Source organism: Scomber japonicus, chromosome 16 (assembly GCF_027409825.1).
Source record: "Scomber japonicus isolate fScoJap1 chromosome 16, fScoJap1.pri, whole genome shotgun sequence".
Lineage (NCBI taxonomy): Eukaryota > Metazoa > Chordata > Actinopteri > Scombriformes > Scombridae > Scomber > Scomber japonicus.
This window is the reverse complement of record NC_070593.1, coordinates 28,910,686-29,054,864: the sequence shown is the minus strand read 5'-3', so window position 1 is coordinate 29,054,864 and position 144,179 is coordinate 28,910,686. Positions and strand designations below refer to the sequence as shown.

The following is a 144,179-nucleotide window of genomic DNA, read 5'->3' as shown; positions in this document are numbered from 1 at the left end:
GAAAACGGCACAGATCTATCCATCTATCCATCTATCTATCGTTGAAGCGCCCAAATAAGAGCCAGCGCTTCCATCTCAATTGTTGAATAATTACGCTGGTATGAATTAAACTTTTTTGAGAAGTAACACACAGGTCTATCAACTCCATCCGTTTATTGCAACAAGACTGCCCCTGCCCCCACCTGGCTGGCATCTACCTGGATCTTAAATGACCTATCTAAACATGGTGCAGCCAGGACCGGAGCAGAGCACAAAAGGCACTTCACATTCTCAAATGCCATTTGACAATGAGGGGACCACACATACTTCACCTTCCCCTTTAACAAATCTGTCAGAGGTGCAACTACTGACAAAGTTCCTACAAAAACTCTGGTAATATCCAGCCAAGCCCAAGAACCGCATGAGCTCCTTCTTTGTAGATGGGACAGGGTATTGCTCTACAGCCCTCACTTTAGCATCTACTGGACGGATATGGCCCTGTCCTACCACCCTGCCCAGGTACGTCACTGTTGCCTTGGCAAACTCACACTTCGCCAAATTGACAGTGAGACGCGCCTCGGCCAGACGGGCAAACAACTCACGGATGCGCTCAACATGAACATCCCAGGTGTCACTAAAGATGACTACATCGTCCAGATAAACAGCGCAACCTTCGAGACCCCCCACAACCAAATTCATCAGACGCTGAAAGGTCGCAGGCGCATTCCGAAGTCCAAAACTCATGACCGTGTACTCATACAAACCAGAGGGTGTTATAAAAGCTGAAATTTCCCGAGCACGAGCAGAAAGAGGCACCTGCCAATAACCTTTCAAAAGGTCGAATTTACTCACAAATAGCTAAATTTGCACCGACCTGGTCAATGCAGTCCTCCATTCGAGGTAATGGATTAGCAATCTGGTTTTGTGGCTTTATTTACTTTCCAATAGCCCGTGCAAAATCTGGGCGATTTATCATATTTGTAAACGAACAAAGAAGGTGATGCCCAACTGGAAGATGATGGGACTGCAATATTGTTATCCAACATATATTGTACTCCATTATTCGGTGTTTGTGTGGCGCACACCTATAAAAACGCTGTTTTATTGGTGCACAATCCCCACTGTCAATATCATGCTCTATTAGGTGCGTGCGCGATGGGGTATCGCCAAAGAGTGTTGGATAGCTCCTAATTACCTCTACAAGCTCAGCACGCTGAGACTCGGTCAAATGACTAAGCAGGCCCCCCAAAATCACGCAACGTCTCTGAGTTTCTACCACAAACCACTGGATCATCAGGTGCTCTGACATCTACCTCCCCGTCCAGCCCCAAGGCAGTAGACGCCAAACCTGGAGACAAAGAATCAACAGTGAGTGCAGGGCTAACATTTGAACAGTGAGAGTTGGAAACTGTTACAGCACGAGAATAGTAGGGCTTCAATGAATTCACATGACAGAGACGGGATTTTTTCCTCTTCTTCGGAGTGGCAATTAAGTAATTTAACTCTGAAACTTGCCGCTCTACAGTATATGGGCCTGTGAATTTTGCCTGAAATGGAGAATTCAGAACTGGAGTCAGGACCAAAACCTAAACCTGATCCCCTGGACTGAACTGACGTCTCTTTGCCCGACGATCATAATGAGTTTTCATTTTAGACTGAGCTACATCCAAATTCTCGCGTGCCCGCTCAACAGCTGTAAACAAGCGATGACGAAATCCATTTACATAGTCAATCAAATTTTGAGGAGGAGCAACCTCAGCCAAATCATCTCGAAGGGCCACAAGCGGACCCCGCACCATATGACCAAAAACAAGGTCGTTTGGACTGAATCCGGTGCTCTCCTGTACGACCTCTCGGGCTGACAGCATCAGCCACGGCAGGCCCTGTTCCCAATCCCCCCCCCCCCCAAGCTCAACACAATAAGAGCGCAACAGAGATTTTAACGTTTGGTGAAAGTGCTCCAACACCCCCTGGCTCTGCGCATGGTACACCGACGCACGGTTATGCGTCACCTTGAGCTGCTTGAGGACCTGTGAGAAGAGATGAGATGTAAAATTAGAACCTTGGTCGCTCTGAATCACCCTGGGAATACCAAAAATAGAAATAAACTGTGACAAAGCCTTCACAATTGACCTGGCGGTAACAGAGCGCAGTGGATATGCCGCCGGGTACCGCGTAGTCTGACACATCACAGTTAACAAATAAGAGCATCCAGATTTTGACGGAGGCAACGGTCCTACACAGTCATTAACTAAATGCTCGAACGGCTGACTGATAGCAGGAATGGGACAAAGTGGTGCTGGCTTAATTGACTGATTGGGCTTACTAGTCAGTTGACAGGTATGGCATGACTTGATATACCTGGAAACATTGCTCTTCAACTTTGGTCAGAAAAAATATCGCAACACGCGGTCATAGGTTTTCCTAACCCCTAAATGACCCGAGTCATGTGCAATTTTCAACACCACATGCCGAAACTTTTCCGGGGCAACAACCTGGAACACTGGTTCGCCGACAAAATCACCTTCACAAGGCACCCATTTCCTCACCAGTAAACCCTTTTGGAGGAAATAGCCATGCGCCACATCCTGAACCTCGTCTCCAGAAAGAACACCAACCAACCAACGGACAGAGTCGGGTCAGACTCTTAATCCACTCCTCCCGAGAAACAGACGGAGGCAGATCAGGCAAGGGGACCACAAACTCAGACTCCCCCTTTCTCCCACTTTCACTCGAGTCTGGAAAAGCTACAGCGCGGCCCTGAGCGCGCGTCACAGCACAAACAGGGAAAACCTCTGGCAGCCTCTGGCCACTTACATCCCGCGCCCCAATAAACAACGGTCTAGCAGTAACCAGAGGAGAAGGAGGCACCTTAGCCCACACAGCACCACCAGCCAGATCATTTCCCAAAATCATCTCCACACCATCCAGCGGCAATGCATGGCATACCCCCACTGCAACAGAGCCCTGAACAAGCTCACAATCAAGCACCATATTATGCCGTGGCACAGGTACCAGCCCCATCTCCATCCCACGCATCACTATGTAATCCCCCGTTTCCGTGGCAAATGAAAACGGCAACACTGACCGCAAGATGAATGAGTGCTTCGCACCCGTGTCCCGCAACACCCTAATCGGCACACGCTCATCACTGCCGACCAAGGACACAACAGCGCTAGCAATAAAGGCCTCAAAACCATCACAGCCCAGCTCCACATTCCCCGGCAGCAGCCCCAGGACACTGGAACAGGACAGAGCAGGTGAAGGCAAGAAAGACTTACGGCTACCCTTCAACCTCAAAACAGGACACTGGTCCTTCCAATGACCAGATTCCCGAAAATAATTACACACCTTACTGATGTCATCCCTTCCATGCAAGTTCTTAAATGTATGCGAGGGATCAGCTGCTGGAGACTGGTTACCATAACGCGAGTTACCGTAGCTACTTGCCCTCCGTCTCGCATCCCCGCCAGAGCATGCATCACCCCACCTCTGTGAGTCAAAGCAAAATCATCCGCTAACTCAGCTGCTCTCAGGACAGTGGTTGCCTTCTGCTCAGCAACATAAGTGGCTATGTGCTGAGGAATTGAGTTTTTGAACTGCTCCAATACGATTAACTCACGCAGGTCATGAAAATTATCCACATCAGCAGCGGCACACCAACGGTTAAAGTGACACAGCAAATCCCGAGCCAACTCCACATTAGTCTGCTTATCACCTTTCACCCAATTTCTGAACTTTTGACGATAAGCCTCTGGGACTAACTCATAAGCTTTTAGAACCCCAGATTTTACCTTAGCATAACTCAGACAGTCAGTCGCACTCAACGCAGAGTAGGCCTCCTGAGCCTTACCCGTAAGGACACATTGAAGCATCAGAGTCCGGTCCTCATCCGGCCACCCTTTCATCTCAGCAACGCGCTCAAACAGCGTAAAGAAAGTATCAAGGTCCCCCTCATTAAACTTCGGCACTAACCGTAAATTGGCACCCACATCAAAAACACGGAACAAGGAAAATAACAAACGGACACTGCCCAAAAGGAGTAGTGTCCCTACAGCTTAACGGGGAAACTCCAAAAACAGCGAATTGGGATGGTAACACTTACAGTCTCTTCAGATCACGGCCAGACAATCCTCCTGCAAAAACACACATAACAACCGAGTTCTCCAACATGCGGTGCATCTCCCAAAAATCTGCAAAGAAAACAAAACCATTAAAGCACTACACACGCACCAAAAGACACGTGCGTAAACCAAACAGTTGCAAAAAGTGCCAAACAAATCTCAGACTCTACAAACGAGCCAATTAACCAAACTTAGGACGAGCCCCCATATTTGTCACAGCTGGCTCAAGGCCATGACAAAACAATGGAGATACACCATTTTAAAGAAATAACAAATTATATTTATTTAACAAAATCATAAAGGCAACTTAGGGAATACAATAACATGAGGTGTGGAAGTCAGTAGGATCAGTGGTGTAGGATGTGCATGCAAGGTAAGTATGGTGTGTGGATGGAACTAAACAAACTAAAGCTGCCGCATCACCTGGGAAGACAGGCCTCTGTCTGCAAGGGAAGAGAGAGAGATAATGAATCAGGAGCTGCTTATATAGGAAACCAGATCACTGGCCCAGGTGCTTCCAGTTACCCGATTACCTGATTACCTGCTGGCCCAACCCCCTGCCAACCAGCAATCCACACAAGACCACACTGGCAACACCAGTAGGGGTCGCCACAGTTACTATACTTCCACCACAGCTCAACAGGAAACACTAAGAGGGAATTTGATGCTAAAAGAAGACATCTCCATATGACAGTGGCGAGCCGTGCATTTCACACCTAGGCCTTCAGTAGTGCTCCTTCTGAACCTCTCAATAACTACTTTATGGCTATAGAAACCATCTTATTATGCAGAAATGCATTATAAACGGCCGCATCACAGATAGATTACTTGTGTAGCCAGAATAAATGCCTTTACTGAAGAAACAAACCCAGGGTGCACACGTCTCCTTCTACTGCAGCTACAGCTGCGACACACATGAAAAAACATCAATAATAACCTCATAAAATTGCATCAATATTTAGGAAAATAGCAGCATTTTACATACCAAAAATCCTGATTATTTGTACACAAAATCCATCCTCCTCTCTTTCTTCAGAAAGAATTCAATTACTCTGTCGTACAGATTATCCTTGCGTTTCAGTTCCATCAAGAAATTTGTTTCTATCACCATCGAAGCTAATGCTGAAAGTCGAGCCTGCCCTATTGTATTTCTGGCATAAGTTTTAATTCACTTAAGGACTGAAAAGGTCCGCTTGACAGAAGCAGTGGACACGGGGATGGTCACCGCCAAACACACAAATGTGTACAGCTGCCCTCAGATTTTTTCACTCAGATTTTTCTGCTGAAGGAAGTCAAGGAGATCAGTGCTAATTTTCCTGCAAAATCATCCATGGCATACATTACAGTCAGTTCTGTTTTCAGCCGAGACAGATCGAAAAGTGTTCCGTGGCTCTGTCTTAAGCTGGAGAATTTCTTCTGATATTCCCGAAACTTCTGGGGGTCGAGGAGGGTGACTGTTGTGTTCCCTGATTATATCATTGCTACTTTATAACACTAGGTGGCAGTGTCGTAAAGCAGTTACGGTTGTAACGTTGCAAGAGCATAGAAGAAGAGATTCAAGATGGCGACTTCTGAATACGATGTTGTATTGTACTGCCAACTATGCTGTTAAGTAAACTCCTTTACCCGTGCCAGACAAAACTGTACATCCAGTTTTTTGTCCTGTAGTATTGAAAAGAGCACGTCTGAATACTGAAAAATGCCATCAAATGTGTGAAGCAAAAATCAAAACTCAAAATCATCAAGGCGTGCCTTAAATCCATCAGCACAGCGCACAGAGTCCTCATCATACTCGTCATGATGCTCCAGAATATGATGAAACAGTTCTTTTAAGGCATCTCTCTTCTCAAAGACTGTACTGACCACTCTGTATGTGTATTGCCACCACGTTGGTGCCATATGAGGGAGAAGCCGCTGGCATATTTCCTCCAACAAGGCCATTGAGATGGGCAAAAAAGATCTTGCATTCTTTAAGCTTTGAGGCCCCCTGAGTCAGAACTAAATTTAGCCGATGTGCATAGCAGTGTATGAATAAAGCCAAAGGTGCTTTCTCCTTAACTTTAGCTTGCACCCCATTTAATCCAGATTATATGACCACTGCGCCGTCATAACACTGTGACACAACTTTATTCAGGCATTCATTTTCTGGATCGGATGATAAGACCTGCAATGTCATCGGCTCGCTTCCCACTGGTAACATCTTCAAATCTGGCAAACCGCTCCTTGACACCTGTGCCCGTTTCATAACGCAGGACCAGTGGGAGCTGCGCTTCCTTACTCGCGTCTGTCGTCTCATCCACCATAACAGAGACAAATGGTGCTTTATTAACTTCCCTTCTGATCTCTTCCCTCATCACTTCAGCAATAGCAGGTTGTTTTGTATTTTGCCGGACGTCCCACTAAACACTTTATTAGTGGACAGGTGGTAATGTAAATCCGTGTTGTTCTCAGCAATGAGAGAAAGAAAATCCACATAGTTTCCTCTGTTTTTGGATCCAGCGCTTTCATCGTGTCTCCGAAATTATCAGTGTTTTTAAGATTTCCCTATTTTTCTTCACCTTTTCATTGTGGAGCTCCGTTTCCCTGCGCACTTGCTCATTTCCCCAAAAGTTTTGGAAAGCACCGTTGCTTGTAAGTGTGTGGCAGTGCTTTGGTGGCTGCCTTGGTTAGGCAAGTCAAATTGGCAAACCCAGTGTGGCTCCAAACACCATGTCGATCGGTAGCAAATAACAAGCATTCCCAGCAATACAATTTTCAGTGTTCTTCGGAGCCTGTGAGCCAGGGGTACCGCTCATAGTTAGTGGACTGAAAGTGGCAGACAAATCCTTTTTCCGATTGTGACAGGCTTGCTAGCTTCAGAGTTGCCGACTTTTCTTAACAATGTCCGGCTTTTCTTGAAAAGACCATCTTGAAAATGGCTTTGACAGTAAATCTGCAACCAAATCCATTTCTTCTCCTCCTTCAGCCATTGTGGGTTGAACAACTATTAAACCAACACAACTATGTGCAGCTCGCAACAGATGCAGTTTGCTAGCTCTCGCTCTGGCTAGCACACTCTCTGACTATCCAATCAAAGGGTGTGAATACGCTGAAGTTACCATACGCCTGCTAGATGGCCTTGGTGTCGACAACTCAAAATCTGATTCTGATCTGAACAGTTTGATCAACACTTATTTTATACTACAGGGCCCGCAGGACTGATTGTGAAGGCCTCCAGGCAGATATCTTTGACCCTTGCAACAAATGATGGCTGAAATGTGATTGGATGAATGCTTTTATATGAAAATACATGTTTGGGAGCAGCACAACCAGGGGAAAAGCTATGAAAGGAACAAGACAATTTGGAATTATTGTATTCATGGAAAATATAATTAACATAAGTCTGTTATTCAGATATATTTTAGGCCAACAGAGAAGGCCTTGCAGGCCCTGATGGCCCACCACTGCCATTTCACATGACTAACAATGATAGAAAAGGATTGCAACCAGACAGGTTTTCAGAGACTCAGTTGACAGACTGTCATGTACTGCACAGCTCTAACCCTTTCGATTTGAATTTTCCAAATGTGATTCACATCTTGGCTTCAGTTAGACATTTAAAACACACCCACATGAAGAACACCATACCTGATCACTGTCACACCACTCTGAGCTCAACCAATAATCTGATAAGCTTGGTTGGGCCTGTTTATTACATGCATGAGAAAACATTCTCATGTTTAAGTGAAGTAGCATGACCTACTTTATATTTTCTCCACTACATTACAGATGTAGTTACTGGTTAATTAGCAGATTTTATAAACAAAATATCTGATTATAACAGTGCCACTATACTGACACTGATTTCTAATGCATAATGATTATTATATAATTATAATGCAAGTACTCAGAGACCAAGGTGTAAAGGTTAAAAAGGTTAACTTTAAGAATACTCATTGTACAAATGAAACAAACATAAACCCCTTTAATTGCTGAAATAATGTTTTCAGTGTTTCTCTATTAGTGAAAAGAAAAGAAAGGTTTCTTGTCAAATCTAACTCTATACTTGGTGCAGCTCAGAGACCTCCAGCTCATTTATGTTACTTATTAAATGAATACAGCTGAGCAGCACAGTGAGGTCATTTTCATGGCGTCATTTGTTAGAAACACAAGTACACAGATCTCTCCAAAATCATAAAAGCATGTGTCAGTAAGCATGCTGAGTTTTGCCTCTTTCATTTCTCTACACATTGTTTTCACCTCCTGCTATTTCATGCGACAAATAAGTGTGGGTGAGGCCTCATCTGTAACAAAACTAATATGTGGTAAGATTCCCACCATTAATGAATAACATTAAAACTAAGATTTGAAAGGCTAGAAGTAAGTGACAGTGAAAGTGTAAACAGAAGTTGTTGCCTTTTTCTCCAATCAGAAATCATATGGTAGATTAATGCTAAACTCCTTGAAATCTGCCAGATCATTTTTAACATTGAGTTAAAGTCCACACTCTGCTCCATCAGGAGAGTTAAAACATGTTTCAGTCAAGATGATCATTAAGTTAATTAAGTGACTTTTCTGTTTTGTCACTTACAATTATTTCTCTAAATATTTACAGTAATAGCTTCATTCTGTACATGAACACACATCCATACTAAACACTAAACCACTAAGTCAGTGCTCTCCAACCCTGCTCCTGGAGAGCTACTGCCCTGCATGTTTAACACACCTGATTCTAATTATTAACTCATTATCAAGCAGCTGAAGCTTGTCAAGGAGTTTGATAATGAGTTCATTATTAGGACCAGGTGTGTTAGAGTGGTGAGATACCTCTAACACGCAGGGCAGTAGCTGGACTGTACTTTTCTAGTTTTTTGACCACTCAAAGCACTTTTACTCTACATGTCACATTCACCCATTCACACACATTCATATGCTGATGACAGGAGCTACCACACAGGTTGCCTTCTTCCACTTTAAACATCATTCCTCTGTACAGCAGTCAGGATACTGTCAGAGATCCTTGTTCTCCCACATTTATAGTTTATATGCTTGTTTAGAAATGAAGTGTCTTGTTTGCATGTTGATGGTAAGAAATATCAGAATAACCAGTGGAGTGTTATCCTCATTAGTGGAGTGTTATCCTCATCTTCCAACAGGGGCAGATTTAAGAGTTGACAAGAGCTGGGACTAAGCCCAGCACACCCAGAGCCAGGGACAATTTTTAACATGGACATCATTTAATTTTACTACTGCAAACACAAGTATCAGTAGTAATGATTTATTTTGGTCCTTATCAACAATTTTCCAAAACCATAACATACATAAATAACAATCAACTGAAATGTTTTCAGAAGTTTTTCTTTTAATTACAATAGTTATAAACTCACTCAGATTCAGTCAGCAGCAGGTTGAAGTCACTGTTCAGAAAAAGTGACTTTAACCAGATTTCTTTCTGGTTTTAGATTCTGGGCTGGTATGTGTAAGTCCTGCAGTCCTGTAATTTTGCTCTGAGATCAGTCTAAGAATTACATTTTCAACTAAATATTTATTTAAAAATGCTCCAACTAAGTTCTATTAAACCTTTTAAAAGTTAATTACCAACATAAAATTGAGTTCTTCAGAGTTCTACACTAATGGTGGTCAGTTAAAAGCCCAAAATCTCTTTAAATATAACGAAGAAAGTTAAATACACTATTGAAGTAAATATACTTAGTTATGTTCACTGGTAAATAGACACGAGCAGCACTAGCAGTAAGTGACAAAACACAATAAGAACAATTAATAACTCATACGTGATAATACAGTCTGAGTCTGTCTTAAATCAACAGCTGCAGCTCTTTACACAGAATGTATCATGTTTGCAGTAACATGATGAAATGTCACTCACCAAATGCAGCTTTCAGACAGGAAGAAAGAAAGAGAAAAGACTGGATTGAAAGTTTTATCCTCTTCTTCCACATCTTGTGTCACCATTTTCTTGTTTATCTGAAAGAGTGAAAGAGTGCAGGAGCAAACTACTCAGTAACTTCTCAGGTTGTTTACTGCAACAAACTGGATAATCAGGGAGAGAGGTACAGATGATGTACACACGGTGCCACTGTTCAGCCTGCTGGTATGAGGAAATTAAAACATTAACCCCACAGCTTAGCATCCACCAAACTGGCACTACCTTTAAGTCTTTTATTTGACTGCCAGTAGAACAGTGGGTGTGGATGATACACCAATAGAAGCACAGTTATTTTGCCCTGCAGCTGTTGAATGCTGCTTCAGAGTTTTAAAAAAATCTTATTACAACACAGTACACATGCTCTTGTCTTAAAAGTGTTATTGGTCACTATAATAATCTTAGAAATCCCTCCCGCCAATGTTTCCCACAGTGCTGTGCAGTTGCTGTCCTGCACACATCTCCCACTGAGGCCCCGGTTCAGAACAAGCATAACTTTGTGATACAATATGGTCAAGCAGGGGCAATATACTGTACAGAGTGATGTACAATTAGCACAAATAAGACAGAGAGGTTAAACAGTTGAACGGCTTGTCCTGCATTGTCAGCCTGGATAGATAAATACAGTAGATAGATAGATAGATTCATAGTGCACCATACAGAAATCATCAGATAAATACACATACAAAACAAACATCCACTCCCTTACACTAGACATCCATAACCCCACAGTAAACATCTCCACCCCTACTGTGTGTAATGTTTGTGGTAAAAGACTCCTCTGGCTCCTCTGACTTGGAATTTTTTGTCATCACTGTACACTGACTACCATATAACATGAGACATGAATGTGTGCACACATGGTTGCAGTAATATGATGAAATGTCACTCACCACATGCAGCTCTCAGACAGCAAGACAGTAACAGAAAAGACTTAATTAAAAGTTTGATCCTGCTCTTCTCCATCCTGTGTCACACGCAACACACACTACAACACAGTACACATGCTGCTGTGTTAAAAGTGTTATTGGTCGTCTTAGAAATCCACAGTTCTTATCAGCAGGACCACTAGCAGCTGTTACAGTTCAGTCAGGACTCTCACATCAAGGTTTTAAACATTTAGAGCAACAACATGTACTTTAGTGTGTCTCTCTTCAGGTGATGTTCTAGAACAAATCTGATCAAGCTTTACACAGACTGTCCCTGAGCCCATCTCTTCCTGTTGGTCTCAGTTTTCTTCACTTACCTTCACTATCCCTCTCCATCATCCATTTACCTCCCTCAATCCCAATTTCTCATTTCTTTAGACTAATCATTTATATAAACTGTAATATGACATTCTGATAACTGACAATACTAATGACTACTTGTTCATTGTCCTGTCAGTGTTGTCACTGAGTCGCTAAGTTTGCTGTATAAGATAATAAATGGGAAATAATAATGTGTAACATGCAGTCTGAATCCAGTTTCATAAAAAAGGCCTTCAGGAGAACTGTCCTCTGTCTCTGTGTGGAGTGGATTACTCAGCTGTGTCGTATCTCAGTGAAGTTAGAGGGCTGTTCTTGAGTAAAAACCTGAGAGGAAATGTAGTTGTTTGGAGTACTTGTCATTCTCAGACAAATCAGGCCTGTTAACCAACAAGTCCTCCAAATACTGTATGTTATTAGACCATGTGACTCCAGAGTGACATCACTCATTATTTTGTCTGCTGTATGCGACTGTGTTGCCTCTATAGTCCTATCTCTGTCTCCTATAGTCAGCTGTTATTAGTCTCCCAGCAGCCATCAGCAGAGGTGGAAAGAGTACTGAAAAATTGTAATTGAGTAAAAGTATCTTTACTTTCCCTAAATTGTACTCAGAGTAAAAGTAAAATTACCCATCTCAAAATTTACTCGAGTAAAAGTACAAACTTACTTCATTTAAAATGTAATTTGAGTAAAAGTTACTTAGTTACTTTCAGTTATTTAAATGCAAAAAAAGGACGAGTCATGAATCAAATTCAGCACAAGTTGTTTTAATCCATTTTGAGAAGTATTTTAAGTGCACATCCACACTTGCAAAATAACAGCTGGGCTCAGGGACATACTTCCTCACGGCACAAGGCAGTCACAATCTGTACCATAAAGTGCAAACAATTTTGAGTCCTTTTTTCCAACGGTATTGGACCTTTTGTCCAAAGTATTCAAAAACAAAACGCACAGAAAATTAAGTGCCAACAAGATACCACAAATCAAACTAAAATGTAACAGGATCCCACTATTCACAATAAAATGCCACAGGATCCCACAACTCAAAATAAAACACTATAAAATGCCCAAAGGATCCCACTTCTCAAAATAAAACAAAATGCTCACAGGACAGGATCCCACAATTTAAAACTAAGTGCTCACAGGATCCAACTATTCAAAATACATTGCTGACAGGATCCCACTTTTAACAATAAAATGCCCACAGGATCCCACAAATTTGCCCACAATCTACAACTTTAGACCGGAAAAGATCTTGTTCAATTTCAGCAGCAGCTGATTTTCAAAGTTTTTTGCTGTAAGTCTTGCTCTCTTTGCTGTGAAGAGCAACCCGGCTGAACTAAAAAGCCTCTCACAAGCAGCTGAGGCTGGAAGGCCTGTGTTAAGCTTCAGAGACAGCTTCTTAATGTTTGGGAAGGAGTCCAGCAGGTCCATGCTCTCCGACACGCAGGCAAGGTACCCCTCCAATTCCCCAGAACCCTCTGACCTGCGGGACTTCATCGTGGAGAAAAAGTCCTCTTCGTCTGACGAATTCTGCCTCAGCGCACCCTGCTCCACCTCAGTCTCAGCCATCTGGTCAAGGTGATGCCTCAGATACAGTAGTCCTGTTAAATGACAGACGGCGTAGGGAAATTAAGTACTGGGCTATTTGTTCTTAAAGAGTACTAGGGATAGCTAAATCAGATAACATATTGGAGCACTTTGGCACTACAATTATTATACTTTAATACCCCACCTCCCACTAACAAACATGCCTGCACAGTGGAGATGGTGAACCAATTTCACCAAATGACATGCTTTTTAGTATTTCTAAGAATGTGGCAAGTAAAATATTTACAGGGCCCTACTGATTTTTAAAAAACTTTTTTGCACATTTGGCACACTTAACATTGATCACCAAAACAAATGTAAACATTAAACAAGGATGACCCAAGCAAACATAAAATGCAGTTTTTCAGTGATTATTTCATTTGTTAAGAGAATAATGCCATAAAACCTGCATGAACAACATCTGCACAGCACTGTATATGCCAACAGAAAACAAATGAACAAGACTAAATTAACTCTCATACCTGCTTCAATGACTTCAGCTTCCTCAGTCCAGCTCGTCTTAAATTTGGGTAGGAGGATTGCTGCTGAGATAAGCTCTCGGTCCTCCATCATCACCTGGAAGCGCCTTTGGACCCCTTGCTGCAGTGCAGAGATGAGCGGGTGGCACATCTTGACCGACGCTTCATGCCTTCTCAGTTTAGACTGTAGTTCAGAAATCACTGGGAGCAGCCATCCAAGGTGTGTGTTCGTCTCTGACTGAAGAACATTCAAGGCCCTTGCCACTGGTCGCATCACACAGCAGAACTCATCCAGAAAGGCAATTTCTGCCTGACTGAACCTGCACAAGATAAATAAATGAAAAAACAATAATTAAGTTTTGTTCAGTAACAGAGGGGTTTGGACTTAATTATGTTATTTGGTTGCAATCATAAACCACCAAATAACACTTATATCATATGGTATTGTATTATATATTATATGTTGTGCATTTTATACTCTTGAATCAGCACTGCTTATTCATCATAAATTGTGACAATGTTAAGTTATATATGGCAATTAAATATTTTAAAGTATTTACATAATTTAGTCTTTATTTAATTTATTTGTAATGTATTAGATGTATGTATAAACTGTATGCTAATTAATATTTTTAAATGTAAAAACAAAAACTCACATTTTCAGTTTCAGTTCTTCGCAGACACGCCTGATGGCATCCTCCCCTTGTTCTTTAATGATGCGTAGGATTCGCTCCACAGCCATGTAGGTTGAATTCCACCGTGTCTTGTTGGGTCGAATCAGCTGAAGACCACATTCGTCTTCCACAGCTTCTGCTGCAGTGTGCGAGCGTCCTGACTTGTTCCAGAGACCTTGGCATTTCCCAAAGGCAGCACGTGAAAGCCTCTTGTAGGTGTCTTTCTTTTCAGCAAGGTCAGCATCTTTCGTGGCAACTAAGTTAAGTAGGTGGCATGCACATCTCTGGTGTTTGGGGAGCTGGTACTCCAGGCCGTTGTCTTGCTCTAGGAGGCTGAATGTGTCTTGGAACTCAACATCATCATCATCTGAACCTTCTTGGTCTGAGTCTGGCCCGCCATCCTCATCCTCTGACTGGCTCTGCTCGCCAAAAACAGAGAAGGCCTTTACAAAATTTGACCCGCTATTGGTGGTGGTTCGAACCACTTTCCCTCTGATTCGGTATTGGCAGTGGATGTCATCAAGCACACCGGCAAGCACCTCAAAGATGTGTGATCCTTTCAATCTCTTACATGCTAACACAACTGATCTTCTTTCAAGTGTCTGATCGTCAATCCAGTGGCATGTGATGCCTATGTACCCCTTTTGGTGAGCAGACCAACAGTCTGTGGTGGTAGCGACGTACTTGACATTACTAAGATGTGATGTTATTTTCATCTTCATGTCAGCAGCAGCTTCACTGATTCTTCTTTTCAAGGTGGAGAGCATGTTGTACTGAGGTTTCAGTGCAGCAGCAAACTCTTGAAATGCTGGCTGCTCCACCAAAGTGAACGGATGGTGGCCTTCACAGATGAGCTTGATGAGCAGGCGATCAACTGTCCCTTGTTGAGACACACGGATGGCACCCCCCACTGCAAGTTTGGTCTGGTTGTCTGGGAACTTGAGTTGTTGTTTTTTGCCTCCTTGATTCCGTGAACATGCACTAAAAACCTTAAGCTTTGATGGATGCTTTCTCTGTGAACACACACAATAAGAGGGTACAGAATAGTTATGTATTCGTAGGCACACTAATATTTAGAAAATACTACTTTTAAAATACATTTTTAAAAGGTAGAACAATCTCATCCTTTTGGGAAAAAAAGTGCTGTACGGTCACTGTTCTATTTAACAAAAATGCAGATTGGGATAGGCTTACTGTAGGATTGCAGCAGTTAGCTAGGCATTAGGTTCATTATTAAATTATTAAATTATTAGTTGAAATACAGCAATGTTACTTAAAAAAATACAGCAAAGCTGCATTGTTTCAGAAGGGTATTGTTGCACATAAATGCAGTCTCAGGTAAAAAAAAAAAAAAAAACTCCTTCAAACCGAGTGTGCCAGGGCTACCATTTAATTCCTCTAGAGGGAGCGAACGTTCTGTGGGCTGATGGAAACGAGTAGAGCAGGGGTCGGCAATTACGTTTGGCCACGGGCCAGATATTTTCCAAGTCATTACATGGCGGGCCACTACCAAAACTGACCACTGGGGGCGCTATTAATTATATGCTGTTTTAATTAAAAAAAAACACTTTCACTAGTTGCGGTTAGCTATCAAAAATGTCACTATCAAAAAATCTCAAGAGAAAGGTTGACAACGAAAACAGGATCTTTAATCATGAATGGACAGAGAACTATGCCTTCATCCTACCCAGTTTCATTAATGCAAAGCCCACATGCCTGATCTGTAACGAGGGTGTCTCTGTATGTAAAGAGTATAATATTAAACGACACCACGAAACGAAGCATGCTAACTTCAAGGTTGCATTCCCTCAGAAGACAGAGGCGCGAAAGCAAAAAATCGAAGCCCTGAAAGGTGGATTTGCACACAGCAACAGGATCCTGCTGCGAGGCCTCACATCCCAACAGAAGGTAACAAGTGCATCTCTAAAAGCGTCCTGGTTGCTAGCAAAGCACAACAAACCATTCACTGATGCAGAGGTCTTCAAGGAGATGATGGTGGTGGTTTTGGAGGAGTTTGCTACCGACAAGTCGATGGATGGTGTGATCGGGTCAGTGAAACAGATGTCCCTCTCTGCGAGGTCTGCTGCCCGCCGCATAGAAGCACTGTCCGACGCGGTGCAGGGTGAAATCATCACCGGTGTCAGTCACGCAAACTACTTTTCCTTAGCCATTGACGAGAGCACTGACAACACAGATGTAGCCCAGTTGTGCGTTTATGTGAGATATTTTGATGGGAAAAATTTCAAGGAAGAGCTGCTGTCTCTAATTCCACTAGAAGGGCACACCACTGGAGATGCTATATTTGCGAAACTGGAAGAGTTGTTTCAGTTATATTCATTAACATTTCAGAGGGTTAACCTAATCGTGACAGACGGGGCTCCTGCTATGATGGGAAAACACAGAGGTCTGGTAAGCAGGCTGAAAGAACTCGCCCCCCAAATGCACGGGCTGCACTGCCTCATCCACCAAAGTGTCCTTTGTGCCAGACTGAGTGGCGAGCTAAAGGATGTCATGGACAAAGTGATGAAAGTCATTAATTTTGTCAGAGGTACATCAAGCACCCAGCATAGGCTTTTCCGACAACTTGTGGCTGAGTCGGAAGATGCTGCCCACGATGACCTGCTGCTTCACAATGATGTGCGCTGGTTGAGCAAGGGGAAAGCACTGGATCGCTTCTGTGCGCTACTTAATGAGATCAAAGCGTTCCTTAGAATGAGCAAGAACAAGGCAGCAGCTGACCACCTTATCCTGCTGGAAGATGAAAAGTTCATGTGGAATGTAGCGTTTTTATATGACATATTTGGCCACCTAAACCAGCTTAACTTTCAGCTACAGGGGAGAGACAAAACCATCGTGGATATGGTTGAAAAACTGGAGTCATTCACGAGGAAGCTTGAGATGCTTGAGGCAGACATATCTACCGGCAGGCTCCTGCATTTCAGCACACTGAAGACAGCGGGACAAGTGACGGAGCTGATGGTTGACTTCATCAAGAGGCTACGGGCCAACTTCACTTCTCGGTTTGATGACTACTCCATCCCAAAAGACATCATTCATTTTGTACGTGACCCTTCAGTAAAACCAGCCGACAACTTCTCCTCCCTGGCGAAAGAAATGATCCCCTCTTTAGATCAGGCTGCGCTGGAAATGGAAATTATTGACTTCCAAACCACCTCAGTTGTGCGAGATGCGCTCAGAAGTGCGGAGTCTGTGAGCGCCTTTTGGGTCGGCCTACTATGCTCCAAGGAATACAGCAACCTCAAGACAATCGCACTTTACATTCTGACAATGTTCCCTTCCACATACGTCTGCGAGTCTTCCTTCTCAGCTATGAATGCAATAAAAACGCACGAGAGGAATAGACTGACTCACAAAAATCTCGAGAACTGCCTGAGGATTAAAGTGACGTCTATTTCACCAGATATCCAGCAGATAGTGACCAGCGCAGTGTTGCCAACTTGGCGACTTTCTCGCTAAATCTGGCGACTTTCCAAACCCTCATAGCGACTTTTTTCCTCAAAAGCGACTAGCGACAAATCTAGCGACTTTTTCTGGTGTTATTGGAGACTCTGAAGTGAAAGCACGTATTGTTACTGTCCTCAACGAGTAGTGGGTGCTGCCAAGAGCCCCTCCCCTGTCCCAAAGCACTCCCAGGCGGTCACGTTCACAGTAGCCTCACACAGCTGCAGTCAGAGCAGAGAGGAGACCCACACCAATCCACATCCACCCTGCATAACAGCCTTTTGATTAAATTTGATATTCTAACATTTAACAATACAGAACAAATTTGATTTTACATTAAAAAAAAACAAACCAAGAATCAACATAAGAAAGTTCATTTGTAGTTCTTAACATATTTAGGGTTTTTTAACTCACTTTTTGTCTCTCCCAAGACGTTATTCCTCTCTCCTACAGCGTCCATTACAATAACATGGAAATGATAATTATGCAAATTAGGCGATGACGTCATTTAGCGACTTCTAGCGACTTTTAGGACAGCCAATAGCTACTTTCCTTACTGAGGAGTTGGCAACACTGGACCAGCGGGAGATGCCACTTTTCACACTAGGTGAGTAGTCTAAACCAGTTGTTGTGTCTAAAATCAGAACTGTATTTTTAATGAACGTCTCAGCCTAATTCAGGCCTACAGTAAATGTAGCACGTCTGCTCTATCGTTTCAGGAGCTTCGAGCACTTCCAGCCCATGGTCGAGTGGATTCAGCTTTTTTGCTTCGTTCTTTTTTGTTCTGATTTGCTCCGATTTGCAATTGCATTGTTATCAGTTCACATTTTTGGTGCCACCACAGTCATATAAATGCCTAAATAACTTGAGTACACTATGTTTAAAACTCGTGTTTTACTTTTCACAGTTGTAAAGGCCTATGTTTGATGTCTGGCCTGTTTAAAAGAAGTCGTGTTTTAATTTTCACAAGGCGAATGTGAAGCCTATGTCCTTTGTTTGAATGACAACTGTTTTAGGGACTAATTCGGAATTTCAGCACCAGTCGCTGTCCACTGATTTACTGTTTTTGCATGTTGAGTGTTCACGCTGCACCTCGCTGACGTGCTTATTCACTCTAGTATCCAGATAAAACAAATAAGCATTATTTTTCGATTGAGGTGATTTTTCTGTTTTGGAAAATGAAGTTTCTAAATAAAGAGCACTTTTGAGACTGGTAGTCCGATTTTTACATTTTTATATATATTTTTTTTTTCATTTTCTAGTCTAGTCTAAACAATCTCGCGGGCCAGATGTTTTTGCTTGCGGGCCACATCTGGCCCGCGGGCCGCCTATTGCCGACCTATGGAGTAGAGCAATGCTACGTTCATGCCTCCGTGCTGTAGAGTGTTGTTGCTAGGTGATGATAAACACTGTTGGGTTTCCCGCAGAACTTCTCAAAAATTAAAAGATAAATATAACACAATTTGGCCGTTTTAAGCTGTTAAACACGGTAATAATGTCGAAATTTGAGCCTTATTATTATTACACTAGAAAGATAAGCAAGAAAACAAACCGTTGTTAGTTATTACGAAATTACAAAAACATAATTCACCACCAAACACAACAATAATTTCCACACATGATCAGAAACACACTACAAAAAAGTGGAACGAAGAGTTTCTGAGGTAATACGTGACAGCGAGAAGCCAAACCAGTAGTTCACTAACATATGGGAATGTAGTGCTAGCTCTATCCTGTGGTGATCGCTCGGCTGCCAGCACAGCGGAAAAAAAACTCTACAAATAAAATTACTTGATGTGGTGCAGTCTATTATTTCACCTCACTCCAAATATTCAAAACCATCATAACACCCCACTTAATTTCGTCACATTAGCAGACTTATCTTTTGGTGAACCTGTAGACGCTTGCATTATTATAGCACATTGTGCTACCATGAGAAGCACAGAAAAAAATCAAATCAAATAAAAACCATTTGGGATGTAAGAGACAAAAACACATGCGCTAACTTACCGCAACATGCTTTCGTAAGTTGGATGTTTTGAAAGCCGAAAGCTCAGTTTTGCTGGGCAGGCACATTTTGCACTGCATTATCACGCTGTTTCCTTTTGTGCATTTGAAAACAAATAATTCCTCCAAATTGGGCCAAGGGTTTTTCTGGCTTTCGTCTCCAGAACGTGCATCCTCTTCGGACCTTTCCTCCTCCAAAGTCTTGACGTCTTGGTTGGCAACAGCCATCTTCAGGCACCAGGCAGATCATGAGATGATGGGAAAAGGGCGCGAGTAAGGCAAGACTACGCTTTTCAAGGCAAGGCAACGACTTGCAGTTCCGGGACACAGGAGTTTACATTTCCGCCCGCATTTAATTTTTCGCCATCAATATATATTTTTTTACTCAGTAACGTGAGGGATTGAAATGTAACGAAGTAAAACTACTTGGGTCAAAATTGACTCGAGTAAAAGTAAAATTACATATTTCAAAAACTACTCAGAAAATTACAAATTACTCATAAAAAGTACTCAATTACAGTAACGTGAGTAAATGTAATTCGTTACTTTCCACCCCTGCCAGTTTCAGCAGCAGCAGTCTGTGATGTTCTGATATGTTTGGTGGGTCTGGTAGTCTTGTTTTCATGGCTTTATTTCTGTTAGGTTTCTTTTTATGTGAATTTAGGTCAGAGGGAAGATCCCAATTTCTACTGCCCTCTGTGGGCTAGTTATTTGTTGGTTATTTTATTAATAAATTGTTTGATTTCTTTGCAACCCTGACTGTCTTTATTATATTTGGCCTTCTTTGTAATGAACTGTTTCAGAGTCATAGCAGCATCACACATAAGTGCAACATTTGCAAAGAGAAGACTGTTGGCTGTGCTCTTTTAATCAGTTGCCCTGGTTAACATATTTCTCTGAGATCCCAGTTATTAGTGCCACGAGTGCGCAGCTTGGAGGCACTCCTCTATAGAATATACTAAACATCTTTTAATCTTCTCCATACTTCTTCTTAGTATTCTTCTTCCGTCAAATTTCGGTGGGTAACTCCTCCCGCAGATTTGAGAAAACCCTGACAATATATAAATCAAAACATGCGGCTCGATCGGGAAAGTGGTGCTATGACTTTTGGTGTTGAAGTTATTCCGAAAAAACGGAAATTGGAAATTAATGGGAATTTTTTTAAAACCCACAAAAATTCACCTTTTTCAGAGTCACCTAGCTCTCTCATACCTGCATGTAGAAATGTGATTCAAACTTTAAAACAGCAGAAAACTCCTGCTCTCTCAAAAACACCAAAATGTTTTTACATAATATGTAAACTTTTCAAACTATGAGCAGTCAAATAAGGAGTGGAAATCACTTTTTCACAAATAATTTTTGGTCAAAATGTAGACATAGGTGTTGCCAACACCGTGTTGGGATTAATAAAATGTGACGTTGACAGGCGGGGTCTGCACAAAATTTAAACGGGGGGGCCGAGACCGGCAACAATACCTGTCTCGCTCCCCAAGAATCTCACTCTGTCTTCGCACTGAGCTTACTCACTCATTTTAAGGAATGTCTGAATAAAATACACCCTGTCAGAATCTGCCGGCTGCTGTGTGCACAGTGTTTTCGGTTTTTGGACAGGAGTTACAGTTTTCTCACAATTTGCAATTGTTCGGGACCTTGTCAGAAGCCAAATTCTGGGGGCATTTTGAGAATATCCAAGCAGATTCTCACACATCGCCGTAGCAACCATAGGGCCTTAGCTGTCCTTAGCAACCTGTCGCTGGGCAGAAACTGGGCTACTTTTTTTGTGATTGGCTAATTTCTGTCTGACTGTTTTGCCAGTTATTCATAGACTGTATAAAGAAATGGACGTAACATCCGTGACGTCACCCATTGGTTTGTGGACTGCTGCTCGGAAGCCAATAGTTTCGAGTCTAGGCAACGCCATCTTGAAAATTTCAGGTGCATGCTGGGAAAAAACAGAACACGGATTCTACTTATATGGGCATGAGGCGGAGTCATGGGCGGAAGTAAGGGCGGAGGTTGCGATTGGTTGCAAGGGCTGGATCTCAAGGACATCGGTCAATCAACCTGTCGTCCCAATGCATACCCTGCTTTATCGTCAAATATGAAATCAGGGAGGCCAAAATTGGTGAATTCTCCATTGACTTGTATAGAGACGGAAGTCCTTTTGAACACAAAACGGTCGCCCCCTGGTGGCCTTTTGATAGAATGCAGCTCTAAGTTACTTCCCCGTTGGCCTCATTTCAGAGGACTGAAACTCCCCGCCTGCAGTTAACTGAGCTAGCGGCAGAATTAGCAGCTGAGCTAGCGGCCGAAAGCTCTCAGCAACAGTGTCCATGTTTCGGGTAGAGGTGGTGACTTTGATTGACAGTTGACACTTGGTAGGGGGCGGGGTTTCATTCAGAATTTGGTAGCAGAGACAGAGGCTGATTTTTACACAAATTTGAAGCCTAATTTTACATATTTGGCGATTATTTTAATCATTCACATCTGGTAGGGTGGTTAACAACACACTTTTCTGTGGTATGTCAAACTCAGAACACATTTATTCTTACTTTACACGGACCTTAAGACTAATGTTAGAAGCCCACCTCATTAACATATGGAGACAGAAATAAAAACGTGGAAATGTAGAAATACAGAAAAAATAAATGTAGAAATAAAGAAATGAATAAACAAATGTAGAAAAGAAATAAATAAATACATAAATGTGACTGTGTCAGGTCATTTGAATGGAGTGATTAATTAATGTTTACTGTGGACAAAATAAATAGTTTTATTGTATTGTATTGTTTTGTATTGTAGTTGTATGATTTGTGGTGTATAAAAAGATTCAACATTTATCAATAGAAGATGAACAAAATGTACATAATCATAATGAGTAATATAATTTTAAAGTACATTCATAATGTACCTGGTGCTCCATATAATCAATGTATTATTTACACAGTTAGATGTTGTAGTAAGAAAAGTATTCACTTAAGTCTCCTGTGCCATACATCTTCAAGGTAAAATTGAACTTTGTAAATGTTGTGCATACACTCACAATACACAAGTGTGTCGTATTTGAGCCATTTCTGAAAACGGGGCGCTATAGTAACAATATAACAAGATATTTCTCGAAACCAGAATATGATCAGGGTGACTTTTGAACACTGGAAAATAGAAATAAATCGTGTACTCATCCCGGCAGCAGCCCTGTGGCACTCGTACAAATTTACTCTGCAATCCTACCTGAGAGGAAGATAACAGGTTAGAACGTGAACAATGTAGTTTGTTTGTTTAAACTATACATTCCACATTCATTCCAGTTGTGGCAGTGCCAAGGGTTTGAGATAACTAGATGTGATAAGACGTAATAAACCCCAGGAAATACTGACAGGGGCATGGTTGATAGGGGATAGTTAGGGAGAGTAAGGCCTGTTGTATCTGGAATTAACTGAGGGAGCATTCCCCACCACACAATCATAGTAAGCTGCTTCATACTGTAACATCTGAAAACATAAAACATAAAAAAACACATTCATGACAGTAAAATTATTACATTGTATTTTGCCTGTCATGTAATTGTCAAAAAAACAACAACCAACAAACAAAACAAAGAAACCAACACATCCACAAACACGGTGCTTTATGCGGAGCCTAAATGCCCTGTCAAGGTGCACTACAACATTGTTATTGTGAGGTCATGTTTTTGACATTTTTTTCAAGGTAATGTTGATGTTGAGCTGTATAGTAACTTTTTCCCCACCTTATGGTTTTACTCTCTAGTTTAGGCTAATCTCTATAAATAACTTAAAGTCCAGATATCTCATTGAGTTTGCTCTATTTTTTTATTGAAATCAAACCTTTTATTCAGCAGCGTCTTTGTCACTTCTTAGAAACATGATTCGTAAGATTCTTCACTTTCATAAATGTATTAACAACAGGTCACTCTGGTGCCCACCACACACACACGCGGTGGGCACAGACACGGTCCGTACAGCTGCAGTGTGTGTGTGTGTGTGTGACAGGAGGCAGGGAGGGTGAAAGTTCACCAGCATGGCTCTCACATATCAGATGACAATGTGTGAGAGTTGGACGCTAGAAGAGGCTTAAACACAGTCAAAAACAAAGCGACAGGAGAAGAAGGAACATGACGACAGAGAAGGTGTCCGTACTGAGCGGGAAGGAGGAAGAGGAGGCGGAAGACGAAGACCCAGCTCTGGGATATTACGACGACGACGAAGACGACCTGGAGGCGTTTTCAGACGCAGAGTTAGGCTGTGAGGACGGAGGTAGGAGGATATTTGTGTTGCTTAGGAAGGTCACACAGCAGCACAGACACAACACACACACACAACACAGACTGTACTATCACTGCAGCTCTGCTTTATTCACTGCTCAAACGCGTCAGTGTGGAGGAACGCTGTAACTTTGGCTAGCAGTCCTCTGTTTAGCTAACTGTGTTTGTCTCTGTGTGTTAGCATGAGCTTCTGTTTAAAGGAGCAACCGAGAACTTCTACTGCAAGTTTTACACACACACACACACACACTGGCTGTTGGTTGTTTTCCTCTCCTAACGTTATGTCTTAAAGACATACACAGCTTACTCCACTCACTATCTACATCAGGGGTGTCAAATATGCCCGTGGGCTAGAACCGGCCAGCCAAGGGGTCCAATCCGGCCCACTTTCCTTCCTGTTTTCCTTCCTTCCTGTCTTTTTTCCTTCTTTCCTGTCTTTTTCCCCCTTCTTTCCACCTGTCCTTCCTTTCTTCCATCTTTCTTTCCTGTCTTCTTTTCCTTTTCTTCCATCTGTCCTTCCTTCCTTCCTTCTTTCTTGTCTTCTCATCCTTCCTTCCATCTGTCCTTCCTTCCTTCCTTCCTTCCTTCCTGTCTTGTTTCCCTTCCTTCCTTCCTTCCTTCCTTCCTGCTGTCCTTCCTTCTTTTAATGATCCAGCCCACATCAGATCAGATCTGGCTGTATGTGGCTCTTGAATGAAGATGAGTTTGACACCACTGATCTACATGAATCTGACATTTGAATGTAATAATGTCATACACAGAAAACATATCAGATTTGTAGTTTTGTACATTTGGTAACTCTGAAAGTACTGTACACCAAAATATGTGACCATCTGTCTTGACCAGAGTTATAATATTAGACATGACTAATAATACTAATAATTGTTTATGTCATGTGATCTTTGAGCATTGGCTTTCGAAAATCACAGGAACCTTTTAAAAGCACACACCTGTTGCTTGAGGAAGCCACAATGCCAAAGTCATTCACTCTCAGATCTGTAAACATGTATGACTAATGAAGATGTAAACAACCACTGTGTGTGCTAGAATCATTCCTGCTCCAGATCAGCACATGCATGAGTTCTAGCTGTGCACAGGATCATCATCTGTTTATTTACTGTGATGACCCCACTGCTGATTTTGGGACTATTGCTGAATCTCTATGTTTTTGAACAGTGAATATTCTTTCCAGCAAGTCACATGCATGGAGTCAGAGTGCTGCTCAATCAGAGAGTGAAGAGATGAAGTCAGTCTTCCACTGAGATTTAGAGGTTAGAGAAGTTGGTTTCCAGCTGGATGAATCTGCCTCTTCCTCATTCCCACCACTAAGCAAAGTTAACCTCCAGTAGCTTCAGTGAGGCTGTTTGATGGTCAACTACACTACTTCCTGGTGTGACTGAGTGTACTGCTTCATATGTTAAAATGTTACAGAAACAGCCACCCCCATTTCTGATATTGGGCAGGGGGTTTCTGAAAGTAAGGAATAGTTATTTCAGTAGACACATGAGAGGTGTGTCTATTAAAATATATCAACAACTATTTGATGAATTGGCATTAGGGTTGCAAAGGGGTGGAAAATTTCCGGTATATTTCTGGAAAGTTTCCGGTAAATTTCCATGGGAAGTTAAGCTGGGGAATTTTGGAAATATTCCAAATTGGAAACTTTCCATGGGAATTATGGGAATTAAATGGGAATTTATGGCAACTGAGGTTAATTTAGTGGAAAGGTATCATCATTTGATTGATTAATTGGATAAAAAAATTCCACCCCTTTATTAAAAAACAGAACATTATTTTAAGTTGACAATGAAAAAAGGTGCACAAACAATGTCGCTTGATGTCCCTGAGCTGTTGAAGTTATATTAAATTATACAATTATTTATAATTAAATATTAAAAAAACAACTAAATGTTATTATTCTTAATGGTTTCACACACAAAAAATACAACAATGTGTCAGTGAAGCTACACATCCCTGACGGGATCTGTGCATGTGATGGAGGAATGCACAGTGCATGTAGGAGGCGTGGTCTCAGATAGCATAGATATTCAACTGTACTGCATGATATCTTGTTGTGAATTGTGTTTCAATACCATTTTAAATAAGTGTTGTGTTGCTGCAGAGATGATCTACAGCAGGGATGGGCAGCTTTCTTGATAGAGAGGGCCACAAATATTTTATCCTCACTTCCAGAGGGCCACAGTAGGATCATTATAGCTGCTTATAAAGAATGAAATATATCAGTAACTTAAGTTTATTATACCAGTCCCTCCTTGAATTTGCGATGTCGCGATCGCAACAATTAACGCAAATTCAACCAATGTGCGGGCCTTGCAATTTTGTCCAATCACTGCAACTTTTCCGCAAATTGGACCAATCATCGGTGCTTTCCGTGACAAGAGAATGGCGGTAAAACTTGGGTGAGGTCGGCAAAAAATACCGTCTGCCGCTATTAGATATTCATGTGATAACTGTAGTTGTTGTTGTTGTGCTGGGACTCTTCACCCGTGAGCGTACTCTGGTTAGGGAATAAGGACACCGTTTTTTCCGTTTCAACTTCTTTATGTGTAGTTTTCAGCAGCAGGTAATACACCCTCGCATCACATCACGTGTTTTCTACACACTCACCTTTTAGGACCCCGGAAACGTAAACATAGCTGCCCGATAGACTGCCTGAGGACCCCAATAATGTAAACTTAGCTGCCCTGTAACTGCATGAATTAAACAGACTCAAATTAAAGGGTGCATTATCTCAAGTTAGTAACTTATGTAAGTCAACAATAATAAATTCTATTAGATTCAACAATTAACATATTAATTAGGGTATCTTTATCTTTTATCTTTATCTCTGACAAAGGGAATTTATAACAGCCGCGACGGTAAACTCAACTAATTCTGTGTGTCTGTATCTGTGTGTCTGTGTTGTGTGCATGTGTCTGTGAGGGAGATCAATATTGTGTGTGTCTCTGTTTGTGTATGTGTGTCTGTGTTTTGTGTGCATGTGTCTGTGTCTGTCTGTGTATGTGTTGTGTGTGCATGTGTCTGTGTCATTTGAAGGAGTTACATTTACTGCAAGGTTACTTGTTGTTTAAACCTTTCAACCATCCAAAAATAAAACATATTTTGTGAGAACTTTTGTAATCCTCAGCCTGTTACTTGGAACAAAGCAAAATGCAGTTTATGTTCTCCCTAGAAAAAAAATCCTTTGATTTTTAATTAATTATTCAACAAAACTACAACTTTTTTTTTGCAATTTTCACTGTCTCCCGCAATTTAATTGCAACAAAAGTGCTTAAAACGTCGCAACATTTACCGCAATTTTTTTTAAATGCTGCTGCAAAATCAGGCATTTTAGGCCGCAATAATCAGAAAAAAATCCTGCGAAATCCTGGAGGGACTGTTATACTATCTAGGGCTGGCCCCCCCCCCACACACACACACACGCACGCACAATATTGAACTATTTATGTTATTTTATTACATATGTTATTAAATACAAAAATAAATTAAGATAAATAAATGACATGTAGTATGTTTACACCAATGTAAATTGCACAAATCCTTCACCACACAAAAATAAGGTGAATAAATGAAATATAGTATGTAAAACTTTTTTTTTTTCTTTTTGCATTTTATTTATTTATTTATTGCATTTTCACATAACCCAATAACTTACATGTAGCTATAACAGGTCTGTATTCATTTTATAAATGTATTATTATTTATTTGGAAGCAGCAGTTTGTGTTGTGTGGCCTGGGATCATAATCATCACAGGTCAGTCTATCCCCCGCCCCCCTCCCCCCCTTGCTTTTCCTCTGAGAGTGAGACTCACACACAACCTGCTCACAGCCTCTGCAGTCGCAAGTTGATCCCCCGCCCCTTCCCCTTTGCCTTTTCTTCTGACACACACAACCTGTATACATTACTCTCAGCAGCAAGTTGATGTGATAGTAGGGGCAGTGTTGCCAACTCCTCAGTAAGGAAAGTAGCTATTGGCTGTCCTAAAAGTCGCTAGAAGTCGCTAAATGACGTCATCGTCTAATTTGCATAATTATCATGTGCATGTTATTGTAATGGACGATGTAGGAGAGAGGAATAACGTCTTGGGAGAGACAAAAAGTGAGTTAAAAAACCCTAAATATGTTAAAAACTACAAATGAGCTTTCTTATTTTGATTCTTGGTTTGTTTGTTTTTTAAAATGTAAATACATTTTGATATTTATTGTTAAATGTTAGAATATCAAATTTAATCAAAAGACTGTTATGCAGGGTGGATGTGGAGTGGTGTGGGTCTCCTCTCTGCTCTGACTGCAGCTGTGTGAGGCTACAGTGAACCTGACCGCCTGTGAGTGCTTTGGGACAGGGGAGGGGCTCAGGGCAGCACCCACTACTCGTTGAGGACAGTAACGATACGTGCTTTCACTTCAAAGTCTCCAATAACACCAGAAAAAGTCGCTAGATTTGTCGCTAGTCGCTTTTGAGGAAAAAAGTCGCTATGAGGGTTTGGAAAGTCGCCAGATTTAGCGAGAAAGTCGCCAAGTTGGCAACACTGAGTAGGGGCGCCTCATCGCCCACTGCACCAACTTGATGTGGAGATGAGCGGTATTAGTCTAGAAATTTTTTTTTTTTTTTTTTTTGAGGACGCACTTTTCTTTCTTTTTGTTTTTTTTTTTGAGAGCGCTCGTGCGCCCCCAAATAGATTGCGCCCTGGGCGGTTGCCCACATTGCCCATAGCAAAAACCGCCACTGGGCTGGGCCATATGACCAAAAGAACATATCCTGTTATAGGTGATTTCATATCCCTGTAAACCTGATATAGCACATTTTAATTCAATTACTCTTCTTGGTTTTTTACTCTGGTAGCTTTTATTGCACTTATTTGTTTGGTACAGATCTTCACAACAATCACACTGTCATCATTTAATATGTTTTTCCATGACAATGAAAATATTATGAAAAAAATGATCACATTCTAATATCACAAATTATATTACAACTGCAATATGAGTCAAAATGATCTCAATTAGATATTTTTTCAAAATGACTCAAAATTGTTCCCTTAGTGAAATAATGGTGTATTAGAGTGGGAAGATACCTAAAACATGCAGGGCAGGGTTGGAGACCACTGCTGTAAGCCATGTTTCTGTTGTGAAGCAGCTTGTCACACCGGTAATGTCAAGTTGAGTTTTTGTCCTGTCTCCATGTTTGTTATGTGACTTCCTGTTTTATTTTGGTATTAACTCTCCTCTCGTTTCAGGTGCCTTGCCCTTCCTCATGTGTCACCGGTCTGATTGTCTTCCCTGATTCCTGATTGTGTCCACCTGTTCCCCATTTCCCTCCATGTGTGCTTATAGTCTGCGTCTCCCTTTGTCCTGTGCGAGTGTGTCTTGTCTGTCGTCCAGAGAACAACGTCCAGTCATTGTTCATAGTTTATGTAATTTGTAGTGAGTTAATTCCTTGGAAGAGTGATTTTTTTGTTAGACTTTTTTGCCATTTGGTTTATCAGAGCTCTTAAAGTTGAAGTATGTAACTCTGACACCTGAGGCCTGTACTACGAAGCTGGATTTTCTCATAACTTCAGGGTTAACCCTGGGTTTTCCGTACTACCGCTGGTTCACTTCTTACCGGGGTAAATCACCATGGTAACTTATGCTGAACGGCTACCCTGCTCCGGAGCAGGTTATGTTCTGGATAAGAGATCAATGAGTACAGAAGCACCACCTCCTGACCAATCAGTTCTCTTAGAAAATGACCTGCCCATTCTTAGAAGATCCTGTCAACATTGGTGCGCGGATCGCGAGAGGAGCGCTTAGGAGAGAAAGAGTTTTTAGTGATAGATGCAATTTTTTAATTGGCCAACATATATATTTAAAAAATAATCATTGAGGCACGTGGGGGATATTATTCTGTAGGTTTGACATCCTGAGATCAAAGTGTCAGGGAGCATAATAACTGTATTTATTTATTGTAGGCCTAATTGTAAAAAAATTACGAAAATATATATTTGTAAAATAAGCCTTGAGGCACATGAGGGATATTAGTCTGTATGTTATACAGTTGGTTTGAAATCATTCACTCAAATGGTTGAAGCGCATAATAGGTTTGTATTTTGAATGTTGAATATTAAACTAACTTAATGTCTCTTATGAGAGGAAGGGCACTGAGGAAGCGCTCTGCCCCAAACGTCTGTGGCATTGTGTGATCAGAGTGCTGTCCGTTTATATTGTCCGATAAATTAATATTGTATGATCTCATGAATTTACACATTAACAGAGTCGGCAATTTTCTGCCAGCATTCCTTCCTGGCTTTTGCTGCTGCATCAGTGTTGCAACAGTGTTGCTTTTGGCCTGGATGATGTTTGAATTCTTCATATTTATGAAGAATAATTGTCTGCTCCTCCATGGTAAAGTAGTCTGCTCTGCAGGGTTTCTCCATGTTTGTGATTGGTCAGACGCTGCAAACACCTCCCCTTTATGTGAGCGTGCAGAGATCCAGATTGGAAAACCCTGGGTTGATTTACCGAGTTGATAACCAGCTTCGTAGTACCGCTTATCCTAGACTGCGAATAACTGGATAAGTCAATCCAGAGGGGTATTGCACAAAAGTAGAATAAAGAAATCCAGGATAACTGAGCAAGCGCAGCTTGATCTAGTCTGACCGGCGCATCTTGGCTTATTCGGTTGCACGTTTGCTGAGCCACGATGAAAAGGTGCGGCTATGTCAAGCCAGGTGTAGATAGTTGGGATAAGTGCGTGTTCACGGCATTCTCAAATAGACCCATGGCATCGATCACAGAATCACAGATTAGAAAATAGAAAGGGTTGCGCGTCATTCTTCACGGCCGCTGAACAACAGCTTCTGATGGAATTTCAGGATGAGGTTAAAGAAATTATAAGAAAAAAAGCAACACAAGCACAAAGCACTGTAATCAAGGAAAGGGAGAAAGCCTAGCAGACAATCGCGGAGCGGCTCAATGCATAAGTAGTGCAATTAATATACAATAAGTGGGTTAAGCATAGCTCAGTGGGTAGAGCACTCGCTGCAGGCGACCCCGGTTCAAATCCCGCACCAAGCACTCCTATCCTGCGTGTCATTGCCCCTCTCTGTCTCCAGTTTTCCTGTCTCTCTCTACTAACCTGTACATCAAAGGCAAAAAGCCCAAAAGACATACTTTAAAAAAAAAGTACAATTAATACAACAGTGCTCCACTAGAACTGTCAAAATTACAATTAAAGGACTAAAGAAGTTACTGTCCAAGCCCACTAATCAACAGTTTTGATTTGAATTAAATTAAACACTTTGATTTAAATGTGGCAAGTAAAAGTGCATGCTACTCAGGAAATATAATTAAGTGCAAACAATTATTGTAATTAGGTGTAGGGCAGGGGGAAGGCGCAGCTGCAGGATGCACTTCTGCTGATGAGGAGACAGTGTTGCTGGACTCCAGGCTTGAAGTATCATGTCAATTTTGTGGAAATGTCTTGCTCATTTAGCCCATAATGGATATGAAGTCAGTGATTTGGTGCTAATAGAAAATAACGTGTAACAGGACCCAGATGCTGCTCAGCCTCAGAAGCAGCCAAGTAACATTGTGAGTATCGGCTAGTAAATAGTACAAAGTAAATCTACTGTACATTATACGCAATAATGATACCACATGAATCACTATAAAATGACTGTTGCAATTAAACAGTCAACAGACTTTAATGAAACGACAATATAGTCTATTATATCAACATATTTAGAAAGACCATGGAAATGCTGTAAAACCCATTAATTTGTCACAAGATTGACAGAACTGCCAGATAAATCCCTGAGAATAATCTGAGCCTGGTTGTTAGCCTGGTCTGGAGCAGGCTAGCTGCAGAGAATAAATCACCATAGTAACTGGGCCGGGTTAAATTCCTCGTATTGTCTTCGGGTCTATTTGACCCGAAGACAACATTTAACATGTCATAACTTTGGTTTTCTTATATATAATTGCCTCAAAATGACATGGATGGTCCCCGACTATGCTCTTTGCAAGTAAAATTAATTTTGACTATTTTTGTTAAATTATGTGTGTTTTATTAAAATTTATAGCACCTGTGGTCTTCCCGGGTCAATTTGACCCGGTCACATTTAGTGGTGTAATTGGTCACGCTATTGCGCTTTCCAGCACAATGAACATATACACACACAAACACTCACACACACAAAAAAATTACCTCTAACCCCCCCTCCCCGCCCCCCTCCCACACACACACACACACACACACACACATACACACATACACACCCGGGAGGACAACAGGTGTGACTATTTGCTGCCATTAAAAAAATTTAAGTGGTTTCAAAACAATATCCTGACTAAACTTTGACATATACCAATCTGTGATATTCCATCAACTTGTGTGCCTCTGATCAAAACCATAGTGAAAATAATTCAGAATTTCTGCTTTTTTTAACTCAAAAATGAGGTATACTGTTATGTAAATGGGGCTAAAATACCATATATTACAAAAAAAAGTGTAAAATATATGTTAATGTGTTGGAAACAAGTTCACTGAAAAGGTGAAACAAAAAAATTGAGGATCATTTTATACTACATACTTTATAAACAGTTGAACAAGACCGGGTCAATTTGACCCGGGAGGACAAAAGGTGCGTAGTAAAAACGAAGACAATACGAGGGTTAACCTGCTTTCATGCAACCGACTTGAGGCTAAATTCAGCCAGGATAACTAACATATCCCGGCTTAATCCCTTATCCTGGTTTCGTGCAATACCCCTCTGGGGCCTGTTTCAGGAAGCAGGTTTAACTAACTCTGAGTTAAAACCTTAACTCTAGGTTGACCAACTCTGAGCTGTCAAACTCAGAGTTACAGGTACAGGTACAAAACGTAGGCCTGCTTGGCAGCAACTGAATATGAAATATAAAAATATAGCTCAAACAAGTAAGGTATTGATTACAAGCAATTGTGGTGTTGTTTAGCCTGCCCTACCTCATTAAACAGCATTTAAATGCTGAAGTAAAAGTTACTTTGACTCAGAGTTGATTGAACTAACTGTTAACACTTGTTCTGAAACCGAAAACTCTGAGTTTGACAGCTCAGAGTTGGTCAACCTAGAGTTAAGGTTTTAACTCAGAGTTAGTTAAACCTGCTTCCTGAAACAGGCCCCTGTACTACGAAGATGCAAACAAAGTGGATATAGCGACGAGGATGGGATTCGAACCCACGCGTGCAGAGCACAATGGATTAGCAGTCCATCGCCTTAACCACTCGGCCACCTCGTCTGTCGACAGTAGCTGAATGTCCATCGATTCATGTCTTTGTATGGACAATCTGTGCAACACAATGAGGTCATGAACAGAAAGGGAGGTCTATAGAAAGGCATGGCAATGGTGCCATTCAAAAGAATCAAGAGATTCAGCAGATCTAACAGATTGCTGAAGATAATTCCAAACAGTTGGGGCAACCTTTTTGTTTTCGGGTTAGATAAAGAGCTGAGATTTGAGGATGGAAGTGGTTGAGAAGAGGAGTGAGGAACTAGGAGGATAGAAATGTAGCAAGGGACATGGTCATTGAATGCCTTGAATGTAATCAGCAGGATCTTTTTAGCTGATTTAGAATTTTACAGGAAGTCAGTGGAATGAATCAAGAACAGGGATAATATGGGACCTTCAGTAGGTTCTGGTTAGAAGGTTCTGGTTCGACTAACTCCAAATGTTTTGTCAGTTAATAGGATGAATGGATTTATGTTTCATATGAACATTTACATCCATTAGAACATATTTAAAATATATGCTGTATGTAAAAAAACATTGTTAAGACTAATGCAACCAAAGTCAAACAACCATTTCTTCCAGAATTTAAACATGATGTAAAATCATGTCACTAAAATCACAACTAATGAATGCTAAAACAAAGAGTTATATTCCATATGCGTAAATGTCTTCTCTGATTGGCTGTTGGAGTTTGGATGTGGATATTTCTGATGATGAAAGCATAAAGTTGTCTGTATTGTGTAGACCTCTGTTCTTCACTTCTCTGAATAGTTGCAAACTCAGCAGCTATGAGTGCTACACTTGTTATTGTGTGGACTGAAATCTAAAATGAGAAGAGTGTGTTGGTAATGTGAGGCAGTCAGCAGGAGTTGAGATACAATAGGAGCTGTTGTTTAAATCAAACACAGTTGATGATCAGATGAGAAGCTTAGTGTGTCTCACTCAGTCTTTACTGCAGAAAGACTTTTTGTTTCAATGCACTTGACATTCTTCATCAGGGAGCGATCAAGGTCACAGTGTCTAAGGAGGAATGTGACACACACACACACACTAACCTTAACTAACCTTAACCTCAACCACTGACCCTAAAATCAGCTTGACCAGAGTTGATCTTCTACACATGAAAAAGTCTGGACTTTGTTGGAGTTCATGTGTGAGAACGGTTCTGGATTAACAGATCCACCAAATCAGTGAAATAAGGGGTTCGGGTACTTTTTATAGTCCTATGAAATTTGTCCTCCACTATAAGGACAATGTGTCAGACAACCAATATGTTAGTTGGATACATCTCTTCACGCAGAATACATTTTAATAACGTATGAAATCAAAACTGTCACACTGTACTACTCTGACTCACACAGTCTCACACTCTCTGCATACCTGCTGTCACTTTATCTGAAGAGTTTGGTCTCTGAGACTGTGTGAAGAATATAGATGGAATAAATGATCAGGATACATTTGACTGCATCAGTCTTGGACACATCATGTGTACAGAGATGTTTGTGATACTAACCGTGTGTGGTCTCTGGATTGATTTAGCCAGGGAAAAGCCAACAACCATACCCTGTCTCTTTTTCTTCTGTGGTTTTAATATCAGACTATATGCCAAGTTCATGCTGTTCACAGAAGAATCCAGATTGTCATGTGGCACGCAGCTCCAAAACTACAAAATCAATACGTGGTGGTCAGTCTAGATATTGTGCCACAAATACATAAATGTATGTGAAACCCTGAAATGATCCTTCCATAACATATTATATTAAGGCACATCACTTAACTGTTTGACCTATAAAACCATGTCTATAAAAACAGTCTTGAATAAGAAAGTGTGTTTTCATTGGTGGTGTAATAAAGGAGTTTATTTCCAGTAATGTACTGTACTGTGTTATTGTCTAGTGCTGGGCTTCAGTGACTCTCTGAACGGAGAGGTCAAACCTCGGATCCTGTTGATGGGTCTGCGTAGGAGCGGCAAGTCCTCCATCCAGAAGGTGGTTTTCCATAAAATGTCCCCCAATGAGACCCTGTTTCTGGAGAGCACCAACAAGATCTGCAGAGAGGACGTCTCCAGCAGCTCCTTCGTCAGCTTCCAGATCTGGGACTTCCCGGGTCAGATAGACTTCTTCGACCCCACCTTCGACTACGAAATGATCTTCAGAGGCACTGGAGCGCTGATCTTTGTCATCGACTCACAGGTCAGGTCACAAAGACAATCTTCTCTTTATAAAGTCCTTAATGATTTATGATGACCAGAGATGTATAGTAACGAAGTAGAACTACTTCACTACTCTACTTAAGTACTAAAATGCTGTATCTGTACTCTACTGGAGTATTATTTTTTTCTCCTACTTCCACTTTTACTTCAGTACATATTTTTGATGAGTTTAGTACTTTTACTCTGATACATTTTTTATGTCCTGCATCGTTACTCGTTAGTCTACCGTCCCGTTCAGAGTTTATGGTTGCTATAACAACCGTTGCATCCCATTTTACTGTGTCGCGAACAAGATCTACATGACGTAATGTGTGCAAAGGGTGAGAAGACCGCTCGTTCTGCTCCCTGCTCAGCCTCTTTCGCTCTGCAGCCTGCCTTGCCTGCGTCGAGAGTAAGTGCTTTGAATCAGAGATGGAAGAACCAGAAACAACACCTTCAACTTCGAGTGATCGTGGTGGTGGCGGTGAGGAAGAAGACCACCCCTGGCCCTACTTTACAGTCCATGTTTTCATTCGCCGGAGTGAAAGACAATTCATATAAAATGAAGTGCCTACTCTGCCTCCCGAGAGATTGCACCTGCACGCGCACACACATAAAAACGTACACTCATTCACACACAAACACACCCACACGCATACAAACACGCAAACACACATATAAAAACACACACACAGAGACACACAAGCACGCACACAGTTTAAGAAGGGGAAAAGTTGTAGAGAAAAAAAGCACAAGTGGGGAAGAGAGGGGAGGGATGCTTTTAAATGGAGAGGGGACATGCTTGATCTGTTTGTTCACAAAGAGTTAAGCCCAGTGTTTTCAGGTGTTCTAATCACTTTTTGTTTTTACATATGACATTTGTATTTGTATGTGGCCTACTGGCCTTTGAGATTTTTTTAACAAATTGAGGATGAAAAGAAAATGTGTAATGTTTGAAGTGATGGGAGATGCTTTAAAGGGGGAAGGGACATACTTGCCAATACATATTTTTTTGTTCGAAAGAGTTAAGCTCAATGTTTTAAGGTGCTCTTGTACATTCCGTTGTACTGCTGTTACAGCCAAACATTTGGAATAATACAAACAATATGATTTTCAAACTTTCGACTGATTTCTTTAATAACTACATTACACAATACTTTTACTTTTACTTTCAGTACTTGAGTAGTAATTTTAAAAATAAACTACTTGCAATACTTAAGTACAAAATATGTTTAATACTTTAGTACTTCCACTTAAGTACGGTGCTTAAAGAGCACTTCTACTTCTACTCAAGTCACTTTTTTGATAGAGTACTTGTACTTCTACTCAAGTCTGGATCGCTAGTACTTTATACATGTCTGATGATGACCCTGCTGCAGTAAAACCATTATTACTAAAGTAATTAGTTACAGACTGTGAGGCATATAGCAGGGTTTAGAGGATGACTAACAGAAACGCTGCTGACATTAACAGCAGAACATGGTGCTGACAGATGAAACATACATTTCCTCTACCAAGCATCTTCTTGTTGGAATGACTTTACTGTAGTGGTGCCCAGCAGTTAAAGAATTGCAGTTGATCATCCCCACAACTGATGGTGGATTGATTATTTGAAGTATCTTTTGACAGAGTTCATGTATAAGACTTTCAATACATAAGGCTGTAGATGAGACATGTGCTTCAGTTCAAGTTAAAAACATTTAGGAGCACAGTAAAGGCTTTTGAGAAGCATTCAGCATTAATGCATCTCTTTCTTTACATTGCACATACAGTGTATACAAGATGCATCTAAAGCTGATTTAACAAACAGATGACAAAATAATGTACATGTAAAATGTACAGAGCACTTAAGTGAATGTATTATTTTTCACATTGAGAGGAGACCTGCTCTACACTGTCAAAAACTAGCTGATACAACAAGATATGAAGATATTTGGAGCTCTCTGCTGAGTGCAGCAGTTAACAGTAATGCAGGTAGGAATAGTACCAGCAGAAACAGCCACAGTGATGATGATGATGCTGGGTGAAGACGACCAGCACATCTCCAACAGTTAAACAACTTCTTTCACTTTGTCCCCTTTGACTCCTGCAGTGTAATGAAAAAACACAGTGTGCTAGCTCCAAAACAATGAAAAATGCTATAATGTTAACCGAGCGGAGCAGTGACCTCTTGTGCTGTGGCTGTAGTAGATGACCAGATGAAACAATTCATCATGAGCTCAGGCTGAAAGTATAAAAATGGTCTGGTTTTAAAAGCTGCATTACAGTAAAATGATGTCATTTTCTGAACTTACCAGACTGTTCTAGCTCTTCTATTATTTGCCTTTACCCACTTAGACATTATATCCAAAGTACTGATGAATGCTTATCAAGCCTATCATGCTTTACTTTAATTTAAATGTTTACAATTAACACTTTGCACATATTTTAAAACACTTAATGCACCATTGTTGTCTTAATGTTTGTTTTTGCAGATAATGTTAAATGTTCATTGTGATTTTAATTTTCATTCAAACTTATGTGTGTACATGTATTTATTTGAGTGTTTTTTGTTTCCCTGTCTGCCTTGATTGATAACAGAGGTGATTAAAATCACAGGAAGGTTAAGTTGAATTATTTCCCCTGGTCCTTATTTTAAATAGATCATTTAAAAAATTAATAATTATTGATATCGGCTGATATGAAACATTTTTACTGTGATTCAGTTTTCAGCCATATCACCCACCCCTAGTTGAAACACTCACAGACTCAAAAACTCATTTGTCCCCCGTGCCATCAAACTGTACAACTCCACAGTGGCAGGGGGAGGAAACAGGACACATAAAACTCATACAGACTCTTATTATTTATTACTGGTTACCCAAAACCTGTTGCTACCTCCTGTGTGTGTGTGTGTGTGTGTGTGTGTGTGTGTGTGTGTGTGTGTGTGTGTGTGTGTGTGTGTGTGTGTATGTGTATATGTGTGTGTATATATATATATATATATATATATATATATATATATATATATATATATATATATATATATATATATATATATATATATATAATTTATTTACAATGCATATACTTGCAATTTGCACACTGTTTTGCATTCTCCCCGGTATTTATAATGTGTGTTTTTACTGTGTAAGATGTGTGTTTTTATACTACTTGTGTGTTTTTCTACAACCTGTATTTAATGTGGTGTTGCACTGGAACTTAAATTTCCTGAGGGGAACCTCCCCAAGGGATCAATAAAGTTACTATATATCTATCTATCTATCTATCTAACATTCCAGTCTCTCAAGTGGAATCATTCATTTGGTCTGGAGAGATGGAAAATGATCACTCAAAAAGCTGTAACAGTGACGTGGACCGCTGTGGCTCAGGAGGTAGATTGGAAATTGGAAGATTGGTGGTTTGATTCCCGGCTCCTCCAGTTCACATGTCCATGTGTCCTTGGGCAAGATACTTAACCCTAAATTGCTCCCGTTGCTGTGTGTGAATGGTTAGTTTCTTCCTGATGAGCAGGTTCGCACCCTATGTGGTAGCTCCTGTCATCAGTGTATGAATATGTGTGAATGGGTAAATGTGACGTAAAGCACTTTGAGTGGTCATAACGACTAGAAAAGAGCTATATAAGTACAGTCCATTTACCAGTCCATTTTACATGGAGTGAGTAGGATGCTGTACAGTGTAAAAAAAAAACAATGTAATATATAGTTTCTAAAAGAAGACTGATGTATCTTGTTACTTATTAATTAGATGATATACTCTGATAACAAAATCATACAAATCTAAACTTACCCATAAAACAAGTGTTGTTGTGTAGATATGGTTGTTTTCTTAACAGCATGATTTTTTCTGCAGGATGACTATGTGGAGGCTCTCAGTAGGCTGCATCTCACAGTGACCAGGGCTTATAAAGTCAATCCAGATATCAACTTTGAGGTGTTCATTCACAAAGTGGACGGCCTGTCAGATGACCATAAAATCGAGAAGCAGAGAGACATTCACAAACGTGCCAACGATGACCTGGCAGATGCAGGTCTGGAACAAATACACCTGAGGTAGGCTTTTTGGATTCAGGAATGATTTCTTAGGGATTAAATAGATATGGTAATGATGTATTGAGTCATAAGTTTGTAGCAAATATATATGAGAGAGAGAGAGAGAGAGAGAGAGAGAGAGAGAGAGAGAGAGAGAGAGAGAGAGAGAGAGAGAGAGAGAGAGAGAGAGAGAGAGAGAGAGAGAGAGAGAGAGAGAGAGAGAGAGAGAGAGAGAGAGAGAGAGAGAGAGAGAGAGAGAGAGAGAGAGAGAGAGAGAGAGAGAGAGAGAGAGAGAGAGAGAGAGAGAGAGAGAGAGAGAGAGAGAGAGAGAGAGAGAGAGAGAGAGAGAGAGAGAGAGAGAGAGACTATATTTAAGCATATTTAGGCATATTTAGGCTAAGGCTTATTGCTTGTATCACAAACAGTATTTAGTGTTTGAGAACTTGTTCTATGCATGGAAAATGTTGTCTACCACTTTGGTCCAGATTGAAATATCTTGACGTATGAGATGAATTGCCATAAAATGTACAACAGATATTCAAGGATCCTCCAGAACACTTTCTAATGACTTTGGTTATACTAGCAAGTCACTTATGCTGTCTTACTTGATGGATTTGCCCAAACTTTTCTAAACACTTTTATAGTGCCAGATGATGAATTGTAATCATTGTGATTGACTTTTAATCAAGTATCATCATCTGGTTGATTCATGATTCATCTGGTTCATGTTTCCAGTACTTTATGACCAAATACCTGAAACACTCTCAAGATTCACATCAACCTCAGCTGTACTTACTAATTAGTAAATGTAAGCATGTTAACATGCTGGACCACTTTATACATTATATACATTATGCCTGCTTAGACTATTGTCTGTTCTACATCCATATCTATAAATAGCTATGAGTGATCAAATTATAAAGTGGTAGTGTTACAGTGCTGTGCTCATTCTGACTCAGATTATTTCCTCTCACCTCTCTAGCTTCTATTTAACCAGTATATATGATCACTCCATATTCGAGGCTTTCAGTAAAGTGGTCCAGAAGCTCATCCCACAGCTGCCCACGCTGGAGAACCTGCTCAACATCTTCATATCTGTGAGTAATCCCCCAGCCTGGCACTGCACCTCACAACATGTGTCTGCTGTTAACTAAGCTGTCCATTTAGTCAATTGAACGTATGTGAAAACTGAGACATCCTTTTGTTAAATCTCCATGGAAACCATGCACTAGGGAGGGACAGACTAACAAATTACCTGTGAAAACAAAAACATTTGCCAAAATTAAAGCCAAATATCCTTTAATTTGGAAATCAACAGTATTTGCTAACATCTCTGTGCAGTGCTGTTCCGAAACATGTGTCAACCTCTTTGTTGTTGCCTGGGAAACTCTTTGGATAGTGCATTATGTGTGTGTGTGTGTGTGTGTGTGTGTGTGTGTGTGTAGCGAGCAGTAAGTATGGTCAGTGTGACAGCTAATGTACAGTACAGATTACAGTGTCAGTTAATAAATGCTGCAGCTTCTCAACACCAAGAAAACACGAAACAGTGAAGACACAAAACAGAGAATGGAGAGAAGTGTGGCTGCTGAATTCACTCTGTCCTGTAACATCCAACAATTTAGCTTTATTTTTTATTTTTTTAAATCTAGGGACGAATCAATTCACTGAAGAATATAGTTGAATGGTCCACTCCTCAGTCTGTTAAAGCTTCCTACAGGTTTACTGCAGTCAAGTGGAGCTTTTGATTTGCCTTTTTCACCAGCATACAAGCATTTCTCTCTGAGGGTTTTCATGGTCTTTCAGATCTCATCTTGACCTCCACAGTCCCCTTAAACCGCCATCTCATAATTATATTTCACACAGTGGAAACTGCAAGCTGACAACACTTTGATATCTTCTCGTAGCTTCCCTGTATTGTGGGCATCGCTGCTTAGAGGAAACCTGGCTGCTGAGTGTTCTCACAAGGTTTGAATAGGGTTTGTAAAGCTTTGAAACATTTCCTACTGACAGTTGTTGACCTGACGAGTACGGTTTAGACCTGCTCAATGTGTAAAGTGCCTTGAGTTGACTTTTGTTGTGATTTGACGCTATATAAATACAGATTGTATCAGCCTCTGAGCTGATTTAGATCAGAGACCCTGTAAAACAATCTGAGACTTCCATACTAGCAGGATGCCCAAAATGTTGCACATGCTACAATTAAGTTTTTATTTTTTATTCATGACAAATGAGTATCTATGCGTTAATGTTTGCTGACAATATTGTGTTTTATGTTTCATATTCTAGAGAGGCTGTCATAATATTTAAATTTAAAAACTACCAACATGCTATTTTTCAAGGAGTGCCCAAATGTTTGCAGACAACTGTACACTGCATGTGTCCTTCTGTTATGACAAAATCCAGCCACTAGATGGTAGTCACACATAACCAACAAACTGCATCACTGGCTGTTACATGTTACATGGTGTGGTCAGCTCACTACAGTGATGCCCTATGATACAATGTTTTCCTAAATCTCCACAATTCCAGTTTGTATTTTCATTCATGTTCTATATGAAATATGTTCAAACCCCTACTGATGCCATTAGTTCAGACCCTACAGTTCCAGATGAAGTCTTAATAGTGTCCATGTAGTGTGTACTTGGCTTGGTTTCTCTTTGTCTGTGTTGTTCACTGATCCATGCAAATTCACATAAGTGCCTGTTGGGTCAGTGTCATGTAAATGAGCTGAAATGATAATGATCTGTAACAGTGTCTATTGTTAACACACTCACTGTGCTTTAATCCAATCCTCAATAAGTGAATGGTATTGAATATACCAGTATAAATGAGATATGACTCAAGTGCTAGTTTATGGTACCTGTATAGTATGCCCTGCACAACAGTTAAAATAAATATAAAATATATCTGGACAGTGCAGACTTAACATACAGTTAAGCTTTATTATAGTTAGTCAAGTAGTTGTTTATGATTACAGCAGAATAAGTCTGCATATAGCCAGTATCACAACTTTCTTCAATGATTTCTGTAACATTATTTAGACAGCTTTAACAAAGTGACATCAAAACATTACTGAGATCCTAATGCAGTCTAATGATGAACAGCAAAATGTCACTGTGATAGACAAATAGAGAAACGTGGTGCTCTGCAGGTCACTCACTCAAAACACTGCATTCATTCCTGAGTTTTAACACAGTTTACAGAGCAAACACAAACAGTCAGAAGGTGATTGAGCTCTACATGCTACAGCTGATACTGCTCCATCATAAAATACCTTGATTAGCCTCCATCCAAAGAAGATCAGGACATCTCTGGTATCTCTGTTGAGTTTGAAATGCTTGCAGTGACATTTATATTCTAATGGAAATGCAGCTGTTGTCCACCCACACAGATGTTACATTGTTGATATTTACATTGATTGATTGACTGAAGGAGTATCTGATAATTAAACTGCAATTCAGGTATGCCCTGCTGTAGTTATTATGATTGAAGGTAAACACACAGTACAGGCTAATGGCTTATTTCCATTGTGATCCACTACACAAATGATAGTTCAGAGATTCATGTGAAGTGTTAATTAAGGATACATACTCTTTATACTACAGAGGCGTCTCTGAAGCTTTTGAAGGGATGTACTGTACATTCACTGTAAAGTCGGGCTGTGTCTGTGTTTTGTTCAATGAGATTTGACTGTTCAGTATGAACATTTGATCATTCATTCATTCTTTGTTTTCATTCATATAGACTATCTGTCAATCAGAACATGTATTGTCTTGAGTTTTAGTGATTTCAACCATTGAATTGATTGAAATTGTAACCTCTTCTTTCAGGCTACTGCCTTTCTCTTTAAACCAAAAATAAACCTTTAGTGTAAATCAGTAAAGAAATGTTCTCATTGTGCATCTTCTGTAAGCTTCAGTTTGATCCTGTTATTGTAATGCACACTGGCTGCCCAACTTGAAGCTTCTCAGTCCACTGAATGGTCTCCAACAGATGATTGAACTCATTGACTTTCAGGGGGCAGCTCTACTGTAAAGTGAATCAGTTCTATTCAATTCCATCTTCCTCTCTCATTGTAAGTTGGGGCTTTGTTTTAGCTGTCATATTAAAAGTTTCACACTTGAAATTAAAGTTCTGACTTTAGACGGTGTTTTGACAAGACACAGAAAAAGAGATTTTCTTGCTAATTGAATAAGAAGCCTTGAAGACAACAGATGACAGTTCAGGCTTCACTCAGGGGACATTAAATCAGAAGAAAACAGTAATTAAGAGGCAGCGCTTACTTGAGCAAAGTTTTCCCTCCAGTGATTGTACTGTGCACATCTCAAAGACTGTCATTAAGTTAGGTCCTAAATACATGTGAAGAGCGTTTTGTTCTGTAGAATAAAAACGGATATCTTACAAGATTTACCCATGTTTTTTGTTATTTAGTTAGTTTAGACTGGTTCAGTGCACTTATGTCATTTTATACAATAAAATTGACTGTGAAACTGTAGAATTTCCTGTCTTAATCACACACTGTTCAAACTTCATTTAAGGGATCGTTGCAACAAATGTATGTACATGTATATATTCTTTACATATATAATTATCAGCTGACATATTGATATCAGATTTTTTTATTCCTTAATATCAGTATCACCATCAGTCCCAAAAATCCAGTATGGGTCGGGCTTATTATATACACCAGCGTAGCAACACTAAACTCACTGCTTTAGCACACAATTGAAATGAATGATTGAACCATATTATCCAGTCTGGACTCTAACCACTGCAACAAAACTTAAAGAGGATGAGTCAACAGCCTCAGATTGTGAACTCATTTTGGCTTTCTAGCAGATGTCTTCTTCTTTTGTGTTGTACCTGTGGGTGCATTATTGACACTTCATACCAGACTCCTAGACTGTACATGCTCATTAGTGTTTCCACTGGCCCCTCCTCAGTGTTCCCATTCAGCCCATACACTTAACATTAGAATGATGTAACACAAAGGAGAGAGGAGACATTTATCCCCTGTCACGGACATTTTCAACATGCCTAACGAGCAAATCACTGTTGGAAAATACTCGCGATGCTGCCAAACATTAACACGAGGTGGCGAAACTCCAGAGAAGTCAGGTAAGAAACCACAAAACACAATCCACACAGTAGCTAATGCTAATGCTACAGTTTGTTAGTTACTCACCCATACAGCCTTCCATGTAATTATCCTTCCGCGACATTATTCAGGCATTATGTTCCTCTTTGTCTCAGGGTTAACATCCTTCTATGTTCCAGAGTTCAGTAATAACCTATGGTAATAACTCACCTAACAAAAACTTTGATTTATGAATTAGGGTCCGGGATTATGTTGTTAGCACAAATACACACACACACACACACACACACACACACACACACACACACACACACTCACTGAGGTTAAGGTGAAGTTTAGGTTATAACAACTTCTTCGGCAGAGAGCCAGCAGCAACACAGGTCACCATTTCTGACGGTCACAGATTTTGGTGTAACACCGGTTAAATCAAGGGAAAATATATTTTTTCAGACAATACTTGCATAAAATATTACATTTTCCTGAGGTAATGGGTATTCACATTTTCCTCTATCATTACCCATCCTTACCAAGATATAGAAATTATTAATTTGATTTTTGTTTTTAACATAAGACTGTTCATTAGCAACTAGATCATACTTCACAATGTGATTATGCATGTAAAGACATTGTGTCCACTATATTACAATTGAGTCTGTGTGTCATAGCCTACATAAACATTTTTCAGAAATCCCATTATCAATATAGACTTTGTTAACCAGTGGTGTGTCATCATGCATAATCTAATTTAAAACAACTGTCTTGACTTTTCAGCAGTGTGCTGTGAGGACAATTACCACAGAATGAGACAGCAGAGGTGATTGGAGCCACCTGAGGCTACAGGTACTCATACCTTCTGATTAACCCTTTCATGCCTATATATGGATATATTTCAATTAATGTACAAATAAACAAACATATTGCTGCCTCACTTTCTTACCTACCTGCTAGCATTACCATGCTAATAAAATACTTACCTATCTTACTAATTCATCCCACAGCAACAACATTAACAATTCTCATTTACATACACCATCTCATTCACACATAGCCTAACATGTCATTGGTTATGTGGATCTAATTTCAATCAACTATCTGACACAACTACACTCATGGATTATCATTTTGTCAACAGCATAAAAGCCACATTTGAAATATTAACTCTATAGCTGAGCGCCGTGAGAACCATCGCCAGCGAAACAGACTGAAGAAGACATTATAGCCACCTCAAGTTACAGGTACTCATACTGTCTGATTATCCCACAGTAACAACATTAACAATGGTAATTTACATACACAATCTTCTTCACAAATGACCTAACTAACCTTGGTTGTGTGGATCTAATTTCAAACTACTAACTGACTCTACTACACTCATAAATGATCATTTAGTCAACTGCATAAAAGCCACATTTGAAATATTTACTTTTCAGCTGAGCGACGTGAGGACAGTCAGCAGCAAATGAGACTGAAGAGATCATTGGAGACACCTGCAGCTACAGGTACACTGTAAAAAAAGAAAAGTTGAGAAAACGCAAAATATCAAGGCAACATGATGCAAGAGATTTTTGAGTTTTCTCAACTTTTGCCAGCTGTTGTTGACTTAACTAAGGTTTTTAAGTTTTGCCAAGAGTTCTGCCAACTCAGATCTTTTTGTTCACCGTATGAGGATAATACTGTGAGACTAATAATGAACTTCATGCTTGAATGCGATGTATTTCTACCTTCACCAAACACAGATGTTTATGTTGTATAAATATACAATTATTCCTTCAATGGCATATATTTCTTGATTCACCTAACACAAATATTCTTGTTGAATATTCATACATTTTACATTTATAAATCAAGCTAAATTTATGTTGCTATAATTTTATTTTAAAACTGCTCAATAGATGGATCATTAATAATACAGACTACAGCTGCATGTTATCTGACATTTTTTATTTAGTTTACCAGTGAACACAGGAAAACCATCATAAATACAACGTGTAAAAAACAACATAACATTTGGGGTGAATCTTCCTCCATGCTGAGTATTTGAAACCAATATTTGAAACCTGAAAGAAAGTTTTGGATAATAAATGTTGAGGGCATACAGGAGGCCAAAGAGGTATGCCATGGCAGTAGAGAGGTTTGGAATATTATGAAGCACAATGTCCTCTTCCAACACCATCATCATGTAGCACAGTGAGGATGGCAACAGACACACCTTGCAGCACTGGTGCCAAAGTGTCGGTGTCCTGAGGAAGAAGAACAGATACATTATTAAGAGCTTAGAAAAAGTAAGACAAACTAGAAAGAGCATTTTTTGAAAAAATATGTGAGTGCTGAAAAGGTTAATGCTAAAGCTGAAAAGTACAACTTGTAAGCAGAGAGATGATTGGCTTCATAAGGGGTAAAAGAAGTTGAAATGTTAAAAAGGCAGAAGAAAATGGGCAGCTATAAACTGAAATCTGAATGAAAACTGATAAAGCAATTTTAACATAGCTAAGAATAGATTTAGTAGTATGTAGTATTTACATGAATTGTAAATCACCCATTTTAACTTGTGAAGGTATTAACCAGAAAAATTAAATCTCTTTCTTTAATCACCCACCAACCTTGTGATGAAACACCACCCAAAATGACCCCACCCCAAAATTATCTAGACTGAGAAACTGCCCTGGGGAGGTGTACCTTTACATTTTGGATTAACTACTCCTTAAATACATCTCGTGGGAATGAGGAATTAGCTGCATGACCTGAATTATTTGTCTTTCCTGCAGTTACTATTACCTACCGAGCACTTGGTTGCATCTTCGCGGCGGTAGATAGGCAGGCCCCTCAGTGCTGCTGTTTTCTGGTGGGACACAATGTCAGATGTATATAAAAAATAGAAAATAAAGTTCAGTTCAATAACCACTGGTTTATCGATATTTCACAGTCTTTCATAAACATAACCCAACTGAGAGTGTTCATATGGAGTGTACTGTTCTTGAAGTGTCCGTGTTGATATCAGTCAGCGCGCTTAAGTCAAAAGAGTTTAAGTCAAGTCGGGGGATTTCAAGTAGTCAATTGCGTGGTGGTCCTACCACACTGAGGTGAAGGTGAAGAAGGAATGTGGTGTCCTCTTCAGCCATTGGTTCTTCATTCCTCCGATTAAGGAAAGATCTCACTGGGGGCTCGCCATCTCCCCTCAACAGACAGAATCCAGATCCAAATCTAATGGTTCTCAAAAACCCAGCCTGTATAAAGACAGGACTTATTTAGGTGACATCACTAAACATTCCTTTTATGGCCATATGTATATACATCTCAACACATTACTGTAACACAATAATGATTAAATAAATTATCTTTTGAACTGTACAGTTTCTTTTTAACTCAATGTAAGTATTTCTCACATTTTTAACCAACATTTTATACATTTTTAATCAACATAAATCACTTTAGCTGTTTAACTTGTTTTTGTTATGAATGAACATATTTAGCAGTCCTTATAATACCACACATCATAAACAGTGTGTCTCAATATAACCACACACACACAGCAGCAAAATAAACATTATACCTCACTTTCTATCAAGTTATTAGAGTCGAAATGTGCAGCGTTAACTCTTAACATACACAGTAGACAGCAGTGATATGCCAGGTTCAAGAGTGACAGAGCAAAGACACGTTTTCTGCCACCTCCCGTATCAACTCACAGTGTGGCTAATACCCTTAGCTAGCGCTAGTGCTAACTAGCTCGAGCAACTCACCAAGAGTAAAGTTACTCCGGGCTCACGGATCTTCAACCACCTCTCGATCTCAGGTAAGTATACTTTAATCGTTATTCAGTGTGTTAACAACCGTTGTTCTGACTTTCTCATCTGTATCCCTCGTCTGCTCCCACCGCTGCTCTCACTCTACTGCTTTGACTCTACTGTTTTGACTCTGCTGTTTTGACTCACTCAAACGCTAGCGTGCAGAGGGTGGGACTTACTCCATCTGACCAATCATATATCTACTTTATGTACTGTCACAAATAAAGGCTGAGTGTGCGTAAAATTACTGATTGACAGACTGATTAACCAATGAAAATATGAGGAATAAGGAAACTATAGAACAATGAAACAATATAACTGGACCCAATTCTCTACTGGGTTACAGCAAAGTCCTTCTAAGGCAAGTCATCTCACTCAGCGGCAAAATTGGCCACGCCTCCGGGCAGCTATTTGGCCATAGGAAGACCAACCGGCTATCTAAATGAATAGGGAGAGAGCTGTATCTCCATTTTCCGAGGTCTAAGGGAGAGAGCTGTATCTCCATTTTCCGAGGTCTAAGGGACATAAAAAACATATGTTTTGAAATCACGATGAAAATCAAACTATAATCGCTGAAAGGGTTTGATGGTTTGGTATCAAATTAACGTTTTAAAAGCCTTTTTCCTTACAGGCATCTTGGACTGCGCATGCGCAATACATCATGACAGTCTTCATTTACGGCAGACACTGACAGCAAGACGTCATCTTACGCTCACAGCAGAGACAGGAGTTTGTTCACAGTCAACTTTCCCAGATCATGCCACAATTTTGGATAAAGCATTACAAAATATATGTACACAAAGTAGTATAAACTGCTGATCATGTGTTTTAAAATGTCTCTGTTGAAAATGACTTCCAAGTGTCGCAAAAAACGTGACCGCGTAGGACCAGCAAGATGATTGGAGCAACGGCACCAGAAGAGGCGGGACATGTGCAAACACCGGCCATCTTGGCGTTACGTAGTTTCCCTATGCATTTCAATGGGAGATTTTTTCAGTGATATGTCTCCTCTTATTATAATGTCTCTGGTTACAGAAAGTATATTCATGCGTGTGCGGATTACAAACATAGACTGTATAAAAGTTTCCAACAGCAGACAATGACATACAGTAAAAAAGTCAGTCTGCACAAATTCAGCATGATGAAAGTAAAAACACACTTAGCTTACCTGCTAGAGCGAAAGTTTTGTCAGGTCCCACCACATGGTTTTTGCTCCACAAAATGTCAAACAGGCTCACACCTTCACAGGTGCTAAGAGCTGTTGAAACCGGTTCAAACTGGTTCAGGCTTGCGTGCGCATGCGCACATGATACAATCGACGGAGTTGGCCCAACTTAACTCAAAAATTTGCTCAAAGATTTACAAATTCTTGTTGAGCTGATTTAAAGATAGTTGTTAAGTCAACAATGGGAGAAATTTGCTGGGCAGACGAGTTTATAGATTGCTTATTGCAAAGCTATATTTCTGAGTCAGTTTAATTTCAAAACTGTAATGAGATCAACAATTGCTAGTTATCATTTTTACAGTGTACTCATACTTTCCAATTAACCCTTTAAGACATTTACTCGTAACCAACATGTGGCCCCTGGTTATATGTAACTAATATCAGACAACATTCTGACTTTTAAGGTCAACGATGAATGGCAGCTCAGCAGTGGAAAACAACAGACAAAATCAGAAAGAGGAATGAAAACTTCAGAAGAGCATGGACAGCTCCATACCAAGTCACACATGCACTTCCATTTGATACAGCTCACATGATTTAGTCTGCGTCTCCTGCACTGCTGTTATGTTCCCATGGGAGACATGTAATTGCATGTATCATATTAATTCTATATAAAGATATATAAGTAAGTGTGTGTCTGTGACCTTCATAAACAAATATACATTCTTGTCACTGTTTTTGATCTATGAGCGTGTGTCTTTTGGCAAGTAAACATGCTGCATTGTTCTAGTCATCTTAATACATCCATGGGTTTATCACGGTTAGCTGAACTAGCTTCCAAGGATCCACTCAGTAAAAGAGCATTGATAAGTTGGTTTACTAGCTAAAGTGATAATAAGCTAGCTTTAAACAGCTTAAAAATGGACCTCAGAAGTGTCTTTGGCTTATAAAGTACAGTTACCTGCACAGATTTGTTTATATTATGTGTCATCGTGCCCATCGTGAGTCTTGACTCAGCTAGCTAGCTAATTATCTCATCGAGCTAGAAATGTCCGTATTACAGAGATGAATAATAGTTCATGTTAGCCGGCTAGCTAGTCTGGTATGAAGGATGATTTGACTTATACGAGTTTATAAATGACTAGGCAATATATAGGATGGATATTGTATTCACAGGTCAACAGCACTGTTTTGTGTGCATCAGTAGTCATTGACCGTAGCTCTCTTCTCCTCCCAAAACTCCTACACAGCATCCACACAGTAAAAGGTGGAGCAGGAGGGCACCATCAGAAAACAATGTTTGTGAACAGCATCAAGTCCTCTCCTTATCTTCTGTTCTTCAGGACTGACTGGCTGTTCCATTCCAGAGCTTACATCCATGGGTGCAACACTAAGAGACTACAGGATCTTTATAATAATACTGCTTAACCAGACATGCTGACCTATACACAACTTTATACAATTCAGTGTCATAAGTCAAATCTAGTCAAGTGAACATTCACTGTATTGTCACATGACATTTGCACAGGTGCATTCTCCGTGTGACAGTACAGTGATGAGTATACAGAGTGATGCTACCTGTAGTGTTCTTTTCTTGTTTTTTCAATTATATTTTCAATCTATGAAATGAAACTAATCCTTTTTTATTTTTTGCAAAGCTTATTTTACTTTTACTCTTTCAAATAATATACCAGTATACCAGTCAACACCTTTTTATTTTTCTTATTACACCAAAACAATGTTTTTGTCTCAAGTGAGCCTCTTATCACTTGACAGAAAAACACGGCAAATAAACAACACCAGAATGAATAACAACTGCAGCTTTTTAAAGTCTCTATCATGCTTTTTATTATTATAACACTAAAACAGTGTTGTAGCATTAAACAAGCCTCCTATCTTTTAACAGAAAAAAAACAGAATCAAACAAATAGCACCAGAATTAAATAACAATAAGTGAAACTTGAAAAAAAGTCTATAGAGTGTGCTTCACTTTTTCTGCTTTTTGGCAGTTAAACCATATGCCTGATGCTTGGCTACACCTGATACCTGTTTGAGGGGTTTTCTGTGTGGGAATAGCTACTTTAGCAGCAGCTCTTGCTTCAGGGGTGGAGGAAGAGGAGGCTGTAGCAGAAGACTTTCAAGGCTTTTCTCAGTTTCCTTTCAGAATCTATCAGTAAAGAGTGTTCTTCTGCACTTCAAGCAGTTCAGCTGTTGACATTCACACCATTTATCTACACTGTATGTGATGAACTGAGCTGAGCTGCTTGATGCCAACAGTTACACTATTTGTATTCATGATAAAACTTTGTGAACATTGGGGTACTACTTCAGAAAAGAGAGAATAAAGGGGTGAACAGTCTTTAAATGGAACCGTACTATGGCGTCATATCAGTGCCAAAAACCGCGCGCATAAAAACCATAATCAGCGCGCATAAAGACCACTATCTGCACGCTCGCCGTCACTCTCTGCGCGCTCGCGGCCTCTCTTTACACGCTCGCGGCCACTCTCTGTGAGCTCGCGGCCACTTTCTGCGCGCTCGCTGTCACTCTCTGTGCCTTCTACTCGCTCGCCTTTGCTGAGTTTTGGCACAAAGGGGGCGGGCATTGAATAGACGGCCCCGCAACCCCCCCTCCTTTCTGATTGGTCACTACTGTCTCCAGGTCAGAGCCAATCCGATGCAGAGTAGGGCGGGTCATCATTGCGGGTCAAGATGTCAGAAAAAGAAGAGGTAAGTTGAGGAACAGAGACAGATATACAATGCTAGCCTATAACAGTAGTGGCTACGTTTAAAGTCACGCTACGAAAAATTGCTGACCCAATACATAACATTCTCATAACCTTCCGTTATAGTGGTCTGATCACAGTGGAGAAGACCTGGCATTTTCATAGGGCTATCATGGCTGAGCAAGTGTGTCTTACACAGTTAGACTATCTCTCATATTTCATTTTGATATCTCTGTCTCTCTTGTGATACACATACAACCAGTCAACAGATGTCAGTCAATCATGCAAATTAAATCTTTTAAATATTTTTTCTTTCCTTGTTTGTCTATTTTTAAAAACTTTTTATTCATTTATTTATTTATTTATTAAAAACTGGTATATGTAAATATTAAATGTATGCAGCAATGTGGAACTATTTATTCTCTTTCCCCCATCTGCTGTTATGCTTCTTTACACAAGAGTAGACCCACCTGAACCCGCTTCTGTATGCTTACTTCATATCAGGGCTGCAGGATTATCATGTGGGCCTAATTGTTGATGTTATAATTGCAAGTATAATTTCAATTTAGTAGAACTATAATTAATGACTACATGGTTGCTGGAGACTTTAACAATGGGAAACTGATATTTTAGACACTCTTATGGTGTTTTGTCACCAAATTTCCATAGCAACCAGGGTAAACAACACTTGTGACAATGCATACAATCAAACACTGTTCACTTTGGTAACTTATGTGAAACTCATAAACATACCTCCCACTAAAACACTACCCCACCGGTCCCGGCATAAAATCAAATGATATCAAAATGAAATATGAGAGATAGTCTAACTGTGTAAGACATACTTGCTCAGCCATGATAGCCCCATGAAAATGCCAGGTCTTCTCCACTGTGATCAGACCACTATAACGGAAGGTTATGAGAATGTTATGTATTGGGTCAGCAATTTTTCGTAGCGTGACTTTAAACGTAGCCACTACTGTTATAGGCTAGCATTGTATATCTGTCTCTGTTCCTCAACTTACCTCTTCTTTTTCTGACATCTTGACCCGCAATGATGACCCGCCCTACTCTGCATCGGATTGGCTCTGACCTGGAGACAGTAGTGACCAATCAGAAAGGAGGGGGGGTTGCGGGGCCGTCTATTCAATGCCCGCCCCCTTTGTGCCAAAACTCAGCAAAGGCGAGCGAGTAGAAGGCACAGAGAGTGACAGCGAGCGCGCAGAAAGTGGCCGCGAGCGCGCAGAGAATGACCGCGAGCGTGTAAACAGAGGCCACGAGCGCGCAGAGAGTGACGGCGCGCTGATTATGGTTTTTATGCGCGCGGTTTTTGGCACTGAAATGACGCCATACCGTACTCTTAAACTTGAAGAGTACGGTTTAGACCTGCTCTATGTGTAAAGTGCCTTGACATAATAATAATGATAATAATAATAGGTGAGATTTATATAGCGCCTTTCACAAACCCAAGGATGCTTGGAGATGACTTTTGTTGTGATTTTGCGCTATATAAATAAAGATTGATTGATTTGATTGATTTACTTTATCAAAAAGAGCTCAGCAGGCATTCACACATGAATGTTAATACAGCAAATATTGTGAGACTCTGCATTTAAACAGCAACACTGAAAACTTGAATTATAAATATGACAGGACAGAGGAAACAGAGTTTGGGCCTGATGGAGCTAATGATTCATCCTGAGGAGGTTAGCTTTGTACCAAACTATGCCACTGTATAAACCTGGAGTTTATATATCAGCAGCTGCCTGATGTGTAGAACAATACAGGACATTAATAACAGATCACTTTGGTGTGTGTGTATGTGTGTATGTGTGTGTGCGTGTATGTGTGTGTGTGTGTGTGTGTGTGTGTGTGTGTGTGTGTGTGTGTCGCCCTTGTATCAGATCCTTGAAACTAATCAGTTTCATTATCAGTATTAGTGGTAAGAAAGGCAGTACTGTGTAAGATACACATTGAGAGCAAAAGATTATATATCTTTGTAGTTATTTTCACCTTTAGTTACTCACAAATGTTCAAAGATAAACCTAATAAAGGATTCAAAAGGAGTGATTTGATGAGTCAATTTGATACTCGATTTGAGTTCAATAAAATGCTATCAAACCCCATCCCTATTGAGATTGTATCTGCAGCTCATACAGGAAGCATGCTCACAGATAAATGAGAAGGCTGGCTATGACAACAAAACAGAACAGGCTCCTCATAGGTCATCATGGGTCTCATATTCTCTGTGAAAAGCTCCTTTAAAAGTGTTATCTGGGGTTTCTTCAGGATTTGTAGCTAAAAAGAAAATTCAGTCATTGACATTAAGTCAGGTTAATTAGTAGACATTATTCTAAATGTAATAATGAATTCAGGCCAAGGGACATCATAGACACATCTGGTGGTTGATTTACGTGTTGCACTCTCAAGCACAGCCTCCATTACTGTGGCTCTGTCTTTAGTGAGTGAGCGCTAAAGCGCAGTGCAAGCTGCTTGGAACAAGTGACATTTATGAACCTAAAATTGATTTCATGGATCAGAGACTTGACAGTCTCCTGTCTCAATACCAAGTTTGCCAAGTAAGAACCTGTGTAATTGTGAATTTGGGCTTGGGAGTACAAACCTCCATGCATCAGAGGACTCAGTATGGTCATTCTGCAGTTGGAGCAGCAGTGTACTAGCTGACAGCACTAGCTGTGATGGTGCTGTGACAAAATAATCTCAACTCAAAAGCTCCACTAACTTTCTCATAAAAAAGAACCTATTTGACAGAGACACACATTCAGTTAGTTTAAATAGTGTTTAATGTAGCTAGACATGTTGACCATAAGCACATGCTGCTTCAGGAGCAGAGACTCTGGGAGGAATTTAAGCTCAGGATTTGATCGCAAATAACATGTCATTATCAGTCATTCAGGTTAACATCAGTGGCGTACATTTCCAAACAGGTGATGTATATAATTTGAATACTGTCAAATGCCAGTTTCAAATGACAAAAGTATAGAGATGTACTATTCACATCAGATGCAGGTCTAACCTAGGTCGGCTACAGTATGTTGCATACATATTGATGTATTCATAATTATGTAGCTCCAGCAGTTCCAGCAACCAATTTATAAAAAAATGGAGTAGTCTTGTGGCTGATCCTGACATTAGGGCTGGGTGATGTCAACAAAAATGGCATATGATGATGTCCACAATGAAACATTGCAATGGACAGTGACATTGGGGGGGTAACATAGCAACTGTAGTTGTCGTTAACTCAAGTTCTTTAAACATGATGTAGAAACACTGGTCGATCCAGCATTGCTGATGGATGATGGTATCGCCCATCGACCCAACCCTACCCAACACGGCTTTAACCTATGTCACTGTGTTGGTCTGAATGAGGTATTAGATAGCACTCACTATAACTATAACTGGGCCAAAACTTAATTTAAAAATGGTCAACTTTGTAACAGGCTGCAGGAACTAGATCCTAGTTCATGTCCTAAAAGATCTTTTCGTTCCTCAAAAGAAAGGTCCCTAGGGTCCAGGAATATGTGTGCAGTTGAAAAGGTCTGACGGGCCACCAGACCAAACAACATTGCCATTTTTAGGCTGCACAGCAAATGCAAAAATGGGTTCTTGAATGTATGGAACATTAATCACAGCCATTTAAAACAGTCTTAAGTTTGTTCTGGTTAAATAACTGGAATATAAACAATACTCAGATGTCTCCCTGCATGTAGTAGTGGCTACCAGATATCATGTGTGCTAAATTCAAGTTCTTGTGTGTGTCTACTTCTATTATCAGAACTCTGGTGTTGAGAAGGCCTTCCTGTTTGATGTGGTCAGTAAGATATACATCGCCACAGACAGCAGTCCAGTGGACATGCAGACATACGAACTGTGTTGTGACATGATCGATGTGGTGATCGACATCTCCTGCATCTATGGGTAAGCCAATGGACATTCTCAACAAACCACAATAAAACACAGCCATATTTTTTATTAGACTTTGAATTGTGACATAGAGCTGGCCCCTGAGAATGAGGTTGAGTCATCACTCCGAGAACCTCAGTTGACCGAGAAGTTTTAAGTCAAGTTTAATTTCTTTATTCAGTTCCACTTAAGATCTACAACAGCCTGATAAGCCTATCATGTTGAAGAAGAAAAAGGCGGTCATGCCACCATGCCATTTTTAAAAAAAATAATTCCAATCTCAAACAATTATATTTCTTAATCTATTCTATATTTATTGGTTTTAATGTTTAAGAGAAATAAAGTGGGCCTATTCTGTTGAAGAAGAGATGTCAGTTATATCATAACAGCCATATGACATATGCTGTGAATGTATTTTAAACTGTTTCATTTGTTTATTCATATATCACTTTTTTAAGGTTTAAAGTGAAATTCAAACAATTAGATTGTAAGAGCTTGGTTCAAACAGAAGTACAATTTAACAAGTGCTACTTGCTAAATTGTTCAGACAAATCTGCGCCTGATATAATATGTTGGTTATTCAAATCTAGCATCATATGCATCTGTCTTTTATTTTTAAATGCTCAAAAATATGTTCCCATGATTCTGTTGCATTCGATGTGGTTGAAATCATCACTGAAACTCAAGATTGAGCTGGGAGCAGCCCTAATGTTACACAATATGAAACATAGTGTTGCAGATCCATGTGAAACTGTAATGCTTGACTTCATAAATGGAAAGTCTCTTAAGAATTGAGCAGTATTGGACACACCGTTGCTGATCTTCAGTACCAGATGATGTTTCATCTTTCATATGAAGATAAAAATGAAAACAAAGACATTTGTGATGATGGTTTTAGAAACAATATATACCATTTATTGTAATGTACCAAAAGTTCAATCAATCAATCAATCTTTATTTATATAGCGCCAAATCACAACAAAAGTTATCTCAAGGCACTTACAACACACATACAACAATTTCTCTACATATTATTAAACCAGTATGACTCTTAAATATGTCATCTGATGATGATAAAAAAAACAACACGTTTCATAGATAAAACACTTCAAACCAAAAAAGACATGACATGTTTTCTGCTCACTAGGAGTGGAAGATATGTATAAAATTCTCTGTGATGGAATATGCTATATATTAGATCATAATATCACCATGAGATATTTGATAGGTTAATGTAGTAAAATAATATGTATCATTTGATGATGTGTATTGTCATTGATCAGTACACTTGATTTAATAACCAAATTCAAGAGATCCTTGGAAAAAAAAGACTTTCACATATATAAATATCTGAGTTTTCAAATATCAATTTTGTTGATTAGTCTGTTTTTTTTTACAACATATACACCTTGGTATTCTTAACATGTTTCTTTATTGGAATCCTGCATTTCTACTGATGTCTTGGTCCTGAAAGGATAAGGCTGGAGATTTTCTATATCTATCTTATCATCAACAAATGTCATGTGCAGAGCCAAACCAACAATGAACTCATCCTGCTTGTATTGTGTGTGTATCAAAGTATGATATATCTTATTCCTCCGTGCTGTAGACCTCCTCAGTTGTTGTCCAAAATCTATTAAAAACACCTCAATGAGTCACACTGTTGAGCATACAGGTTTTATTTCAGTAGTTTTTTTTTAGAAAGGGCTCCAAAGAGTAATAACAGCTATCATGATTTCTTCCCTCTTGGAGAGCACATGCTGTAAAGCAGGCACAGCTGCAGGGAACACAGTTCTGTTTACAAGGCTTATCTAGCTTGTTGTGCCACATGTCACAACCTGTGAATTATTTGTACCGTAAATTCCGGACTACAGAGCGCACCTGATTAAAAGCCGCATGCTCTAATTTTAGAAAGAAAATCAATTTTGTACTTGTACAAGGCGCACCGGATTTTAAGCCGCAGGTGTCCCACGTTGTAATATGAGATATTAGCTAGGGTTGGTCCGATCGCCCTAAACCTAACCCGACACACACATTTAGTTGGTCACATTTAGTTGGTCCGATCGCCCTAACCCTAACCCGACACACACATTTAGTTGGTCACATTTAGTTGGTCCGATCGCCCTAACCCTAACCCGACACACACATTTAGTTGGTCACATTTAGTTGGTCCGATCGCCCTAACCCTAACCCGACACACACATTTAGTTGGTCACATTTAGTTGGTCCGATAGCCCTAACCCGACACACACATTTAGTTGGTCACATTTAGTTGGTCCGATCGCCCTAACCCTAACCCGACACACACATTTAGTTGGTCACATTTAGTTGGTCCGATCGCCCTAACCCTAACCCGACACACACATTTAGGGCGCACTAGGCAATCTTACCGTGCCCAAGCACGTTTGCCCCCTAAAATCCGGATTATTTGGCTAGACTGTGTGCTGTGAGTGCAAGTGTACCCTGCTTGAGGGAGGCAATTTTCCCGGGTATCCCGGGAAATCGACGATGTTTTAAAAGGCAACATTAGCTGAGCCCTGGTCATTTCAAGCACTAAATGCAGTGAGGAGACATTATGCATATGGGTTCCCAATCCGACCATTTATTGTGTATTATTTTGTCATTATTAAGGCAAAATAACTCAATTTATGTCCATGGACATTATAATGAATAGACTATGGCTTAATATTAGTTTGCATCCAGCGTGCTGCGTGGACTTTATTACATCTGCTGCACCGCTGCTACCACAATTATCACATGCTAAGTTTATTGTCTGTGACTGTGACCTTCATAAAAGTAATATTTTACAAATCTGCATTATATAAACTAACGAAATTCGTTAAAGTAAGTCATTTGGGGACTTCTAAGTCATTAAACTAAGTCTGACTGTTACTGGAGTAATCTACCTCGTTCGCACCCTGTCATTGTAAGGTAAAACTTACCTACTGAGCGAACTCCTATGAACGAGTCGGACAACAACGTGTATCAAACATGAAACAAAGTGAAAAAATAATAAAGTACGTAACTGCCGCATCATATGCTTTTCTTCGAGTATTTTCCATGTTGATGAGAGTGAGTACAAATGACTGACAATATGAAGCGCGCTTGATTTATCACAATTACATTGGACCTCTGTGAACTAGGCGACTCATCAATTTTATTGGTCTACTGTTACTAGGCAAAATGTTTTGGGCACCACGAAAAAAAAACATGCATTAGCCGCACCGTAGTACAAGCCGCAGTGTTCAAAGTGTGGGAAAAAAGTAGCGGCTTATAGTCCAGAAAATACGGTAAGTATATCAGTTCATTGTTGGTTTGGCTCTGCACTTTTCTTATTGTAGACGAGAAGACAAATATAGAAAATCAGCAGCTAAATCCTTTAAAGCAAACCAATCACAGAGCAGCTGAAATTCAATTTCACTCTAGAAACAAATACATAAGTCCTGTTTCCATTAAGGAAGTTCCAGGTAAAATTTAGGAGGTGGGACCTTTTACAGGAATGTCCTCTCACTCTCAGCTGTGCCTCCATTACAGAGTAGTACCTTGATAAGATCCACCAGACTCTGGAAGTTACCTAATCGTTCTGTAACAGTTTAGATCGCTGTGTAATCATTGTGCAACAGTTTTGACCGTGGCGTCATTGAAGTGATGCGAGTATACCAAATCAGCACCGAGTCAATCTCAAGCCCCACCCAGGAATTTTTCGGGGATGCACGGAGTACGTACCCTGAGGCAGGGACTTGTTTTGTAAAAGTTCTGGGAGATTGTCCTTCAGGGGCGGTTCTTGCTATGGAGACACACGCCAACAGTCACAGTCCTGTAAAATGCAGTGGAAACGGCCCTAATATTGGCACAGAAGATAACTACCCTTTGAAAGCACTCTAACACTGTCATAGAACACAGGTAGATTTGGTAGTTAAATAAATGAGCTTAGTTCCATTTAATGTAGGAATAATGACTGATATGTGATCAGGTTCTGTTTTGGAACTGTTTACCCTGTATCCTCCTGTAATTGACTATTTTGTGTTGCATGTATGAGGTGTCAGAAAATATGAGCTGTCAGTATTCCTGCTGAATGAACCTGCGTTAAGTCATCTGCCATTAAATCCCAATTTAACACTGACACCTGTCATATCACAGTGTGTGTATGTGAGAGATGTTATAGAGAGGAAAGTCACATTTGAATAACAGCTTTGATTTATTTATTATTATTAGGTTTGTTAAACCTTGAAGTATGTCTGTCTGGTATACTTGCGTGGCTCTGTTTTAATCATGCCAATGCACCAACATGTACAGGGTGATAAGTGTTGTCTTCAGGTGTTTAAATGAAGGTTTTAACACTGAACATTTGTGCATGATGACACTGCATAGTGACTCCACACTTCTCTAACCAGAGGCTGCAGATGTATTAACATACTGTATCTGTTCTGCTGCCTTCAGGGATTTCATTAACTAAATAAGCACACAGTATACAGCAGCTATGACAACAGATACAGTATTAGAGATAGAAACAGATTGTTTTAGCAGTTCTTCTACTTTAACCATATCAAACATTCATTTGATGCAGATCAAAGTGTATGTACTGGCTGGAGGGCGTTTCATTAAAATAATAAAGAATTATTCTTTTATTGTGATGCATTTGTTCCAAGTATTTAGTTTGCTCTTGTACACAAAATTATCAAAGTGTAAGTGAAGTGATGTTCCAGAAATAAATAGGTTGTTCTGAGAGCGTCGGTCTACAGACTCAGTTTCCATCAACATACCAGCTTCGTTTGAATGAACCTCCCACCTGTTAGATCCTCTCCTTCCACCTGTTAGTTCCTCTCCTCCCACCTCTTAGTTCCTCTCCTCCCACCTGAGCTGCACACCAACATACCCACACAGACAGAGGAGAACACCCAACTGTCAAAGTGCTGCTTGTGCTGGTCATTGTACCTCCAGAAAATATGTTCCAGTGTCTGCAGAGATAACAACTAGTTCAGACTAGATAAAACTCTATCTTCTCAGACAAACTGCTGCTGTAGCAGCAAAATCATGTTTTTATTGCCAAATAAAATAATAATATAATAATAATCATAGAACAAATTTCAAAAAATACAGTGAGATTTTATAAGCATGAAAGGCTGGGTCATTTTCTCACATAGCAGCATATAATGCATCACTTTATATTAAATGTGCAAAACATGGAAAGGTGTAGGAATACATCTTAGCATGGGTGGGTTTCAATATATGGAAAGAAAAAAAGGACATGATCAGGATGAAATAAGTCACATTTTCATTGTGGATTTGTGGATCTTTAAAATAATACTTTACTTGCTTGCTGTTTATTAATAAAAGCTTCATAGAAGTCATGTCAACTGAATAGTGGCAGCCTGCACAGATGTAGGATATCTGATATCTGTACTGTTTAACTTCCAGCAGGAGTTATTAGTATAGAATAGATTTGATATATTAACAAAGCTCCTTGAGATGAGGCAATAGATGAGAAAGCATCACAAATCATTGCCCTTGTCAAGGTGAAGTATGCTGGGTAGCTGTGTGACTTCAGGATCACAGTGAATTGGCCTACTGGTAATATTGATAGTACACAGCAGAATGTCTGCTGATCCCCCAGCAGATCCTCTCAGATCTGCTCTATATTCTCACTTCAATTATCACTCAGCAGGGAGTATAATTAGGTCCTAATCTAGATCTGTGTAATCCTGTAGGATAGAGTTCAATTAAAACCTGAAAAGGGAATTAGTGTGCTATAACCTCCTCTATCATGGAGGGATCAGGGGACAGCTTTTCAATATATCTCTCATAATCAATATTAAAGACAGACTTATGTTCTTCAAAGTAGAAAAAAAAATCTACTTAAAAAGTTAAGTAGCATGAAGTATTCCTCCTTTTGCTTTGCCTGAGAGGGCATCAGATGAGCCAGTATCTGCATTTAACAATGGGATGCTAAAACTGTACATACTTCCATCCAAAATTTAAAAATGACATAAGAATTGATATTAGGCATATGAGTTTTCAAAAACCTAGAATATGTATGAACTTTTAGGAAATTGTAGTATCGATTTAGATTAGAAAATAAGATTACGCGGCGGAGTTTAGCTCAGTGGGAGGAGCGCCCGCCACATGTGTTGAGGCTGTTGTCCTCGCTGCAGGCGACCCCGGTTCGAATCCCGCACCGAGCGGTCCTATCCTGCGTGTCATTCCCCCCTCTCTGCCTCCTGTTTCTTGTCTATCTATACTAACCTGTCGATTAAAGGCAAAAAGCCCCAAAAAAATATACTTTAAAAAAAAAAAAAAAGAAAATAAGATTAGGTGCTATGACTGATACATTTTGTCAGTAGTTTACTTGGAAAGCTCTTCTATATTTAGAAAACTCAACAAATATACTGATTATTCTCATTATCTCATTATTATAATCATTACATTCATGAGTGTCATTATATTTAATGATTGCTATGTAATTTTCCACTTATGGTATTAATGGAAATGAGCTGGCGTGTCACTTTAAACACTTCATACTTTGGCTTCCAAGTTAATGTAACAATATATCTTATGTTGGCAAGTATTACAGGTCAAGCTGCTGATCAGTGCTAAATGTTCTGGAGGTCCCACTTAAAATGTTGATGTTATAGTAGAGAAAACAACAAACTGAGGGATTTCACCTATTGTTCACTATACAGTAGCATTAGCTTAACACTAAATTGTTTATGTAAAGATGTCTGTACAGTTTGATTGGGTGAGATCCTGGATATTGTGAGTAATGTGATCTGTAGAGCCTACAGACACACAAATGATGTCATCTGCTGCCATTGTTAGTTGCAAGTATTGAACATGTTTTAAAAAATGGAGTGGATCTAAATAATAAAAATAATAATTCATTTGATTTATAATACTATATACTTTATAGTCCCGCTTAGGGAAATTTGTCTTAGAGTTAGCAACTGCGCCGTAAATACCTTGATAACAAACAGTACCTCACCAGCCATACCATCCCAACAACAATTACATAACACATTTGCAATTATCCCATAACATTGCACACAATACATACATACACCAATGGGAAAAACACATGCTAAAAGATCGTCATAATAAAAGCACTATAAAATGATTTATATAATAGCATTGTTTTGGAGTTTGATGGAGGTTGGAACAAATGAATTCTTAAAGCGGTTGAGTTTGCAGTTAAAGGCGCCTTTCAAAGCACTCAAGGACACCTTACACACATAACACAACAACAGTACATCAAACAATATAAATCAGGTAACATTGATGTGGAAGCAAAGATATATAAATAATAATACATAGTGAAATAGTACAATAAATAAACAAGAACGTGATTACATATTGAGAGACAGAGTATGCTTCTCTGAATAGGTGCGTTTTCAGGCGGGATTTAAAGGTGGAGACAGAGTCAGAAGTGTGAATGTCTGGTGGGAGAGAGTTCCAAAGGCGGGGGGCAGATCGGCTGAAGGCACCTCCCTGTTTTATTGACTAAATCATTCTTCGACAATTTGGATAAGAAAATCTCGACATTTCTATGGAATGGCAAACCAGCAAGAATCCGCAAATCGATTCTGCAGTCACCTAAAGACAAAAGCGGTTTTGCCATCCCTGTATTTAGATACTGCTATTGGGCAGCAAATGTGCAAAAGCTTCTCTTTTGGATGCGTGAGGATCAAGAACCCCTGCCTGTGTGGGTACGTTTGGAAAACAAAGCTTCCCCGTTTTCATTACACTCAGTTCTGTGTGCACAACTTCCGCTGCCTGTGTCGGGTATGGCTAACTGTCCTATCGTAGCCGTCTCTTTAAAAATCTGGTGTCAGTTTAGAAAGACTCTTGGCCTTCCGGCTCCATCTACTCTGACTCCCATACACAGAAATTGCGCCTTTGAACCATCTAGGTCGGACTCAGCATTTTGGATTTGGCAAAACAAAGGCATAAAATCGGTTAATGATTTATACACAGACAAGGTCTTTTCCTCTTTTGCACAACTCCTAACGAAATATAACCTCCCGTGACATCATCTTTTTAGGTTATTTCAGGTTTGTGACTATGTCAAAAAATTATACCCCCACTTCCCGAATCGCCCACCAGAAACCTTAGTTGACACTCTGTTAAACAGAGATCCGATCGCTAAGGGCTGTATCTCTTTTCTATTTAGATCTATCTGGTCTACATCTTCAACCTCCCTTAATGCGGTTCAAAATGCTTGGGACTACTAACTGAGCAACAATGGGAATCTGCACTCTCTCTTATTCACTTATCATCAATCTGCTCTCGACACAGGCTGATTCAATTCAAGTGTTCTTTAGAACCCACTATACAAACGCAAGACTTGCTAAAATATACCCCGCTGTTAGTGATGCTTATGGTAGATGTGATTATTCCCCTGCAAATCATGTTCATATGTTTTGGTCCTGCGTTAAACTGGGGTCGTTCTGGTCGTACATCTTTGACACACTATCTAGGGCATATGGCTACGTTATTGCTCCTAACAGTTTGTCTGCAGTTTTTGGTATCGCTCCCCTTACTGGCGCTCCTAAAAATCTGAAGCAGGCCTTGGCCTTTACTACCCTGTTGGCCCGTCCGTTGATTTCCTCAATTGGAAACTCCCCAATCCTCCTGCACGCTCTCGCTGGGTTGTTGAGGTGCTCCACAACTTGAAACTTGAAAAACTCAGGTTTACACTAAAAAGCTCGCTGAAATTGTTTCATGTCACATGGGATCCCTTTCTGAACTATATACACTCTTTAGACTTCTCCTCTGAGCTGGAAGACTAATATCTGTTACTGTATTTTTTTTTCTTTTTATCATTATTTTGTGTTTTTATTTGATTCAATTAACTATTATTTTTACTCTTTTAATTAATTAGTTAATTTATTATTTATTTGCTTCTCTATTTAAGATTTTATTTTACCTATTATTATAAGCTTGAGCTGTTGCTGTTCTCCTCTCTCATGTTGGGTTGTTGAGGTTGGGGGAGACTCCTCATGTTGGGCTGTTGGGGCTGGGGGAGACTCCCCATGTTGGTAAGGATGATGACATTAAAACCTCTCTCTGGGTCTGCTGTCTTTCATGGTCAGTCCTTATCTCAGGCGGTAGCAATTCTTCTCCAGAACGCTGTCTTATCTGTTGTTTTGGATTGTCTCGCCTCTTGTCCTTGGCAGGGGCTGTTGGTGACTGATGCACAAAATAAAAACATGTTGTCTGTGTTCCCAAAAAATGTTGAAATTGTCAATAAAATTCACTGATTGAGCGGCAAGCATATCTTTGAGCCATCTGTTTTGAGCATCATCAGCCTGCTGAATCTCTTGTCTCCTCGCCGAACTGTCGGTAGAGGTCCACTGATAAACACCTCAGTATTCAGACATCGAACTTTGTTCAGCAGATCATTAAAATCCTGTTTCAATACCTCTGATTGTTGCTTGACAACATCAAGTGCTCCTGTGTGTATGACGAGAGATTTCACTGTCGGATGCTCAGCAGTGATTTCCAGAGATATCGGACACCATGTCGTTGGTAAAACAGAGTACTTTGGTGTTTTTGTTGCTGCAAAAGTGTTTTATCTCATTCACAGCTCTGTCACCCACTATCAGCGTTTGAGGCCCAGTGGTTAGGTCTTTCTGCAGCCTTTTAGTATGTGATTTAGCCTCATATCTTTTTCTGTGCTGAAATATGACCTTTCTTTTGGGGAGTCAGGGTCTTGTAAAAGTGGAGCAAATCTGTTCTCTAGTAAACCGGTCGAGGCAGATGGCCACCTACTTTGAGTCTGGTTCTGCTTGAGGTTTCTTCCTGTTTGGGGAGTTTTTTCTTTGTCGAGTTCAGTTTAGATCCTGCTCTATGTGTAAAGTGCCTTGAGATTAGGGCTGGGCGATAAACCGAAAATTTATCGATACCGAAATTTACGACAATAAACCAACGTCATTTTGCCCATGTTGGTATATTCGGTTTTTAACCTCTTAACGCACGCTGTTCCGCCTATGGGACGGGATGGATGTTAGGAGGTAGCCACACGTTCTTCTGAATGTTTTAAAATCCAACCCTTAAACATATATACTCATGCCATACATTGTTGGAAAGCTTAGATTCTCCTGATTCATTCAAGACCACTCAAGACTTATATGGTTGCTCACAGCCCTAATAGTATTAGCGATTAGCTTGGCTAGCCACTCAGCTAAATGAGGAAAGCTATAATGCCTACATACCTTCAAAGTCTTCCCTTTATCCACAACGATCATCTTATGACACAGGACTTTCTGTACAGCTCGTCAAATATCCATTCTTGTGAAATATGAAATCCGTTTCCATAAAACCGAAATACTTTCCTCAATATGTCCATGTATTTAGTCCAACACGTAACGTAATAACACAAATAACAAACCATATACGGTCCGTTTACGTCATTTCCTGACCTGCACGTCCATCTCAGAGTACACGTGACTAGATGTTTACGACCGTGAGCCTCTCCTGCTTCGACACCACACACAAGCCAATCGGTGTTTATGATTAGGCAGTACATGTCTCCAAAGCCAATGAGGACATGTGACCGACGACAACGTGGGTTTGATTGACAGCTGTTCCAGCCAATGGAAGTATTCGGTGAAATGAAGTTGATAACCTTTTAGCCAATAGTCTGAGGTTTCCAAAGGTGTATGACACTAAGCTATCAGGTTTGGCTGTCCATAAACAAACTCCAAGCGTAACTGGCGTGCGCCCGGTGCGTAAAAGAGTTGATCCATATATCATTACGCACTCGGCATTTTGGTACACGGTTGGTTCTTCTTCGACTTGACATATGAGTTATAGCAAAATAAACAGATAGATAGATAGATAGAGGACAGTTTAAACGTCGAAGCAGCAGCTGCAGCGCCGGCGGCGGAGGTACACCTGGTGGAGGAGGGGGAAGAGCAGCAGCTTGTTCCCAAGAAAAACGCGTCTTCAATCGTATGGCAAGGGGAAGATACTGCTCAGAAAGATGTAAAATGTAAGTTGTGCAAAAATACTGTCGTCACCAGCCAGGGCAATACATCTAACCTTGGAGTGGAGCAATTATGCTGCCACAGCCCCATGTAGTGGCCAAACGTTTTTTAGCGCACGGGGTGGTGGTAGTCAGAGCGATAGATATAACATATGTTGTATCTATCGCTCTGGTGGTAGCTATCGTCCATTTATCGTTATCGAGGTGAACTGCTCAATATATCGTGATATTGATTTTAGGCCGTATCGCCCAGCCCTACTTGAGATGACTTTGTTGTGATTTGGTGCTATACAAATAAAGATTGATTGATTGATTGATAGTAGAATCCCTGTGTCTTGGGTCGGTTTGCTCTTACTTTTTGTTGTTGCCACAGTCCACAGCTGTTTTCTCCTCGGTACTGGGGTTGAAGAGACCCTCCTGTGCGATGGCAGTGCAGGCCACCCTGTTTTATCACGAGTCTCCGGGTGCTGGGTTCTGCCTGTTAACTATCTTCCCATATCTGAGGGAAGCGATTTATCTTTGCATGATTTATGCTTTGGCTTTGCACCAAGAGAGTTCCAGGGAGGACTACTGGTTGATTTATTGCCGTAACCACCAGCCTCCTGCTTCTTGGGGGTCTGTTAGCCTGCTCCTGTCCACTGATTTGGGTCATCAGTAGAGTGGTTTCATTCCCATATTGACCATCCATTCCCAACATCCTCCATGCTGACTTCGAGTCGCTGAATTTTTGTCTCCAGTACTGCTATCTTCTGGAGAAGTTTGTGGTAGTCATCCGTGGAAAAGGGAGGCATCTTGCTGCTAATTAGCTTAGTTTAGCTGAGCTCCTCAATCCCAGTCACTATAATGCAGGCTTGTACTGCTGATAAGCCACACTCACAAAGTAAAAGAGTTTAAATAATATTGGTAGCCTTCAGATACTTTCATAAATTAAGCTCACAGTGATATAGAAGTATCCAGGACCCACTTTCCATTTTTTTTCGCAAAAGGACAAGAATGCAATGGAAAAAAAGAAAGTAAAGCGGGGAGCAAAGAGTGAAGCATCTGCACTCAAGCAAAGCAGGAAGTCCTAGTAGAGCCAAGACATGAAATAGCCACGTCTCTCCTAAGTCCCACTGAGACAAATAATTACATATACTGAGTTATTTATCATATGTAAAGGTGTGCAGTACATGCAGTTTTTTATTATATAACTGGAATGTCAGCTCTTCTATAGAGCAGTTTTAATTGTTATATGTTGTATAGGAACACACAGTTAAACTCACTACTGACTGACACTTTTTAAAAAGCAGAAATTCATCTTCCGTTAACGTTGGTAGGCTATACAATATAAAGTTCCGCAGGCTTCAGTGCACCACATAAGTTGAAGTTTATCTCCCAGCAACACTGGCTGTTACTAACCAGTCAGCTGTCATCATGGGAAACATCCAGTCAGGGGTTGGATGCTTAAGGGGCTGGTATACTCCTTCAGACGTGCTTGTTGGAGGGTCAAATAGCTCCAGAAGCCCCCCCCCCCCCCACACACACACACACATCTTGCTGTCGGAGGATAAGGGAAGGGTGAGCTGTGCAGAGCCATTTCTGGAACTTCCCGAAACCGACAAGCTGGCATTCATACACACTTCACGTAGTGATTGTTCAGCTGTGTGAAGGTGAGAGAGGAGTCAGGATTTCATCTTCTCTCTCTTGGTCTTCTTTTTCATAACCATTTCTGTCATTTTTATGGTGAACAACATTATGAATGTCTACCAGAACAGACTATTTGAAAATATATTTGTTATCCCTGTATTTATTGACCTTCAAGACCGTAATGATTGAGGAGTTTGATAGAAAGAGTGCTGCATGGTTTTTTTGTGTGTTTTTGTGTGTTTTCACTGTTCAAATGAAAAATACGGTTCATTGAAATCACTTTGGCTGTAATGCTCCATCTGAATGTAATGAAGGTGGGTTTATTTTAGTGGTGGGCTGTTATCGGCGTTAATGTGCTGCGTTAACGTGAGACTCATATCGGGCGATAAAAAAAATATCTCCGTTAATCTATTCTCAAAGTTGGGTTGGGAGCTGGGTCTATACTACGCAAGCTATGATGACTTTCACCTTGATATTTTAGTGTGGATGTGAAATGTGAACAAGCTGGTCTGCCTGAGTGACTGGTGGAAGAAGGAGAAATAGAGCTTGGACTGATTGATACAGCGTTTTTTTAAATTATTTTTTAGTTATTATAATATATGTATATATATATATTACTATAACAAATATTTCAAATACTACTCTTGTTATTATGTTATTTAAAAATAAAGTTAGGCTATTTAAAAAAGGAAACGGATACCGCCGGTAGTGTTGCTACCCCACTCCGCAGTCTGTTAAAGCCTGTTATATTTTTCCTTGACATGAAATATAACGATTATAAATTATTTAAGATAGGCGTAGCACTTTGCTTCATGTTTGATACACGTTGTTGTCCAACTCGTTCATAGGAGAGAACGGGAGAGTTCGCTCAGTAGGTAAGTTTTAATTCAAAGTTTTCCAATACAAGATGTAGGCTACAATGACAGGTGCCAACGAGGTAGATTACTCCAGTAAAAGTAAGAATTAGTTAAATGACTTAGAAGTCGCCAAATGACTTACGAATTTCGTTAGTTTATATAATGCAGATTTGTAAAATATTACTTTTATGAGGGTCACAGACAATAAACTTAGCATTTCATAATTGTGGTAACAGCCACAGCCATGTAATGAAGTCCACGCAGCACGCTGGATGCAAACTAATATTAAGCCTATATTCTATTCATTGTAATGTCGATGGACATAAATTAAGTTCTTTTGCCTTAATAATGACAAAATAATACACAAAAAATGGTCGGATTGGGAACCCATATGCATAATGTCTCCACGTTGCATTTAGTGTTGCTTGAAATGACCAGGGCTCACCTAGTGTTGCCTTTTAAAAAATCGTTGATGGATTCCCTGGAAAATCGGCTTCTTTTCCCTCAAGCAGGGTACATTTGCACTCACACTAGCCAAATAATCCGGATTTTAGGGGGCAAACGTACTTGGGCATGGTACGATTGCCTAGTGCGCCCTAAATGAACAGTGTGTAGTCAGAGTAGCCGCAGGGTTGTATGCAATCGCAGATGGACACCCCATCGGTGATGGCTGTATGGCATGGACCAACCCTATTGGGTAGCACACATATCCTGAATGCCTTCGGCAGAATTCAAATGAGCCATTTTAATCTAGGTTAATCTAGATTAATTCCAAGATTACAGTGAGATTAATCTAGATTTTAAAAAATAATCTATGCCCACCACTAGTTTATTTACAATGTTAAATAACACACAGGAGGCAGGATATAACTTCACGGTGGACAAAGGCCAGAATAACAAAGGGAAGGTAACTAGTATAACCCAGCCAATCTATATCAGAGTGAAGGAGTGTTGGCCGTCGAGGGAGATGGGAGAACGAGGAAGCAATTCGTAAGTGCAGAGAGAGGACCACTAAAGGATTGTGGTGAGTAGAGAGGTTGAAGAATGAACCCAATCTATTATGCTGTTATTTTTGTGCCACATTAGTGAGTGTGCAGTGAGACCCACACTTTATATTTTGAACAGAAAATACTGAACATACTAAAACGTGTCCTGTGTGTCTAAACTCTGTCTGCACAGTTGGCACAGTCAATGTAAAATCAACCACAAAACCAGCCAATCACAGAGTGCGAGGAAGCAGCCTGCATCTAATCAGACTGCTTCCTCAAGAGGCGACGGAGGGATTTTGAAAACGATGTAGCAAGAGAGTTATGGTGATTTGTCCTTAACTTGAAAATTAATTTAATTTAACCACTTAACATACGCCCCTGTTTTTTATGTTGTTAGCCTAAACGACATGCCCAAGTTGTGAGCAGCACAGATCCCACATAGTTTGAGACTCAGAGATGTGTCTGGTATCATTGGAAAGGAAACACTCTCAGGATTCTTGTAAAAGTGTCTGTGTCTGTGACTTACTGACAAAGAGTGTCAGAGGTTAGAATGATGGGGTTGTTTACTCGCCCATAGGTTTGCCTTTACAATGACATTTGTACAGACATTCAGGGACCTCTCAGCAGGATATAGACACAATGAGGCCACAGCCACAGGTCTTGGCTTCATGCAGTCCAAATTTGGAGTCAAAAGACCAAAAGATGAAATTTTCAGAGTTATTTTTCAACAGGTATGTCCATGTGTTTTCCTCAGGTCCTTTTTGGAGACTCCAAATGGACACTTGGTTACCAAAGCTGTATAACCGCAGTCAAACACCTATAACTTCACAACCCCTTTGCCTACAATCTAAATCTTGGTCTCTAATGAAAGCTGACGCCATATTATTATTATTATTAATATTATTATTATTATTATTATTACATATAACCATATTTTTTTTGTTTGGCCATATCTATCTATCTATCTGTTTATTTTGTTATAAGTCATATGTCAAGTCGAAGAAGAACCAACCGTGTACCAAAATGCCGAGTGCGTAATGATATATGGTTCAACTCTTTTACGCACCGGCGCACGCCGGTTACGCTTGGAGTTTGTTTATGGACAGTCAAACTTAATAGCTTAGTGTCATACACCGTTGGAAACCTCAGACTATTGGCTAAAAGGTTATCAACTTCATTTCACCGAATATTTCCATAGGCTAGAACAGCAGTCAGTCAAAGCCATGTCGTCATTGTTGTCGGTCACATGTCCTCATTGGCTTTGGAGACATGTACTGCCTAATCCTAAACACCGATTGGCTTGTGTGTGGTGTCGTCAGAAGCAGAAGAGGCTCACGGTCGTAAACATCTAGTCACGTGTACTCTGAGATGGACGTGCAGGTCAGGAAATGACGTAAACGGACCGTATATGGTTTGTTATTTGTGTTATTACGTTACGTGTTGGACTAAATACATGGACATATTGAGGAAAGTATTTCGGTTTTATGGAAACGGATTTCATATTTCACAAGAATGGATACTTGGCGAGCTGTACAGAAAGTCCTGTGTCATAAGATGGTCGTTGTGGATAAAGGGAAGACTTTGAAGGTATGTAGGCATTATAGCTTTTCTCACTTAGCTGAGGGGCTAGCCGAGCTAATCGCTAATACTATTACGGCTGTGAGCAACCATATGAGTCATGAGTGGTCTTGAATGAATCAGCGCAATCTAAGCTTTCCAACAATGTACGGCATGAATATATATGTTTAAAGGTTGGTGTTTAAAACATTCAGAATAACGTGTGGCTACCTCCTAACATCCGTCCCGTCCCGTAGACGGAACAGCGTACGTTAAGAGGTTAAATGAAAAATGAAGAATAAAAAAAACAATAAACTCAAACTCAAATGGCCACTGAGGCACCTCAGGAATGAATCTTACACTGAGAAAAAAGTTCATTTTCCAGGCAAGCATGACGTTTCTTTTGGTTTATTTTAGCATTTTCTGCAAGAAAAAAACAGACATAAAACAGTAGCATCTGCTGCCTATCTGCCCTGGGAAAAAAACATCAACCCATCTGTCGATCCTTTACCTGCCTACCTATACACATAGATTCACCTCTGTGCTTCAGCTGCACAGTACCTTCAAAAAAGCATGAACCACTTCTCTCATGAACCAAAACGACTAATACAAACAGCATTATAATACACTAAACTAAATAGTAGAGACTCTTCAAAGTTCTGCAGCCACTAAATCTAAGTGTTTATGTTCTCAATTTCTCACATGTTCAAACCTTTCTTGATCAGTCGTTTTAAAAATCCTTGGCTTGCCTCTTGAGGAAGCAGCCTGATTGGATGCAAATCAGTCAATCAGGCTGCTTCCTGATGGTTTTATGGTTCATTTACATACTCGGACACACAGGACACATTTGCATTTGCTCAGATTAATATTTTCTGTTCAAAAAATAAAAGTGTGTGCTCTTGACAGTCCCACTGCATACTCAGTAACGTGGCACAGAAACAATCCCATAATATGTCAATTCTATAGGGTCAGTGTTAGATTGAGGGCTTTCTTTATGATGGTATTATAGTTTAGCTGAAAGTAGCAGATGGGATGATCAGTTGCCTGCTCATCCTCCTGCAGAAGAACAGCACCTGTGCCACATGCACTGGCATCTACCTTTTAATTTGAAGGGTCATGGAAAGTTAGGGAGGATTCAAGTATGGGCACACTACACAGCAAAGCCTTGTCTGATTCAAAAGCAGCTTGGTAAGCCAAGGACCAAACAAAGCTTTTTGAAGGACTAACAAGATGTAGGAGTAGCTGCCACATCAGGAAATTTTTTTGCAAAATCCCCGAAAACAACCACACAGTCCAATAGGTGACAATGCCCTCGCCAAATTTATGCAAGTTTAGGGTAAGAAAGGCCTTGTGGAGGTGGCAAAAAATAAGAGACAGTGTTTTTAGGTTGGAACATGTAGATGAGTAGGCAACCATGTTATGCATGAGGCACTAGAACGTGGTGGAATCAAACAGATGAGACAAGAAAGACTCCAAATGACTCAGTACTAGTTTTGTTATTTGTCACACAACTTGCAGTGAACCACTTTTTTTCTGTCAACGCATCATCACAGGGATGATCCCGAGGAGGAGCAGCACACACAGATACCACCAGCACAGCAGGGGTTGGCTGAGGGGTACATTCTCTGGAAAAGTAACATTTGAGCATATTGATTTAGGATTTTCGTTTCCAATCTGATGCGTGAACAACATTGTCTGTATCACATATGATCCTCATCCTGGTTGGAAAGCTCTGAGGAAACATTTTTTGTCATAATAACATTTTGGATTGAGCCTGTGCCAGAGTTTCATGGGCCAAATGACAGTCTGTGGTGCTGAGCCAAACTCGCAAGAGACTCCGCACCCAAGCATTCCCTAAGACTGTCTGATTAGACTGATACTAAAATGGGAATAGCTGATCCACCTTAAAGGTCAGTCCATCTTAAAGATTGTGTAAAGTGAATTCAGACATTTTCTTCTAAACACATTAAATAGGTCATAAATGTATTTCTAAAAAAGGTGTAAAAAGCATTTCAACCATTTAGATTCGAATTGTGGAGCTAGGCTTCATAAACTGTGTTTCAAGATTTCTGTGTTCAGGATTTAGTGGGCGGGTCTGAAAAAGTTTGATTAGCATAAACCCGCCTCTGCTGATCGGTATAAATACATTAAGCACACTCTACTACTACTACAGTCTACAGTTAGCTGCCGAGCTAGCAGCTGAGTTAGCAGCGGAAAGCTCTCAGTCGCAGAGTCTATGTTTCTGGTAGAGGTGGTGACTTTGACTGACAGGTGACACTTGGTAGGGGGCGGGGTTTCACTGACTCAGTGGCCACAGTGTTTGGTAGCAGAGAAAGAGGCTGATTTTTACACTTTTAACTTTTAAGCCTCATTTCATATATTTGGTGATTGTTTTAATCATTCAAATTTGGCAGGGTGGTTAACAACACACTTTTCTGTGGTATGTCAAACTCAAAACACATATTTATTGTTACTTTACACAGACTTTAAGTGAGCCTGTAAGGTTAGGTTAATCCATTGAAACAATAGATGACACTTTTCTTGGTCTTTAGTAGCTGCAGCATTAATTGGCTGGGCTGGCCATGGACCAGCTCTATAACTATATTGTCCTTTAGTAAGTGACTGTCTGAATGAATGATGAAGTTACACCATTGGTCGGCTGGTCGAGAGTTTCCCAGTATCTTCCCACAAACCATTTATTGTTCTGATGTTTTCACATCACAAACAATGAACAACGTCATTAAAATAATAGTCTTGCAGGTAAAACACTGCTATATCAGTGTAGTGTGGGGCAGGTGGGATTGATTTGACTGTAACTGGGCTGACATTGGCCTCCTGAATTTTCACCCAAGATGCTATCAAAACTTTCATTTACAATTTCCACCAAAACCTCTATGATCATCCACCTGGAAAGAGGCAGAGGAAAGGTGCATAGAGGCGTGACGGAGAGCACAGAGTTAAAGCACCCCAAATAACTATCACTCTGACAAAACACTCACTCACAGTGCAGAATGAAAAACGAGAGACATCTGCAGAGTGAAGCACATCATTAGAAGAGTTAGGATAAAAATAAGTTCTCTTTCAAATCAAACATAAGATATGAGTGAAAAGTATTGTTACTGCATTTGTACCCTTTATTTTGACTCAAACATTGCTTCACCATGTCATGTGATATATTCTTTAGTACACTGTAACAGCAAGTATTACTGGGACCAATGCACCTAAACACAGTGGGTTGTTGGTTTACCCCGGTGGCTACAGCAGAGGACTAACAGAACTAAGAACAGGTCATTCTGCTTAACTTTACATCTGCATCTTTCTATTCACATTTCAAGTCAGCTCTGCCTCAGTAGGGAACAGGTCAGAGCCACTTTCACCTTTTCATACTTTTTCACTCATAATAGATGAGGAAGCTCAACAGTCTGACTAATGTATCCATAAAGTTAGATCTACAGCTTCACTCAGTTTAAAGGTTATGTCATGTCATCCTGGTTCAGAGACTATAGTGTGAATGTTTTTTTTTTGTTTTTTTTTTAAATGTAAAATGAATTTATTTGTTGTAACAGACAATTAACTGGGTACTCCAAATTGACACAACTTTTGTGATGGTGAACAACTGTATAATGGACATTTACATGTCACTAACATGTCACTTATGTAGTGTTTCCCCAGAAAACTCACTCTAAACAATACATTTCAACTGTATCTGTACCTATTTTACTTCTATGTAAATCAACAAGTGACTTCTTAAAAAAACTTGGGAAGTGATAAGTGTTTATTTTGCCTTATAAAATGATCATAATGTAATACAACTACAAGAATTATAATACACCGTGATCCTTATATAAAAATGTCAGTGTGACCAACTATTATGATAGGGTTAGGATTATTTTATAAATATTATTTATGTTTTGTTAAACATTACGAATATTTGTAAGTGTTTTGTTTTTTTTTTGTTTTTTTTTAAACTTTATTTTTCAAGGTTTTTTTGCACAAAACATAGGTAGCATCAGCGTGATAGTCAAATGTAAATATGGGTACAATATGCTGTGGCTAGACAGTACAAATGCTTGCCAAGTTGTGCACAGAAGAAACATCAGAAAGAAAAAACAGAAGAGAAAAAAACAAAAAACAGGAGCATATGCACATAATTATGTCCATGCACGTGGTATTTCAAGTGTACAAGTTTGTTTGCACCCTTATGGGGAAATGATCATCTACATAAATATAGGGTTATATACTGTATACGAATGCACATATACATATGAACACTCATGAACACAACATGGGGGAACAGAAGGGATGTGAGCAGGTCATGTATCACATACGTTACAGCAATATGGTCATAGTTGATCTTGAAACCAGGATATACAAGACATTAAGGCTGGTCATCACCTCTCCTTGTAATATAAGTGCTCCATTTTTCCCAGGGGGCATCACCTTTGTCCCTTTGTAGTCTGAGACTAAACGTTAGTAGTTCCATCTTTTGGATGTCTTTAATTATGGCTTCCCACTGGTTAACTGTGGGAGGTTCCGTGTTGAGCCATCTTCTTGTTATGGCTTTTTTGCTGGCAGCCATGAAAATTTTTAAGAGGTATCTGTCTTTTTTTGGTAATTCTGTGTCGATATTACCAAGATAAAATGATAAACAAGTGAAATTAAAATTATACTGCAAGACCTCACTGACAATATGTTGAACTCCTTGCCAGAAAGATTTAAGCAAGGAACAACTCCAGAATATATGCGAATGATCTGCCATACTGTGTCCACAGCCTCTCCAGCAAGTAGGTTGCTGTCCTGTCTGTTTAGACTTCTGCTTTGGTGTTATGAAGAATCGAATACAGTTTTTCCAGGAAAAATCCCTCCATAATTGTGAGGCTGTGGTAGTAATTTGTGTGTTAATTACATTTGTCCAGTCTTCAGAAGTAATTATGATTCCCAACTCTTTTTCCCATTTCACCTTAATATAGTTTGTTGAGTGACCTCTTAATTCAGCTATATGTCTGTATAGCTCGCCAATTATCTTTGTGGACAGTTTTGTGTTGTAGGCTCTGATAAACATTTTGGTAATACCTGATAGATTTTCCTGTATTGGTCCTTTAATATTCGTGTCAAAGTAGTGCCGGAGTTGAAGGTACTTATAAAAATCCTGCCGAGCTAGGCTGAATTTATCTGATATGGACTTAAAGTCTGTGAATTCCTGGTTTTCGGCAAATTGGCATAATGTAGAGAGTCCTTTTCTCGCCCATTGAGTGAAGCCTCCGTCATTCATACCTGGTTTGAAATCTGGGTCATGGGTTGGCCACATCAAAAATACGAATTTCTTTCTGGATGTTAAGTTGTTTCACCAAGCCAAACCAGACTTCTATTGAGAATCGAACCCACTGGCTCTGGATAACATGTTTTTTAGCCTCTACTGGACTTCCTAGTAAACTCTGTATAGGCTTGTCTGACAGCGATAGTTCTACATCTTTCCATTTTGCGATGTAGTCTCTATTGCACCAGAGCAACAGTGGTCTTATCTGTGCTGCTAAATAGTAATCTTTGAGCCTCGGTAAGCCCATCCCTCCACTATACTTTGGCAGTTGTAAAGTTTTGTATCTCACCCTGGGAAATTTTCCATTCCAGATGAAACGGGATATCATCTCATCCCACTCTCTAAATTGACTATCAGGGACACAAATGGGTAAGGACTGAAACAGATAAAGTAGTCTGGGTAAAATATTTGTTTTTATTGTCATGATTCTATTACCAAGATCTAGGGGCAGAGAGGCCCATCTATCTAGGTCTTCTTTTAAGTGTGAATTTATTGTAGCATAATTTTCATAAAATAACTGTGGTATATCCTTGGTCAATTTAACACCTAAATATTTAATAGAGGTTGAGTCCCAGTTAAAATTGTACTTGCTTTTTAGTCCTGTTGATGGGACAAAATTGAACGTCAGGGCTTGTGTTTTATCAACATTAAGGGAATAACCTGACAGGGCTCCATATGCCTGCAGGAAATCCATTAATCTTGGGATTCTTGACTCAGGGTTCTTTAGGCTGACCAACATGTCATCCGCATAAAGACATATTTTGTATTCTATACCTTTTATTGTGATGCCCTCTAGGTCAGGATTCTATCTTATAGCTTGTGCAAGAGGTTCAATAAAGAGGTTAAAGAGCACTGGACTGGCTGGGCAGCCCTGGCGACAACCACGTTGCAGGTGAATAGTTTCTGACAGGCCTCCATTTACTTTAATTCTGGCTACGGGGGATGTATATAGTGTTTTGATGCATTTAATGAATTTCTCATGAAGGCCTAATCTTTCCATGACTGCATAAAGAAACCCCCATCCCACAGAATCAAATGCCTTTTCTGCGTCCATACTAAGTAGAATAGCTCCAATTTTTTCTTTTTTTATGTGTTCAATGGTGTGGAGGGTTCTCCTTATGTTGTCATGACTTTGTCTACATTTAATAAATCCAGTTTGGTCTTCATCTATCAAAAAAGGGATCACTTCCTCTAATCTTTTAGTTAAAATAGTTGCATATAATTTATAATCCTGATTTAAAACACTGATTGGTCTATAAGAGCCACATTCTTTCGGGTCCTTCACTGGGTTCACGTTTCCATCATCATTGTCTTCCAAATATGTTTTTAATTCTTTCTTTATTTTCTCTTTAAACTGGGGGTTGTTTAACATGCTTACATTTAATCTCCATGTTGTCACTTTAGGTCTAGTATCTAGATGTAATTTCAGATGGACACTGGAGTGATCTGATATATCTCTCTGGCTTATCTCACATTCCTTTAACCTGTGCCTCTCTGAGCTATGCACAAGTAGGTAGTCAATTCTTGAATATACATTGTGACGATTTGAATAGAAAGTATACTGTCTATCTTGATGGTGGAAATCCCTCCAAACGTCTATCAGACCCAGGTCGTGAATTCTCCTTTTAATCCATCTCTCAGTGTGAGTGATTTTCCTTTTTTGATTAGTTGTGTCCAACTTTGGGTTCAAAATTACATTAAGGTCTCCTGCACAAATCAAAACTCCAACAGACTGGAACGCTATTAAATCCAATACTGTCTTATAGAATGTTTTGTTACTGCCTGGGGGCGCATATACATTCAACAGGGTCATGTCCTTATCATCTAATTTGCCCTTTACCATCATGAACCTGCCCTCCTTGTCTTTAGTCTCTGATTGGAATTCAAAGTGAACCTTGTTTGGTATCAGAATAGCCACGCCCCTCTTGCGTCCTGCTTTAAAAGATGAATAGTAAGTACGTTTAAAACCCATATTCTTTATCTTTTCATGCTCCTGGTCTGTTAGATGGGTTTCTTGCCAAAATATAATTTGTGCCTTTTCCCTTTTTATTTTGGATATTGCTTTACTTCTCTTGACAAGAGTCGACAAACCATTGACATTTAGGGTGATAACCTTAAATTCTTTGTTACTCAGCTATAGACCAGTATTCATCTAGACACTCACTCGCTTCCCCTGAAAACAAAAAATAAGAACTATGAACAGTCGTATCAGAACAGTCAAAACCGTAGAACGTTACGGTGAACAAAAAATGGTCTTCCATAGAAGAGGTAAGTCCTAGACCTCTTGTGTAGGGGGTGTAGCTGCCACTGAGTTGCGGGGCCCCCTCAGGTTGTTTGAGTGGGTGGCTGTCTTTCAAACACTACAGACCGACTGCCTGATTCTGAAGCTAAAGTTATTCAAAAATCGTGGCCCACAAACATTGAAAAGTATTCCGTATAATGTAAAAGCGCACTGCATGTATAATAAGCACTAAATTCGGTGTTGTAGGTTCATAATAGCAACTTTCTGGCATAATAATAAGAGTGACATTCAATGAAGGGAAAAAAAGAGAAAAAACAAACAAAAAAACCTACACACATTTGAGAGAAAAAAACTTAACCCTTAACGTTGGTTACTTTGCCCTTAATTATGACTTTAAGTATTGCATACGTGCGCTGTAATTGTTGAGTACTTAATTGTGACTCACCATTAGGAAGAGATAACGGAATGAAAGCTATTCAGAGTGGCTGAGGGATATATCCTACCGTCTCTGTCCAGCAACAAATAATAAAGAAAACATCCCAGTGTTATGATGGGGTAATGCGTATCAACTAGTCCTCAGCTGTGTCAGTCCCCCGATGAAACCCGTGGAGCTTGTCCCTGATTCGCTGCTGATATTCCCTGCCGTCTCTGTGTCTTTTCACCTGTTCCCAGCTGAAGTGGGGTCGTGGCATTTCCCTCGTTCTGTCCTCAGGTCTCGGAGGAATCGGGAACCCCTTTGCTCGTAGATCGTCCCCGGCTTGATCCGCGTTGTCATACGTAACTGTCCCAGACTCCAGGAAGACACGCATTTTTGTCATCGGCGTACGGAACTTGATTCCCCTCTCTTTCAGTATTTTCTTAATCGGCAGGTATTCCCTCCTTTTCTCCATCACAGCTGTTGCGTAGTCATGGTCGAAAAAAACCCTATTGCCTTCAACCATGATAGTTTTTTTCCACGCCGCGCTGAAGATCCGCTCTTTGGTTGAATATTTCAGGAATTTAACGATCGTTGGTCTTGGGGGGGCATTGTCAGCTGGTTTGGGGCCGAGAGCTCTGTGTGCACGTTCAATACCGGGTTCGTTTGGGCCGGTACCCTCGCCCAGTTCAGTCTGAATGAGGTTCTCCACGAAGCGAATCATTGAGGTGCCCTCGGCTCCTTCTTTTATGCCGTAGATCCTTATGTTGTTGCGGCGGGAGTGGCCTTCAAGTTCAGTTAGTTTTGATTTCAGCTCGAGTTGCGTCCTCTGCATCTGGTTTAAAGTTTCATTCACTTCAATACTGAACGTCTCCACCTCTCCTACCCGCTGCTCTGCTTCCCCCAGTCTCTGTGACACCACTTCAATTTTCTTCACGGTGTCCTCCATCTTCAGATTAATATCCGATCTCATTTCGCCAAGTTGCTTTTTAATATCCTCTTGAATGTTGCTCTGGAAGCCTGCGAACTGTCTTGAGATGTTGTTTTCCAGTTCAGACGTTGCGTTAGCCATGGCTTCACTTATGACGCTACGGATGGAGGCTAACGAGATCGCACCTAGCATAGCCTCCTCGTCGCTACCGTCGGCATATTCCGCACCAGCTTCCTTTGTTTTGCTTCTCGTCGACCCGCTGGGGCCACGTTCGTCTCCCCCCGACATTTGTTTATCTCTCGTGAAGTAAATCTCCTGTATTAATCGGGGGTTTGCGGCAGTACGGTCGGGAGCAAAGTTCTCAGGCAGCCATTACCACCCTCGGCGACCGGAAGTCCCCTATAGTGTGAATGTTGTTTGCTTTAAAAACAAATCTGAATAATATTCTTCCCCTGCTCTCTGAAAGATTAATGAAATATTGATCAGCCATGTTTTAATGACTGAAAAGCTGTTTCTACAGACCAAATACATTCACAGAGGTCAGAATATGAACAGTTTCCATATCCAGCAGTTACACAGCTACATTGTCATTTACTTGAAGTTGTATTTCTGTCCACCTGTTGAATTTTTAGCTCTCTATTTGTTATCTACCAACTCCTCAGGGGAAGTATCTGGCTCTTTAGTTCTTTTGAGCTTTTTTAGCTCTTATATGGTTGGAAATGGTTCTATGAGACTGAACAGCAACCAATGAGTCTCATCATGTAGTTGAACTGCTCAGACCTGGAAAGTTTTATATCATTGCTTAAGACTCATCCCTGTGCATTGGCTTTCAATCCTGGTTGAACTCAACATCCTGACTTTTATTGTGTAATTATATTTTGCTGTCATCTATTGTGTTTTATAGTTGATCTATTGTGTTTTTATGGTTCATCTTACACATAATTGTTCCTTTATTTTATCTTGTACAGCACTTTGGTCAACTGAGGTTGTTTTAAATGTGCTATAGAAATCAACTTTGACTAGACTTGACTTATTGATTAAATCCACTCTTTAGCATGTTCGTTCTTTTGTTTGCCTCATTGTTGTATTTTTGTCAGCTCAGCTGATTGTTAACCTGTGTGGAAAAATGTTCTCATGGAATTCTCTTTTTATTAGAAGCCGATCTGGTGCTATGACTTTAGATATATCATTCATTTAACTGTAGAGAAAGGAATAACGGAGACATTAGGAGTACCACTCCAAAATGAACACTATTTACTTTATCTCTTTAGAAATCTCAAGAGTCAAACTTCATTCTTTGGTAATTGTAGATTCAGAGAAGATTTTAAAGCTGCTTTTCCACTACATGCTTGATAAAGAGTTGAATGAAAATGAATTTTTAAATCAACACATCATGTTGACTCTTCACTGTGTCCCAGACTCTTTCATTCAACAAAGTATAAGATGAACCTGTATCCAGGATGGCCGTCCCTTTCCAAGGTCCAATGTTCAGTGGCACTATTAATTGGCAAGGAGGTGGGCTCCCGACAGAAAAATTTTCTCTTTGATGACTGGAAGGGGTGAGGGAACTCAGAGTGGCGTGTCCTTCTTTATTAGGATTTGGTCTCCCAGCTTGTTGGTGTGGGGTTCTAGGAGAGGAAGCTCTATTAGGAGTCCACTGTGGACAGGAAGCTGGTGCATGACTTCCTTTGCAGCGCTAACAGTACACTTGAGGTGGCTGGTTAGGACTATGCGGACCTTGATGAACAGAGCTGTCTTGGTTAGGAGATAGCATGGCAGTTTCTGAAGGAGGTTTACTTATTTTTTTCAATGCATTTTTCTTGTGTTCATATTGCAGCTGGTTCTCCCGGTCCTTCTCCAGTTGTTGGCCAAGATGTACAAATCCATCAACAGAAGTAACTCCACTACTTCTCAGCTGACTGGCCAGTTGGGCCAGTCAGTTAATGTTTTTGAAAATCATCTTAATGATTGCATCTTCCTTAATGTCTGGCTTCCAGCCATATAGGCAAAGTCTCTGATACTTTCCCCATCTCTCTGAAATCTGGTGCGCACTCTTTCTGCCAGCTCATCTTCATAGTCTTCTGACAGGAAAGCAGTGCGGAACTGTTCATGAAACTCTTTCCAAGTGTGAATTTTATGACGTGCCACGTCCCACCAATCTCTTGCAGTCCCATGAAGTACATTACGTAAAGTGGCAATAAGTTCATCATTTGAGAGCGTATTTAGAGCCAGAAAATCCTCACACCTTTCCAAGTATTGAAGTGGGTCAGAAGGATCATCTAGTTTTCCAAATGTTGGAAATTGGAGCTTAACAGGACTTTTCCCCATGAATCTGGATTTTCCTTCCCCATGAACAGTGGATCCTCCAGGTGAACAGAAATTTTCCTCTGTTAGGCCAGGTTGGACAGTGGATTGCAACCAGGTTCGGTTTGAAATGAGAAAAGGCTTTTCTCCCAGGAACTCTTCAGAGTGTGTTTGAACCCCTGTATGACCAACAGCAGTGATAAGCTTAGATGTTGCTAGTTCCTCTGACAGTGATTGTATGGTCTTTTTGCAACAAGAGAGCTCCTCCTGTAGGTGGGTTAACACCTCAGACATTGGTGTGAGGACTGAGCAAAGATCTTTACTCAAGTCAGTATGATGGTGTTGTAACCTCCAACCGAGTGTTGCATTAAACTGTGTTAGATATTCCAGCTGTTTGTCCATATGTTTAACCATTTCTTTTTGTTGTTCTTGAAATAGATCTGTGAGTGCTTTGATTGCATGTTCAGTATGAGCAGTGATTTCTCTTTTGCTTTGCTCCATGTTTTCCTTTAGTTCCTGTTGGTGATGCTTTTGTTCCTCGGCCATTTTGTGATGCTGCTGCTGCATGGCCGAATCAGATGAGGTTTCCTTTGAAGAAAGAATTTCAGTCTGACCTCCTCCATTTCCACTGTAGTTTTCCTTCCTAGTAGTGTTTTGAGAATGTAACGGACTGACAAACTCAGAAAATTCACAGAGATCCATGTCCAGCAGAGAATAAGTAGTTGGAGGGATTTCCGGAGCGTGCCCGGGTTGTGACTGTGAAGACTACATTTCATCCATCACAGGATCTACGTTAGTGGCTATTTTGGTTTCCTTGTTTCCATACATGAATAAAGTTTTCTTTTCACACAGCGTGTGTGTTTTCAATGAGGTTTATTTCAGTCCCATCTGGGGTGCCATTTTTTATGTGACGGTTTGAGTGTGTTTATTTATTTTTTAAGGGTTTTTCTTCTTATATATATATATATATATATATCTGAGGTGCCAGCCAGGTCTCTCTCCTGACATACACACAAACTTATAAGGGAAACAAAAAACCACAACAAATTTTCTTTTGCTTCCGATATATTATAAACACACAAAAAAGAAAATAATATGCAGTTTCATTCCTGACTTCAGTTCAAACAAAAAATAAAGCAAGTACTTTTCCGTTTCAAAAATAATAATAATAAAGCAGTTCACGTTGCACTTCCGGTTTTTCAAAATAAAGTAAGTACTTTTCCGTTTCAGGCAAAAAGAAAATAAACAGTTCACTTTTCAGTTCAGAGAAAAAAAAGAAATTGATCCGCCAATCGAAAAAAAACACAAACCGTCTGCCTATTCACACGTTGTATGTGTGTGTGCTGTGGTCCGAGTGGGTTGTGTGTATATGCTGCGTTCGTGCTGAAAGAGGGTATGAATGATGTCCGCGGTTGTCGTTTTGTTTGGTATTTAATCCAGTAAGCAAAGGTATGACGTGATGAGGTGAGTGTGGGATTGGATCCGGACTTGTGGCAAAACGTTTTGAACTACGTTTTTTTTTACTTTCCCTATCCGCGCACACTGAGCTCAGCTCCACTCCCTCTCTCTCTCTCTCTCTCTTCCGACTCCCGGAAATAGCGCTGGATTTTCCCGCGAGGAGTGACCAGTTTCCGGGGTACCCCCCCCCCCTTCCACGGGAGTACCTGGAACTTGATTTAGTACCTCCTGAGGGGGGCCAAGATATAACTGCAGGAACCCAGATCAGCGGGTATGAGTTCAGTCAGGGATTATAAATTCCTGTAGTGAAACTTCTTATTACTTACTTACTTTCTTATATACAGTCTATGAGTGAAACAGGCCTTTGAGCACACCCCCCCCCCCCCCCCCCCCCAGCCTAAGCCAGACCATCCTTCATTGCCACTCTGGATCGCCTATTTCATCTCTCTCAACAAGTGTTTGCTGCAGCTGAAGCAGCATTGGATGATTGGCCACTTAAGCTTCACTTTCACTCTCACCTTTCATTATTTCACTCGTTTCCAACATCAGAGGCAGCAGTAAGGGAGCAATAATAGATAGCACATTCCCCCCATGATTAGATAGATAGGTATCTGTCTCCAGGTTGAAGAAAAGGTCCAATAAAGCTCAGTACTCAAGACAACACAAATAAATGGGCAAAGCACGAGAAAATTAATCAAATATTTAGTATGACCTTGGCCACATATAGATTGGATTTAGAGATGAAACAGAAAAGCATTCACTCAACTAATAATGTGGCAGAAAGGAATGTGCTGTAAATACAAAATCAAAATGTGTATATTTCTTGTGTATATATATATATATATATATATATATTTTATTTTCATGCTCATATATATATATATATATATATATATATAAATATTATTTTCATGCTCATTTATCTAGTTACATATATTTTGTTCTCATATATTCACTACATACTGTACTAAATAACATTACATTACTATTACTGTAGTTTCTCTCTTCAACACAGCCTCCTATGATAAATGTGGTCGCTCATACTCAGGGGCGGAGCCAACGTGGTGGATAGGGGTGGAACCTCCCCCCCGTTGAATCTGATTGGCCATCCCAGGTGCATCCCCAAAACAAACATTCATGAGGCATTATCTTCACTTCATCCAGTCTGGCTCCCCCTGTGCCCAGTTACTGTCAACAGTCAAATCATTATACCACCAACATGAGTCTCATATTACACCTGGAAGACTTATGTTTTAATGTTGATGTTCATCATTTGTGATGTGAAACTGTCAGATTCCCACACAGAGAAATAAAAAATCTATGTCCTGGTTATTAATTCAGCTATAAAATCCAAACGTGGAGCTTCACATCAATCCCAGTTGAAACAGGTGGTAGTTAAACCGTCTTCACTGCATTTAACAGCATATGTTAGAGCAGGAAACAGTCGCTTTGCTTCACACTGTCCTCTATTTACATCACAGTTCACTGCAAAAGTTTCATAGGCTGTCATACTGTCACGCTGTCTTACACTGTGTATAATGTGTTTTTAAAAAAAGGCAGTTGTTCATCTTAAGGGATTTATCAGCTGATGCATGCACTCAGCCCTAATGAACAACAACCTATACATTCAATGAAGAAGAATTATAGACACAATCACAGCCAATGCCACATTCATATCATATGGAATAGTAGAGATGGAGAAGCAAACCATGTTTACAGCTCAAGAGGGTTGCAGAGGATTAAAGGGGCTATAACATGTATCTGACATGCCTTATAGTCAAAGTACCACAGCAGCCTTCTCTTCCTGTTCACAATGGCTTGTTTGAGTGTAAATAAAATTAGATTTTGCAGTGATTTAATTGCAATAAATGGATCAAAAGGTTGCAAAAAATAATAACTACATAATGATGTGGATTTGTAAAAAGCCTGAGTTTATCCATGTCAGGTTTGTTGGCAAGATGACAAGCAAAGAATGTCTATAAAATGCTTGTTTTTTAATGGAGTAGAGATGAGTCAGAGCTATGCTAGTATTGTAGCTGCACCATCCACACTCAAAATGACATCATCTAAAGGAATAATATGTTGTTGTTGATGATAAATATCTATCTATCTACATACTGTGTAGCTTTAAAATGATATAAAATGTATTGATGACAGCAGCTGAGGTGGTGTGCAGGGCTGGGAAGGTTACTTTCAAAATATGTTCTGCTAAATTATTTGTTAAAAAATCTAATCAGTAACATAACCCAAGTATGACATATGCAATTGTTAAGTCTTAGGGGCCACATCCATAAAAGGAACATGGGATTTTTGCGGTTCCTAAACTGATGCAGAGGAGGGAAAACAAGCATCTAATTCACAAAGCACCCATGAAGGGTGAAATGTGGGTGCAAACTATGCAAGCATAGGTGCACCTGTGCTATCTGCATGTGTGTAAATTAGGTAATATTCATACATTTGGTGCAGAATTGGCCCCTTTCTATGCAAATAAGCATTGTTGCAAAAACTGTCTAATTCCCAAAGACCAGAGCAAAATGCCACACACAGTTAGGACGGAGATATTAGTATGTACAGTTGGTGTTCTTTCTCTCTATCCCTCTATTTCGCTCTGAGATTTCAGTAGATGTTAGAATGGACTAGAATAGAATAGTCCAGGGGTCAGGAACCTTTTTTTCCTGGAGACTGAGAGCGACTGAAACCTTTTTTTTTTTTTTTAATCTCAGAAGAGCCACATAAGGACGGTTACAAGAAAAGTTTGGATATTTAACTTACAGTTGCTTTTATTGAACAGTTTTTTAATACATGTTGGTCAACCTGTACCTTTCTCAGAAGCTCTAGGCCTTGCTTCGACTATGTCCCGCATGATATTTTGCTGCAAGTGATGCATGGTGAGTGTCGAAGTGGCGTTTAATATTGCATCGTTTCATCTATGCAATTACATAACAAACAGGTGGCAGTCCCAGCTCTTTCCACAAACGCTAACTCATCTGTCCACTCAGGCTGAAAGTAGCGGATTTTCTCTTTTTTTTCTCCTTTTCGACATTTTTCTTATCTACAACAAGCACACACATCAATGTTAACAAGGGTAATCTGTGATTTTGTTTGATGTTGTCATGGCAACAGTAACAGTAATAGTATGTTATAGTATGTATAGTAGTAGTATAGTAGAACTTTGTGCGTGTGTGTGCATGCATCACTGCTAATTAAATAAAATGTGAGGCTTTTGTACTGTGCAGTTTTCATTATGAAGCAACCATTATGAAACTGCTCTGTTTCTTGTGTTTTATCTAATTGCAGTTATTCAGTCAGGTTTGGAGGCTTCACAGAATCTTACTGAGTGGAAAGAGTTCAAGTTCAAGTCACTGAGTTCAAATACATTTTGGTAACGTTGGTTGAGGGCAAACAGACCAAGGTAATCAAATAAGGCAAACTGAATTGTGCAAGGATACACGGTCACAATGCTTCCCCTGGGCCAGGTGATCCTAGTTTGACCCGTGTTAGCTGTGCGTGCGTGTGTATGCTTCACCCACAGCTACACAGCTGGAGGTTTTAACTGAACTAGGCCACACTTGGCCTGAAGTGAGTGATTATTTAACCCATCACAGCTGTGTTGGAGAATGTACCGCCGAGGGCACAAACAGGACTCATTTCTCATTTTGGCCTCAGACAGAGGTGGATGCCAGATGTTTGGAGATCATGTTCTCTATGTAAACACAGACCACTTAGTTACACATTCACTTAAGTAACTCCTGATAATGAATGTACTCACCTGTGTTCTGGAGTAGTTCAGCATTAATGCGTGGGGAAGTGTTGTAGGACCTGATCAAATAACTGAGCAGATTGTTCTACAGAAGGCTGCCGTCATTATCAAGACAAAACAGCTGGGATATTATGCTTAATTAGAGGCTTTAGTAAATGGAGTCTTTTTTTTGTCACTTGGTTTAATCAATGAGCTCCTCGGGTTTAAGAAAGCTGGTGTGCCTCACACTTGGAAAGCTGAAACCTCCCTCGGCCAAGCAAACTGAGCCAACTCTTTTGTCGCTGAAATGCAATTAGTTCTTTTTTTTTTCTTCCTCTTTAGCAACAATGATGACTTCACAATTCTCTAAATTCACAATAGATGCTCATGTTTCTCCTCGTTGGCTTGCGTGACTCTTCTTAGCTCACATATGTCATCACGTCTAGGCCACCGCTCATGAAAACATGAGATTAAAAAGTACGAGAGAGCTTTTTATTCATTTCCATAATTACAGTTAATCCGACATCTGTTGCATAGAGATGCTTTTTATCATATCTCTACTATATGGTGTGTTTGTTGCCAGCAGTGCCTCAGGTACAGATATGAGTGATTTATTATTAATAGAAGCTCAGCGTGGTGCTGTCTGTTTGCCCTTGTGAAGTGAGGATTGAAGCCGGATGTGTTAAAAATAATTCCCTGTGAAACTCTTGTGTTTCTTTACAGCTACTTAGACACGTTTCATGAAATATATTCCATTTCTCTAAACTAACACAAGCTTCAAAAGTGACTCACAAAGTCTTCTCACCACTCAGTTACCACCACATGCTTTAAGAGAACTGCAGACCACTCAGGTTCCCCACAGATCTGTATAAAGTCTTATATTTAGTTTTTGATATTCAAGGTGTAAAAATGTCTTTAGATGTGTGGAAGTTATTAATGATTTGAGCTGGGGCAGAGTGAATGAGCATAATTCTATTTGTTCAGTTTCTATTATTTGTCATTGTAATTATTTTCTGAGTATTTTACATTAACCAACCAACCAATCATCTTATTAATAAAAGTAAAAAATAATCAGCAGTTGGAACTAGAATGAAAGTAATTAATTTTAAAAAATGAGCTCCATTTCAACAGTAAATTCCTGCTTTTGCATTATTATATGTCTCATAATATATAATATAATATATTATGTATGAGTACAATAGTCACATGGCACTTTTTTCTGCAGCGAGGACTAACTTGATTGTAATCCGTACTGTTACTGAAGTGACAGTCATTTTACATGAGTAAAGAATTGGGGGGGGGGTGGACTTTACATCAATTGTCATCAGCCACAGAATGTGAGGGTGAAATGAATCTGTTGGATATTTAATTAAATAATATTGGCTGTTATGTTCTCCTTTTAGATGGCAGAAGATGAAAAGAAGATGTATTTTCTCTATAATAGTGTCACATCTAAAGAAACCATGAACACAACCAATGTGGTTAATCATTTAGTATCAATTATAAAGGAATGCTTAAGCCGGTATGAAAGGGTTAAAATGTGTTTTCAAGAGTGGCATGTTGTTGGGGAAGTTAAAGAAAAGGGTTTTCTACTCCACTGAGCTACCTTTAAAAAAACTAAACCCAGTTGTTATGGGTGATGGGTTCTTTACAATGGGGCTTGAAATAGAACAACAATGTATAGAAATGAACTGCCTTGTGAGTCTGTATCACTGAGTAACTTCATGAGCATCATATAGAGAAGAGTGAGCCTACATGTCTACGAGCCTGTGTGTGGGTGTGTGGGTGTGTGGGTGGGTGTGTGTGTGAAAGCAGCGTCAGTGCTTAATGCTGCGTTCTACACACTGCACTCAGTTATTCTGCTTTCTTGTGATGGACTGATGGCAGAGATTGTGCTGCTGGTGAACAGAACAATCATGTGATCTTGCCTCAATGTTCTGTGAATCATGTTTGACACTGTGATGGGGAAGATTAATTTAAGAACACATAATCTGCTAGATGATACATGGTCATGGATGGATGAACATGTTCTGGTACAGTGTTATAGCTCATCACAGTGTCTTTGTACAGGTGCAACGCTGGTAAAAGAATCATTTTCTCACTTAATGTTTTATTTGTTCTGCCTCTTATGGAGCTGAATGAAATGTAGTTTGTGGTTCTGACAAACACTGAAAATGTACACTTAAATATAGTCAACACAACTCCATAGATCTATTTATCATGTGGATTGATGTGGATTTTGTCATTTGTAAAATGAATGATATCTTAGTTAGAAATGTAGAGGCGCTCCTTTTTTTTCTTCTTTTTCTTTTTGTATCTGGCTGTATAGATATTATGATGACTATACAGTATGTCCCAATGCTTTACTATTGTACTCTGGTGGTCCTATTTATATCAAATATCAAATTATTAGGGTTATTATACTACCGTTTTGCATTTATGTACATAGATCCAGCACTGTGGTCCACTGCGGTTGTTTTAAAGTGCTTCACAAATAAAGTTGGGTTGGATAGATTGTTATTTTTAATTTTTCACATTTTTCAATTTACACATTGTTTTGTTTGCACCTATATGCACCTCTGTGAAGTATTAAGTGGGACTGACACGTCATGTGACTGTCAGGTGACCATGGCCTTTTGTGTATTTAAGATGGTGATGTTCTAGTTGTTTTTTAGTCTGAAAATATAATATAATATAATAAACTATATATATTAGGGCTGTCAAACGATTAATTTTTTAATCGAGATTCATCGCAGAATTTCCATAGTTAATCGTGATTAATCATGTTTTGAATTGCATGTTTAAAATCCTGTTATTCTACATTTCAAGGCAGTTTTAAGCCCATAATGTAAAGCATTGCTTACCAGAGTGTCTTAACTGGGAAACAATCACGGCTCTGCTGTGACTCCCACACTCCAAAATGGTCCTTGGTGGAGCTGAGGCTCGCTTGGCTGCACCTGGGTGTTTAGCGTGGAGGTGCTAACTCAAACTCCACGTACTCCGGTGGTAGTTAAACTCCGTTTGACACAGGTTACATTTTACTTTTGACTTCTCAACTGAACCGTCTCAAAGTTTTTTAAAGTTAAACAAGCCGTTCAAAAGTCCAGTAGCTCTCTTACTTTCCATCAGCGCGGTAGGTTTACTGCAGGAGGCCACTTCAAAGCGTAGCGCTACAGCCAGAGGAGCCGTCTACGGGTGAGTAGAAGGGACAAAAAGGCTTGCAAAATTAAAATGCGATTAAAAAAAATTAACGCGTTATGGATTGCATTAAACTAATCGCGATTAACACTGACAGCCCTAATATATATATATATATATATATATATATATATATATAATTTGGAACGTTGCGCTCCAACGCTGGTGATATCCTAATAAATACCTGCACTGAGAGCTGCAGTGTGCCGACTTTTCTCTTGTTTTTCATAGGTTGTTTTGGACCAGAACTTGCTTTATTCATCTTTCTGGAGATGCACATCCACCACAAAACTTTAAAAAAATATTCAACACTGGCATGTGTTTCCCAAAACAATGCACCTCATGCAAGAAGCACTTTGTGAAGAGGCATGTACAAGTGATTTAAGAACGTAATTTTCTCATACTTAGTTAGGGATTACATTTACAAGTGGCCTAGAGCTGTGCAGTTTCTGACTGTGTTCACAAATGGGAATAACACCTGTTTGGATTACAATTATAATCTCTTAATCTGAATGAATTTGGAGTTTAAATATAATACGAGCAAACCTCACAGAAAAAGTTTGGATAAGAATACAGAAATGTTTGTGCATAGGCTTCATGTCCCTGTTAAAGCTGCTTTACACCCCACACACATCTGATGCAACACATAATCTTCAGTTTCAGCTGCATCCACTGATGGTGTAACCGCTCTGCTTTCACTTTACACATATAGCTGCAGTCACGAGTGTAAAAAGCTTTGAGTCTGTTTTTTTCTATATTAACCCTGAGCCTAAGAGTCTTCCTCCTCCTGCTGCTGCTGCTTGTCTCCTCTAGGAAGAAACACCCTATTCTGCTCTGAGTGACAGGGCACCATTTCTGAAAAGAGATGTTGGTAAAACCGGTGAAACTATTCTGTTAGATGGACTGAAAAACCTGCCTGAAACATGGCTGATGGAGACAGGATGTATTCCCAAAGCTGTGAATGCCACACACTACATTCCGTTGTATTGGGGTGAAGGTAGCAAGCTCAAAACCTGGACCAATAAGGACAGACACGAGTAGAGGGAGAGGAGATAATAGGTTTTATTTATTTGGGTGAAGTGACTCTTTTAACACCTTCAAACCATTATATCTCACCCATCAGCCCATACAGCTGTACCCGTGTATGTGTGATAGGTTCATGGCCTTGTGTTTTTCACATAGCAGTGTAAGTCTAACATTGCTGTTGGAACCAGGGTTATTATAGTTTAGAAATTTGCATTAGGATGAACGAATGCTGACACTGAGGTAAGGTTTGCTGTTTTTCGTTAGCCGTCTCCTGCTTTTCTGTCAGAGCTTCCAAGCTGGACTTTCACATTAGTGGGATTTTTTACTTTTAGCTGTATCCCAAAAATGTTCCCATCACTCTTCATCACCACACTTTTACTGTTATCTACTGCGTGGTCAGAGTCTAAATATTTTTATATTGAAGTGTGACGTTTTCTGCTTGAAACTTCTTCAAAATCATAAATTGCATGTTAAGCATCTTCTTGTTGAGTGTTATGCGGCAGCTGGCGCTCTGCATTAATTTCGTCCGTATTTCTGCACATTTCCATAAAGCTTATGGATACGGACCAAACGGAGCAGTACCACCAGTGTTGCTGGTGGTACTGCGTCGGAGCAGTGTTGCAGTGTTGCTGTCACTACTCGATACGTAGCTCTAGAGAGACACGAAGAAGAAATAACAATGGTGGAACTTTTTGAGGAAAGGTTGTGTGAGTTGGTTAGAAACTTTAAACATATAGTTCTTGTCTTTTATGCAAGAGGAACATTATCAATATCTCCTCCACAGTTGCCATGTTTGTTTTTGAGTTTGTTGTTGTCATAAACTTTTGACTCTGTGCTGCCCCCTGGTGGATGTATTGGTTAACATCCATGCCAACGTAAAGAACGCATGGAAGTATGTGAGCAGTGATGGTAACATCGTTTGAAAAGGACGTATACATTTTTGTACGTACGTTGAGCATAAATGGGCCTTTAGCTTTCATAAACTATAATAAACCTGGTCAGAACCAGAATTGATCAGACTGGACCACATTTCCAGTCATGTGAAGTCCACTGTCCTCTGTTGTCGACACTAGCAGGACTGCATAGCTTGTGCCACTGTCCACTGACACCTATGAATTGAGTCATCCAGTAGTATTCACCATCATCATCCAAGATCTACCTCTGGTCTTCTGACCCATTCATGATCATCTTTGAGATCACTGCCTTTAAAAAAAAGAAAAGGAAAAAAAAAGTCAGTAAATGATTGGCCATTCACCAGGTCAGGCAGTCATGGTGTTTGAACTATAGTTGCTATTGTAAATGTGAAGAAGAAAGAATTAAAAATGAATGCAACTTCAAATTGCAGATAGTGCAGATGTTATCATGTCCTGTTAGTTTTTCTGTCTGTATAGCAGGAAACTGAAGTGAACATGTAAAATGAAGTTGTGTTATCAACAGACGCTCGCTTTAAGAGCTCTGTAAATCTTTCATGGGAGTTTTTTGTATTGCTGAGGGTCTGAAGTCAATCATATGGGCAGTTGTGAGGCCCTGTGATAAAAGGGTTATACTGATGGAGCTGACTGTTTATTTGGCTTTTTGGGATTTGGCATTTTGTAACAACAGTTGGTTCTACAGTGAGCATTTGTATGTACAGTATACTATACAATGAGAAATTGCATGTTGATTCAAAAAGAGAATATATAGATCAAGAAGATGGGATGAATATTTATTGTATTTCTTTGTGAAAACAGAAAAAAATCACAAGTGGAAAGAAAGAGTAGAAAAGAACTGCGTGCCCTCTGTGTTCAGTCCTTTCTTTCTCTTCATGTCCTCTTGCTTGTTTAAATTCTCCCATTTCTGCCTTTAAACTGCTTCTATTACCACTCCTTCTGTTTCTCCCTCTGTTTCTCCCCTCTCCACCTCGCTCTCTGCATCTTCACGTTCCTGCGGTTGAATACTAAAATCAGAGGTCTGTTGTTTTTTTCTTAATAGCAACTCAGTCATCCTTTTGAAATTGTCCAAAACAAGGAGCTGTAATAACAGGCTGAGTGAAGTGAAAAGCATTCCTCAATACAAGTCTCCTCTGTGTGAGAAACGTGTCCACTATTGTGTGTTTGTGTAATTTGTTTTTACTCATTGGAGTTCATTTAAGTGAGTTTCTTTCTTCTCTCCTGCAGTCTGGATGATAGTGAAGCTGGGTTGCCGTATGATAAGGAGTCTATGGCCATCATCCACCTGAACAACACAACAGTCATGTACCTGAAGGAAGTGACCAAGTTCCTGGCCATGGTCTGCTTCCTGCGCAAGGAAAGCTTTGAGAGGAAAGGTCAGTCAGTGTGCAATCAGAACACACACAGAAGAAACTAGCAGTGTGTCCTCCAAATTTACGGACAAAAATGGCTAATATGTTTTAGAATGTGAAAACACTGCAGTTAAGTTTTGATTTGGCACAAAATCACTGATGTTAGATTTCAGTTTGTGGTTAATTTGACTACTTTGTTAAAGCTCTTCTCCACTCCAAACTGTGTTTTGCTTATGCTGTGTCTCGAATCACATAGTTCTGTTAGTACCCTTCTGTTAGTACACTGTATATAGTCTGTATTTACTTACTCTACTTACTCCACAGGTGAGCGTCTCAAATCAAGCACAACTGTTGCACACTTACCAGAAATGACGATAAATTAGTTAGCAAGCTAGTGTTAGCAAGCTAATGTTAGCATTCACGTAATCATTCGCTGTACCAAATCATTACAGACTGCTAAATTCACCCAATAATTAGTATATAATTAACATTTGTATAATGCAGCAATGTTCACCGTAGTTACAACACAACGTCCTTGGCCATCATTTCCTGTCTTAATGGAGAGTTTGGACGAGCAGAAAGCTGCAAGCGCAAAATGATATGTGATCAGGTTCTAGTGGAAGAGGTTAACAAATACATTGATTTATTACAAAAACTAATATCACCAGAAAAACCAACATATGGGAGAGTATTTGTGAAGAAGTTAATGCTGTTAGTAAAACCAAAAATATTCCACTGCTAAAAATATTAACACATATAAACATCTGTCCTGTGTGTATTCTGTCATTGTGCCTCAGTCTCCTCGTCTCCACAGTAACAGAAGTCATCTGAGCACAGTGATCAGCAGGTTAATACCTGTCCTTCAAAGGTTTATAGACGCAGTTACCATCAGCAACATTACCTTCATCACAATGTGTGTGCTAAATAACACACTTGCATTTTCTCCTAGCTGTATTTTGCACACTGGAGTTAAAACGCCTCATATTACATATTCATTATGGCAAATGTACTAAAGGGACAGCACATTATCTTGCACAGTTGAAAGAAGCCTCAGAGCGCCTGCACATTTTTTGTGGGTGATGTCAAGTTTGTGAACACACTTCTGCACTCCAATATGAAGTGCAAGTAGAGAAGTACATGATTTTAAACACAGCATCAGTTCCAATGTGTAGAGTTTGTTTTCACATTCATCTTGTCAACATAATCTCATGCTGTTTTGGGACACTTGTGGAAAACAGCTGATTCTATCATCTCCAAACAGCAGTATACATAAGTGTTTTACTAATTACATAACTGATGTGCATCACAGCATCTCATGACTGATTAATGTCAATAAGGAGACCAGTATGAGACCATAAAGTTATTAATAATTAGTATTTATTTTGAGTGTGGTGGAAAACAGGAAGATGTAAAATCTAAGTTTGTTTAATTGAGCTGATGCTGGCGTTCACAGTGACACAGAGCAAGTTGTGTCACTGATCTCAGAGAAGTGCGCTTGAGGACTGGAGCCTCACATAAACTAACAAGACTCGTTCCCCACAGAGGAAGTGAATGAGGGTTTGTTAAATCACAACTAAAACGTGTAGCAGGCGGTCAGGCAGGTTATTGAGCAAGGCTGCTACACACACTATAAACTGCTTCCCTTAAAATCACAGCACTGTGAGGAAACAGCCTGTGTAGTGAGAACACAGTTTTCTCTTATTGTGTGAAAATGTCTGAATGTTACAAGTAGAAGTTCAGCACTGGAAATGGACTTATTTACACTTAATGTCAACTTCAGTTTTTAGTCAGATTTAAATTATTAAACAGTTTTGAATAATAAGATGAATCTCTGTGTAATGATCTTTCCTTTCATCTTGCTGTCATGGTGGCATTTCATGTTTAAAGTCTTTCAGCAAATCTACACAGGAACTGGCTGCGTGGCAGTTTCAGTGTAGTTTCAGAGGAGGAAGAGGAGCGTTGGTTCTTCAGCAGACATGTTTATAACAGGCTGTAGTTTTACAAGCACATATTTACATTTAAAGTTGCTGTAGAAGGTAACATGATTTGTGGCGGTACTTAGATATGACAACTCTTTGTATTCTCTACACTGCTGCTGTCATTAACCTGGAGTTTTGTTCATTAAGTTTTTTATACAGTTTTCTGATAATTAAAGAGCTCAGCAGCTTGATGATTGACTGATGGTTCACACTACCTAGTATTTTTTAGCCCTGTGTTAACACCTATGATGATTGTGTTGTGTTGTTTGAGGAGCAGCTGAGACAAATGGACAGCTGGAACTACAGATGAATGCATTTAAAGTCTTTGTAAAGTAAGAATAAATATGTGTTTGACATACCACAGAAAAGTGTGTTGCTAACCACCTTGCCAAATTTGAATGATTAAAAAAAATCACCAAATATATGAAATTAGGCTTCAAAGTTGTGTAAAAATCAGCCTCTTTCTCTGCTACCAAACGCTGTGGGAGTGCCCGCTGAGTTTACTGAAACCCCGCCCCCTACCAAGTGTCACCTGTCAATCAAAGTCACCACCTCTACCAGAAACATAGACAACATTTGAGAGCTTACTGTTGATAACTCAGCTGCTAGCTCAGCTGCTAGCTCGGCGGCTAACTCGGCAGCTAACTCAGCTAACTGACTAACTGGAGACTATAATAGTAGTAGTGTGTGCTGATTGTATCTATACCTCTACAGCAGCAGGGGCAGGTTTATGCTAATTTTCAGACCCGTCCACTAAATCCTGAACACAGAAATGTTGAAACACAGTTTGTGAAGCCTAGCTCCACAATTCAAATCTAAATGGTTGAAATGCTTTTTACACCTTTTTTAGAAATACATTTATGACCTATTTAATGTGTTTAGAAGAAAATGTCTGAATTCACTTTACACAGTCTTTAAAGTCAAACACAGTGGTGTGTAATACTCACAGACAGGATTCTATAACTTTTGTAAAGTTATAACAGCAGAGAGTGTGTCATCTTTAGTGGAGACAACCACAACGTTCCCATCATCCACAAGGAGTGTGTACTTGCTTAAATTTGATTGGCCACCGCAACTTCTTGCCAGATCATGTTGGGTTACATAGATCTGTTGCTTTTCTTTCTTTAATGTAGTCACCCCTGCTGTGCATTGCCCCCCTTTCAAATGTAAAGGGGGGCTGTGTTTTTCATGCAGTGCTGAAGTCGGTCTGAACACTCCTTTAGACTACGAGCAGCTCCATACATCAGATACCAATAACATACTGTATTACTGCATTGTAATTAAACTGAAACTTTATGATTTCAGAAACTTTATGAAAGCTTTATGATTCTACTTAAATTTGAGTATGTTTGGAGGACTCTATGAATAAATGTCTCCTTGCCTGTAGGCAGGCAGCATAAATAATATGAATACAATTATTTTATTCCTGAAAAACACAAACGGAGGAAATAGTTGTTTAAAGTGAGTGGTTTGTAATGATTGGGCAGACAGGTCAGATGCTGGAAGCTGCCCTGGAGCAGCAGGGGAGCTCCACTGAAGGGTACCTATCCACTGGCTGTTAATGGAGTGAAGGACATTGCTTGTTGATCTTCTCACATCTGCATCCAGACATGAGGGATTTGAATGTGCAGTGATTTGGTGTCAGGTTGACTTCTCCTCCCTCTACAGCAGTGATTCACATACAGTCCATACAATGATCTGAATGGAGCTGTGTGTTAGAATAGAAGAGCTGCTTTGTTTGTACTCTGGCTGCTGAATGTGATTCAAACACACAATGTCCAGAAGAACATAATAAGCTCCTCACTGACTGTCAGCCAAATGCATCAGAGCTCCTCAGCAGTTGTGAGGACTGGATGATGCTGGGGTTTAATCTCATTGCTGTGGGAATGATTTTTTCATGAGTACATGTTTAGCTCAGCAGTGTAGTTGAGGAGCCACTTTAAAGTCTGATACATCTTTCTCAGGTCATATTAAGATGCATGCAACAGTCTGTTTCTCAGAGTGGAGCATATCAAATGTGTTTTCATCTAAAGATCTTCAGCTCTTGAATTCAAATGTTAAAATAAACAAACACTGTCTGTTAAGGACCGGAAATGAATTTAGTAAATGTATCTCTGTATTGACCATGGATGTGATTGGCTGGATAGCAAATCTCAGCACCAACTGTGTCCCAAGTATATAAATGTAACCCTTGTGCCTTACTAAGGACATTTTTGGCTTTTCATTTTTTTATTTTCTTCATCATTTGGGTTGTATTCATGCATACGGCATTCTCCAAGGGTGTCCTTTTTAAAACATCATTTTTTCAAAACATTTTAATCAATTAATTATAATGTGTCTATAATACACTGTATAATCAAAATTCCTGTCAATATAGGACTCTTTCATGCATTGGTATGGGTGTCAGAGTGTGGTGTGTATGTGTGTATTGAAAAATAAATGTGTGTGTGTGTGTGTGTGTGTGTGTGTGTGTGTGTGTGTGTGTATGAGAGAGAGAGAGAGAGAGAGAGAGAGAGAGTGTGTGTGTACGTAAATGTGTGTATGTGCAGATACAAATGGAGAATTTGTATTGTCTTGCAGGTCTGCATCATTATGTCTAAATCATTATCTGGTGGGAAAAAAGGGAAGAAATGACACAGGAATGCATGAAAGGGTCATATTTTGGCAGGGGGACCAACAAATTTAGTTATAATGGGTTTCAATGGGGACATTTTTGTCCCTAAGTGTTACGACCCCTCCCTTTCTGCTCGCCATCATGCAGTTGATTACTTCCTGCAGGAGTTGGTAGTCAGGGAGGGTCGTTAGGGCAAGGTGCTGACACGTGGCGAGGCCTCTACCAAGGTGATAAATGCCAGCCTGGTCTCATGCTCTCTCTCTCTCTCTCTCCTAGGCTCCACACCGCTACAGGTTCTGGGTTCGTTTTGGCGTTTTCCTTTTACACTCAACAGCCGCACACAAATATCTCACTCATCCACACACTACATTCACCACTGTTACCACTACACTCCACACCTCATGCTTTTTGTATATATGTTGTTTTAGTTACAATAAAACATTTTCTTTTGGCACTTCAAACCCTGACTTGACTCCCCTCCGTGTCACATATGTTGAGCCAGTTTGTGACACTAGGATCGCTTTTTAAGTTGAGGCATAAGGGTTAAGTACGCAGTTTTGCAATTAAATCAAAATGTTCTCAGTTTTTAAATGTTTTATTTAGGAAAAAGTTGTTGTGTTTGTGTTTAGCCAACATTTAGTATTGGGGAACTTCAGCTACTTTTGATACTAAATCTAGAAAATGGTTTGGTTTAAAACATGTTTATTTTCCTCAAAGGAGAGTATGAAAAAAACATCTTTTTGGCATCAGTAGTAAAACTCACATCATATCAACACAAACATCTAAAGGTTTCAGTTAAATGAAGACAGTGTTAAAATCCATCTGTATTATAGAGATAACACTCTTCTTCTATTTTATCATTACTTTTTTGGTCTCTCTGTGCACCAGTTGCCAAATATTGAGGGTGTTGCAACTCTTTCCTTAAGGACCCATGACCTCCATCACTTTTAAACAATAATTATCAACGTATCATACATTATCAGCATCATCATGCCTATATATGGACTTATGGTATGATACACATTGATCTTTTTTTTCACCTTAATATTTCCACACTTCACATTAGCAGCTAAGAGGCTATTATAATGACAGTCTGTGTTTTTACTCTCCACCCCCTCAACCCCTCTTTCATTATTATGCTATTATATTCATCAGTGGTATAAAATGATCTTCAAATTACAATAATATCGTTTATCACAATTATTTCTGAGACAATATATCGTCCAATAAAAGTAGCTATCATCACAGACCTACATTCACATAACATCTAAATGACAAAAAAATCAGTTTAACAGATGGATGAACATTGTAGGTGTTAAGAATACATATCCATCCATACATAATTCATCATGTTCTGTGCAGTAATAACAGATCCAGTCTGATTCTGATTAGGTGAATATTAATCTTATTCTAATGAATGACCTGGTTAAAGTTGAATGGTGTGTTCTAGCAGGAGCAGAGATGTGCTCTATTAACAGCTCATCTATAGGATGTGTTGCTTTTGCCTCTGAATCAAAGGGCAAAGCTTCTTCCTCCAGCTGCAGATGTAGTTGTGCTCACACAGGGTGAGCTCTGCTGTTGAAGAGGCAGAGATGTCAGTTTGTGTGTTTGCTGCAGTGCAGATCTGTTCCTCAGCCCCTCACACTGGCTTTTATTGTAATTGGAACAACTAGATGTAATCCACTACAGCTTGCTCTCTCGGCTCTCGTACTTTTTTTGGATTTTCAAAATGTACTTATTAAAAGCTTATGCAAACGCTCAGCTGCTCACTTCTATGTATATCAAAGTGCAGGAAAGAGTTAAGCTTCAATATAGCCCCCCGGTTTTTATGACAGATGACATTACAGCAAACTTTAGAATGAGCATCAGACCTCAGGGAGCAATTACCATCAAACCAACAATACCATTAAACTACAAGCCTGGTCCATTCACTCCATAATGACTCCAAGAAGCATCTTCTGATCTGATAGTTATTAGCAGGAACTCATCACCTTTTAAAAAAGTAAAAACAATTTATGGTCCATCTTCCCAGTTAGAGACAAATATATCTTTTCCATTTCTTTTTTTTCACTGTAATCCCCATTTATAATAATCTACTCCCTTAAAAAAGAACACTTCCTCTCTGCAGCTCTTGACTTTTCTCTCCCCCCAACACACACACACAGCTGCCTGGAACAAGAGGTTCAGGTGAGAGTATCTGTTAATGACTGGCTAATAAGGTCAAAGATCATGCACCTGCATCAGTAGTATTCCACCCAGATGTTGAATTCATTCGTGAAAAAAATGAGACAAAGTCTAGACGAATGCTGTTGTAGCAACACACACCTGAGAAAGATGTTCAGTGCCAGAATCATCAGCCTCTGCATTGTCTTCCAGCTTCTGTAACAGGCTCCATGGCTCTTCTCCAGGATGCTGTAACAGTGAGCAGGAAGACAGAGGGGGCAGCTGCTCTGGGCCCATGGTTCTCTCCTTGGGCTGACTTAACATTTGAAAGAAGTTTACTTGTGTGCCTTGATTGAAAAAAAAAAAAAAAGTCAGACTGAGACCACATCTGCTGGTTCTACAGAGTAAAGAGAAGCCCCCGCCACTGCAAAGGGATTCTTGTGTGGTCAGTAATTTAAGTCAGAAGACGTTCATATGTATAACTCAAAATGAATCCATCAGTGACAAAATATAATGATTTTATGTGAGAAATCAGTTTTATTTGTGTTTTGTTTCACATGCTACATGTAAAGCATTGTACTGTACTAGATATCCATTGATTCATCCATGCAGCTGTCTGGATTGAAATGTAAAACACAAGGACAGTGCTGTTCAGATTATTGTTGTGGCTACACCACAAGGTGAAAGTAGTTCTTATAGACCAATATAAGAAGAATCTCTTGTCAGACCGAAGGCCTGTACTACGAAGCTGGATTAACCTATCCAGGATATCTCTCTGTTACCTGGGTTGACTTATCCAGATATTCGCAGTCTAGGATAAGCGGTACTACGAAGCTGGTTATCAACTCGGTAAATCAACCCAGGGTTTTCCAATCTGGATCTCTGCGCGCTCACATAAAGGGGAGGTGTTTGCAGCGTCTGACCAATCACAAACATGGAGAAACCCTGCAGAGCAGACTACTTTACCATGGAGGAGCAGACAATTATTATTCAACAATATGAAGAATTCAATCACATCATCCAGGCCAAAAGCAACACTGTTGATGCAGCAGCAAAAGCCAGGAAGGAATGCTGGCAGAAAATTGCCGACTCTGTTAATGTGTAAATTCATGAGATCATACAATATTAATTTATCGGACAATATAAGCGGACAGCACTCTGATCACACAATGTCACTTTATTACGGCACAGACGTTTGGGGCAGAGCGTTTCCTCTCATAAGAGACATTAAGTTAGTTTAATATTCAACATTCAAAATACAAACCTATTATGCGCTTCAACCATTTGAGTGAATGATGTCAAACCAACTGTATAACATACAGACTAATATCCCTCATGTGCCTCAAGGCTTATTTTACAAATATATATTTTCGTCAATTTTTTACAATTACAATAAATAAATACAGTTATTATGCTCCCTGACACTTTGATCTCAGGATGTCAAACCTACAGAATAATATATAAATATATATATTTTGGCCAATTAAAAAACTGCATCTATCACTAAAAACTCTTTCTCTCCTAAGCGCTCCTCTCACGATCTGCACCAATGTTGACAGGATCTTCTAATAATGGGCAGGTCATTTTCTAAGAGAACTGATTGGTCAGGAGGTGGTGCTTTTGTACTCATTGATCTCTTATCCAGAACATAACCTGCTCCGGAGCAGGTTAGCCGTTCAGCATAAGTTACCATGGTGATTTACCCCGGTAAGAAGTGAACCAGCTTCGTAGTACGGAAAACCCAGGGTTAACCCTGAACTTATCTCGATAAGAGAAAATCCAGCTTCGTAGTACAGGGCTCTGGACGTAAGTGAGGACTCAGATGCAGAAGGAGGATAAAGGCAGACTTTATTGGTTCCAACTTCCTTGACAAGGCGACAAAATAACAGGCTAGGAAAACTTAACTATCAAGGCAGGAATCTAAAAAAAACAAAACCACTCCTAATGAGGAGGGAAAAAGGCCTAAAAAACTTAAGGACTAAAACAACAGAAAATCACTCAACAATGAGGTTCTACAAAACTACACTGACTTCTACTTGTATTCTATGAAAAATTTACAAACCAAAAATCACTCACAAGGAGGCTCTATAAAACTACACTAATTACTATTCTTAATCTATGAAAAAATTACAAACCAAAAATCGCTCGCAAGGAGGCAAAACAAGGGCTTACGTGACAATGTCAAGACTGAGGCTGTGTCTCAATTTGGACCCAACTGCGAGGCTGCATCCTCGAAGGACGCGGCCTTTGCGGCCTTCGAAGGATGCAGCCTTGAGGAACCTCCGAAGGACGCATCAACCGTTGTTAAATGAGACGGTCTAGCCTTCGAGGCATTTCCTGGTTGCGTCACCAGCTGTTCCCGCCCATAAGACGAGAAAGACGTCTCGACCGAAAAGACGGTGAAAAAGCTGACAAAATTATAAGAGAGAAGAATAAAGGAAAGGAGAAGAAAGAAGGAAAACACACAAGAAAGAAAGAAAGAAAGAAGGAAAACACACAAGAGAAAGAATAATAAAATAATAATCTGTAAATAGTTATTTCTGATGTAATTTTTGTAAATAGTGTTTCATCACTTGATAATAAAAGAAAATATGTAATCCCTTGTTCTTCCTGAACAGTAGCACTTTATGCAACCCTGTTATAAATTGTACTGAAGTTGTAAATACTAAATGGAATAGACGTGTAACAATGAACAATATTTTTTATTTAATAACAACATAAAACATCAAAATCTTCACAATCAAAAAAAATAAAGAAAAATCATAAATAAACACAGTTCATAAATAAAATCAAATTAAACACATCTATATAGATTTATATTTATTTTTCTATTACTTTTTCCAGGAGAGAGAAGAGCCTCTCCATCCTGTCTTTCCCCTCCTGCTCCCTCCTCTCCTCTGCCTCATTTTGCCTTCTCATGTCCTCCTTTATGAGGTCAAGGAGGTCATCCTCCCTCCTCCTCTTCCTCCTGGGCCCTGGCTGGTCCTACTCCTCCTCCTCCTCCTCTTCACTCTCCTGCTCACCCACTGCGGCACTTGGCCCTGGTGTGTCCTCACGGATGGAGGCAATGAGGACAGGGGGGGCAATAGATGGCCTCTGCCCCAGTACCTCATCCATGAGGACAAACCACGGCCAAGTGCCAGCAGTGGGCTTGCCGCTGGCCCCCTCCCCTGTCCCTGGATATTTGCAGTGGAAATCAATCATGTCAGCAATTTTCAGCAAAAGTATTTAGTAACAGTAAAACTAATCCAAACCTGTAGGCTATCTATTTTATTTATTTTTCTTAAATTGTCCCATTTTTTTTTGGCCTGGTAGGGCTGGACCTTCCCCTCCAGCCCAACCTTTTCCAGTATTGCTCTAAACACAGAGGGAAGCAAGAGAAAAGGTAAACACAAGATCACATCAACACAGGGATGCAAAGATGTACAAAAATGGACATCAGCCTTACCTCCATCCCGCCGTGGTGGAGTTTTTGGCCCCCTTGAATAGATGGTCATTTTCCCCTCTTTGTTTAATCAGGAGCTCGGTTTCCCTAAAACAAAAATCGGTTTCCCTAAAACAAAAATAAAACAAAATGTAATGTAAAACATTTTTTTTTTTTACTATGTCAACAGACAAAAGGGTTCTAATATAGCAAAAAATTATCATAATAATGATAATAATGAAGTATAACATATAATAGTGATAATCCCAAACGTAGCTAAATTTGTTCATCTTAGTCCATTTATTTATATATATATATATATATATATATATATATATAAGATATAAGTCAAGTAATAAAATATAAGTAATTAGTAAAAGTATAAAAGTATAAGTAGTAATAAGTAAAAATAATTAAATAAAACAAACCAATACTTACACTTGAATGAAAAGTCTTCACCTGTTGGTGTCGCCATTGTTGTGTTTTCGCGGCACTGAACAGCGCCGCGCAAAGGATCTTGGGATTTGGGAGGCCGCGAAGGATAGTAGCGATGCATCCTCGAAAAAGAGGGAAAAGAAGGCCGCATTTCAAGGCTGCATTTGAAGGAGTCTTCGAATTGGGACAGCCTTCGCGCGGCATTGTGACGTAATCGGCCTCGAAATGCGCACTTCGAGGATGCAGCCTCGCAATTTGGACCAAATTGGGACACAGCCTGAGAAAACAAGGGCTGAAGAGACTGGCTGGGGTGCACGATGAAACGAGACACTCTGGCACAAGACAAGGGAAGTCACAGACTATAAAACACATGAGGGTAATGGGGAACAGGTGGAGACAATCAGGAATCAGGGAAGACAATCAGACCGGTGACACATGAGGAAGGGCAAGTGACCTGAAACGAGAGGAGAGTTAATTTTCAAAATAAAACAGGAAGTCACGAGACAAAAACCCCAGTACAAGACAAACCTCACCGCGGTGTGACATCTCTTCAATAACATCAAATAGTCTCGAATACACCATGTATTTCTCTCACTCTCTGTTTTCCTTGTACAGCTGTTTATCTGGCAGCACAAGTGTTGCAGGAGTGTTACAGGTCTGACTACTGTGACTTTATGTTAAAGTTTATTAGTACAGCACCTTTCAATAGCAAGGTAATTCAAGGGCTTTACATAAAACATACAAGGCCAGAAATAAAGAAACACACAGCAATACCAACAGATGGATAAGATATGAAAAAGAAAGTGAAAATGTTTAGAGCTGTAGAGCACCAGACATAATGCTGTTGGACAAAATATGTTATTAAAGACTTAAAACATGCACTTTAAGACAAGAGAGAATGACCTGTCATGCTCAGGTGAAGACACAGTGATGACAAAGAAGAATAAGTTAACTGGTTGTTGAAATTGAGGGATTCAGTTTCATTGTTGGAATCAAGTGCTGAAACAAACTTCAGTGAGTTAACAACACAAGAGTGCTTACACAAGTTACATTCTCTAATTCATGTAAGCATGTTAGTATGTTAATATCAAGTTATCCATTTAACTTGGTAGGATCAACTTACTAAGATGACTCAGGCTTCAACAATATGAAAACAACATACAAACACATTCATTTTATTATGTAAAACTATCAATAAAATAAAACATTCAGTGTCAACACAAATCATATTGCCAATTAGCTGAACAAGCTCAACACAAACATTGCATGGCTAAAAATCATGGCTATCATCTCAGGATGATCAGTATGAATCCAGTGGATATAAAGTGTGTTTCACCCACTGATGTTGCTCTCCAGAGGTGTTGCACACATGTTGCTTTTGAGAGTTGTGACTGATAGTGCATCTTGAATATGGAAAAGGAATCATCTTCTCCTCCCACAAAGTCAAATAATATAATGGTACATGAAGAAAATCGTTGCATTCACTAAAAAAGACATCTTCTGCACAAATCATGTCCCACCTACTGTGAGTAAGGCTGGGGTTTGTCCTCACACAGAATACAAAGGACAATACCAGGATTTTAGAACAGTCTTTGAGTGTGCAAAATATCAGTTAAGTAAAACTACGCTGAATTAAAACTTACAGGAGTTGTTTCAATGGGAGCTTTTATTGGCATTGGATGTATATATGGGTAACACCACTCATGATGTGGTTCACGGTGGACATGATTCTACACCCTGTGCTTGAGCAAGATAGACAATGAAAGACAATAAGAAAAAAACACAAAAAGAGTAAATTAAAGCCAATAGCAAGATAATAAACCATATGTAATCAAAATAAATATGGATACTAAAATCTGTCATAAAAACACATGAGAACATGACCTAATAAAAACCATTGTACTGGTTAAAGTGCTGGTTAAAAGTGCAATGGCATCAGAGGAAGCTTTTCCTGGTTATCCCTGACACTTTTAATATCTCAAGCCCTCTACAGTCATTCAGTTTTGGGTAGGCTGCCAGAATGTGACATGAGAACTCCTCTGCACTGTTGTCATCACCTGTAAAAAATAGTTTAGAGCAAATGGCATCCAACATGTCCAAAGAGACCATACTACAGTGGAATATACAGTAATCACTGAGTATATCAACAATTATGTCCTTTAACAACTTACCAAAAAAGTCTTTGCTCTCCAAGGACACCTGCACTGTCTTTTCTTCTTTAGTTGGTGCAACCATCTGGAGGTGTAGTCCAAACACAAATATGATCATTTAGTTTGATTGACGTCTTGCAGTTTTTACACCAGTTCCCAGGAGTCCTATCAGCATATGGTGCAAATATTCTGCAAACTTGAGCTGGAAAACAAGATGTTCTTTTATTTACTGATTACTGATTCTGTGAAGTGAACACACAACAAGTATTTACAATTTCTTCAGTTCAGTTTCAAAAAGTCACATAGTATCTACATATAGTATTGTTAACACAGAGCTTAAGTAAATGCCAGTGAAAGTGACTTATATGTGAATTACAGAGTGCAACACTAATAATGTCTTCCAGGAGAGACTGTCTGACATTATTATATGATATTACTCCTCCTTCCAGAGTGGCTATTAGTACAGCCATAAACATAAACACACCTGATTTACAATGAATGGTTAAAGGGAAATGAACTGTACCTATATAGCACTTTTGACCACTCAAAGAGCTTTTACACTACATGTCACATTCACCAATTCACACACATTCATAGCACCAATCATCAGGAGTGTAGCGAATTATGGTTATTAAAAGATATTAAAAATAGCTCTCGTAATCAGGGGCACCACCTTCTTAAGAAGGAAAAGATTTTTACTAAATTGTTTGTTTGATTAGCCAATGAATAAATCAATAAATCATAATTAATAAATCAATACATTTCTGAATCAGTCAAATATCTAAAGTTCATGGCTCTACGGTTCAATAGATCCCCTGTATCACTTCAAAGAATAGACATACACAATTGACTGAGTTTTATGGATTTTATTAACTACACACTACTAATAAATGATGTATAAATAAATGTAATGATACAATGCAATATGAATTCAAGAGATTACTCGATATAGCGACATGAATGAAAGATGATGGTGAATGATGAATTTAAATGAAGGATATGTAATTATGTGGAAACTAAGAAAACTTGTAAGTTTAACTGAGTTTTACTTTTAAAGAAAATTTGAATTACTCGATCTGACATCAATCCTTGATTAATGCAATATTTGGATCCTACTTTCATCCATGGAGGGTCTCAGCTGTCCGTCCTTCAGAACCACGCATACGCACACCAATTGGAAGATCTCAGACAGCGTCGCAGGTCCAGGCGGGGTGAGGATGGTCCGGGTCAGCTGGCCTTCCATCAGACTGCCTGGCTTCGGTAGTTGTCTGCTGGCAGACTTTTCATCATCATCATTCATTCAGTATTTAATCCTGATCATAAAATGCATATTATAATCTATTTACACAGAACACAGGATGTATTATTCTGGCATTGATATGACATCAGCTTGATTCATCAAGCTGCCATTCATTAAAACCTGAAGAGGATTAATATGATCAAGCATAACACATTGTTATTCTACTTATTCCATGATAGATAATTGATTATCACCATAATGTAAACATAACATCAGTGTAACACTTTCTCATATTAAGTAAACCTTCTCATACCAACCTTTTTATATGAAAGGAGAAAGTATAATGACAGTTCTTCAAATACACATTTATCTGTGATCGCTGTAATAGCTGTTACAATGGAGGTTTCTTTAGGTAATTGATAATGATATAAGTAACTGGTATTGTTTAAACCATACTTTTTACTAAGATGTTCTTGTTTAAGTTTTTAACACTCATTTTCTCACTTTCATGCTCTGTGTGGTTTCAGGAGACAGTCAGGAATGTGTCTTTGAATTTATGACGGTCAATCTGATGGTAGAATGGGGGAGTGAAGTCTCTCCGATAAATTATGACGTCCGAAAGAGACACCAAAATCTGTCTTTCGTTACTTTTATGTAGTTCTTGTTACTTTTGGTTGCTCCATGGAATGTTAATGGATCTTTGTTTGTCTAAGAGAGAGACCCTGTCAGTCTCTATATTAAACCTGGTCCAATGTACTCATCTGAGGGTCAAAGGTGACTCTAGTCTGATGATGTTCTGAGCCGTACTGATGCTGTGTCCGCTACAGGAGAAAACTAACCATTCGTACACATTCAATTTGAAGAGCAATTTGAGGTTAAGAATCTTGCACATGGACATGTGGACTGGTGGAGCCGGGAACGGAACAGCCAATCTTACAATTGGTGGACAACCACTCTACCTCCTGAGCCACAGCCGCCCATGATAAGGCAGTTATAATCCAAACATTAATGTGATGGTTTGGCGTAATTTCAACGTAGCGTCATATGCACCATTATGTCTATCTAAACACCGCCTCAGCCCTTTTTAAAAATTTGGTCACAAATTGGTGGAGTTAGAGCCATCAGCCGAATGGCTTAGTACAGGCGCTAATGGAACCAAAAGTGTATCTGGTAAATTGCATTGGAAAGTTTGTAAGCACACCAGGAGTTTATTAAAATAACACTTACCTGATGGCTTTTACTCTGCTGCTACTGCTAAAGCTGTAAACATTCACAAAATGTCGCGCGACCATTCGAATACCATGTGGTTGCGCGAGATCCCGCACAGAGCGCGTGCACGCACACACACACACACACACACACACACACACATACATACATATATATATATATATATATACTGTATATAGACGATTCATGTATTGCCTTTAGTCATATCAAGTGATATCTGATGCATTTACAGTCTTTTTAGCATCAAATTCCCTCTTAGTGTTTCCTGTTGAGCTGTGGTGGAAGTATAGTAACAAAAAGACTTTGCTACTAAAAACACTGTAACATTAAAACATAGAAGATGAAGATTTGACTCATTTGGACACTGAAGCTTCATATTAGCTTCACATCAACTTTTATATCCATGTTTACACAGAAGGAGGACTGTGGATTTAGTCCTCCATCACTTCCATTGTAAACATTATGAAGGGATCTTCTAATGGTCAGTATGAACAAGAAGAATCATTACAGCAAGAAAAACAGGTGATATTTTTAATCAAGATTTTACCAGCATGGTGAGATGCGAGGAGGAGTTTTTATGACAGCCAGCCGTTCTTCCTACTGCAGACAGTCACAGATGAAGACCCCCATGAGAGTTGGCTGGGGGAGGCAGGCGTTATCATTTTATTATTTATGCAAATTTCACAAACAGTTCATTGTATGTCAGCATTGGCCTCGCCTTTTCAGATTAACCATTTTCAACCCATGTTTTAGTGTGCAGTACCTCTTTAAAATCACCAGCCGCTCACATTTGAAAAAATCAAATAATCTACAGTATATAGAGCCATAACTTCCTGTGAATTAAGATGATTCAGTTTGTATTTAAAAAGGAAAGTTGTGACTTTGAAATTATCTATGAATGTGTCTGCAGTATTAACCAACAATCAGTTCAATTCTGCCAAATGCATTACCAGATTATATAAAGCACCTTAATCATTTGGTGTATTATGCATGAACTCTGCAGCATTGCTCAGGAATAATGACCACACATACAGCTAATGACATTCTTCACAATCATATCTCATCATACAAACCTGTTTTCACATTTATGTGTAAAGAGTAAAGAGTCTCCATGTGTCCCCTACCATCATATTGTATTTAATATAAGATTAGTATGACGTGTGCAGTGTTTACATGATAGCTGATTCTCTCCTACAAGCAGTTTAGCTCCATTTTGTTCACATTGTCTGTACTTCTATAGTCTGCCTCATGTTGCGTGGTAATGAGAGGAGAGTAATGCTCAGTGACTGACAATGGAAGTTTTTATTTTTCCTTTGAGTAGTCCCCATGGAGATCATCTACTGTTGAGCCTCACATCTAAAGAGGAGTGTGCCTGCCAAGTCAGAGAAGCACAGGCTATACGCTGTTTATTCCTTCAACTTTCTATTCACTTTTATTTTTTATTAATAAAAATAACAGTATATGTGGTGAATACAGTGTGTAGTTACGTCCTTCTAGTATTTATGACCTGGACAAGTGATGCAGGTCAGATGATATCAGTGTATGGTGACTTCCTCAACAGGAGGAGTCAGGTTGGGTGGATGGATACAGATGTGCACACAAGATCACATGATGGACAAAAACAGCTTTAAAGGCAAATGATAACTCACTGGGCCCAATTCAACGATCTATAGCTCACAGCGTGGAGCGTGTGGTGTAAGTGCCTTCAGGGCGTGTCACAATCCACTTCTGATATTTTAACGGCAGAAAAATGGTCATGATGGTTGATGAAAATGGTCAAAATAGCGCATGGTCTAAAAGGGTTGGACTTTAGTCCTCTCATTAATTATAGGTGTGTTTTGGGCATAACACGAGGTTCTTTTAAAAGCCAGGAGCGCTGTCACTTCGGGGATTGCTATTATAACAGTGCATTTACCAAGCAATGCGAATAAAACACGAGTTACATTTGCTGAAAGGGAAGTTGGCTGATGAGCTGCTAACCTGACATTTAATTCATAAAATGAAGAATATGGAGTTATAACTAACCAGTGTGATGAGTGTAGAGGTGTGTGTGGTTATAAATAACCAGTGTGATGAGTGTAGAGGTGTGTGTGTGAACAGCTGTGTGTAATGACCCTGTACTCTGTGCAGCATCTCAGATGCATTCCATGAGTTGAAACTGTCGGTTATTTTCTGCTTAATATGCTCTCTGCATGTCTTTGTGTTTAAACTCAGCAAGAGATGGTTTTGTGAAATACGAAACATCACCCTGTATGTGTTGGCTGTTTGAAAACTGAGGGGCGATATAAATATAGTGTGGAGGAGATCTGAGAGGACACACACACCTGTTGGTGAGGAGGAGATGAGGTAGAGTCTGTGACATCATGGCACTGGTGTTGTGAAAATCCCATAGGCAAGACAAGTTGCCTTAGGACAAGTTTTTGCAATTAAAAGTGCTTTACATAAGACATGAAATGGCACAAGAAAACACGAGATAATATAAAGAAATACCAATAGGTTTTTAAAAAAATTAAATATAAGATAAAAATAAACAAAAAAAGAACGCTGCAGATAAAACAGAATAAAAAAACAGCTCCAGTGCAGTCAAGAGTAGTTAAGATTCAGTCAGTCTGAAGGTCAGTAATTGTTTAGTATGACTGACAGCTTGTCTGAGGTGTACAAAATCAAAAAAACATTTCTTTTTCATCTTAGACACATTGTGTTGCCCTTAAGGCATAATGTTGCATAGACTTTCATTTTGAGTGTTTGTCATGCTTACGGAGTCCAGGTTGCGCAAAGTTCACTTCCTGTAAGTTGCTGTAGGAAATGCTAAACACCACAGAGGCAATGTAATGTTGTAAATAAATAATTGCACTTATTTTAAGGATGTTATTTACATTAAAAAAGTATCTCATTTTTTGGGAATTTTAAAAAGTTTTAGCATGTCCAGTCTTTATCTCTGTAACCTGTGATAGACTTGTCTCTGTCTTTTGTCTGTCCCTCACAGGATTGATTGACTACAACTTTCATTGCTTCAAGAAAGCCATTCAGGAGGTTTTTGACGTCCGAGTGAAGGTTCAACAGAATCGTAAACTCCTCAGTCAGAGGAGGTGGAGCAAACTGACTATGACTAATGGTGTGCTCAACAACCCCCACTGACAACTGGCAGCCAAATGTACCTAAACTGCACCCTGACAGATACAGGAGACTCCATACTCACTGACAGGAACATCGACCTTTTCATCTTACTGGGAATCCACATCTAAAGCGATACATGAGTGGTGTGTGAGCACTGCTGAAGCATTCTGTACATCCAATCTGAAACTCCAACCTGCGTTCACTGTCTCTGTCCACAGAAGCAGCTCCTGACCAGCTGAGAGGACAAACTGTCTTCACAGTGTACAGGAAGCAATCAACATTTATTTAGTTGTTTTATTTATTCATTCATTTATTGTATTTCTCTTCTCTCTTTAGTGCTTGGGAGAAGTATAGCTACAGTATATTGAAATCAGAAAGCTCATTCCAAAACTGGGGGCCTTGATCAGTACCATTAATAGTGCTTGTAAACAGCAGAAGATGTGTGTGATTTGCTGCTTGTAGAGATGACGCTTCACTAAATGCACCATTGAGAAAAAAAAAAGACTCAGAGCATAAAGGAAAAAAATGGCAGGGGGTCCCGTTTTTCGTGGAGCCAGTGTGGATTATTATATTTGATAAAAATGGAAGTTTATCTGTTCTGTGAGGAAGGTGGATGACAGACACTTAATACATGGATTGCCCTTTAAACACCAAATAACTCCTCAATGTCTGTGAACAGCAGTGTAACACTGTATTTAGCCTCTGTTCTGGCAATTTTTATTTATCAAGAAGCACAAAGCCGGTAACGTTGTCTTTCTCTAGTTTATTCAGTCGTCTGCAGACGGACGCCTTCTGTCTCAGGCGTGAGATGGAAAAGCGAGCCCGGAGCAGCGTAAACAGTCAGATTATATACAATACATTATCATAGAAAAGAAGACATCACATGACACTTAAGTCATCACAATAAGCACGTCATCACGTGTATACAATCAGGACAATAGTTAATCAGTAGACTATAACATACATGATGTTCCATCAAAGGTCAATGATATTCATTAAATCAGCATTTCATGGCATGGTCAACAGATTATGACACGCACACATACATCTAATCAAACAACATAACTACTCATTTGCTCAGACAAGTTGAATAATAAGAATTTCCATTACATTCCCCCATTTGAGCGTATTACGCTCACAAATTAAACATTAATCAAACAAACATTAATCATTGAAATTCAAAACTAATGATCAAAAAAAAATCTGATTAACAACATCTTTTTTTTGTCTTAAGTAATCAAAGCAAACAATATTGCTAGATTGAGCAATACTAGATTAAACAGTACTGTCAAAATCATCTAAGTCAGCGTAGGGTGGAACCCAGTTCAGAGAGGAATCACCTTCAGATTGAATCATGAATTGCCCAACAGAGGTTTTAACCAATGAAGTGACCAAAGCTTTAATGCAAGGTATAGCACAACAGATCACAACCATAAATACTGTCAGGGTAACAAGCAAAGGTGTCGATGCTTTCAGTAATGTCATTTTCCATCCTCCCTGGGTCAGCCATAGCCATGGACTTTGATTCACAGAGTCTTTGATCTTTTGTTCATACAACAGATCATTCAGGTGTGAGACAACATGAGTCATATTGTCCGTGATGTCCGGAATGTAAGTACAACAGTCCGTACCGATAATGTGGCAGACTCCTCCTTGACTGGCAAACATCATGTCCAATGCCATTCTGTTCTGCAGTGCCACATTTCGGATACCTTGGACAGTGGGAGTGAGGGCAGCAAACCCAGCTGACACAAGGGCTGTCAGATTCTCCAAATCCACTGCCAAGTCGTCAATCTTAAAAGCATTGTTCACAGTTCCCCAAAAGGGAAAGAATCCCCCAAGTCCTTTCTGCCACTCTAGAACTCTCTCCGTGTTGCGTCTCCTTCTATGTGGTTGGTAGTAGTGAGCATAATGAGTGTGGACGTGGTTTAGTGTGGGGAGAATAGTAATAGAGGACATTAGCTTTGCCAGATAGCAGGTACCGCACCATCCGGGACGAAGAGACTGGTAAACATGTCGTCCACACACCCAGACATGCTGTCTCAGTGATCCATAGCCGTCACCGGAGGGCAGCAGGAGCACAGGATTGTCATTACCTGGGCGGTTCAAGCTAACAGTGTCCGTCAGAATCAAAGAGGCAATGTATGGTCTTTTGTGTTTGCATGAGGCCGTATCATCATGACCCCATGTCCCACAGGTAGCCGTAACCACCTGCTTGCATGGTGATATTCCCAGGAAGTGCTCTTGTTCAGTGAAGCACTTCCTAGTGAAACAAACAGTCACCCTTGTTGTTGGGTGGGGTTTGTAGTCATGACAGATTGGTGAACTCCTGGTTGTTTCACCTGTGTCATGTTCCAAAATCTCGCCGTTGAACCCCCGTAGTTGACGATGCTGATGTTGCACATGTCGATGTTCTTAGCCATGTCCTTCACAGTCCGGTCCTCCAGGGAAACTCCCAGGGTGAAAGCTACCATGACGCCTAGTGTCTCCGAAACATTTAATGGTGTTGGCGTCACAGGTATTGCGTCTCCCACCACGTGAGGAAGTTGTGTGCAGACATAGCAGCTGTCATTTGTAATCCGTCTGGCTGTCGATAGTACTACAGCGTACCAAGAATTTTCCTCGGGCTTCAGTAGGGGATGAGTAAACTCAGGCAGCAGTTCTCTCCTCTTTCTGCAGTTGGATGTTCTGCAGCTGCTGTTTGAGTTTTTACCCCCCTGTTGTTGTTCCGGCTGAGATGTGTCTTGTTGCAGGAGCAGTAGCAGGACGATGATGACAGTGAGCAGGAATATGCTGCAAATTCCTCTACATCTGTCACCCCTCCAGCGCCACTGTATATTCGTTGGCGTCATTGCATCAGCCGTGGTGCCTCAGCTTACCCCCGTAATCAGTGTACTAGAAACGTGTGGTCCTACTTTAAACCACACCCCTCCTTCACGTTCAGTACAAGGCGGGGGAAAGCGTTGGTTCACTTACTGATGCTCTGCACGCTTGATGGTATCTCGTCTGTGGGTTCAGGAACCCGTTTGCAGTGGCTGGTGTGTATCCAGGTGGCCCGCTCTGTGACCTTCACTGCTGTTTCCGTGGTGAGGAGGATTTGGAAAGGTCCGTTCCACCTGCGTGCTTTCCAGCGCTTTCTCCTCAGATCCCTCACTACGACCCAGTCTCCAGATTCCAGGTCATGTAGTTTTCGCTCCGTGGCAGTTGGTAGGGCGTCCTTAGCCTGTTTGTGAATATCAGAAAGCACAGAGGACAGGTTTGCACAATAACGCAACATTTCATCCTCACACTGGCTGGTGTGGGGGAGTTGCCTCTTGACCGGTCCAATCCCTGTATTCATTGGTCGTGCAAAGAGGATTTCAAATGGGCTAAGGCCATTTCTGCTTCTGACCCTAGCTCTCATGTGCATCAAAACAATCGGTAGTGCTTTTGTCCAAGTTAAACCAGTTTCCTCACAGCATTTAGCCAATTTTCCTTTCAATGTACCATTCTCTCTTTCAACAGCCCCTCCACTGGCTGGGTGATAAGCACAATGTTGCTTCATTTCAATGCCGAAATACTCACCCACGCTCTTAAGGGCTGCGCTCACGAAAGGTGTACCATTGTCGGATGAGATTTTACCTGGAATTCCCCATCTAGGAATTATTTCTCTGATTAGAGCCTTGGCTACTGCTGCTGAGTCCTGCTTAGAAGTGGGAAATTATTATCATCATTATTTGTGTGTGCTTGGCATTTGCAGATAGCGACCTGTTTTGGAAGGAGGACAGCATCGAGAAGTGCAGCAACCATCGCATGGTGGGCTATAGGTTTGCCTGTTGATGTTAAAAAATCTCTATTGGCCCAAAGGCGGCCAAAATCATGTACCACTCCCCATGCATATCTACTGTCAGTATATATGTTGGCTGTTTTGTTAGCTGCAATCTTGCAAGCCTCTGTCAACGCTACTAATTCTGCTGTTTGTGCAGAATAATTTGAGGGAAGTGGCTGTGCAACAATTGTGTCATGTAGTGTTGTAATAGCAAAGCCCGTTTGGTTTTTACCGGTTGTTGAGTTTCTCGAGGCTGAGAAATCCACAAACAGTTCCAGGTCAGCGTTCTGCAGAGGTGTGTCCTGCAGATCAGGTCTGGGGGAACAAGCTTCAGTTATTACTGCCACACAGTCATGTGGTTGTCCATCGTCTGGTGTAGGGAGAAGAGTTGCAGGGTTAAGAACATTGCATCTTTTAACAGTGATGTTAGGCATATCAAGCAGAATTGTGTTATATCTGGGCCACCTTGCTGTTGACAGGTGGGAAGTTTTCTGTTCAAGCAAAATCATTGAAATAGCATGTGGTACCAGTAGGGTGAGATCAGCATAGCCTACAATGTCACGTGAAGCTATCACAGCTTTTTCTGCAGCTGCCACAGCTCTTAGACATGTAGGAAGTCCTGTAGCAACCGAGTCAAGTCTTGATGAGAAATAGGCTACAGGTCTCTGTCGTCCCCCATGGTCTTGTGTCAATATTGAAGTCATGTACCCACCCCGTACGCCCACAGTCTGTGTGAATGGTTTGGTGCAATCCGGAAGGCCCAATGTTGGAGGAGATTGTAATGCCAATTTCAAATCAACAAAAGCTTTTACAGCCTCAGGTGTCCAAATGACTTTATCTTTTGCTGTAAGGCCTCTCCCATGGGCGAGAGCACTTAATGGCGCTTCAATTTCTGCATAATTTGGGATCCACTGTCTGCAATATGACGTCATTCCTAAAAAACTCAATACCTGTTTCTTTGTTTGGAATTGCTGTGGAATGTTTTGGATTGCTTCAATTCGTTTGGGTGAGAGGGTTTTGCCCTCTGCTGTGATCACATGACCCAGGAAAGTGACTTGTTTTGAAACAAACTGAAGTTTTGACAAGCTGGCCTTGTGACCGTTATCAGCCAGATGGTTCAGGAGAGCGAGTGTGTCTTGGACACAGGCTTCCTGTGTGGGAGAGCAAATCATTAGGTCATCCACATATTGCAAAAGTGCACTTCCAGCTGGCAAATTAAGTGAATCTAGATTGTCTTTTAATGCTGCATTAAAAATGGTTGGAGATTCAGTGTAGCCTTGACAGAGCCTAGAAAAGGTGTACATTTTTGACTCAAATTGAAAAGCAAACCAAAATTGGCTATCTTTATCCACTGGGATACTGAAAAATGCATTTGCAAGATCAACAACAGAGAACCGTTTACTGTCAGATGGAACTTGAGAAAGAATTGTGTGTGGATTTGGTACATTTGGTGCGTGCGCGTGGACTGCTGCATTTACTGCTTGCAGATCCTGTACAAATCTCCATTCATCAGGTTGTCCAATATCTCTGATTTTCTTTACAGGAAAGATTGGTGTTCGCACAGGAGAGTTTTCACATGGAACTATTACTCCTGCTTTAAGGAGGGATTCAAACACTGGTTTAATGTCCTCGACTGCATCTTTTTTCAAAGGATATTGATTTTTGCATGGTCTGTATGAGGATTTTAGTGTGATCACAACTGGTTCGGCACCTTTAATCAGTCCTACATCATATTTGTGCTGTGCCCATAAACATGATGGTACCTGACTTAGCTCAGGAATTTCAGAGACGTCTTCTATGAAAATGTGATTGCCGAAAAATGAATCAAAGAAATCTTTTACCTCTGTGGTTGTTTGGAAATGTGTGTCTGGAATGAGCTCAACAGTCTTTTCCGCAGTCCCTTGCGGTGTCTTGTTCTCATTTTCGTTGTTTCTCGGACAGTCTTTAGCCCAATGACCCATCATTCCACATATGAAACAAGAGCCAGGTGGCCCTCGGTTTGCACGCTGTCTTTTGTTGTGCTGTCCTCGGCTGCGGCCGCGCCCACGTCCGCGCCCCCTTCCTCCAGCTTGTTGTTCAAACACTGCGAGCTGTGCCATTTGCAATCTGTCTGTCAGCTGTGTAGTTTTCTGTGTTTTTCTTTCTTTCAGGAATTTCTCTGCATGTACGGCATGTCTTTCAACCGTCTCGAGGTGGCCATAGTCCCATGTCAGACAGTTACGTTTAACCATCGCACTGATCTCTGGGTGGATGCCATTGATGAAGCGGTCCCGCAGGTGTGCCTCCCATGGGGTGATTGGGTTAGCCCCCCCTATGTCAGCTGGTCTTTGGAGGCCACTGTGTGTGTTGTGGACCTCTGTGAGTCGAGTGAGATAATCAGACACAGTCTCATTATCCCCCTGTCTGCAAGCTGATATCTTTCCCATATCCAATCTTAGAGGGAAAGCTGCTTTTATTCTGTCACAAAGCTCAGTCACTGTTTGTCTATATTGATTGTTCGTTACATGTGTCCACAATGGATTAGTCAATCTTTGTTCTTCTTCTGGGAAATTCCCAGCTACCTTTGTCCATTTGTTTCCCATTTGGATCATGAGAAGTCGTTTCAGTTCATTGGTAGATGGTCTGAATTGTTGACAGAAAATGTCCAATTGTGTTGCAAACTCATCTCCCCCATTTTGGACTGGGGGGAGGTGAGTGGCAGCTTCTTTCATGTCGCTGTATGTCCATGGTCTAAGCTGAGCGGTTCCGTCTCCCCCAGCTACTTCAACCATTGGTGCAATTAGCATAGAGTCTGACAACAAGGGGCTTTCTGTTGACCTGAAAGCGGTGCCTTGTCTTGTTCTGCTTTCATCCCGTGGAGGAGGGGTGTGCGGTGCACAATATTTTGTGGCGTATGGTGGAGGTAGAAATCTCTGTCCCACCCTCGGGTCTGGATCTGTCCGTGGTGGTGTTATGTCTGCGGCTGCAGCTGCCATCGCCCCCGGAGCGCTGGCTGCTTCTCCTTGGTCCACAGCTGGTGCTGGCTGTCTTCTGGGCGGAGCAGAGTCCAGATCGGGATCTAGTTTGAGGCACTGAGATGCAGATGTTAGTGTACCTTTCCCTGCCTTTTTCTGTCTTCTGTCCCTGAGGTTGGCTTCATCAAGCCAACAAGTATAAGCTCCCCAATTAGCTTTGAACTCCTTCCCCTTTTTTTTTTTGTTTTTCCTGACTGATTTCTTCTTTTACTTTTAGTTGGATTTTTAATTGTTCTAATTGTGTTAGGCTAAAACTGCCCGTAGCTGGAAACCCACACTCTTGAACCCAGATTCCAAGTTGGTCAGTACTTTGTTCACCATATTTTGTGATCATAAACCTAATATTGGGAGAAGACATTACAGGTGGATTTTCAGGTGTTTCATCCTTGGTACTGTTAGAGCCCATTGTGGCAAAAAAAAAAAAAAAAATTGTTTTAGATTTTTAGTTGCTTCTTCTCTTTAGGTGGATTTGTAAGGACCTTGGATTTTTTATTTATTATTTATTGCTACTCCGGTTAATTTAGTGTAGATATTTTACTGTTAGTTTTCTCTAAAGTTTTCATTTTAATTTAATTGTGTTATTTTTACTAAACTCCTCACTTTTTCTTTTCTTTTTTTTTTTACAAGTATAGTGAAAAGTAAAAATATTCCATACCCCTACGTTCTTAGAACTTTAAACCTAAAACTAAAGGATCGTTGATGGTAATATTCAAAGCTTTTTTAATGTGCACACGGACTGTCTGCTACAGTCTCTAAGGTCCCAGACCCCCGAAGCTTCAGCGATCCTACAGCGGTAAGCACCTGCCCTGTTAATACGTCTATTACACCCACCCTTGGTGGTGAGGATCTATTATTACTGATTGTACTCACCAGAAAGACAAGGTTGTGTGCCAGAAAAAGTTCCTCGATCACGCCGGTGAGTGGGCGTCGGTTCTCACGTGTCAGGTCCCCCACTTCTCTACCCTCTTTGACAGGGAGGTTTGAGGTGTTTGGAGTCCCAGACTCCAGCTGTATACAGACTTAAGCTGCAGCGCTGAGTCCCGAACGCCAGCTCACGGGTGACCTGCCGACAACGCCAACTGTTCTGGCAATTTTTATTTATCAAGAAGCACAAAGCCGGTAACGTTGTCTTTCTCTAGTTTATTCAGTCGTCTGCAGACGGACGCCTTCTGTCTCAGGCGTGAGATGGAAAAGCGAGCCCGGAGCAGCGTAAACAGTCAGATTATATACAATACATTATCATAGAAAAGAAGACCTTGTTCTATCATCAGAACAATGTCATCACAATAAGCACGTCATCACGTGTATACAATCAGGACAATAGTTAATCAGTAGACTATAACATACATGATGTTCCATCAAAGGTCAATGATGTTCATTAAATCAGCATTTCATGGCATGGTCAACAGATTATGACGCACACACATACATCTAATCAAACAACATAACTACTCATTTGCTCAGACAAGATGAATAAAAACAATTTCCATTACACCTCTTTCACACAAACTCCCTCCAAAAGATTTGGACTCTTATAATAAAGACCCCCTGTTTGTACCTAACTAGGTGATTTAATAATAAAGGATAATAATAATATTACATTTACTTTGTACCCACTTTTCATTCAGAAGACACTGCTATAGTATTAATAACATAGAACATGCAACATAGAAGATAAGAGTTAAGATGAAAAAGCCCTCCTGCATAGAAAGCGTTTCAGGCCTTTTTGACGGTTGTTCCACAGAAGGCTCGAACCCCTATGGTGCAGAGCTTAGTATCGGGGGCCTAGAGGAGCAAGCAGTTGGTAGATCTGAGGGTGCAGGTGGAAGTTTTTTGATGTGATCAGACCCTGTAGGTAAAGAGGGGTATTTCCATTGATAGATTTGTATGTGAGTGGCAGGATTTTGTTGTCAATCCTAACAGGGAGCCAGTGAAATGAAAACAGAATTGGTGTTATGTGTTCATGTTTTCACACTCATCAGGATCCTGGAAGCACTGTTCTGAAGTGTACTAGAGCCCTGTGAAGATAGTCCAGTCATGAGGATTTAAAGGCATGGGCAAGTTTCTTTTCATCTGACAGGGTTAGATGAGACTTTAAATATGTTTTTGATTAAGTGAGCTCCCATACAGACGGTAACAAGGGGCTTTGCATATATGTCTTTGCATATATGTCTTAAATTATCATTAATAAACCCAGATTAGTGACTGAGAAACGGGGGGATGGTCCTGGCTGTCAAACGTCAGATGAGGTATGGAAAAGGGAGCGCTTCAGTTTTTTGTTATTTAACTAGTGGGAATGTGTGCTTATCCTGGCCTCTATGTCCGTTAGATAGGTGCTGAGGAGTGACATGGCTGTAGAAGGGCTTGGGGCAGTTTTAATGTACAGCTAGGTATTATCAGCATAGCAATGAAATTGCACCCCCTGTATGCTGATGACACATCCAAAGGGGGGAGGGGTGGTGGGGGCATATAGAGGATCAACATGATGGGGAGTGATCTAGACTTGCTTCTTCCCAGTGAAACATCTGTCCTATCAACAAGGAAGGACCACAGTGTCAAATGCATCACTCAGGTCAAGGAGAAACAGGAGGGATGGGGACCCTTTATCAACTGCCATCACTAGGTCATTGACAACTCCATGCAGTGTGAAGCATAGCTCTAGGATGTCCAGCTGTTATTCAGTGAACCAGGGAACAGAGAGAAGTTGTCATCATGTGTCTTGAAAGTAGCATGAAGATCCAAGACAGTGCTCAGAGATGTATTACAGAGTGCCACTAGGTAATCTACTGAAGCAGAAGCTGGGCAGGTGACCTACAGGAGGTCCATACTCATGATGTTTGGGTCAATACTCTTCCAGCTCTAGGAGACACTTGGGTTTAGTAGATGGTGACAGGAATGTCAAATCCATTGAGACCAAATTGTGGTTGGACATGCACAGATCATAGACCTGTAGATTATTGATGGGGGCAGAATCAGTGATGACAAGGTCCAGTAGACCCATGATGTGAGTAGGGACACCAACAAGCTGCTTAAGACCAAAACAGTCAGATTCAGGAGGACTTCACCTGCAAAATGACAGGAAGGGTTGTCAATATGTATATTCATATCACCAACAATGACAATGTTGGTTGACATGGAGCATAGTGAGGTGAGTAGGTTGTGTATCTCAGGGAGGAGATATGAGGTTGGTATGGGGGGGCGGGGGGTCAGGTATTGGTAAGGGAAGACACTTTCAGTTCAGACAGGTGTGTGATTGCTAATCCACCACCATGGTCAACACTGCAGGATTTATCTTTGCCAGGAGGGCAATAAGCATAGTGTAGCCCCCTGTACGTTTATGCCAGGTATCAGGCACATGGAAACAAGCAGAAAGAAACTCACTGTGTGCAAAATGACCTCATCTTGAAGTAGAACTATCTCCAAGTTCATATTTGTGTGAAGTGTTTAAGCTATAACAAGGTATTCAGTTGTTTTTTTAAGAAGGGAAATGTTTGTTTTAAAAGGGATTGCATGGTTTAAAAACGTGAACCAAAAATGTGATGGAAATGATATTTCTGTTAGTGTCATATTCATCTGATGACTGTTACAGTTTCCTCATTACTACACACATATCTGAAGTCTTCATCCAGCTAAGCATAAACACTTTTCGGGGGGGGTTATTACTACTATTTATTTATTTATTTTCAAATGTATATCATTTCCACTGAGAAATGGAAATGTGCTTATTGGCCCTTTATTAAAAGAACTTTTAAGTAATATATCATGGTGATTGTAATCTAATGATAATATGACTGCAATCAGTTTGGTCTACAGCTTCAAAGTATACCATATCATTTGTATGTGATGTATTTGTTGCTCCCTCTGTGTTCTTGAAAGCAGAGCACAAAGGTACTCACATTCTCATGACAACCTGATAGCTCTAATTGCTGTTATTAAGAGGATCTTGGGAGCTAAAGACAAGGTCACAGGCCAAAAAATAAAAGTTCAGTAAACCTCATCACAGCTGTCATTTTAGTTCAGTTTATGTCATGTACAGAGACGTTTGCACTGTAAAACCAAAGTGTGTTTTTATTGGTCTGAGGGCTTTTTAAATGTTACACATCCTGTTTAAGCAGGACATTGAAAGCCCCATGTAACATATTTCAATGAACACAATCAGCATTATTTTTTGCCAAACATTTGATCAACTTCTTAACCCTTACATACTGTTCAGGGTCAATTTTACCCACTTTTACATGTGAGAAGTATAAAAACACTATATACACAGTATACAAACATGGAAATTAAATTCATTTTTGTTTTTGTGTGTGCAGTTGGTACACATTTTTATATATGCAAAGTTTATTAAAACATTCAAAGATTATCATTAAGACATGTTATTGTATTCATCTTATTCTATAAAATGTTGTCCAGGGCCCTATTCCATAAAGCAGGATTACCAAATAAATCAGGTTTATTTCGTTAGTCTGGCAATTTATGCTGACAAACTAACCTGGTCTGGACCAGGCTACTTGTCAGGCTTAGCCTGAGTTGCTGCTTAGCCTGAAAGAAAAGAGATGATTTCATATATTATATGGCTTCATTAATCACAATCATGAAAATGAAATGTAACTGCTGTTTTCCTGGTAGGAAGCGCTGTTTTAAAGGTATTGGTTATTGATTAGTACATTTAAAATAATGTCTAAAAAGTCAACTAAGACGTGTGTAGTGGATGTCTAGGCGTTTCCCCTTTTCTCTTAGTTGATTAAGGTCCATTCTACATAACCACCACAACACGCTGTTTCTCTGTATATACAGTGTATACAGTTCTAGCACTATACGGCTCGACTCTACTCTCCATCAGGGATAGTACCTGGTACCTGGTACTTCTTTAGTAGCTGCTCTGGCGAGTTTCCAAGCGAGCCGAGCCGTTACTAAATGTGACGTCAACAGACTGCCGTCCACTTATTGGTTAGAAGAGTTGCTGGAAGAGTCATGAGCCATCCCACACAAGAATCAAAACCCGCCATTTTTAAATATCGGCAACAATAGTTACAGCGAGTTTCACGCGAGTTAACATGGCTCCTATGCTCAAAACTACACTGTGGTCCTTCAACAAGGTGCAGACGTTCCTGTGTGTGGTGGCATGATGATAACGACCCAGCCCATGTTGAGGAGGTACTATGAAGTAATGGAAAACAACGTACCTGGTACCAAACGGAGTAGAGTTGAGTCGAGTTGAGCTGAGTAGTGCTGGCATGTCCCTTCATTGAGGAGCTTGTACATTTAGGAGCTGTTATAGTCTGCTGGACACTGCAACCAGAGCACACCTGCAGAGACAGATCAGACCCATTCAATCCATCAGCAATTTCCTGCCAGCCTAGTTCTCTTGGATTTTATGTATTGTTTTTTGTGATCATATGTTTAAATTCTTCATATGTCTCCAGCAGAAGTGTCTGCTGCAGACTGCTGCTGCTCTGTGGCTTTTTGTGCTGGATTTTGTCATTTTGAATCTGTTTGATCTGTGTTCGATATCATGGGCTGCTTGTGAATGGGTTAGGGTTAGTCTGAATACTTGAGCCTGTCTTGAATTAGTTTGATTCCATGAACGTGGATCAGTCTTTATGGAACCACTTTAACCTGATCTCATTTGTTAGGCTCATTCAAGTCAGGTGTTCGATAATAAGGCCCGGTTTTCTGAACTTGCTTTATGGAACGGACCCGGATGAGTTTTTTCCATAAGATTACGTAAACATGTTTTAATGACTGATGAGGAATTTATGTGAATTGATGTAGAAACCGATTATGAGTCAGAATATGAACAGTTTGTAAGGGTTAATCAAACACACAGTACTGGCACTGCACTTCAGTTTGACTGGTTTGCTCACTGTTTGAGAACTCATGTATGTTTAGTTTATTTATGTATTTATTAATGTTTGTCATTAAATATATTTGAACACTAGTCTCTGTAACTTCAACTGTATGAATGTGTTCTGAATGAAAGAATGACTGTTGAACCGTTTAATGCTACGAAAATGGATAACAAGGCCCTGAAATCTACAAAAGCTCGAGCAATACATCTAGTGGTGAGGTTGTTTTTTCATTACGTTTTCAAAATGAAAGAATCATCTTTGACCTTGTTGCAGGTTACAGAAATTAAGACTTTATCATTTTCAATACATTTCTACAGTCATATTACAGTTTTTCTGAGCTACTCATCCAGCAGGTCATTTTACAAGCTAACTATCATAAAATGTCCACAACAGCTACTTATTGGATTTAGTAGTGACATTGTTTTGTTCTTCAAATTTGATTATTAGTAAAAATGTTTGGAAATATGAACCAAAAACCATTGAGGGGCTAAATTGTTGAGGGCCACTGGGTCAATGCTGCATTTTTTCCTCTTAACACCAATTTATTACAACAATTGTAGCCTTCTTTCATCGCCTCCCTGTTCATGCTAGATTAGATTTTGGGGTGCTTTTAACTCATAAAATCCTAAATGGGTAAGCTCCTTCATACCATCTGATCTCCTTCAGCCTTATATTTCATCCTGAGCTCTCCACTCTCAGAGTACAGGTCTCCTGTGTGTCTTACCAGAGTTAAAAGAAAGAAGTCAGGAAGCTGCAAGGTCTTTTTCTAGCAGGCCTACCTCTGCTGGAATGATCTCCCAGCTGAGACAGACAGTCTGACTCTGTTGAGTACTTTACATCTAAACTTAAATGTGGTTTCAATGTGAATTTCAAACTGACTTTAGCAGATCTCTCGGCTCAAAAACACTACATTATACACGAGAACAGAAATACTGTGTTTCTCTCAGGCTCCACCAGCATATTTTCCTGACTTGTGTGTGAATGTGTGTGAATGGGTGAATGAGTTTTAAGTGCTTTGAGTGGTCGTAAAGACTAGAAAGGACATTTATATGCCCCCTTACTGGTTTTAATATTGTAAATATTTCAGGTGATTTAATTGGCCCGCTAGCTGATTAATCAAGCCCTGGGTCTTCAGTCTCTCAACTCAAAGCGCACTGGTTCCCTCAGAATCCTTAAAAATAGCTCACAAATATAATTTTGTGTCTAAAACAGATGGCCAATAGTGTTTATCCATCACTGCGAAAACAGGAGGAAACTGTGCACTTGTGAATGAAAATAAACTACAGTGTGTGTGTCTATGGTAATTCAGTAACATGTCATCCAGTGCAACAATGTGACTCATTCTTGTGTTTTTACTCATTGTTGGCAGCAGGTATTTCATTTTTGTTTATTTATTTTTTATTCATTTTCCACAAAACAGTTGGGCAATGAGTTGAGACAACGAGGAGACAGAAACCTGGTCCTGAATACCTCTAAGACTAAAGACATGTGAAATGGAATATATAGAAGAGAGTTTCTTAATTAGAAGAATTAAAATAAAAAAAGGATGTAATCAGATTACTGATACATTTAGTAAAATTTGAGATTATAAACAGGTTTACAGATTTAGTTGGAGGGTGTGCTCCAGCTCTCTGGGATCACACTATCAGTCTCCTGGGAAAAGCTTATGCTAGGAAGCTTGAAAGTAGGCTGCAGTCAAAGCTCAGATTCAAGAGGAACAATCCAGATTACACCCTTGCTGTGGAACAGTGGACCAGCTTTTCACCCATGCGAGGATACTTCAGGGGTCATGGGAGTTAACACATCCAGTCTACATGTGCTTTGTGGACTTAGAGAAGGCTTTTGACTGTGTCCCTCAGGGCAGTGATAGTGCTATGGGGGTATGGGCCCCCAGAGCCATTGCTGCAAACTATTTGGTCCTTATATAACGGCAGTGAGCACTGTCTTCACATTCTCAGCTGCAAGTCAGACTCATACTCAGTGAGTGTTGGTCTTATGCAGCATCACACACAACAGCTGAAACAATAAGTGCATCTCCAAACTGAGAAAGAGGCATTTATGCATGCAGCACAGCAGCAGTAACTTCATTAACACCAGATCAGTCAGGATGTGACGCTAATTAATTTTCTGTGTTCTGCTACACATGTACACAGGTCAGCTGGTACAATCAGATTCCAGCTTGTTATGCTGCTTGCTTATAAAGCAGCTCTTAGGGATGAATCCTGAGCTCCATCAATGTTGCCAGGACTTTTTTATTTGTAAGTAGCTGAAAGTCAGAGATAAGTCTACCAGCCTTTACCCACTTGATCCTCTCTAATGTCTGACTGAAGACTGAAGATCACTCAAGCCTCACAAGTTTGAAGATTTAAAGAGAGTGTGAGATGCTTCAATTACCACTGATGCTCTGAAGAAGCTAATGCTTTCACTCAAACTCCAATTTTTGTTTTCCAATGAAGCTTATTAACATAGAAAGGGGACCAAGTGTATGTATACTATCTAATTTACATACAAGCAAATAGCAAAGGAGCACTGAGATGTTATCTTCTCATTTGCACAGGTTTAGCAGCAGAACAAAGCGGCGCAATCCTATTGTGAAATACCAATGAATGTAATGTACTGCAGGTCGTGACCCCACCAACCCACCTCCACCCCTAACTCCCCTGTCCTGAATTTCACCCATTCTCATTTAGTCACCCTGGAGCTGTGCATCAACGGTCCAGCTTTCCATTTACCTGTCAGTCTGAACTTCATCACCTACCCATCAGTATGAGTTGCAGGAATCCATAACATGATATAATGAATTCATGACTGATTAATCACAGAGTGCCAGAGCTCTGAGAGTGTGGGTGGGAGTTTGCCTGGCATCATTTGAGGTGATCATCATTTGACCTCTTGGGCGCTCAGATCCAATAGGAGGAGACCACAAGGCACAATACAGGGCTTAGACCAGAGGTGTCAAACTCATCTTCATTCAAGGGCCAAATACAGACCAATTTGATCTGATGTGGCCCGGAAGGAAGGAAGGAAGGAAGGAAGGAAGGAAGGAAGGAAGGAAGGACGGATAAAAGGAAGGAAGGAACGAAGGAAGGAAGGCTGGAAGGAAGAGGAGAGAAGATGGTAAGGAAAAATGGAAGGAAGGACAGATGGAAGGAAGGATCGAAGGAAGCGAGGAAAGATGGAAGGAAAAGGAGAGAAGACAGTAAGGGAAGATGGAAGGAAGGAAGGAAGGAAAGATTGAAGGAAGGCAGAAAGGGAGGATCGATGGATGGAAGGAAGAGGAGAGAAGACGGTAAGGAAGGAAGGAAAGATTGAAGGAAGGAAGGAAGGAAAGAAGGACGGATAGAAGGAAGAAAGAGTGGATGGAAAGATGGAAGGAAAAGAAGACAGGAAGGAAAGTGGGCCGGATTGGACTCCTTGGTGGGCCGGTTCTGGCCCACGGGCCGCATGTTTGACACCCCTGGATTAGACAGTATCTACTATATAAGCAGGAAATGCCTCAGGAAGCCACAGGAAGAGCTGGAGCCTGTAGAGAAGGATTCCTGCTCAGGCTGCTTCTACCACAAAATCAATGGATGGATTGATGAATGGAGGGATGGTTGCTGGTTCACTCTTTTCATCCTTTATACTCACAGCTTCACACATTTATATCAGCCTGAAGCTGTCTACTAACATTGCACAGATTCCAAGATCAATATCCATTAGGCAGCGAATGAATAATCTCCTCTCTGATATGGTCAGTTGTTGTAATTAAAGAACATTATAAAATCAATCACAGTAAAAGAAAAAAAAAAGAAAAAAAAGAAAAGGGTTCCAATGAGAATTCAAACTTAACAGGTGGCCTTCAAGTGTTTGCCATTAAATTTGGTTGCATTAATGATTAGTGAAAACATGGCAGGCTGAGGGAACAATGAAAGACTGAAATCAATACAGCAATGTGCTGCTTTTTGTCCTTCACATTTGGAATTCATAGGTTGGTTTTACCCATATTACAAAAACACATTTTCTAATGACTGTGAATGAAATGAAATGGGGGCGCAATTACGATTTTCAATGTTGTTTTAAACACTGTGAGCAGTTGAAGATGAAGTGCAGGGAACAATCAGATGGACATTCTACAATCAAGAATCAAATCAAAGGTGTAAGAAAAGGAAATAGATGTGTTTGTCCTGAAGTGCATTAAAGTTGTATGTATGTGTTTCCTCAATGTTTTCTTCAGTTTTTGATCAGCTGTAGTGTTGAGGTACACGGCATGGGTATAGCTGCATTTTAGAGCCATATCACAACTGAACATGTTTTGTGTCATTCCAATTGGTAGTTTTATTTTTGACTGAGTACTTGTTCTGTGGATGGCGTACAGTTGGACTAGACTAGAGATTACCAATAGGCAGACCGTGTATGGGATCAAACTAGGGCCATAAAGATTTTGTACCTGTAGAAATAATTTATGCCTGTGCAAGCATTTCTTCGACAGACACTCAAATTTCCTACCTTCCACGTGCGACATTGAAGTTACAAGTCACAAAACGAAATTTATTATTTATTTATTTACGCCTGAGTGAACAACCAATCAGCACGTAGCTTATTGACCTGCCAATTAACCCATGCGCCCACCTATCAACCAATCAAGGCAACGGATCTGCACCTTTAGTCAAATGGCAATTCATTTTGACAGGAGAGCGTTCTATGGAGGACTGAAAGTGCCAAAATGAAATAAATACACCATTAAATAATTACTTAAATGTGTCATTAATTAATTAAAATTGGAATTAAATACATACATGTTTTATTAAATGTGTCAATAATTCATTAAATACCAATTCATTTTATGTAAAAAATATATTTAATTATTTCACTATTTAATTAATTAATGAATTGTCCTGTGTTGCAGCGCACCATGAATTTATTTTATCTGTCAAACTCACCCATCAAAGTCAGTGGGCGGGGCTAACGCTGATCCAGCCTGATCCATTGCTTTGGTCTGAAGTAGCATGCCTTCCTCCCTGCTCGAGCTGAAATCAGCAGGCTGAAGCGGATTTCATTTTAGGTCTAACTCTGCAAATATACCACTTTATCGACATTTCTAACCCTTTTAGGTGAGAAAGTAGCCCTTTAGATCCACAATGTGGCGCTAATTTGTCCAAATAACACCTGCTTAAAGTTTTGTTCCTGCAAATTCGGTAATGCACTTCCGGTCATTTTCATAAAATAAAACACCCGTTGCCTTTTATTATTAAGAAAACCATAACGATAGAATTGGTGCTTTTATTTTGAAAACAGGAAGTGAACATACCCTCGCTATAGCTAACTTGAAACCAGGGACGGACTGGGCGGTCTGGCATTTAGGCAGATGCCAGAACGGCCTCGCAGAGGTCTCGACCGGCCAAGCACGCCAAATTGATCACAGCGGCCCCTAGTGGCACTGACGCAGCCCACTCTCTCTTGCATGCTGAACAAGTTCCCGACGCGCTTATAGGTTTCATATCTCTTATGATTTTGCATACTGTTGACCTGATTGGTACCACACATACCTGTATACATCATAGTCATGGTGTATTTCAAGTTTTACATCAGCCTGCTTTACTTTTGAAGGGAAATTTCTTGTTAGGATTTTAAAAAATGTTCATGGTTTGAAATAAAACAAATCTACTGGTATTTTGTATTTGATTGTTTGAGAAAATTAAAATGAAGTAATGCCTTCTGGGAATTTCATGGCAGTGTAGTAAATCGCGTAAAAAAGTAAAAAAGTAAAAAAGTGTAGTAAATCACGTCTGCGCATTTGTGTGTTGGAAGTTGGACTAATGGTGGTCAAGTCATTCAGTAGATTGGTTGTGGTGGTGATTATACGATTAACTGGTTAGAAAAAATGAATAGAGGCACTAAGCGACAGAAAGGGGGAGCGGAGAAAAAGAGAGACAAGATCAAGAAAGCGCTGCTGTTTGAGGGTGAAAAATGCGCCAAATTGGATTCATTTTTTCAAGCTAATGTTACTCCAACCTCAGCTAGCGCTAACACTAGCAGCATTGATCCTTATGAACTTGGATTCAGATGACGTCATCGACCGGGTTGCGGAAAAGAGCAGGCTCCTTCGCAATTTGTTAACTGCATGACGGTAAGACAAATGTTTTTATTATGGAGCGGCTGGCTCTAACAATCTATTCATAATGGTTTATTTGTGCATTGATATGGCAATTTTCTTATGCAGTTGTTTAAAGTATGGGAGTTTATCTGCACCATCATTGGGGCTATCAAAAATGCTTCTTTCCGTGCGTTGGGTCTGCATCTGCGAGTTGGGCCGCTTGTGGGTGCAAATGCCAGGGCCGTTTTTTTATCCCAGTCCGTCACTGCTTGAAACCATCGAGGTGGTGATCTGTGACATTTGTATTTTGGGTTTTTTTCTGAAGTTACATTGCATCTTGGGTAATTTGACGTGAGTAGTCAGCTCTTGATGCATACTCTGCATTTCTGGAGAAAACCATCCGGGAACTTCTCACATACTCTAAATCGCATACTACAGTTGAAACACACTACACTACTCCAGGAGTTGCTGTAACTGATGCACTTAGATCATATGTAGAGACTGTACAAGTTTGATCAAGAATCATAGCAGACTGATGTGCAACCAGGACTTCCGTCTCTATACAAGTCAATGGAGAATTCACCAACTTCTCACTTGATTTCTAACCTCAGTAAAGGTTTTCAAAATGTGGTTATGGTCTCAATCGCTAGTTTAAAGCCTTCTTCAATGCAGTATGATGTTCATTTGTGAAATTTTGGCCTCCCTGATTTTATATTTGACGATAAAGCAGGATATGCATTGCTGCTTCTCTCAGCAGCTCCGGGCAAGATTTAAAGCCATCTTGTCCTGCACCTCGCACGCTCTGGACTTTTAGCGTTGAAGAAAAAGTTTTGTTTGACAGAGTATCTAAAACCAACGTAGATGTGAGTAGCGCCACCCAGTGTTTAGGAGTGTGTTCACTAGCTCTGCATCAATCCATTATGTGGAATCGATATGCCTTGACTTGATGTGCAGGGTAACCAATCAGGTATTACGAATCCGCTCACTGACTTTGATGGGTGAGTTTGACAAATAAAATAAATTCATGGTGCGCTGCAACACAGGACCATGAAATAATTAATTAAATAGTGAAATAATGAAATATATTTTTTACATACAATGAATTGGTATTTAATTAATTATTGACACATTTAATAAAACATTTATGTATTTAATTCCAATTTTAATTAATTAATGACACATTTAATTAATTAATGACATTTAAGTTAACATTTAAGTAATTATTTAATGGTGTATTTATTTATTTCATTTTGGCACTTTCAGTCCTCCAAAGCGTTCATGCGTGTGCACGGGTCAAAAGGAGGAGGCCAGAGCGAGAAAAGGATTAGGGCCACTGTGGGAAAAAAGTCAGAATTCTGACTTTAAACTCAGAATTCTGAGAAAAAAAGCGGACAAGTGAGTAACATCAGCTCTGTTGTGCTTCACATAAACAGTAATGTTACCTGTCTGGACATTCAGCTCACTGTCTAGTTTATTAATATCTGCTGTTATTGTGATGTTAGCTGTAAAGTAGCAGCAGAGTTGTTACTATAGCTGTCTGACTCTGCATGTTAACAGGCAGCTAACATTAGCAGTGTGCTAACATACAACCAAACATTAGCTGATGTTAGCTGCATAGCTTGCTGTGCTACAGTATGCAGGTGCTCTGTGTATCTGGTGTTTGTTCACTGCTTTCAAGTGTTTACAACCATGAAGACCTATAAACACAGGTTTACTATCACATTAAGATTATTTCGAGTGATACAAAATGCTGTTTTCCTTAGCAGTAACTCTTACTGTAGTTTTATCAAATCAACCTGAACACTTAAATCCTGATAGTTTTACTCCGCTGTGCTTTGTTAGACATACAGACTGATACATACAAAAATAGATTTACTTCATTGAATGAACTATTGCACAAGAAAAGAAAATATACAGTAAATCAACACAAAATGTTGTTTGTTAGATGTTTAATTTTTTTTTCTTCTTTTTGTGTCTTGTAACTTCAATGTCGCACGTGGAAGGTAGGAAATTTGAGTGTCTGTCGAAAAAATGCTTACACAGGCACAAATTATTTCTACAGGTACAAAATCTTTATGGCCCTAGTTTGTTCTCATAACCGTGGTCCTATCCGGACCCCAACCTGTAACTGATGAAATATTGAGGATTTTTAAATTTTGTCTGAGCGTTTCTATTTTAACAGGTGCAGCTTCTCCAGCTATTACAGTGAAAGTGGAGCGGCTGTCAGAAACTCACACACTGTGCAAAGCCAATCTTCTCACCTGATGCTAATCAGCCAATCAAATCCATGCATTCGGACATGTGGAGAGACAACTGTCACAAATGGAGAAAAGGGGAGAGAGGTGGCAGGTAAGAGGTTTAAATACAGTTAATATGTATGGAGATGTTTAAAAATAAAGAGATTATTTTGTATTTTTCCAAAACTAATCACTTTATTTTAAAATGACATCTTTATTTGATATAAGAAAATAAAATGTAATTCTTATTCTTTTTAAATGAATTGTGTTGTATTTATGTGACAGTCTACAATCTAGCCACTAGACACAGATGCTGATGGAACTACAATGCTACTTCAAGCTACTGAACAATAACTCAGACATTATTATGGTCTGGACCTTCACTTGAGGACATTTTCACTAATTGGACCTCAGTGAATTTTAATTGAATACCTCTGTACTAGACTCTAATCAGTATCTCTTCCTTCTAAGGATAGACCAGAAAGCTCTGCAGAAGGTAGTGAAAAGTCAACATTTCACTGGTACTCCTCTCCCTGCCATTGAGACTGTCCAACACAAGTGATGTCTGTGGAAGACAGGCAGCATCGTCAGGGATACCTCTCATCCCAGCCACAGACTGTTTGCCCTCCTCCCCTCTAGGAGCTGTCACCTTGCTGGACTCTGCACCACATTGATAGCACCCCCCACTAGTGATGGGAACGGCAGTTCTTTTTACTGTACTGAATCTTTAGAATCTGTTCATTAAAATGATTCGTTCAAAAGATTCGTTCACCGAATCGTTCAGTGCTCTCCAACTCCCTGAACTGATAAACAGCCAAATAATCCGTCATTCAGTTCATGATTCAGCCCTGAGGTTGACGTTCACTTACTGAGGGACGGTGCGTTCAAGGACTATATTATACAATCATTCGCGGGAGACGCAGCGCTGCTTATACATGCACTAAAAATATTACACAGTGAAAGTGTCCTCTGTGCACAGTAAAATAACATAACATGATGCTACACTGATGTTAGCAACACAGCGCTAATGTTAGCAGTACATGTACTGAACGTGAATCAACTCCTCAGCCCTCAGTGCCCTGAGTCAGTGAGTGACTGACACAGCGCCACTTTCAGCAGTTCGCGAACGTGATTCGTTCGCGAACGATTCATTGAACGACATGCTGAGGACGTGAATCTCGTTCACGTACTGTGCTGAAAGTGGGCTGAATCATGAATTGAACAACGGCGAATCACGTTCACGAACGAATCATTGAATGACATGCTGAGGACATGAATCTCGTTCACGTACTGTGCTGAAAGTGGCGCTGTGTCAGACTCACTCAGAGTCAGTCATCACTGAGTGATTCGTTCGCAGTGAACGAGTGAGTGAGTCGCGGCAGTTCCACTCCCGACCGGCAGCCATGCTCGTGGCTGAGCTCAACTGAACTGAACTGAGAAAGGAACGAATCAGTTCATGAAGTGATTCAGTTCACTTCGTTCACTCAAAAGATTCGTTCGTTCGAACGACACGTTCGCGAACGACACAACACTACCCCCCACCTCCCACCCACACACCTTGGGCTGAATGCACACCAAATCAGGTGTTGCAGTGAAAACACCACTCCTACCATTCATTTGAATGGCAGTAGTGTGTTTAGGCTGTGGGGTTGTGGGCTGCAGGGGAAGCCAGTGAATGAGAATGACAGGTATAAAATGATGTTTTTCTTATTATTTTTTGGTTACAAATACACACACCCTAACCCTCCACCCCATCCACCCTGCACTGCCACACAACCCCACCCCTTTCACTTACTCCTTAACAATATGTACTATTACTATTATCTGACCTATAGTGTATTCATATTAATTAATATTCACATTTATCCTGCTTTTAACTGACCTAAAGTATATTCATGGTATAAATAATGGATTCATTATTCACACCACACTTATAAGACTGTCTGGACTGGTTATATTTTCTGTGTACATTACACAGCATTTTCGTTGTCTCAGTACTCATACATATACTGATCTGACTTATAATTCGTTTCTACACTAATTAATATTTTATGATATGATGAATACAACATGTTTGAATGATGATATTTGATTTTTTTGTATAAACACAGGTTAGATTTGTACAATCAAAAGGAGAAAAGAAGCATTTTACTTCCGTTTTTGTATACTGTGGGTCACATTAGGAAAAGTCCAGCTAAAGAAATGTGTATATGGTGTTTTTACAGCTCTCACATGTAAAAAAACAAAAAAAACCCTGAGGATCTGTTCCTTTTCATCTTCTCGCTTGCACATATGGTCGCATCTGATCATTGTTCTTGCAGTGTTGGACAGTCATCGCTGGCAGCCTCGCAATCCCGGTGATTGGTGCCGCGGATACATCGTTTGCCCTCCAGAGGCTGTGACGAGATGTTTGTCCAAAACAATGAGGGATTAGCAGGTGTCTGAGCCGAAGTAACAAGCCATTGTGTTGGCAGCAGTGCTCTTGCTCATACCAGCTGTGTGTGTTCGTGTTTGTGGCCGCAGATACTGTTTTTGCTGGGAGGTACGTCTTTTTTTTGTGTATTGCTAGCCGTTTGTTAGACCCAGCTAGTTTTGTAGTTTTGTGTTGCTGGGCGGATGCTACGGGTAGGCGACAGCACAGCGTTGTTAGTCATGGCTAGTGCAGTAGCGTTTATCACAGTTCCCTCTCCCAGTGTGGATTACCCCAGGAGTGACGCCGCCATGTCACACTCCTGTGCTGATTGCATGGCCCCCCTGGAACTAGAGGCCGGCCATGATCTCCGTCCCCCCTGTGGACACCTGGGTGCTTTCCACCCTTACTCAGGGGTACACGCTGCAGTTCCAACGCCGGCCCTTGGCTCGGCCAAGGCCACGGCCCTCCTGGCCTAGGGCGCCATGGAAGTGGTGGACCCTGTGCGGCAGCCGGGTGGGTTTTATTCCACCTATTTCCTGGTGCCGAAGAAGGACGGGGGGGTTTCTCCTGATCCTCGACCTGAGGGGCCTCAAAAGGGTTCTGAAGGTCTTCTCGTTCCCGATGCTGACGACAGCGGAGGTGTTGAAGGCGGTGGCCCCGGGGGATGCCTACTTCCATGTGCCGATCGTGTCCCACCACAGGCCGTTCCTGAGGTTCGCCTTCCAACGGCAACACTGTCAGTTCAGGGTGCTTCCCTTCGGGCTATCCCTCTCCCCAAGGGTGTTAACCAGGTGTGGGGTTAAAGATCCTGCCTTACCTGGACGACTGGTTGGTGTGCGCTCTGTCCCGACAGCAGGCAGTGGGGACACGGCTCGGCTGCAGGCTCATATGGCCCACTTAGGGCTGAGGGTGAACCTCAAGAAGAGACACCTCGAGCCTGCGCAGCGGGTCACCTACCTGGGTGTGGACCTGGACTTTGCCATGATGAAGGCCCATCTGTCTTCCCGTCAGGTGGGCAACATTCTGGACTCCCTGGTTCCTTTCAGAGGGGGCAGGGTGGTCTCCTACATGCAGGTGCTACATCTGGTGGGCAGATTGACGGCAGCCTTGTCGGTGGTCCCGCTGGACTTGCTGAAGCTGCGCCCCCAGCAGAGGTGGGTAAACACCCTACACCTGGATGAAGGGCACCACAGGCACAGGAAGGTCAGGGTGTCGCAGCGGTGTGTTTTGGCTCTGGCCCCATGGAGACTACGGGCCTTCCTGTCCCAGGGGGTGCCCATGGGCTCCATCCCGTCCCGCAGGGAGGTCGTGACAGTGGATGCCTGCCACAGAGGCTGGGGGGTGGTTTGGCACAGGAGGACCACCACACAGGGGTGGAGCATTTTGTGTCCTCCCTGAGGGGGAGAAATGTTCTGGTCTGCTGGTTTGCCACAAGCTTCTGCTGGTGGGCCCCTACTGGCCGGAAAGGTCCTGGTTTCCGCTCTGCTGCAGCTGGGGGGTCAGATCTGGCACCCGGGCCTGACCCGCCCTCTGCCTGTTGGCTTGGTCGTTGCAGGGCCCGAATCATGCCTGATAGAGTGCAGTGACTTGGCTAGGTCCACTATTCTTCATGTCAGGGCTCCATCCACAAGGGTGCAGTGCGAGTGCTGGTGGCGGATGTCCTCTCGGTGGTGCGCAGAGATGTGGATCTGCTGCGCTGTAGTCCTGGAGTTTTTGCAGCTTCTCTTTGACAATGGACGCTCTCAGTCCACTCTGAGGGTGTTTGTGGCTGCTATCTTGAGTCGGCGCGCTCTGCTGGAGCCACTACGGGGTCCCACAGGCTTGTTTCTCTGTCTCTGAAGGGGGCGCTGAGACTGCGCCTACATTGGGTAATTAGAGCCCTGGCATGCTCCTGAGGTGAGTGTTTATGCGTTCCTCGTGACTCTGTTGTTATTAGTCATCCAGTACTTTAAGCACTGCCTCTGGCGGGAGGGATGAAATAGAACGAGAGTTACGGAGGTAACTGTGGTTCTATGAATCCCGGATGACTGCCAGAGTATTCAGTCACTCGGAATCTTTGTGGGTTCGCGAGAAGATTACAGTGGAACAGATCCTCAGGTGACACCGAAATGTATTACCTGTCGGATTATGTGAGGGTCACAGGTGACTCTGTTGGAGTTTGTGCTTGACCCGTGCATGCACAAGACGGAAATATCCATTGCTTTAAGCACCGCCTCTGGTGGTCATCTGGGATTCATAGAACCGCAGCTACATCCGTAACTCTCATTTGTTACTGTGTGTCAGCTGTGCAACTATCATTGAAGCTGAACTTTTTCATCCCTTGAGAGCTTTTTAGTGTTGGCAGAGATGGTTCATTATCTTTTTTATGTGGATTCAGCCATGACAAGCTGTGTTAAATGTGTTTACTACTATTGTTTAACCATGCTGTTACTACTCATGTTTTTTGTTTAGGTTTTGCACAAGCCGTCCATTCAGAGTGAAACGTCCAATTTTGTGTTCTGAACTGAAATAGCATATAACAATCAGCACACACAAAGCAGCACTCTGGGGGAGAAAACCCCAAAACACATCATGCAGTTAGAAGGAAATAATTGAATAAAATATTGATTATAATATGATATAAGATAGTCTTTATTGTCATTGTACAGTCACCTATATAACGAGATTGTGAGTGCTGCTGCTAACAGTGCATTACAGATAAATACACAGAACAGATGAAGGTAATAAATAATTATATTAAAAAGAAGATGAGTAAGGCAGTTTATGTATAAGTGTATTGCACATAGGGCTGGGTAAGAAAATCGATTTAATTGATTTTGAATCGATTTCATTTAAATTTTGCAATATCGATTCATAAGGCATGAGATCGAGGTAAAACCCCGCTCAGCAAGCCGTCCCAGCTAAAGTCTGACGTCTGGAACCATTTTGGATTTAAAACAGCAAAGGACAAAAAGCTGGATAAAACCAAAGTGGTTTGCAAGGTCTGCCAAGCGGAGCTCAGTTATTGCAGAAATACTACCAACCTCAGAAACCACTTGACAAGGTATCACACTACGCTAACGTTAGCTTCCGACAACAAGCCGGGGCAAAACAAAAGAAACTGAGGGAATGACTAACATTACCAACAGATTCTCCATGGGCCATAAAGATAACGGAGGCCATCGTAACTTTTGTTTGCAAAGACTTTGGACCGTACTCGGTAGTGGAAAATGAAGGCTTCAAGCGGCTCATTCAGGTGCTCGAACCACACTACGTTATGGTGCAACGTAAACATCTGACTGAAACTGTTATCCCCATGATGTATACATGTGTGAAAAACGACATCCTAACGAAAATACAGTCAGCAGAGAGAGTCGGCATAACGTGTGACACCTGGACATCACTGTCAACGCAGTCATACTTGACAGTGACTTCTCACTACATCTACAACGAGTGGTGCCTCATGTCTCATGTGCTATAGACCACCGAGGTTCTCACGAGCCACACCGCTATTAATATAGTTGATATGTTGATGGGGGCCATACATGAATGGGGGCTGACCAGCAAAGACCCTGCAGTCGTGACCGACAACGCTGCAAATATGGTTCGTGCGGTTGAAATAACGCAGCTAATGCACGTCAGCTGCTTCGCGCACACACTGAATTTAGCCTCACAAGCAGGTCTAAAACTCCCAGCTGTGTCACGTCTCCTTGCTCGAGTGAAGCGTATAGCAACAGTCTTTCACCGGAGTATGATGGCAAACCACATACTAAAAGAAAAACAAACTGCTTCAACTGCCAGCGCACAAGCTAACAGTAGACGTTGTGACTAGGTGGAACAGTGCACTGGACATGCTGGAGCGCTTTTTAGAGCAACAGCCAGCCATCTCTGCCACTCTCCTTTCACAAGATGTGCGCAGGAATGAAAAAGATCTGTGCACCTTAACAGAGGAGGATGTAACGATTGCCGAAGATTTGGTGCGGGTCTTGAAACCAGTGAAATAGCTACACTGGCAATGTCGGAGGACAAGCAACCAACTCTGTCCGTCATTGCCCCACTTCTCGCCCTGCAAGAGGCCTTGACCCCCAGCCTCGAAGACTCCACCGTGGTGAGGGACTTGAAGGCTACTGTAAAGAATAACTTGAGGACAAGGTATGCTAAGGTCTCTCTCTCTCTCTCTCTCTCTCTCTCTCTCTCTCTCTCTCTCTCTCTATGTGTGTGTGTGTGTGTGTGTGTGTATGCAATAGTCAGTGGTAGGCCAAATCAAAACATTACAAAAGCAAAGTTTTGTATTTTATATGTGCATTTTCTTCTCATTTTACTGATTAGTTGTAGCAATTAATTTATAATCCATGCACTTTTGTTTGTATGTGTGAGATTGTATATTTGTATGCAGGCCATGTTTATACTCATATTGTGATAACAAAAACAATGTGTGAAATGTCTTTAAGATATGATGCACAGAAGGACACATTGTATGCAACATCAGCGCTGGATCCTCACTTTAAGGCCCTACCATCCCTGTCTGCTAAAGAGCCAGATGACACCTTCTCCAGACTGCAGACTGAGGCTGCCGCTGCTGCTGCACGTGATGTAGTATTTAGAAAAAACTGTTCAATTTAATAAGAATGTTTTCATTGACAATTAAAAGATTCTCTATTGGATTATAAGGAATACTATATAATTTAAAAGAGTTCATAAATGATTTTCAATCTATTTATTTATTTCTGTTTTTTCCCCTGTCTTATTCAACAGCAAAATACTGATGGTAATGATGCTGATGAAGGAACTGAGGAGATGGGGGAAGCGACTTCACCCAAGAAGCCCAAGAAATCCAGCACCTTGGAGTCTCTCCTTGGGACAGTCTACTCACCAACAGTAAAGGAACATGGACAGAAAACTCCAGCAATGAGGGCTGAAGATGAAATCAGAAGATACAGGGTAGAAAGTCCTGCTGGGCTGAATGAAAATCCTCTGACCTGATGGAGGTCAAATGAAAGGGAGTATCCACTGTTGGCTCGCCTTGCGAAGCAATACCTTTGCATCCCAGGGACCAGTATTGCGTCTGAGCGGGTGTTTTCAACTGTGGATGATATAGTCACTGCAAAAAGGAGCTGCCTAACCCCAAATCATGTCAATGAGCTCCTTTTCCTGCACAAGAATCTCACAATAAGTCACAATAACAGGACTTGACTTTAGACAGTTTAAGTTTTACTTTTAGTTTTGTTACCATTATTTTTATTTTTGCACTTTAATAAACAGTGCCTTAATGCATTTTGCAGTGATGGAATGTTGTAGTTCAAATGCACTTTCTCTTGCAATTCCTTTCTAATTTCAAAATTGCACTTTTGAGACTTTTTAAACTGTCCAATTTACAAGTTTGCACTTTTAAACCTCGAATTGAATTGATTTAGGAAATTGACCACAATACCCAGCCCTAAAGTTTTTATAATCTGTCCAGGATGGAGGAGGTCATGGATTTTCTTTGGTCTGGAGAGGGGATGACAGTGTCATCCAGGGAGAGCAGAGCAGAGTACAATTATAAAGGTACTGTGGCTCAAGAAGTAGAGCGCTCATCCAGTCGGAAGACTGGCAGTTCGATTCCCGGCTCCTCCAGTCCACATGTCGATGTGTCCTTGGACAAGATACTTAACCAAAAAATTGCTCCTGATGGCTGCACCCATAGTGAATGAATGTGTATGAATGTTAGTCTCCTCCTGATGAGCAGGTTGGCACCCTGTGTGTTAGCTCCTGTCATCATGTATGAATGTGTGTGAATGTGAGAATATGACATGTAGTGTAAAAGTGCTTTGAATGGTCAAAAAGACTAAAAAAGCTTTATAAGTACAGTCTATTTACCATTTGGCAATGTAATGTGGAAACCAATATATTTCAATCTAACCAAAAAGAAAAGTTTTTTAAATCTGTGACCTCAACAGTTGGTCTGGTAAGGATAGAGGTGATGGTTTATAGAAAACCAATATTGACTGTTGCTAGGAGACAGAGAGCAAACAGACAGAGGCAGAGAGAGAGAGTTTTGCAGTTCCACCTTTGCTCCTGACAAACATCATTCTCGTGGCTTGACAAGAAGACCAAACTACCAATTCTGCTCTTTCCTTATTAGGACAATGTCACTAATCAAACTATCAATTAGAGTTAGAAATAAGTTGAGAAACGAATAACAATGGGTAAGAGAATGACAGCAGTGGGAGACAGGTGACAAGATGAGCCCCTCACACGACACAGCATTTGAAATAACTCCATGTACAGATATAGTCGGGTTATTTTGGCTAAACAAGGTTTCACACATCTCAATCAAATCAATCCTGCACTCCTTAATTAGACTGTAGAGGTGGAGTGCCTCATTAGAGTCCTCAAATGGTAATGAATCCTAACATAGTTGCAGCAGAAGTATGACGACGTGCTGCTGTTAGGAGTATGAGATTTACTATGACCATATGTCCTCACTGACAAACCAACATACTTTATCCACTGTCACTGTCTCTATATTTGGATGTGTTTTAAAAGCAAACTAATGTGTAGCTCATCCAAAGCATGGCACATTGTAATTAAAAATATACTGCTGTGAGATGAAAACCATCTATAGCTCTTAAATACCAACTGTTCTGCAGCTTTAAGCTTTAACACATAATCCTTGTGATTTTTATATAAAGCCCATTTGTGATACTATTCATGGCCATTATAGCCGTTCACTGCTGTAATCTATATTAAACATTACTGGCAGACCGTCCCTCTCGTGCAGGATTCAAATTGTTTCTCCACACAAAAAGGATTCACAGGAACTGATGTGTGCATGTGCTGGAGGATATAGAGTTCAACACAGTATCAGTGCTGTGGTTGTTTTTAAGATTGTTGTTTTTGTTGTGTGAAATTTCACGCTCGAGTCTGGTTTGGTTTTGGTTATTTTGAAATGTAAATATGAAAGGAGAATAACACCTGCACATGTACTGCAAAGCCGACTTTAATTTAAATAGATGCTTCCACAACTGATCTTTGACCTGATAAAGATGTGCCGTCAACACATCTTCATGTGCAGAGCCAAAATAACAATGAACTGCTGTTCTTGTGTGTGTATCCAAAGTCTGATGTGTCTTATTTCTATGTACTGTAGACCTCCATTGTTATTCAAAATATAAAGAAACACATCAGCAAGTCACACTAGTGCACAGGGAGACATGTTCATTCAACTCAAAGATTACTGTCACATTAGTTTGTCTGGAAACAGCTCCAAAGACTTATAACAGTAGTCATGCTTTCAGTCTCTGGAGACAGACATTGTACTCAAGTTGTCTGAGAAATTAACATTGTAGTACAAAGTCAACAGGTTGAAACTAGTTCTCTCCATGAACACAGCATTGTTCCTGCACATGCTCAGTGACTGTCTGCCTTAAATAGAACTACCCTCCAGAGACTGAAAACTGGTTATTAGTCTAGCCCAGAGGTATTCAATTAAAATTCACTGAGGTCCAATTAGTGAAAATGTCCTCAAGTGAAGGTCCAGAACATCATAATGTCTGAGTTGTTTTTCAGTAGCTTGAAGTAGCTTTGTA

General features: G+C 40.3%; 1 protein-coding gene and 1 non-coding gene across 2 annotated transcripts; one reads left to right on the top strand and one right to left on the bottom strand.

Annotated features, from left to right (window-relative positions):
* The first annotated feature begins 23,503 nt into the window (after positions 1 to 23,503).
* On the top strand, positions 23,504 to 113,334 carry rragd (ras-related GTP binding D). The gene is made up of 7 exons (XM_053335361.1): positions 23,504 to 23,759; positions 34,934 to 35,229; positions 39,081 to 39,280; positions 40,242 to 40,356; positions 55,829 to 55,971; positions 94,753 to 94,901; positions 113,099 to 113,334. Exons 1-7 carry the CDS (start codon positions 23,618 to 23,620, stop codon positions 113,248 to 113,250), a joined length of 1,197 nt encoding a protein of 398 aa, XP_053191336.1. The 5' UTR covers positions 23,504 to 23,617; the 3' UTR covers positions 113,251 to 113,334.
* On the bottom strand, positions 32,965 to 33,046 carry trnas-gcu (transfer RNA serine (anticodon GCU)). Its single transcript has one exon. It is a non-coding gene; the product is annotated as a tRNA-Ser (tRNA).
* Positions 113,335 to 144,179: the final 30,845 nt, after the last annotated feature.

Bases quoted from the DNA above. Each gene is read 5' to 3' on its own strand.
- rragd (XM_053335361.1), top strand. From the start codon at position 23,618: ATGACGACAGAGAAGGTGTCCGTACTGAGCGGGAAGGAGGAAGAGGAG. The intron at 23,760-34,933 runs GTAGGAGGATAT...GTTATTGTCTAG, and splicing joins GTTAGGCTGTGAGGACGGAG to TGCTGGGCTTCAGTGACTCT. The intron at 55,972-94,752 runs GTAAGCCAATGG...TCTCTCCTGCAG, and splicing joins GACATCTCCTGCATCTATGG to TCTGGATGATAGTGAAGCTG.